The following is a 144,179-nucleotide window of genomic DNA, read 5'->3' on the forward strand; positions in this document are numbered from 1 at the left end:
GCTGGAGGAACTCAGCCGGTCGGGCAGCATCCCAGGAAACGATGAGTCGACATTTCGGGCCGGAACCCTTCAACAGGACTGTAGGGGGAAGGGGCAGAGGCGCTATAAAGAAGGTGGGGAGAGGGTGGGAAGGAGAAGGCTGGTAGGTTCCAGGTGAAAAACCAGTAAGGGGAAAGATAAAGGGTTGGGGGAAGGGACGCAGGGAGGTGATAGGCAGGAAAGGTGAAGAAAGAGTAGGGGAAAACACAATGGGTAGTAGGAGGTGGAACCATGAGGGAGGTGATAGGCAGCTGGGGGAGGGGGCAGAGTGACATAGCGATAGGGGAAAGGAGGGGGAGGGAATTACCAGAAGTTGGAGAATTCTATGTTCATAACCGGAAGCTGGAGAACTCCAACTTCCGGTAATTCCCTCCCCCTCCCTTCCCCTATCCCTATGTCACTCTGCCCCCTCCCCCAGCTGCCTATCACCTCCCTCAAGGTTCCACCTCCTTCTACTACCCATTGTGTTTTCCCCTACTCTTTCTTCACCTTTCCTGCCTATCACCTCCCTTCTTCCCCTCCCCCACGCCTTTATCTTTCCCCTTACTGGTTTTTCACCTGGAACTGACTAGCCTTCTCCTTTCCTCCCTCCCCCCACCTTCTTTATAGGGCCTCTGCCCCTTCCCCCTACAGTCCTGACGAAGGGTTCCGGCCCGAAACGCCGACTCATCATTTCCTCGGATGCTGCCCAACCTGCTGAGTTCCTCCAGCGTGTTGTGAGTGAAGCATTTGAAGTCTGCTCGGCAAGAGAGCGCACATCAGAATTCACTGGTAATAGAAACTTAGGTCGTTGTCCTTCCCGTGCAGGTGTCAAAAGGTGATATTCCTTACAATATCTCCAGACTGGAAGACCAACATAAGTTTCAGATAGAACAAAGTGCGATTTGATGATCTTCAGATGATCTCTCAGTCTACATACCTGGGAGGAACCCATAGTTCATGAAGACCCCTTTTACACAGCTGCTTAGGTGAACCTGGACAAGGACCATTTAAGCTTTTACTAGATTTTCTTGGCAAATGCACAGTCTACAAGGAGGTTAGAGGAATGTCCTCCCTGCTCTCACTCCTTTTATCTGTTCTATTCTTTCCTTCTTGTTTGCTAAGTTCTCTCATGTTTACTCTTGTTCTCATCTCATCCTCACCACAGCCCTCTCGAGGTCAGATTTTTTGGATTAGTTTATGAGGACACTCAGTGCTTGTACTGGGATTGAGATTCTAGCTAGGCAGGAATGATCTGCCAAGGAAAGTTGATGTCTTGATTTCATCAGGTTGTTTCACACTTTCTAAGACTGTTGTGATCAATGAATCCAGTTCCTGTGCTACTTTTCACACACCTGGGCCTCTGTTCCTATGTTCCCTTTGTCATTTGGGGCCTGGTTTCTGTGCTCCCTCTCAACTCACCTGGTTCCAACTCCTATTGTCCTTGAAACTTAATGGGTTCGCCAGAAAAGGTATTGTTCTGCTGTGCAACATTTAAAAAAAGTGAAATAACAGCGTGTAAAATCTACTACCTCAGCAAAATTCTAAGTGCGCCAGGTTAATGGAATCATAACATCAGAAGTTGATCTGCCCTGTCATAGTCTAAAATTGGGCAGGATTCCTGAAGGTCCTCCCATCTCTGATACACAAAGTATAAGTTCAAGGCCCCGTTCAGAGATAGAGGCAGAGAAGTCCAGGCTGACAATCCGATGCAGGGCTGATCAAGTTCTGCTTTGCTGATGTGACCTTTAATGTGGGAAACATCAAAACAACTGATGTAACGAAAACAAATGGGTAAAAATTCCAGGAGAGCTGCTGGTGATCTGATATATAATTCCTTTGAACTAAGAGCAGACTTCCAATTTTAAGATTTGCATATCTCCATAATTTAAGAAATTATATCCATTTCAAATATCACCTAAAAAAAGATATAACAATATTCTCATCTGAGGGAAAAAAAGAGTGGATGCTTAACCTTAAGATACAGCCTTTGGATACTGAACACAGTCTCAATGGGGTATAATAAGACTTCAATGGATTTTAAAAATATATATTTCTGAATATGCCCATGGTTGATAAAAATAATTCATGTACATTTCTGATCCGTCACAGTAGAGTCCAAATTAATCATTCTGCATTCAAACATATTCATTAGCTAGGTTATTTGAAAATTGAATAAAAGAACTGCAGATACTGACAAAACAGAAAATACTGTAAGAATTTGGTAGGCATTTCTTTCCCATTTCTGATGATGGTTTCTGGAGCTGGAATGTTAACTGTTCTCCTTCCTTAAGACCTGCTGAATATTCCCAGCAGTTTCGTGTTTTTATTTGAATTTTCCAGATCTGCAGTTGTTTTAATCCTTTCCAACACTTTCTGTTTTTTCTTTATCTTAAGTCCACTCATTTGCTTGTTTGGAGAAATGAAAAAAAAATAGCCCTTTGGCCACCTCTGTACTTTAGACGTTGAGGCAGTTCTCTCCCAGTCTGGTTTTTGTTCGGCTCATGTTGTCTTCTCACAATCCAAACGCGTTCAGTTGTTTTCGAGTTCAGGTGGTTCTTCAGACTAGCCAAGAGACCATTTGATTTTCGGGTACGGGTGACCATTGGCTGATCCGTCCTCTGACTGTTCGTGTTTTTAGCCTTGCAAGATTCCTCTTAACTTCAAAAAGATGTTTGATTCATACACATATATACAGCAAATGCAATGCAATCATTACACGTATTGTGCCATCAAACAAATGCATTCCTTTACAATGCCCCCGTGCAGGGATGTTTCGGATCTGTTGGATGCCCACACTCCTCCTCACCACAGCCTCACAGGCTGTGTTTCTTTAACTCACGATGCAAATGATTTATCAAAGCCTGACACGATGCAAATGAATTATCACCAGAGGCCCGGCCTGAGAAGAATACCTGTCAGCATGCCGGTATCCCTGGCGCCATCGAGGGAATTACATCCGGTCTGTTCTCCCGCGGGTGCCGGGACGCGGTTTCCCTCCGGACCGCTGTCGTGGGAGCACCGGACGTCTACCAGGGCCGTTGCCAAGTTTTGTTTCCATGGAAACGACGCGTTGGCTGCGCCTGGAAACGGAGAGGGAGATAGGTGCATACACAGGAGAGGGAAAGGGGAAGCGTGAGGGAGAGATATAGGGGGTGTCGACAGAGATAGACAGAACGGAAGAGAAATAAAGGGAGAGAGAGGAAAAGGGGGGAAGAAGGGGTATAGGTAGGGATAGAAAAAAGGGGAGAATACGCTTATAGAAGGGATATATTGATAGGGGGAGTGAATTAGAGGGTTAGAGGAGAACTAGAAATACATAGAAAGGGATAGATAGGTAGATCAAGAGCTGGTAAGAAAAAAACAAGGATATATTGAAGGAGAAAATAGTTGAATAGAAAGAAATAGATAAGGGGGATAGAGATAGTGGGTAGAGTGAGGGAGAGCAATAAATATATACAGAGAGTGGATAGAGAGAGAAAGTGAAAGAGCAGGAGATAGAGACTAAGACTGAAGAAGAAAGCGAGAGTTGGACTGCTAGGACGGGGAGCAAAAGAGACTGGTATAAACTGATAGATGAGAAAGAGGACAGGTCAGAGCAGGATAGGGGGAACCAGGAAGGAGGAGATAGAGCAGGGCTCAGTGTGTATGTGTGTGTGAGACAGAAATTTGGACAGGCTGGGAAAAGACAAGTAAATTTGGACAGTGAGTGGGAGAGATAAACATAAATAGAGACAGATAGGGATATAGGAGACGCCAAAATAAAGTGGGATAGAAAGAACAACTGGTAAAACAAGAGAGACGGATCAGAGAAGTAGATAAACAAGAAGAAACTAGGCAGATCTGAGCAGCAGAAATGATTCCCCCAATAGACTCTCTGCTGAAATATGATCATCCACTGCTCATCAGTAGGAACACGGAGAAAAAATCAGCTAAGGTGAGCAGTTTGCGGTTTTAACTTGTAAACCTCCATCAATGCTCTGGTTTATGGCTTTACTTTGCTGGTCCTTGGGAATAACCCATGTGAGCTTGCTCACTAACCTCAGCAAATCCAACATCTACAATTATCCTGTTTGCTGTTGTGTGCTGGGGCAGCAGGCTGAGGGTAGCAGACACCAACAGAATCAACAAACTCATTCGTAAGGCCAGTGATGTTGTGGGGATGGAACTGGACTCTCTGACGGTGGTGTCTGAAAAGAGGATGCTGTCCAAGTTGCATGCCATCTGGGACAATGTCTCCCATCCACTACATAATGTACTGGTTGGGCACAGGAGTACATTCAGCCAGAGACTCATTCCACCGAGATGCAGCACAGAGTGTCATAGGAAGTCATTCCTGCCTGTGGCCATCAAACTTTACAACTCCTCCCTTGGAGGGTCAGACACTCTGAGCCAATAAGGTGGCCGTGGACTTTATTACTGTTTAATTATTTATGGTTTTATTACTATTTATTATTTATGCTGCAACTGTAATGAAAACCAATTTCCCCCGGGATCAATAAAGTATGACTATGACTATCCATTCCACTCCTGTTATATTTGCCACCATCCAATTACTCTTAGTGGAAATGTTTTGGAAATGTTGGCAAACATGTTGGGAGCAGCTTCTGTTCCCTGTCAGACAATTCATTCACAAAAAGGATGTCTATTACAAAACCTTCAACCTAGTGCCCGCAAAATTTTTATTACTGGTTTTCCTCACGTACTGTCCCTGTACACTAGTGGACGATACTCTCAAACTACAGTTTTGTTGAAAAAATCATTTTATTTATAAAATTATGCTCTCTATATATCACTCAACTTACTCAATCTGTTCCTTAAGTCCTAATTCTTGCAAGTATCCTTGCTAAGATATTTAATTATATCCAGTGTACTCCTCTGCATTCCTCTGACTTTCGACCGTCTTCAATGTACCGCCCTCAGTTCTCTACTTGCCTCAACTATACAACACATCACAAATAAAATGGACGATCTTGAAATTCAGCTACAGATTGGCAATTATGACGTTGTGGCCATCTCTGAAATTTGGCTAAAGGATGGCTGACATTGGGAGTTGAACGTTTAAGGAAATACGGTGTATCGGAAAGATAGGTTAGTAGGCAGAGGGGGTGGTGTGACTCTGTGTATAAGAAATAATTTTAAATTGTTAGAAAGGGATGACATAGGATTGGAAGGTGTAGAGTCTCTATGGGTTGAGTTAAGAAATGGCAAGGGTAAAAGGACCCGAATGGCAGTTGTATACAGGCCTCCAAACAGCAGCTGGGATGTGGATTACATATTACAGCAGGAGATAGAAAAGGCATGTCAGAAGGGCAATGTCATGTTAATCATTGGGGATTTTAGCATGAACGTAGATTGGGAAAACCAGGTCAGCACTGGACCTCCAGAGAGAGAATTTGTAAAATATCTAAGGGATGGCTTTTTAGAACAGCTTGTTGTTGAGCCCAGTAGGGGATCGGCTGTACTGGATTAGGTGTTGTGCAATGATCCGGAGGTGATAAGAGAGCTTAAGGTTAAGGGACCCTTGGGGAACAGTGATCACAATATGATGGAGTTCACTTTGAGATTTAAGAAGGAGAAACTAAATTCCAATGTGTCGGTATTTCAGTGAAATAAAGGAAATTACAATGGCATGAGAGGGGATCTGGCCAAAGTTGACTGGAGAGAGACACTAGCAGGAAGGACAGCAGAGCAGCAATGGCTGGAGTTTCTGTGAAAAATGAGGGAAGTGCAAGACAGATACATTCCAAACAAGAAGAAATTTTTGATTGGAAGAAGGATATTACCGTGGCTGACAAGTGAAGTCAGAGCCAAAATAAAAGCAAAAGAGAGGGCATCCAAGGAAGCCAAAGATAGTGGGAAGATAGAGGATTGGGAAGCTTTTAAAAACTTGCAGATGGAAACTAAGAAGGTCATTAGGAAGGAAAAGATGAATTATGAAAGGAAGCTGGGGACTAATATCAAAGAAGATACTAGAAGTTTTTTTAAGTATATAAAGGGTAAAAGAGAGTTGAGAGTAGATATAAGACCAATATTAATTGATGCTGGAGATATTGTAATGAGAGTCGCAGAGATGGCAGAGGAACTGAATGCGTATTTTGCACCAGTCTTCACAGTGGAAGACATCTGCAGTGTACCAGACGTTCAAGAGTGTCAGGGGAGTTAAGCATGTGCAGTGAAAATTATGACTAAGAAGGTGCTCAGGAAGCTTATTGGTCTGAGAGTGTATAAATCTCTTGGACCTGATGGAATGAACCCGTGGGTTCTAAAGGAAGTAGCTGGAGAGATTGTGGAGGCATTAACAATGATATTTCAAGAATCGATAGACTCTGGGATTGTACCGGACAACTGGAAAATTGCAAATGTTACTCCGCTATTTAAGAAGGGTGGGAGACAGCAGAAAGGAAACTATAGACCTGTTAGCCTGACATCAGTGGTTGAGAAGTTGTTGGAATCGATTGTTAGGGATGAGATTGTGGAGTACCTGGAGGCACGTGACAAGATAGGCCAAAGCCAGCATGGTTTCCTGAAAGGAAAATCCTGTCTGACTGTCCTATTGCAATTTTTTTTGAGAAATTACAAACATGGTAGACAAAGCGGATGCAGTAGATGTGGTGTATTTGGATTTTCAAAAGGCCTTGGACAAGGTGCCTCACATGAGGCTGCTTAGCAAAATAAGAGTCCATTGAATTACAGGGTGGAGCATTGGCTGATCAGCAGAAAACAGAGTGGGAATAAAGGGATCCTATTCTGGCTGGCTGCCGGTTACCAGTGGAGTTCCACAGGGGTTGGTGTTAGGACCGCTGCTTTTTACGATGTATGACAATGATTTGGACTATGGGATTAATGGATTTGTGGCTAAATTTGTCAATGATACAAAGACAGGTGGAGGAGCAGGTAGTGTCGAGAAAACAGAGAGCCTGCAGAGAGACTTAGATAGTTTAGGGGAATGGTCAAAGAAGAGGCAAATGAAATACAATGTTGGAAAGTTTATGCTCATGCACTTTGGTGGAAGAAATAAATGGGCAGACTATTATTTAGATGGGGAGAGAATTCAAAATGCAGCGATGCAAAGGGACTTGAGAGTCCTTGTGCAGGATACCCTAAAGGTTAACCTCCAAGTTGAGTCGGTGGTGAAGAAGGCGAATGTAATGTTGGCATTCATTTCTAGAGGTATAGAATATAAGAGCAGAGATGTGATGTTGAGGCTTTATAAGGCACTCGTGAGACCACACTTGGAGTATTGTGTGCAGTTTTGGGCTCCTTATTTTAGAAAGGATATACTGATATTGGAGAGGGTTCAGAGAAGATTCACGAGAATGATTCTAGGAGTGAAAGGGTTACTGTATGAGGAACATCTGGCAGCTCTTGAGCTGTATTCCCTGGAGTTCAGGAGAATGAGGGGGGGATCTCATAGAAACATTCCAAATGTTAAAAGGCCTGAACAGATAACATATGGCAAAGTTATTTCGCATGGTAGGGGAGTCTGGGACAAGAGGGCACAACTTCAGGATTGAAGGACGTCCATTTAGAACTGAGGTGCAGAGAAATTACTTTAGTTAGACGGTGGTAAATCTGTGGAATTTGTTGCCATGAGCAGTTGTGGAGGCCAAGTCATTGGGTGCATTTAAGGCAGAGATAGATAGGTTCTTGATCAACCAGAGCACCAAAGGGTATGGGGAGAAGGCAGGGGGTGGGGATGACTGGAAGAATTGGATCAGCCCATGATTGAATGACGGAGCAGACTCGATTGGCCGAATGGCCTACTTCTGCTCTTATGTCTTATGGTCTTATCATTTTTTCCCTGTACATCATTAGCTCCCTTCTCTATAAGCATAAAATCAGCTCATGTATTTTTGACAATACCATTATTATGTTTGTACGATTTGATTCCGTAAATATGGTAGTGCCGTGCAGCTGCTGGTCTGATATTAAGTCGTGGTTTAGTTAAAACTTTTTACTGCTCAGCAATGGCCAGAACAAAGACCATATGTTCAGGACAGTGCATTTGTTTACTCATGTGACTGACAATTCTGAAAATTGTCTCTTGCAGCCTAGAATGAGACTGTGGTGAAGAACTGAAAGCCACTACCATGGATAGTAGTTTTGTGTTACAGAGGACCCATTCCCTCTTGATCATTTATTCACAAATCATCTTCTTTGACCTGCCTACACCTTTGAAGTTACGTCTGTGCTGCTATGGAATCCTCAAAGCTTATCTTAGCTATATTCCGGTTTATGCTTTTTCCCTGGCATCTTATGTCAAAAATTGCAGTTGTAAACATAAACTATTAGTTAATTGGTCCAATATCTGAACAGTTGCCGAATGGTTCTGAAAATTTCTAGTAGCCAGAAAAGGCTTTCTAGCAACTTGCTGTAAGAGAGGCAAGGATGCCCTGTAAATGGTAAAGTTTGAACCTGTTATGTTTTGTAACTTCAAAACATTTTTAAAAATTGCAAGAAAAAAGACAGGAACCCAGGAGAATGGGTCTTAGTTTGTTTGAGACATGCATGTATCACACCGTAGTGTCATGATTCACAATTCACTTATTTTTCCATATAACCCATAGTGAATTATTTTAAAGAACAAGAATGCTTGCCCAAGCAATGTATTTACAATAGGGTAGAGGGTAGCCGACGGGTCTCAAACCCTCGGCGAGATAAGGAGTTGTCTATCCCAGCATGTGAAGACAGACTCCGGCTCACTGAGCAGATAAGACCAATGGTAGGTCCAACAGTCAAGAAGGCGGTCTCTGCAAGCGTCGTGGAACGTGTAGAGCAGGACAAGACACAGAAGATGTCCTGGTCATCCACTGCGCCTAGTCCCATCTCCAGCCGTATCGACTCCGTCTTGCCACTGGATCTAGATGGGAATTGGTAAGAGAGAGTGAGGCTGACGCTGCGCAACTCTCCCTCACTTAAATCCAAATCAAGCGCTAGTCTCGAAGCCGGCTGGTGGCGCAGTGACATCAGCGCCGGACTCCGGGAGCGAAGGTTCCCGAGTTTGAATCTAGTCGAGCCGCTCCCAGGCACGCTTTCCATCTGTGCCAGGTTGAGTGTCAAGCTAGCAACTCGACCTTGTAAAAAGTACTAATGGTGTCGAGGTCTTCATCTTTTATTTACAATATCACCCAAACATTACTGAAATATTAAATACACATCAGAATCAAGTTCCCATAGCTTGGAATAATGTGTTTTATTGGAAAACAGATAAGCAACTGAATGAAAAGCTCCGAACATTTAATTTCTAAGCATGCACATTCAAATACAGCACCCGTATTTTACAATTAGATTTGATTTGACAATCCCTTGGTTAGCCTTTACCAATAAACAGATCTTTTGCTGAAATTTTCTTCTAAAAATTGAAACATAAAAGTATATCTTCCTAATAGCCTTAGAACACACTTATATATTGAGCTCAAATCCCTTGGTGTCCTTTGTATTCACTTCCTTCTCACTCAGAGGCAAGAATCCCAATGCCAAAATTACTATAACAGACAAATTTTAATTGTCTTGATTTGTCTTGTGCCCAACTATTTTCTTTGTTTAAGGATGATGAGAAAGGTTGTACCCTCTCAATTACCCACAACTATTGGCTTTTTGTATGGTGTCATTTGTAACATAAAATACAGCAGTCAATTAAAGTGTATAGAATATTGAAGCATATTGTTATATTAGACTATATAAATCCTACTGAAACCAATGAATGGAATCATTCTTCACTAAGTTTTTGATTAGCTGTTAAACAATTCCACTCAGAATTGTCCCCATTTCAGAAAGGGTTTCTTGGTGTTTCGAAGTATCTTTCCTCCAAAACAGCTGCCAAGGATTAGTTTAAACGCAAACAACAGGAATTCTGCAGATACTGGAAATTCAAGCAACATACATCAAAGTTGCTGGTGAACGCAGCAGGCCAAGCAGCATCTATAGGAAGAGGCGCAGTTGACGTTTCAGGCCGAGACCCTTCGTCCTGACGAAGGGTCTCGGCCTGAAACGTCGACTGCGCCTCTTCCTATAGATGCTGCTTGGCCTGCTGCGTTCACCAGCAACTTTGATGTATGTTGCCAAGGATTAGTAGTTGCTGGGATTACAATACGCTAAATGTCTGCTTTACATTGCATCATGTAAATTATTTTTACATCATTTCAGGCTCGTGCCTTGAAGGCGAGTCCCCAGCAACCCATTTCCACATCACCAATTCCAAGTCCTCCAAAGCCCAAACCACTTTCAATTGATGCCACCAAGCAGACTGAAGAAATTTTAAATGCAATTTTGCCTCCCAGGTAAGACAGTAGGATTTCTCAGACAAATCAATAGGACTTTGGCTGTTAAGTGTGAAGATTCTAATTTGCAGAAGATAGTATTACGTTGTACAATCCGTTTCTTGGAAGGTATGCGGGATGGTTTTTTGAACCAACATGTCGAGGAACCAACTAGAGAGCAGGCTATTCTGGACTGGGTTTTGAGCAATGAGGAAGGGTTAATTAGCAATCTTGTCATGAGAAGCCCCTTGGGTAAGAGTGACCATAATATGGTGGAATTCTTCATTAAGATGGAGAGTGACATAGTTAATTCAGAAACAAAGGTTCTGAACTTAAAGAGGGGTAACTTTGAAGGTATGAGACGTGAATTAGCTAAGATAGACTGGCAAATGACACTTAAAGGATTGATGGTGGATATGCAATGGCAAGCATTTAAAGGTTGCATGGATGAACTACAACAATTGTTCATCCCAGTTTGGCAAAAGAATAAATCAAGGAAGGTAGTGCACCCGTGGCTGACAAGAGAAATTAGGGATAGTATCAATTCCAAAGAAGAAGCGTACAAATTAGCCAGAGAAAGTGGCTCACCTGAGGACTGAGAGAAATTCAGAGTTCAGCAGAGGAGGACAAAGGGCTTAATTAGGAAGGGGAAAAAAGATTATGAGAGAAAACTGGCAGGGAACATAAAAACGGACTGTAAAAGCTTTTATAGATATGTAAAAAGGAAAAGACTGGTAAAGACAAATGTAGGTCCCCTGCAGACAGAAACAGGTGAATTGATTATGGGGAGCAAGGACATGGCAGACCAATTGAATAATTACTTTGGTTCTGTCTTCACTAAGGAGGACATAAATAATCTTCCAGAAATAGTAGGGGATAGAGGGTCCAGTGAGATGGAGGAACTGAGTGAAATACATGTTAGTAGGGAAGTGGTGTTAGGTAAATTGAAGGGATTGAAGGCAGATAAATCCCCAGGGCCAGATGGTCTGCATCCTAGAGTGCTTAAGGAAGTAGCCCAAGAAATAGTGGATGCATTAGTGATAATTTTTCAAAACTCGTTAGATTCTGGACTAGTTCCTGAGGATTGGAGGGTGGCTAATGTAACTCCACTTTTTAAAAAAGGAGGGAGAGAGAAACCGGGGAATTATAGACCAGTTAGCCTAACGTCGGTGGTGGGGAAACTGCTGGAGTCAGTTATCAAGGATGTGATAACAGCACATTTGGAAAGCGGTGAAATGATCGAACAAAGTCAGCATGGATTTGTGAAAGGAAAATCATGTCTGACGAATCTCATAGAATTTTTTGAGGATGTAACTAGTAGAGTGGATAGGGGAGAACCTGTGGATGTGGTATATTTGGATTTTCAAAAGGCTTTTGACAAGGTCCCACACAGGAGATTAGTGTGCAAACTTAAGGCACACGGTATTGGGGGTAAGGTATTGGTGTGGGTGGATAATTGGTTAGCAGACAGGAAGCAAAGAGTGGGAATAAACGGGACCTTTTCAGAATGGCAGGCGGTGACGAGTGGGGTACCGCAAGGCTCAGTGCTGGGACCCCAGTTGTTTACAATATATATTAATGACTTGGATGAGGGAATTAAATGCAGCATCTCCAAGTTTGCGGATGACACGAAGCTGGATGGCAGTGTTAGCTGTGAGGAGGATGCTAAGAGGATGCAGGGTGACTTGGATAGGTTGGGTGAGTGGGCAACTTCATGGCAGATGCAATTTATTGTGGATAAATGTGAAGTTATCCACTTTGGTGGCAAAAATAGGAAAACAGATTATTATCTGAATGGTGGCCGATTAGGAAAAGGGGAGGTGCAACGAGACCTGGGTGTCATTATACACCAGTCATTGAAAGTGGGCATGCAGGTACAGCAGGCGGTGAAAAAGGCGAATGGTATGCTGGCATTTATAGCGAGAGGATTCGAGTACAGGAGCGGGGAGGTACTACTGCAGTTGTACAAGGCCTTGGTGAGACCACACCTGGAGTATTGTGTGCAGTTTTGGTCCCCTAATCTGAGGAAAGACATCCTTGCCATAGAGGGAGTACAAAGAAGGTTCACCAGATTGATTCCTGAGATGGCAGGACTTCCATATGAAGAAAGACTGGATGAACTGGGCTTGTACTCGTTGGAATTTAGAAGATTGAGGGGGGATCTGATTGAAACGTATAAGATCCTAAAGGGATTGGACAGGCTAGATGTAGGAAGGTTGTTCCTGATGTTGGGGAAGTCCAGAACGAGGGGCCACAGTTTGAGGATAGAGGGGAAGCCTTTTAGGACCGAGATTAGGAAAAACTTCTTCACACAGAGAGTGGTGAATCTGTGGAATTCTCTGCCACAGGAAACAGTTGAGGCCAGTTCATTAGCTATATTTAAGAGGGAGTTAGATATGGCCCTTGTGGCTACAGGGGTCAGGGGGTATGGAGGGAAGGCTGGGGCGGGGTTCTGAGTTGGATGATCAACCATGATCATAATAAATGGCGGTGCAGGCTCGAAGGGCCGAATGGCCTACTCCTGCACCTATTTTCTATGTTTCTATGTTTCTATTTCATTGTTTGTTTGATGGGATATTTCAAATTAATTTCAATTCATCCTGGCATTTGGGTCTTGTGTAGAAGATATTTTATTGAACTGCTTTGAAAACATGCTTGAATTGTTTCCTGCTGATAATCTGTTGTAGGTCCAGAGTTCAGAACAGTGTCTGTTTCAGGAATCTAGAATCAGACATGTGAACAACATTGCTGGACAATTAGAAGTAGTTGGTTAGAATTAGATCTTCAGGGTCTTGGCCTGAGAGAAGCCACTGTGGATGATTTTTTTGGGGACAGCATTAGTTATACCTATCTGGACCTACTTGCTATAGTTGGTCTATGTTTTAGAAATGTACAAAGGTGAAAGGATCTCTGATGAATATGAGAACACGAACTTTCGACCAGATTTCTGCTGCTAAGTTAACAAATTTCACATCACATGCTGGTGATAATAAGCCTGATTCTGATTGAGATCTTGATCTTCATATATTTTTCACCTCAATTAGCCAAATGTTCTGCTAATACATTGTAGGCTCTGGTGAGTTTCATTATTGAAAGCTACCTTCTTTGACATTATGGTCCAAGTTACATGGCTGCTTATGGATCTTTTTATTAAAGTGTGATGTTGGGCAAAGGGAGAAGGTTGTTTGAGGACCTTTGTTCATGGATGTTTAGTGTTGGCCCCATTCTCACATTCTTTTTGGTAAACATGCTGATTGTCACTTGGAGCTTGGCCTCTGAAGGTGCACCTGCACAAACAATACAGCTTGTTGACTGAGTCTGGAGAGTCTCTGCTGAAATTCTGAAACTTGATCAAGAATAACGTCAAGCAAAAATTCAGCACCCTGGGTATTAAAATTATACCAGGGGAACTCAGAAATAAATTTGATTAGAATAACTGCTGAGGATCTCACTTCTGTCTGAACGGGGTAAGTCATTACCAGGGTCCTTCTCCCAGGACCAAAGAAGTAATCGTTGAATGGGTTTGTTCAACCAGAGGCCAATGGGCATGTTATTCACCATTCAACAACTCTCCAGGGAAATGCAAGGAGCAACACCAACTCCTAAATGAGACCTTTTATAACCTCCCAGTTGCTTTTGACTCCATCATTTGAGAGAAACTGTGGAGAATCCTCCTCAAGTTTGGCTGCATCAAAATTAGTTTCCATCTCAGGTCTGCTCCATGGTGGTGTGCTAACTGTGATTTGAATCAACAGGTCCACAACAGACAGATAGCATGGTGGACTGATGTTAAAGAGGGCAGAGTCATTTTTCTAGCATCTTCCCCCTTCCTTTCCAGTCCTGTAGAAAGGTCTCTGCCCGAAATGTCGCCTGTTTATTCATTTCCATAGATGCTGTCTGACTGCTGAGTTCCTCCAGCATTGTGTGTGTTCCTCTGGGTTTCCAGCATCGGCAGAATCCTCTGTGTTTATGAATGTTATTTTTCCAATGTTTTTTCTCAATCGATCCCACTGTTCTATAGCATCTCACCTCCATGCACCACTACCCCCCCCCCCCCCAATAAATATCCTGCTAAAGTGGTGCCGATCATAATGATAATCGGGAAATTGTTCATCCTGTGATCCTATATAATGTCCATTCCAGGGATAAAGTCATTGTAAGTGCATTGCCATTTAACAGTTCATATAACTTTTAAATGAGGCAATAATATTACCCTCATGCCTGGGCCAAATCCCTTAGGTTTATGTCCATGGATCCAAATAAAAGCCTGAACTTACTGCTAGATTAAGAATTGCAAATCCATTATTCATTCAGCTGCAAAATTCCAGTGGTGGAGCCCGGCCTTGCTGAAATTCCCCACCTTTATCTGAAGGAAACACTTCTCAGACCATGCCCGAGGTTAGACTTGATGTATGATCTAATAATCCATTGACATTAATGGGGATGATAGAACCCTGGAGTAGCATACAGAGGGGAACTTCAGTTATTTTACTGTAATGGTTTTATGTTTTTGATTATTTATAAGTGATTTAAATGTTTTGAGGCACTTTTAATAATGTTGGCAGCACTCATAAATGCTGGAGGAACTCAGCAGGCTAGGCAGCATCAATGGAAAACAGTAAACAGCCAACATTTTGGGCTGCGACCCTTCATCAGGACTTTTGCTTGTGTGTTGCTTGGATTTCCAGTATCTGCAGATTTTCTCTTGCTTTTAAATATATTGACATTTTCCACATTATTTACTTCAATTTTAATAGTCAATTATAAGGTAAAAATGAGACATGTAAAGATTATTTGTTGCCTCTATAACCTGTAAACTTAGAAGCAGGGATTTGCCAGTGGTCAGCAGTTCTAAGGGTGAGGATCATCAGCGCATTGATGCCCTTCTACCGTTGAGTCCACACTTCTGGAGTCTGAAATGCTTCCGGCCAGTGAAATTAGTCCTCTGTATTCTAAGCAAGTAAACCTAGGTGTAGATAGATCACTTTCTGATCAATGATCAGTGGCAAAATCTGACTCAGCAGTGCTTTCAAATCAGTAGAAGTAAATTAGCATTGAAGTGTTACGGAACATACTGATTAAACAAATAGGAAAACACAGTTTATATGTCTTAAGGTAGCAGTTTCATTGTAGGCTACGACAGATAGTGCTAGAGTACACAGTCAACATCTTGGGCTCAGACCCATCATTCTAAGCAGCTGCCTGCACTGAGTCGTTTATTCCACTGATTGTGCCTGACTCGCTGTGTTCCTTCAGCACTTTGTGTGTGTGTTGCTCATAATAATATTTTCAATGCCCAAACAGCATTGACTGCTGCCATTTGCCTTATTATCAGCAGTGGGCAAGATTCCATGATGGGGTGGCATCCACTCACACACAAAGCACTTCTCTTCCTTCTAAAAGTATAAATTAATACAAGTAATAACACGTGATGTTATACATTTTATTAACTATTTACACAGTTGTAAATTTAACTAATTATGAACTGACAGGATCCCTTGGTATTTTCATTCATTGAGTTCTTCACTGAAAGTTGCACTTGACATCTCCAAGATATGCACCCCAGTCATTAGTAATTTCAGTAGACTATTTTCTCAGAGGCTTGTATTGATCCAGCCTCATATTCTGAAAGTGCTCAGCAAATCCAATTGCAAATGTAACGAGAAAGACAGAGTTAAAGTTTTAGAATAAATGAACATTCAAACAAGACACAAACACAAAGAAATCTGCAGATGATGGAATTTCAAGCAACACACATAGAAGTTGCTGGTGAACGCAGCAGGCCAGGCAGCATCTCTAGGAAGAGGTACAGTCGATGTTTCGGGCCTTACTAGCTCTTCTTTCAGTTAGTCCTGTCGAAGGGTCTCAGCCCGAAACGTCGACTGTACCTCTTCCTAGAGATGCTGCCTGGCCTGCTGCGTTCACCAGCAACTTTGTTGTGTGTTATTCAAACAAGACATTCTTGTCATCAAAATTGAAGGCAGTGGAATAAGGCCATAAGACATAAGAACAGAATTAGCCATTCCCCCATTGAGTCTGCTCTGCAAGGAAAAGGAATAAAAGGGGCGTTGTGGATAGTGAATTGGAACAGAGAGTGAAATGTGAGGTTACTTTTCACAATGGAGGGAAGTGTACAGTGGAGTCTCCCAGGAACCAGTATCTGGACCGTTACTTTTCTCAATGGATTTTAGTGTATTAGCTGAGATGTAGTGGGCAAAATTTCCAAATTTGCAAACATAAATCGTAGAGGGGTAATGAATTGTGAGGAGGACAACATAGTTTAAAAAGATGTAGACAGTATTGGTGGAATGGATGGGTTGGTGGAATATGAAATCAAATGCTGAAAAATATGAAGGAGGAAATAAAAGGAAGAAAATAAAACAGAAAACACAAAGGGATCATAGGGACTGAGAGATCTTAAGTACATGTGCATCGTCCATTGAAGATGACAGTGCAGCTCCGCCTCTGTAAGTAAGTTCCCTTCTTGGTCTCCAGTCAGTCCCATCTCTCTTCTTCCTTTCCCTATTCAAATGCTTGCAAAATATTATTGGATTTCCCTTTACGTTTTGCTGCCATTTTCTTCTCTGTACCATTCCTTTCTCACCTTTTCTCTGAACTCTGTGTAATCAGCTGCTTCTCACTTGTGTTAACAACCTGGCAAATGTCATTTGCTCTCTATTTCTACGTTATTTCACTGCCTTGTCTTTTTTGGTTATCCACGGAGCTCTGGCTTTAACTAAAATTTATAGGAAGGTATTGAGAGTGTAGTAGAAATATCTCCACTTTAAATGCACTTATTCAAGTATGGTGTGGCCTGCTAAACTCTGATTCTAATTTATGTTAAATTTATTCTCATTCCATTGACGTTGCCCTTCTCCAAATGGCTATTTTTTTAAACTTCAGAGCACTTTTTTTTGTTGTTTTCCAGCTTTTCTTTGGAATTGCAAGTGGTATCAGGAGATGCAGCCCATGTGTAGCTCAGTGGAAGGGGGAGCTCCAACTTCCAATACATCTTCCCCACAGCGTACATTTCCATCTAGCTGTGAACCATCACCAATCTTGATCAAATACATTTTGTCTTTTCATGGGTAATAATTATCGACTGTAAATAGCTGACCAAGCAGTAATAGTGCTTGTGGAATCCCTGTAGCGTTAACTTGAAAAAGACCCATTTATTCATGGCAATTTATTACTCCCAACACTAAGTGCTCCACACCCCCCTCCCCCCACCCTCAATTTAGAGATTCAGCAGGGTAGCAGGCTCTCCCAGCCCAATGGGCTCATGTTGCCCAATTACACCCATGTGACCATTAAGTCATATGTCTTTGGAGGAAACCCATGCAGACATAAGGAGAATGTATAAAATCCTTACAGAAAGTAACAGACGGTGTTATGCTACTGTGCCGTCCTTTATCAAATGTTCATTTGAAAATCCAGCTCCACCATATTGACAGATTCTTCCTTAGAGATGCTTGCTGTTGTCTGTAAGGCCATCTTTATTGAAACACAGATTCCCCCCGTGCATCGTTCCTTGGTCAGTACCAGTTTGGAGAATTCTGCCCTAAAAACCCTTTATTGATGTGGCCTCTTACAGAAACTATTTCTATCTCCACCAGGACCTCTGCCTTCCCTTTGCTTAATCTCCAAGTCATGCTGCACTCTGTGACTTACGGCCTTCAACTCTCACTAGCTTCAGAACAATTGCAGAAGAAAATACAGTAAAACTCCAGTAATCCAGTAACCCTGAACGTCCTAAATGTTTTGGCTTATTGGGCACTGTTTTCCATGCTCCCTTGATACCCACAAAGCCCCCAGCTCCCATACTTCTTTGATACACCCCAGGACCCAGGTTCCTACTGTTCATTGTACTCATTTGGTTCTGTTTTCCAAACACCCTTGAAACATGCCCTGTCCTGTTTGTATGTTCCCTATAAATTTACCAGCTTCACTGGAAAATATATTATTCTACTGTATAACATTTAAAAAAAGTGAATCCAAAGAGTGTTAGATTATGCAATAGTTCAGTAAATCTGACTTATCAGCACCACTAAAATCCCAACAGTGCTGGATTGTTTTTCTGTGTATGAACTTTGATACAGCAAATGCCAGCTTACTCAAAGCATCAACTGGATGAAATCAGTCAACAACCAATCTTCAAGTAGTTGATGAGCCTTCCAAGCTTAGATTGATTTATATTATGTTTCAGGGAATGGATGGAGAACTCACAGATGTGGATTCAGCAGGTATCTAGCACTCCCTGCACTCGGATTGATGTGGTCCATCTGCAGGAACAACTGGATACGAAGCTGCAGCAGCGGCAAGCTCGAGAGACGGGAATATGTCCAGTCCGCAGAGAGCTCTACTCACAGTGTTTTGGTAGATTACAGTCTGTCTTCTTATCTTTTGTTACATGAATAAAGTCGTTGATGTTAATAAAGGTTTACAGTGAAATTCAGTAAACTGGATGCTGTTGTACAAAAAAACAAACATTCAACATAAAATCATCAATTTCTAAACAATGAATAGAGAACTTTGAAAACTTTCATCTTACTTGGCAGGAATTGCCTTTAAACACCAAAAGGAGCCAAATGTTAGCATCAGTTCTCAAGCCCCTGTTGCCAGGATGAATCTGAACTGGCATTGGTTTGAGATTTGCCAACGATAAGTTCTGTTCATACTTGTGCCAACTTGGCACATGTTTCCAAAATGTATTAAAATAGCTAAAGGAAGTTTGCCCTCCAAAGTCTAGCATCTACATTCCCACTATAATCAATTACATTAAATTAATCAAAAATGTTTTAAATGTAACCTCATTTGCTTCATGGAAAGATGCTTATACACGTCACTCAACAATTCCATAAGCAGTGATAACGTTTGGATGCAATGTGAGTTGTGATAAAAAGCGAACTATTCAAATTCATCACCACATTGTTACTATTTTCTGAAATTGGAGGAGTATGCCTTAGAGATGACATTATCTTTAATGTAGGAGAAAGCACATAAATGTGAATTGTATTTCCTTGTTAATATTTTATACCAAAATAAGTTGAAAATAATAGCTCCTGGATAGGTGGAAGCTGTTGAGGAGCCTGAGGGATATGGGTCAAATGCAGGATATTGAGACTAGATGAACAATAGTCAACGTGAACTCATTGAGCTGAAGGGCCAGTATCTGTCCCATATTGCTCTATGATTCTATGCTTCCTTCTCTCTAAGGAAAGCTTGAAAATAGGTTCACATCAAAGTTGCTGGTGAACGCAGCAGGCCAGGCAACACCTCTAGGAAGAGGTACAGTCGACATTTCAGGCCGAGACCCTTCTGGCCTGCTGCGTTCACCAGCAATTTTGATGTGTGTTGCTTGAATTTCCAGCATCTGCAGAATTCCTGTTGTTTGGAAATAGGTTATTTATTTTAACTATCCTGTAATGTAGTATCAAGAGTTCTATTCTGAACATGGACTATATGAGACAAAGCTTTCTTTTCTGAGTTCTGGTTTTCATTCTTTGTGTTCCTGCAGATGAACTGATCAGACAAGTCACCATTAACTGTGCCGAGCGTGGGTTACTGCTGCTGCGGGTCCGTGATGAGATCCGCATGACCATCTCTGCCTATCAGACACTGTATGAAAGCAGTGTCGCTTTCGGGATGAGGAAAGCTTTGCAAGCAGAAGAGGGCAAAACTGACATGGAGAAAAAAGTAAACATTTACTGTTGGCTAACAACTATAATTAAGTGATTCCTATGAATAGATTAATAAAAATAGATTTTTGGTCAGCTGGCATTATTAACCTACACGTGCTTGGAGGAGAGTTGTTCATTGCTCTTGTAGGAACAGTATGATTGAGGTGGAAGAGCTAAAATTGGATAAAACACTAGTACAAACATGCATTTCTTAAAATGAACAGAATGCAAGGATTTGTAGGACTTGAGTTATTGGGAATGATTGAATTGGCTAAGATTTTATTCCCTGAAGTGTAAGAGAATAAGAGGAGATTTGATAGAGATATACAAAATTATGAGGGGTATAGACAGAATAATACAAGCAGGCTTTTTCCACTGAGGTTGGGTGAGTCTAGAAGTCTTAGGTTAAGGGGTACTTACTTACTGCCTGTCACACCTGCTGGTGTTTAGGGCAGCACTGAAGGTCCTCCATCTCAGTTTGTCCTGAGCCACTCAGATGTTTCCTCATTGCTGTTTCCATAACAATATTGCTCTACCAGCCAGGGTTGTTAGCCCTGAGCTGAACCCCTGAACCTGGAGGACTAGTAGACTACTCTTTGTCTGGCCTCTACCCTTTAATCCTACCAAAAGCCAAAGTGTAAAGCCCTGACTCCAGCTCTTTGGGTCATTGAGGCATGCAAGTCTCCAAACCACAACAAGGTTGTGGACCTCTTGGAGTATAGGTTAGGGTGAAAGGTGAAATATTTAAAGGGAACTGGAGGGGGAACTTCTTCACTCAGAAGTTGCGCGTGTGGAATAAGCTGTCAGCAGAAGTGGTGGATGTGGGTTTCATTGCAACATTGAAGAGATATTTGGATAAGTACATGGATGGGAGGTGTATGGAGGTCTACGGTCCAGGTGTGGATTAATGGGACTAAGCAGAACAACAGTTCGACACAGACACAGGGTTGAGGGCCTGTTTCTCTGCTGTAATGCTTCTTAACTCTAAAAACCAGTGTAGATTACTCCCATCGTAATTTCACATACTATCAGTGGGACATTTAAAAGAATTGGTACTGTATCTGCAAAGGCTTTATTACATTAAAAATGTTTGATATTAAAATTAACATTATGATTTCAGATTTCATATGTATCCCTTGCTAGATTATTGATCTGGAAGCAGAAAAGAAAGATCTGGAGAGACAGCTCAATGAACAGAAAGCAAAGTGTGAAGCAATCGAGAAAAGGGAGAATGAAAGGCGGCAAGTGGAGGAGAAGAAGCATGCAGAGGAAATTCAGTTTCTCAAACGAACCAATCAGCAATTGAAGGTTAGCAAAATTAAATCAAAGCTCATCACTGACAACTTAAAATAAAAATAAAGTGCATTACTGTGACATTATCCTTTGCAAATTTGCATGCCGACTGGGAAATGTTTATTCATTTTAGTAACCCAGAATTAGGGCCTCCTTTTTTAGTTAAAATGGATGCATTACCTCCGTTTTGCACTAATATCATCATGCAAATGTTAATGTTGGTGTTTAGGATTCTTGTGATTAAACTCCAAAGTTAGTCCAATCAATTCATCAGATTTTAATAGGTTGTTTACATGACACAACAAAATGAACTAATTAAGCTGATCAAGATTCAACGTAATTGGACAAAATAACAGCAGGAAGTTTCTACTTTGCATCCCTAGCATGCTACGTGTACATGTTATTCTGCTTGGTCAACAATTATTAGGTACATCACTTGTTAAATTATTAATATATGGCACTTAGTTTCAATTGTAACACTGATGAAGTACTATTAGAGTGGACAGGTTACTATTAGCATTATAATTGGAAACGTTGGAATTAGTTAGTATCTTCAAGTCAATTTTAATCAATTTATATAATTGATTATCAGCCTCAAATAAATTAAGATATCTTTGCACATGAAAATACCCAGCATGTGGAAATTCTTAACATGCTAATTTAGTTCTGTGTTGAAATTGTGCTTGTAAATTCTCAGTAGTTATTGTCAGAAATGGTATGTTAAAACAACATAATATACTAATATTTGTACCATTAATGGAAAAGAAAATTAAGTTCTTAAAAAGTCTTCTCTTGTTCTAGGCACAACTGGAAGGCATAATTTCCCCAAGGAAGTGAAGTCATCATGTTTTTCTCCAGAAATAATCTTTTGAATATCCTATTCATAAGCAGTGTTCAACTTCCATACGGGCAAAAGTGTTGTCTGTGAAAAAGAATCTCAATGATCTGAAGGCTATTTGTAGGAACTGGGCCAAGTTACACTGCACTGTTTCATGTGGCTACCTATATAATTTATTTCAACATCAATTATGATTCCTGTTAATCTCATTCAGCTCACAGGTCCATAGACAGCCTTTGTTCATTTTCCTGGCAGTTTAAATTTTGCATCTTCACTATAATACAAGAAATACTATAATATTCCATTAATAAATGTTGTACAATGGTGGGAATATAATTTCCAACACCAATGATTCCACAATTAGTTTTAAGTAAAACATCCCCATTCAAAAGTATCTTCTTTAAAATTATTATTAGCTAGTCTTCAAGACTGTCCAATTGTCAGTCTCAGTAAACCTTTAAAATCAGCAAACATAATCAGCTCAATTAAAAACGCTCAGAAAGACATAAAGATGTACAGTTTGTTTTGAAAAGGTGAGGGTATTGATTTCATTTCATCAAAATTTATATGATCCTTCAGACTACTGTCTTAAGATTTCAAATATCTAAAATTCTCTTTTGGAAAGTTATCTGCTAGTTGAGACACCACACAGCTCTATCAACTGATTTCACCTAGGCAATATGTATGAAATAAAGGTTAACAGAAAAAATCCCAATAAACACAAATATCAACTACTGATAAGGATTAGAATCTTTTTGGCATTTATGAGAGAGACAAAAGTTACAAACCATTGATTCCTTATTACAACTTTAGGCATTGAGATTCTGATCTATATCCTTTCTTTTCCTTTAATCATATTACACTATTTTCATAAAAATTTGTAATTTGCAATTACAGTACTAATTGTGTTTTAAATTTTAGAATAATGTATCTGTTCTTATTTCTTTTAATAAATTCCTTTAACTTTCTTGTATTTGAAGAACTCAGTTTATTAGAAAATCATCTATCAATTGTTCAGTTATACACTTAGAAGCATTCGTACACATTCAATGTTGGTTTGTGGTTCTCCAAGACAGAATATCTTAAGCTGTGTCATGCCAAAGAAACAATGTGGCCAAGTACAAATTTATTCATCTACTTGGACAATGCACAGTGAAAATGATACAGAGTTTTTTCTTTGTTATTTACAAAGCTGCTAAAAATGATTTTAAAAAAAGATGAAGTGCTACTCACAGAAATATTGCAATGTAGCATGCTTTAATTAGTACATAATAAATTATTAGTTTAGTGACTAAATGTGGACATCGTTTATGAATGAGTCAGATGGATAGGTAGCTCAGTTGATACATCTATTTTCTGAAAGTGTCAACTGGGTAGCTGTTTGTGGTTTCCCAAGACAGAAAGAGAACTGGGCATTAAAAGGGTCATTGTTTCTTGTACCATTGACTTTACAGGTTATGCCAATTACTTCTTGTAGAATTAATATCAAAGAATATGATTGTTAATTTAAACAGAAAGCCCAGCTTATGCCCTAGCCTGAATATAATCTTTACCACTAGAAATACTTGTAGACGTTTGTGTTGGGGAAGCATAAACGATTTTAATTGAGGTTTTGAAAGGGTTGCGAATCAAGGATATTAGAGAATGGCATTTGTTAATTGATTTTAGAATGATTGAAAACACAGTGTTATTCAAAATCAGCTAGCACACTCAAAATGTACAAAGGTGGTGGGCACATTTTCTCTTCACGGTTGCTGACAAGCCTGCTGAGTATTTCCAGCAATTTACTATTTCTCATTAACTGGTCTGGTCTATCCACGCATAGATCTTACTTCGAAGTGACCTGTCAAGTTTGATAACATAGTGTTATCAGGGTCGGGCACAAAAAAATGCAAAGAAACCAAAGTAATTGAAACTTCTCCTAGAAGTCAAATGTTCTACAATCAAAACAAAATACATTTTCTCCTGTGCTTGTAGGACCATAAGACGTAGGATCAGAATTGGGCCATTTGATCTATTGAGTTGCTCTGCCGTTTGAACATAGCTGATTTATTTTTCTTCTGAACCCCATTCTCCTGCCTTTTCCAATAACCTTTGACATCCGCACTAATGAAGAACCTATCAACCTCAGGTTTAAATGCAATCATTGGCTTGCCTTTCACAACCAGCTATGGCAATGAATTCCTTAGATTTACCACCCCCTGTCCAAAGAAATTCCCCATCATCTCTGTTCACGAAGGACCTTCTTCTGTTCTGAGGCTGTGTCATCTAGTCCTAGATTCTCCTATGAATGAAACCATTCCTTCCACGTCCACTTCTAGACCTTTCAATATTTGATAGATTTCAATGAGATCACCTCTCATTCTTATAAACTCCAGTGAATACAGGCCCAGAGTCATCAATTGCTATTCATACATTAACTCTTTCATTTCCAAGATCATCCTTGTAAACCTCTTCTGGACCTTCTCCATTGCCATCACATCCTTTCTTTGATACGAGGCCAAAACTACTCGCAATAGTGCAAATGTGGTTCAACCAATGCCTTATAAAGCTTCAGAATTATATCCTTGCTTATATGCTCTAGTCCTCTTGAAATGAATGTCATTGTTGTTTTTGCCTTCCTTACTACCACCTCAAGTTGACTTTTAGGAAATCCTGCATTAAGGCATCCAAGTCCCTTTGCAGCTTCGATTTCTGATTTTGCTCTCTCTTTAGAAAATAGTCTTTATTCTTTCTATCAAAGTGCATAATCATACATTTCCCTATACTGCATTCCATCTGCCACTTCATTGCCCATTCTCCCAATTTATCTAAGTCCTTCTGCAGTCTACCTTCTTCATCAACACTACCTGCAAACCTGGCCATCACTTCCACTGTCCAAATCATTAAACATATAATGTAAAAATACTGACCACTGCTGAACACCAATAGTCACCAGCAACCAACCAGGAAAGGCCCCTTTATTCTAGAAGCCCCCTCTATTCTTTGCCTTCTGACAGTTAGTCAATCTTCTGTTCATGCTCTCTTAGCAGACTCATGTGCAGCACCTTGTCAAAGTCCTTCTGAAAATCCAAGTAGAAAAGGTCGACTGACTGCCTATTATTTCTTCCAATAAAATCAAACATATTTCATGATTTGAAAAAATAACTGATCAAACAATCTCTTTCACCATGTAGCCCAACTATTGGCTAGAACTTTTTCATAAGCTAAGTAGCACTATCACCAGTAGGTGGCAAGAATGCTCCAAGGTCCACAACACTTTTACACTACAATACACTGATGATACTTTTTCAGCCTCTGAAATGAAGGCCAATTAGCTGAGGCACAAACACAGAAGATTCTGCAAACTTTGGAAATCCAGAGCCACAACACAACAGATTCTGCAGATGCAGGAAATACAGAGCAACAGACAAAATGCTGGAGGAACTCTCATCCAAGCGAATTATCGGCCAATGTTGGGCTCCAACTTTTTCCCTGTTCTGTCACACAGTTTACTTCAGAATCAGATTCAGATTTATTATCACTGTCATACATGATGTGAAATCTGTGGCAGCAATGTCTGTGAGTCCAGAAGTCTACAGGAGGCTGGAGGCCCGAAGGCAGCCTATCCTGGAGCTGGGGCCTGTCTGCATGTGTGAGTGGGCAGGTGAGAGGAAATGAGCTTGTTTTGCTTTGTTTCTTGCGTTATCCTGCTGCACATCATCGACATGGTGTTTTGGTGTTGGAAAGTTTGGCGACAATGGTGGGCTGCCCCCAGTATATTCTTCGGTTGTGTTGGTGGTTCATACAAACGATGTGTTTCACTGTATGTTCTGATGAACATGATAAGTAAATTAATCTGAATACAGTGTAAACGTTTGAAATTAAATATATTTTTACTTCTGCATGAATGTCAATTAAGAATTTGAAAGTTAAATTTTGAAGCTTAAAATCTCAAATTTCACAATTGTACTAATCCAAGGTAAGTGGTGTTATGTTCTGTACCTCCAGAAACTAATAGAAAGCAAAATACAGGAGCCTTTTATTAAGTGAGGCACTCACATCACATATGACATGGTGGCTTGATGACGTATGCCATTCACATACTTCTTACATATAACCCATAATGAATTATGTAAACAGAGAATGCTTAATCAAACAATATATTTACAATATTACACAAAGATCACTGAAATATTAAACACACTACACTTGACAAAATACTATATGATACAACTACTATATAGACATCCACAGCATAATAAATTTAAAATTGTCCCATTCAGGCCTAAAGATTTAATCGCTGTGGGGGATTTCTTACTCTTCTGGGATAACATATTTCCTGACTAGGGGGAGGGAGGTCATTCTGCTTGGTAGGTGAGTCTTGTGGCTGTGAAACAATCTCAGTATCTAGGGCTGCCTCCATGGTGATTGTGGGAGTTGACTCTGGGACCGCAGGAAATGGTTCTGACAGATCTAGACACCTTTCTTCTCTAACAATTGACCCTGCTATCCCCAATTGATCGATGTACTGTCTCCAGATGAGGTCGGCCGCAATCTCCGCTGTGTAGGAGAATGATCCAGCACTGTCCTTAATCTTTCCAAGCAGCCATTTTTGTTCATCTCCATAGTCCCTCACCAGGACTGTTTGTCTAGGAGTGAAACTTTGAACCACTTTGTTTAAGGAACCCTCAATTTGTCTCAGGTGTTTGTCCTACAGATTCCTTCCGAGATTAGGTTTGACAAGATCCAAGCATGAGCACAAGAGATGATCCAAGAATGGCATAGCTGGTGAGCTGCTGGTTGCAGTGTGCTGTGTCACAAAAGAGGAAATTGGTGAGCTTCTGATTCACTGTAGAATATTCTGCTGACATTACTCGCGGAGCGTTCTTTTGACTTTGGACAAACCTTTCTGCCAAGTCATTTGTAGCCATTTGAGAAGTAATATGTCCCATTCAATTCATTTTCAGGAATGACTGAAACTGTGTTCCATTTTCAATGACTAAGTGTACTGGAACACCAGCCCTTGAGAAGAGGCTTCTCAATGCACCAATAGTGTGCGGGGCAGCTGTGGAAGCTATTGGGAACACATCTGGCTACTTTGTACCACCAGGAAATTTGTGCCCATGAATGGTGTGGCAAAATCCACAAAAATCCTCTGCCAGGGCAATGAAGGCCAGTTCCAGAGATGGAGAATCACTGCTCTTGGTATCTTCAGGACATGTTGGCAACCCGGATTAGTGCATGGCAAGCTGCTTGATCTGCTCTGTCCCAGGACACCAGACAAAGCTTTGAGCCAACACTCTCATTTTCACCAAGCCTAGAGGACCAGCATGTAACTCCTTTAACACTTCAGCTCTCAGCTTCAATGGTACAACAACTCTCAATCCCCACATAAGGCGACCCTGTCAAGGGCAAGTTCATCCTGGCATTCGTAAAAATAGGGGAAGTAGAATTTCTGCTGCACATTCCAGCCATTTTAGGTTGCCGTGTAAACCTGAGACAGTGTGGGGTCTTCTCTGGTTTCCCTTCTCTGCTGTAATTGGGAGGCTTTCAATCTGTATGTCAAAAGGAGTGTCCACATCTGAAAATTTTTCAGGTATTTCCTTTGTTACGTACCCCGTAACTGGGTTGCCAAACCAGCAGAAATGGATCACTCAGTTGGAGTCTGGAGTACTAGAACTAAGAAAGTTTTATTAAAGAAACAAGCAAAACAGTAATCGAAAGGATAATAAATGCAACAGTTCAACAATGATAACCACACATGTGCACAGAATTAAGATAACAGCATCAATCAAGCTCTATCGTTGTCTAGGGGTAAATGACCAAATTTCAAAGTGACTCAAAGTTCAGTTCGCAGTAATCGTTGCCATGGCGATGGACAACGTGGGGGAAGAGAGAGAGAGAGAACAGGAACAACTGATCATTCAGACACGGCTTCACTCACAGACCGGCGATATGGCTCACAAGCAGCTTTTGGGCGGGTCCTTGGTGATGTCACCTGAGGTCACCGACTGTGACCCCTCCTCCAGATGCGGTCGATCCTCTGCAGTGAACCCGGCACCCAGGCAAGGGCGGACACACACCGGGTTCCCGCTGATCGTACCTTTCCACCCTGGTCGTTGTCTGATACTTCTCACCCACTCGTGAGAGGCGCACCGATTCCAGGGTCTCGTTACCTCGGGTGGCGTGTGTGTCTGTCTTAGCGAACCTGTCCCTTTTCATCCCCCTGCTGGGGTATCGCCTGTCCATCACTTCAAACAGTTCAGGGTTCAAAGGGGGAGCCGCTCCAGACAGCTCTCTCTCTCCCACGTCCCTTCATTACACATCTCCAGACGCTGCTCCATTGTTCCTTATCTCTCCTTCCCCTGAGGGCAGGTGGCAGACCAACTGCTGATGTCACTGATGCTAACCCAGGCCAGCAAACATCTTAATTTTATGTGTATTCTCGTAACACCTTTTCCAAAGGTAAACAGGACAATCGAACAGCATTTTCAACATTAGTTGTCCTCTTGAATTTTATCCTGTAATTGCGTCCTCCAAGAAACAGAGCCCATCTCTGCATTTGTGCTGCTGCTGTTGGTGGAACACCCTTCTTGTGGATTGAAAATGGACACTAGTGGTTGATGATCAGTAATGAAGGTAAGCTCTCTCCCATACAAGTACTGGTTGTAACGCTTTATACTGCAAATCAGGCACAAGGCCTCTCTGGCAATCTCTGTGTAATTTTTCTCTGCAGTGGTTAGGGAACATGATGCAAACACAGTGCGGTATTCAATTCCCTCACTCATAGCATGTGACATGACTGCACCTATCCCAAAAGGCAAGACATCATAGGCAAGCTTCACTGGATCATAATGTGTGAGTATAATACCTGAAGTCACTATTTCCTTTGCCTTTTGGAAAGTCGCCTCTCACTGCTTTGTCCATTGCAATTTTTTCACAATTTGTGAGTAATGAGTTCAAGGGTGGAGCACACTAGCCAGGATTGGCAGGAACCTATTATAGTAATTGATGAATCCCAACAAAGGCTGCAACTGCGATACAGTCTTTGTCCTTGGGGCATCCACTAGTGCTTGAATTTTTTCAGCACACTTGTGTAATTCTTGAGTGTCAATGGTGTGACCACAATAAGTGGTGTTTGATTTAAAGAATTCACACTTGTTGCGTTGTGCTCTGAGTCTATAATCATCTAATGTTTTTAATGCTGTCTTCAGATTTTGGAGATCTTCCTTGTCATCCTTATCAGTAACACCGAGTGTTTGGGTAGCCTTGCAGTACCTGGTCCATAGATTTCTGCCAGAGTGCAGGTGCAGATGCTACTCCAAAAATAAGCCAATTGGAGTGATAAAGCTCTTTGTGAGAGATAATTGTAAGAAGCACGTTGGACTCTTCTTCTGTCTCCATCTGTAGGTAGGCCTCAACTTCGTTGAAGTTTTTCCCTCCAGTAAGGTTTGCAAAGATATCCACTATCCTGGGCTGAAGGTATTGATTTCCTTTCCACACTAGGTTGATGCTGACTTAAAATCACCACAGATCCTGAAAGGTCTTGGCTACTGGGACCACTGGCATGGCCTATGGGCTCCACTCTACCTTGGAAAGAATTCCTTCAGCTTCCAAGCAATCTAGCTCACTGGCTACTTTATCATGGGTTGTATAATGAACTGGACTGACTTGGTAAAACTTGGGTGTGGTAATTTACCCCTGATATTTTTAAGTTTTCCAATGCCATTTCTATATACTGCCGTGAAATCATCCAGCACCTTAATTTGCTTTCCATAGCTGGGAATGTGGCATGCAGATAGTGGGTGAATTGCCAATCAAGTCCAATGTGCTGTGTTTGTTGTTGTATTTCACTGCTATGAAAGTCAATCCCATAAGATTTGTTTTGTTCTCCAGTATAGTTCTTAGTTCGATATCTGCAGGCTTCAGTTCAGTATCTTTGAAATGCTGTTCAAACACATTTTGTGGAATGACTGAAACAGCTGAGCCAGTGTCCAATTCCATTATAATTAATTTGCCATTCACTTCTGGTATAAGCCATATTGCTTGTCCTTTATTAGTTTTCTTACTGTAAATCTCAAGGCTAATCAGTCCTGTGTCACTCACATCATTAGCAGATTTTCATCAATACTTTGCAGATTTGTGCTCTTCTTGAAACTACAACTTGATTTTTTAATCTATTTCTCTTCCATGTGTGGTCCATTTATTTTTGCCTGCCCAACATGAGTTTGTATATGTCCTACTTTGTTGCATTTTCTGCAAGTTTTGCCTTTAAACTTGCATCAGTCTGATGTACGTGAGCTCTTGCCACAATGTGGTTTGGCCAAGCAGGTTTCCATTTAGACATTGTAATGTTGTTCACACTCACTTTCCTTCCCGACCGCAACTCAACTGCATATCTGGCTGCTGTTTCCCTTGATACAGTGACTTCAACTGCTCTTTTAAATGTGAGTTTTGCTTCAGTTAGGAGTAGTTTTTGAATGCTTTCCTGTAAGGTTCCACAAACTAAACTATCTCTTAGTCCCACTAAGGTCATCACTGAAGTGATGATGGTCAGACAATTTCTTCACCCCAGCCACATAAATAGAAATGGACCGCCCCTCCTTTTGATTCCACTTATGAAACTTAAAGTGATCTGCAATCAACAATGGTTTTGGCTCGAAATGTTCCTTTATTACGTTTACGATATCATCTAAGCTTATTTCTGCTGGTTTGGTTGGAGCAGTTAAACTTTAAAGCAAACTGTATTCTTTTCCACCCATTGCACTCAGCAACACTGGTACTTGGTTTTCCTTGGCAATTTGCTTCAAAATACTTTTCAATTCATTCTGAACACATCATCCAGTTATCTGTTGTGCAATCAAATATGTCTATCTTTCCAATGTAATTTGTATCCTGCTTTTTAAAATTTATCATCACCTGGTACTGTTTTGAACCCACATCCGTGCTTATTGCTTGTTAATTTTTGCATAACTTGTATGTCTTTCTCTCCCCTTCCAAAAAAAAGTGCTGCAACAACAGGCAGGTAGTCATGTTGGTTTCATTTTAAAACATCCTTATCACCACTGTTATGTTTGTAACTCCAGAAACTAATCGAAAGAAAAACACAGAAGCGGGGATTCTTATCACAAACAAGAGAAAATCTGCAGATGCTGGAAATGCAAGCAACACACACAAAATGCTGAAGAAACTCAGCAGGCCGGGAGCATCGAATGAAAAGAGTAAACAGTCAACGTTTTGACCTGAAACATTGACTGTCCTTTTTCCACAGGTGCCGCCTGGCTGCTGAGTTCCTCCAGTATTTCGTGTGTGTAGCCGGTATTCTTGTCTACTTACTTTTTCTTTCCCTTTATTTCCCCCCAGTGAGGTGCTTATATGACATATTACCGTAATGACATATGCCATTCACATACTTTTTACATATAACCCATAATAAATTATATAAACAAAAATGCTTAATCAAACAATATATTGACAATATTACTAACATTAAATTAAAATGGGTAAATTATTTATTTGAATTTGAAAAGTGGGATCCTTGAGGAAATATCAGAGTACATCATCCACAATTTTTCAGATTGAGCACATATGGAATTCTGGGCACAATTTACAATTAAGGTCTGCTTTCCCCAGTGTTCTGTTAAGTTTTCATCAAACATTAAATCAAGGAACAACACAAATGTCAACTACATAAGAATTTCCTTAAATATTTGGATGACTTTGTCTATTCAATGGTATTATTAAAGCTGAAATTGCATTTAATTTTACACACACATAGAAATCAAGATCAACTGTATTTCAAATAACTTAAAATTACTTTTAACATAACTATTTAATATTTCCATTAGCTTACAATTTTCTAATTTTTAAAGATTTTAGGAAGGTGTTTTAGTCCCTTGCAGAAAGTTAAGAGAAAATAACATTCATGATCTTTAAAAGGTGTTCCTCTTGGATTATTTTCTCTTAACCTCAAGATCCCCACCACCTGCATCAACTTCAAAGGATAATCACCTGTCATTACCACCATCACCATCTCCAGTCTAGTGCCACCATCAAACACATCTCCCCTTTTCAGAATGCCAAAGCATCTTCTCATTTGCTTCCAATACACTGGTCCTGCTAACATATATTTTCACTATTGCTGGCAGCCCATTCCAGTCATCTCTGTATAAAGAGTGTCCCATATTTCTCCTTTAGGAGGGAGACCATCAAAAACACGCACATTATTATTTTGTCAGCAATTTATCAAGTGTTTTTATTTCAATAACTCAACCAAACAGGGTGCCCCTCCATTAATAAACTTAAAATTCTCAGTTTGCATAGAGTCTCAGAGTAATAAAAATAAAAAGAAAATGCTGGAAATACTCCACAGGTCAAGCAGCATCTAAGGGAAGAGTAACAGAACTGATGTTTCAGGTTTATGACCACTCGGGAAAAAATATTATTCTAAAAATAAAATTTCATAGTGAACATCACAACAAGCTATAGAAATAAGTAACGTACATGGGCAAGTCCATCATAGGTAAAGCCCTCCCTACCACTGAGAACATCTACATGGAGCACCATCACAGGAAAGCAGAATCTATCAAGTACCCCCTGATGATCCAGGCTATGCTCTTTTTTTGCTGCTGCCATCAGAATGGGGTTACAGAACCCACAACACCAGGGTCAGGAATAGTCATTACCCCTCTACCATCAGGCTTTTGAACCAGAGGGGATAACTTCACTCACCTCATCACTGAACTGTTCCCACAACCTATGGCCTCACTTTCGAGGACTCTTCATCTCATGTTCTTTATATTTATTGCTTACGTTATTTTTGTTCTCATTCATTTTGTATTTGCAGTTCGTTGTTTTTTTTTCATAAATGCGCATTGGTTTTTGTCTGCCCTGTTTAGTGTAGCCTCTCATTGATCCTATTGTGTTACTTCGAACCTTGAATCAGTTTTCAGGTGTGATGGCTCCTAGTTATGCCAGGAATGATTTACCTTGTTCAAAGACCTTAGAGGAGAAAGCTTGCAATAAGAAACATTAAGACTGTCCAATTAAAAGCAAAATGAGCTGAACTTTTTTTTACATCTCAGAACGCTGGGCACCATTACACCTGAAAAATGGATGTGGAGGCTAAAGTGGAAATGTGATTATCACATGTAGCTAGTTGATTTTATAAACGCTGAGCTGTTCATTGGAATCAGTTTAAAAAGTTCAATCTAAGATGCTGCAGGCCTGTTTCCCTTGTTTGGTGGTGCAACAGGCAGTGTGGGATCTGCACAGACTCGGTTGTAGCAAGGACCAGACTTCAAGCCACAGGGTTGCCTGCTGTGCGGTCCAGGAGAGAAATGCCAGAGGTGGGACAGCGTGGCATCCTTGCTCAGTTGGGGACTGTCCTTTCCCATTACTGCTGCCCTCCAGTGTTCAATTGGTGGAATGACATGCTGGATCGCAGTGGATGTGCAATGCCAGTATACAATTTGCGGCATATGTTGTTCAGTCTTAGACTAAATACAGTATGTTTTTTTTTGGGTTTTTTTTTTGCTGTTTTGAATGTGCTATGTATGTTTTGCACCTTGGCCCTAGAGGAACACTGTTTCTTTCGGCTGTATTCCTGTATGGTTGAATGATAATTCAACTTGAATTTGTTTTTAACAATTTTTAAAGTAAAATTACATTCTTGATAAGGGAGTGAAAGGTTAATAGAGTATAGACAATAGGTGCAGAAGTAGACCATTCAGCCCTTCGAGCCTGCACCACCATTCTGAGATCATAGCTGATCATCTACTATCAATACCCGGTTCCTGCCTTGTTCCCATAACCCTTGATTCCTCTATCCATAAGATACCTATCTAGCTCCTTCTTGAAAGCATCCGGAGAATTGGCCTCCACTGCCTTCTGAGGCAGCGTGTTCCACACCTCCACAACTCTCTGGGAGAAGTTGTTCCTCCTCAACTCTGTCCTAAATGACCTACCCCTTATTCTTAAACCATGCCCTCTGGTACTGGACTCTCCCAGCATCTGGAACATATTTCCTGCCTCTATCTTGTCCAATCCCTTAATAATCTTATATGTCTCAATCAGATCCCCCCTCAATCTCCTTAATTCCAGCGTTTACAAGCCCAGTCTCTCTAACCTCTCTGCGTAAGACAGTCCAGACATCCCAGGAATTAACCTAGTGAACCTACGCTGCACCTCCTCCACAGCCAGGATGTCCTTCCTTAACCCTGGAGACCAAAACTGCACACAATACTCCAGGTGGGTCTCACCAGGGCCCTGTACAAATGCAAAAGGATTTCCTTGCTCTTGTACTCAATTCCCTTTGTAATAAAGGCCAACATTCCATTAGCTTTCTTCACTGCCTGCTGCACTTGCTCATTCACCTTCAGAGACTGATGAACAAGTACTCCTAGATCTCTTTGTATTTCTCCCTTACCTAACTCCACACCGTTCAGATAATAATCTGCCTTCCTGTTCTTGCTCTCAAAGTGAATAACCTCACACTTATTCACATTAAACACCATCTGCCAAGTTCCTGCCCACTCACCCAGCCTATCCAAGTCACCTTGAATTCTCCTAACATCCTCATCACGTCACACTGCCACCCAGCTTAGTATCATCAGCAAACTTGATATTATTCACAATGCCTTCCTCTAAATCATTGATGTAAATTGTAAACAGCTGTGGTCCCAATACCAAGCCCTGTGGCACCCCACTAGTCACCACCTGCCATTCTGAGAAACACCCATTCACTGCTGCCCTTTGCTTTCTATCTGCCAACCAGTTTTCTATCCATGTCAATATCCTCCCCCCAATGCCATGAGCTCTGATTTTACCCACCAATCTCCTATGTGGTACCTTATCAAATGCCTTCTGAAAGTCAAGGTACACCACATCCACTGGATCCCCCGTGTCTATCTTCCTGGTTACATCCTCGAGAAACTCCAATAGATTAGTCAAGCATGATTTGCCCTTGGTAAATCCATGCTGGCTTGGCCCAATCTTATCACTGCTATCAAGATATGCCGCTATTTCATCTTTAATAATGGACTCTAGCATCTTCCCCACTACTGATGTTAGGCTAACAGGGCGATAGTTCTCTGTTTTCTCCCTCCCTCCTTTCTTAAAAAGTGGGATAACATTAGCCATTCGCCAATCCTCAGGAACTGATCCTGAATCTAAGGAACATTGGAAAATGATCACCAATAAATCCGCAATTTCCAGAGCCACCTCCTTTAGTACCCTAGGATGCAGACCATCTGGACCTGGGGATTTGTTAGCCTTCAGTCTCATCAGTCTACTCATCACCGTTTCCTTCCTAAAGTCAATCTGTTTCAGTTCCCCTGTTACCCTATGTCCTTGGCCCATCCATACATCTGGGAGATTGCTTGTGTCTTCCCTAGTGAAGACAGATCCAAAGTACTTATTAAATTCGTCTGCCATTTCTCTGTTTCCCATAACAATTTCTCCCAATTCATTCTTCAAGGGCCCAACATTGTTCCTATCTTCCTTCTCTTCACATACCTAAAAAAACTTTTGCTATCCTCCTTTATATTCCTAGCTAGCTTGCATTCATACCTCATTTTTTTCTCCCCGTATTGCCTTTTTAGTTAAGTTCTGTTGCTCCTTAAAAATTTCCCAATCATTCGTCTTCCCACTCACCTTAGCTCTGTTATACTTTTTTAATGCTATGCTATCTCTGACTTCCTTTGTCAATCATTGTGGCCACTTTCCCCCCTTTGAATCCTTCCTTCTCTGGGGGATGAACTGATTTTGCACCTTGTGCATTATTCCCAAGAATACCTGCCATTGCTGTTCCACTGTCTTTTCTGCTAGGATATCCGACCAGTCAACTTTGGCCAGCTCCTCCCTCATGGCTCCATAGTCTCCTTTGTTCAACTGCAATACTGACACTTCTGATCTGCCCCTTATCCCTCTCAACTTGCAGATAAAAACTTATCATATTATGGTCACTACCACCTAATGGCTCCTTTACTTCAAGATCACTTATCAAATCCGGTTCATTGCACAACACTAAATCCAGAATAGCCTTGTCCCTGGTTGGCTCTCGTACAAGCTGCTCCAAAAATGCATCCCGTAGACACTCTACAAACTCCCTATCCTGGGGTCCAGTACCAACCTGATTTTCCCAGTTCACCTGCATGTTGAAATCCCCCATAACTACTTGCAACATTTCCTTTGCCACATGCCATTGTTAACTCCCTACTCAACTTGCACCCAATATCCATGCCACTGTTTGGGGGCCTGTAGATAACACCTATTAAGGTCTTTTTGCCCCTACTGTTCCTCAGTTCTATCCACACTGACTCTACTTCTCCTGATTCTATGTCCCCCCTTGCAAGGGACTGAATCTCATTCCTCACCATCAGGGCCACCCCACTCCCTCTGCCCACCTTTCTGTCCCTTCGATAGCACATATACCCTTGTACATTCAATTCCCAGGTCTGATCCCCCTGCAGCCATGTCTCCGTTATCCCAACATCATGGTTACCCATTCGCACCTGAACTTCAAGCTCATCCGCCTTATTTCTGACACTTCGTGCATTCAGATATAGAATTTTTAACCCATTTCTCCTCTCTGTTTAAATCGCTGCCTATTGTGCATAACCCAGCTCCCCGAACTCTCACTGGGCTATAGGTGGGAATACAAATCAGGTCAGTCACAAGCTCATTGAATGGAGCAAACATGGTCTGAGTGCTCAACTTCAGCTCAAAACATATATATTTGTACACAGAAATTGTGCTACATGGTTATAAGTCCTTCACAAAGTGTGACTGAAGCCAGGTCAGAAGAAAGGGCTGGTGGTGAAGACCCAGTGGAGGTGGGGAGTGCTGCCGCCAGAGGAAAGGCGAGAAAGTGCGGGTAATGGTCAGGACTTTCGGAGTCTGGCTGATTCGGTGTGGAGTCAGGTGTACAACTTGTCCTTGTGGGATTTCAGTCCAGCACTGGAAACAGTTTCCAGTGGCAATTCCCCAAGTTTCCCTCCTGGATGACATGGACAAACATCCTCCGCAGTACTCCAGCAGGGTGTGTACCTCTTGTCTGGATGTGCCCAGACAAATTTCCAAAGTGGTATGAATCAACTGTGAAATGGTCGTTACTTGACTAGCCTCACTTACCATAATAGAACTTTGCGCCATTAAAGGCTGTGTGGCAGGGATTATCTGAAAAGCACTTTTGACTGCTTTTGGTACCTCTGGCAAGGGCAATTAGTCTAGTCTGGGTCCCACAATTAAGCCTCTTTACAAAGAAAATAATCAAGGCCTATTGTCTCATGGATAATTAAAAAAAAATTGTCCTGGCAACATCCTTGTAAATTTCCTCTGCACTTCAATCTTTTCTGATGCAGCGGCCAGAACTTAACACATTGTTGAAGCTGTGGCCTAATAAGTACACAGTATTAGCAAATCATTACTGTTCTGCCATTCCATGTCCCAGTTAGTATATAAATGCATTTTATTTGCATTTTAAACTGCCTTACCTATTTGTCTTTTCACCTTCACATACCTCAGGATAGCACACTTACTGTATATTCCCTTGCTTTATTAACTCCTCAAATGTTATCTCACTCATGCCTAGATTATATAAAATTTTCTAATTTTTGCTTTAGTCATTCCCAAATTCAAAACCAAGCACCAAAAAGTCATTATACTTAAATTAAAATTCAATACAGCCATTCCTTCCTGCATTGAATGACCATTATATATTTTAAAAAATCTCAGAACTTGTAAAAAAATAATTGTGCTATTCATTTAAAAAGAGAAAGTCTCTTTATTTCAAAGTTATCGTTTCTTTTTACATTTCTGTGATTTGGATGCAGGGCTCTTTTTGTTTTTATTTTTGTTCTTGACATTGTGTGTTTCATAATACCGGACGCCAACCTTCTTTGAGCGCTGCAAACGGTCCAGCCTTCGCCTCTGCAAATATAAAGTCACAAGAATTCAATGAGATGAAAGTTTCTGATAAAACACAATTCACACGCCATCGGCTCTGCTGCCTAGTTAGAATTGGCAGAGCTTATAATGTGCAGTTCAAATGTCTCAGATGATGTGAACGTAGAGGTCAGTGGAGAGGGTACATCATCCCTCTTCATTTACCTTAAAGGCATTTCTTTCTCCCTCATGCATTTATCTGGAGTCTAAATGCTCCTTTGCTATTCACATTAGCTTTTCCTTCTGATATTCCAATATTCTCAATGCCCTTTGGGTACGAAATTTCTCAAGTTCACAACTGTAGTTTTAAATTTAAACTTTTCAAAAACTCTTCTTACAAGTGGAATACTTTCATCATTTGTCCTAATGTTACCACTCAGCCTTCTCTTACCCAGAAGAAAACGGCTTCAGATGATTCAATCTTTTCTGAAGGTTGTAACTCTCAGCTCCCCATACAGAGTTGACATTTTGTTTTTTTTCCCTGCTCTCAACATCCATTTCAAAGTAATGGAAAATACTACAGCACTCTGAAAAATGTTTGTCACATTACTGTACTGCTTAAATAAATTCCAGACCTATGCACTACACCCCTTCAGAAACGAATTGTGTTTGGCTTTAAACTTAAAATTAAAATGCTCACCTTAAAGAACCAGAACACTACTTTTAACGAATTGCATATCTATAACCCCAGATATCTTCAGTATATATTTTGCAGGGGGCAAAGAAAAAAACCTTTCTTGATATTATATGAAACCGGATTGATGAGATAGATCTTTGAAGCCAACATTGACTTGATGGACTGAATGCTTCCTTATTTGTAATGAGAAATTTAATCTTAATTGGACTTTCATTATTCAAGTCTTTGCACTAAAATACATCAATTGCATAGGCAATCATTAATTGTTACATGTCCATTCTACACACTTACTAATATCAGCTGGCATTTTGTTTGCATTCCCTTGATAATTAACTCTCTCAATTTGGTGTATAAGCAAGCTCAAACCATTCGGTTAATCTGATCACAAAAGATTACATTTATAACAGCTTCGTATACAACTTGAAATTGTCTTAAATTAATCAGAATTCTCAATTTTTTTAAAACAAACTCTTTGAGTTACCGTATCTATGTCATGTAAATTAAGAATTTTTATCCCGGGCAAGTTTTTTCTCCCATGGAAGGTTCTTTAGGAGCCGTTACCTTGCTGCACAACCATATTCAATAAAGAGTTACATGCAGGAAAAAACTTGCCTCTTTGGATGAAAGTTTGGGAGCAGGTTCTTCATCCTCTGATTCATTTTGAGCTTTTCTTTTTCTTCTTCTACCACCTGTAGAAAGTTGAACGGTAGCTTTAAAGACACAGCAATTTTTTGAAATAAAGAAAATGAAAAGGAGCTGGATTTCTCTGTATAAGGTAACTATCTTTCACATAATTGACACCAATTTCACAAACCAATTCAAAACGTGCAAGGAAACCATTTAAAACATCGTATATTGGAATCCACAGTTGGTGATACACCCATGCAATGTGAATTTAAAATAGCTAGCAGCATCACTCTTACCATTCAAACCATCTGTGCTGTGCTCAATACTGTATAGTCTTCAAAGTAGCAGCAAACAAACACCACTAGGCATGTACAGTGGAGTTTAATGGTGCACAATGTTTTAAATACATTTGTGCAACACAAATTAAAAAAATACAAAGAAAGCATTTGTGAACTTCACAGAATGAGGGGATGAGGCCTGCTTTGGCATTAGAATCCTGATGTTAGCAGACCCACGCCAGGCAGTGAGTTACCCAAAACTTTCCAGGCTAGATCTTCCACAAGTTTCCCTGTCCATTTCCCTTGCCCCTCATGCTACCACTCCCCCTTTTTCCTGACCCTATTCCTTTTGTTAACTCTACCCAGAACTCCTTAGTCCATCATCCCATTTCTCCTGTCTGCGATTCAACATAACCCAACCATTTCTGCCACCTCCCAGCTCCATAATGGCACACGGACCCTTCTCCCTTCTATCTGTGCTGTTCATATGCACCTTATGTACACTTCCAACATTACCTTTTCTGATGTAATCATTGAAACTAAAATGAAGAACACAACTGAAAGTAATGTCTCCAGAAATGCAACTTAAATAGAAAATTTCCAAACACAAATCTATATTAATCTATTTTGATTGTTTTAAAGATTTTTGCCAGTGCTTTATTTTCACAAAAACAAGGTCTTTACTTACCATTTTCTGTAGATTCCTGTGTCTCATCAGATGTCTTTTGACTTGTTTGTGTGAGTAATTTTGTGGTAAGTCCCTTAGGAATCCTAAAACATTAAAAAATTGGCTTTGGTTTATTATTACTGTCATATGTGCCAAGATGCAGTGAAAATCTTGTCTTGCATATTGCGAAAATAGTATTCCACAGAATAAGTAAATACTTCTACAGACAATATGGAACCAGGATGTCACATTTTAATTTCAATTAAATTGCTGAATGATGTAGGTGTAACCTCCAATAACATCCATTTTAAATTTCATCCAAGTTGGTCATAGAATCAGATATCAGGACATACAACATGGAAACAGAATCTTTGGCCCAAGTAGTCACTGTTAGAAACCTCGAAGCCGTTGACCATGGTAGAACTGTTTGAGTGATAATGTTAACTGTAGTAAAAAGCTAACATGAAACAATTTCCTGCACATGTTTGCTGACCGGGGGGGGGGGGGGGGGAGGAAGAGGGGGGCAAAATGAGAAATTTACCTTATAGCTGAGAATCTCTTTGCTTTTGCTTTATCCAAGAACTTTTTGTATTTTGCAATCTTTTCATCCAAATCCCGCAGTGTCTGTTTTGGCTTGTCCACATATTGGTGATTATTCTCCTGAAGTTTATTTAGTTCAGCACCAGTTGATTCTTTCCCATCACTATCTTCGTTACCCAGCTCTTCCTCCTCTTCTTCAACCAAAATGTCGTCTTCATCTTCAGAAATGTTCACAGGTAGAAGGTCCGCCTCAGAAAATTCAGGCGCCACGTTGATTTTCCCAAAGTTTTGCCTTACGTGTGCAACGATTTGTGGTACTATTGGATTTTCAGCTTTCTCCTGTTCTTTTTCAACAATCACTGTTTCTGACAACTCTTCCACTTGATCAGATTTATTTGGCTCCTTTTCCACTTTTAACACAGCTAATGGCTGGAAAACACAGAAGTGAAATCTATTGAAGAAACCAGGCCTTGTGCATAATTTTGAGCCTCATGTGATCAAGTAATCAAAAAATGTCCTCCAAATATAACAAGTGATTTTTCCACATAACAATTAACATTGAAATAGGCCATGACCAATGAAAACTATTTAAAGTCAAAAGCAGTCCAATTAACAATACTAGTTTCCACTTCTATTGCATAGCTCAGTATTTTTACATGCTACCCAAATGAATTTTATCTAAAACCCAAAAAGGGTGATTGTAAGAGTGTGTATTTCTGTAAACTCTATCCAAAGGTTCCCCAGGCGTACAATGTGCATGTGCAGGCAGGATATTGGATACGAATTGTGAGGTCAATCAGTACACAATGCACAATTCACTCTTGCTGTGTTTGTTTCTGCCCACGTGGTGCCCACAATGGCACAAGTCTAGGATGCCAGGGCAACCAGTTAAAACTTGCATCCGCCTTAATTAAAAGGCTAGGTGTAGTAAGTTGTTTCTGTTCAGGAATACGTTGTTCTTCCTTAGGGACACATACGTTATGTTTACATCTGGAGAAATAGAATTTGTCTTTATGGAGGGACCACTGCACAAGATCAGAGAAAGCTCCAGAGGGCTGTAATCTCTAATCGTGCAGAGGGTTGCCAGCTCCATCATGGGCAGTAACCTCCCCACCAACCACATGTTCAAAATGGTGGCATCCATCATTAAGAACTCCCACTATGCAGGACTTCCCCACTTCTCACTGCTAACATCAGAGATGAGTTACAGGAGGCTGAAGACACGTTTTAGGAACAGCTCTTCCCCTCCATCATCAAATCCTTGGCGCATCTGATTATGACAATCCAGTATGGAAAAGTTGCATTTATTAACTCTGTCATCTCCTGCATATACACTCAGTGGCCACTTTATTAGGGACACTAGTACACCTGGCTGTTAATGAAAATATCTAATCAGCCAAGCATGCGACAGTAACTCAATGCATAAAAGTGTCCATACATGGTCAAAAGGTTCAGACCAAACATCAGAATGGGGAAGAAATGTGATCTAAGTGACCTTGTACTTCGAATGATTGTTGGTGCCAGACAGGGTGGTTCAAGTATCTCAGAAACTGCTGATCCCCTGGGATTTCATGTACAACTGTCTAAGAGCTTACAGAAAATAGTGTGAAAAACAAAAATACATCCATTGTGCAGCAGTTCTGTGGGTAGAGTTCAGAGGAGAATGGCCAGAATGGTTCAAGCTGGCAGGAAGGCGACAGTAACTCAAATAACCAGGAGTTACAATGTGCTAAACAAAAAATCATTACCTGAGAGTCGCCCTCAGCATCTGGTGGTTTAACATAAAAAGGTATTCGCCCTCTTTGCCAATCATTCAAAACCATTTTGGCCACAGTTTGTATGTCAGGTTCTCCACCCTGGAAAACAGTAACAGGTGGTTAAATCGGAAATAAACAAATGACAAAGGAGCACCGACTCATACTGATTTACGAATCTCAGAAATCTGTAACTGTACTGCACTTTCAAAGGTTTCTAAGGCCAACTTCAAACAACAACTGAGCTGTAAGGTAACATCTTACAGATGCTGTTGTTTCACATTTTTATTTTATATTTTTTTAAAACCAAGTTCTTCTGCCCCAAGTTTTAAAATGAACAATAGGCACTTCACTATCTTGTACAAGGAAATCAATCATCACTCCTTTGTAAATTGTTGTAAAGACTTGGAATAGCAATAGGTGAGTTATTTCATTCAAATTCCAAACAACAGAACTCAATCAAAGAAACCACGAGGAATTGCACTTCAGTAAATTCTATATGTAAATGTACAATGTACTGAATAAACACTTAAATTTAATTCAGTTATTTAGTAGTTTAAATAGGAGAAAATTAAGGTAGAATGGAAATGTGTTTTACAAAGTAGAAGATATATAGCTAGCAAATCTCTCATTTAAATGAATGGAGCTGCAGTTTGTAAGTATGAGCTCGCTAGTATAAACACAGTGTCAGATATGAAGTACATTTAGATCCATGTTTCTTTGATCACTGATCCTCACCAGTGTTCAGTGGCATCCAGGAGTGGAGTGGTACATAACAGACTTGTGTTAGATCCACTGGCACTAGATGTCACCATAACAAGGTGCTGGATCGCATTTCCAACCTGTGATACCACTTTAATCAAACTTTGTACAAATACCCAAAGATCTGTTCCTGTACTTCTCAATTTATACTGCCTCTCCTCATGCTTCCCACCGAAATCATTTTTCACCATTGTTTCATTTGCAAATTCCACTATAACTTCTTGTACTATCCCTCATATTTGCACATTTGGAGGTAATGCCTGATACATCCTAGCCCAATTCATCAAAGCATATTTGGAAAAGCAGCTGCCCTACCATCAATAACTGAAGAATTGCACAGTGTATTCTCCTCCAGTCATAAATGATCTTTTGGAAGTTCAAACAAATCAGTGTCTTCATTTCCCTCATCAACCATCTTTATCTTTACATCTGAGAACTATATCAAGATCGGCAAGATTCAACACCATGCTGGGTTTCGACTTCAGGAAGTCTTAGACTTCCAACATTTTGCCATGTATGCACTGAGGTGTAATCAGCTAACCATCAGCAAGTTTCAGGCCAATGGAACATACCATGGGATAAAGTTTCAAAAGTACTGATGAAGTGATGCATCAAACCAGGTCTGAATCTCTTTGCACAGTTTAATGTTGAAACTAGAATTTAAGTGTATAGTGTTCTTTTAGAGATGAAAAAGCCCGAATCAATCACATTCCAAAATCTACATTTCTATGCCCATTCTCGACAGCTGCTTGTGGAAAAATGACAGTCACATCTAATACTGGTTCTCATTATTACAATCCACTAAACATAGATCAGGGCATTTAAAGGGTGTAATGAGGCTTAACATAAATGCAAATATTTCTTTGTTTGTATGGTCCCAGAAGTTTCATGAACAGAAACAGCAGTCAAGCAACCTGTTATGCTAAAGGTACAGTACTCTATACATACTGTTTATAAAGCTGGGGTACCCAAGACTTTTGTTCTTGTTGCCCCTTTCCATGTCTTGTGGCGTATCAGAGAGCCACTTTATCAGTTTTTAAATGAGGCCGAGTTGCTAGCTTGACACTCAACCTGGCACGGATGGAAAGTGTGCAAAGTGCCAGTCGGAGTCGAACCCGGGACCATACCGCTTGCAGTCCGGTGCGGATACACACCACTGGCCAGCTAAATACTTTTGTATAGTATGATACATTGGTTAAGATAGAAAGGTGGTTGGGAAAAAAAAAAACAATACTTAGCTTTGTATTAGCTAAATAGTAGTATTATTTGGTAACTGAGAGGACACAATATACAGTACTGTGCAAAATTCTTAGGCACCCTAGCAATATATATATATATATGTGTCTAAAGCCAACTGGAGTAAAGCAGACTGGGAGACCGCTTTGCTGAACACCTACGCTCTGTCCACCAGAGAAAGCAGGATCTCTCAGTGGCCACACATTTTAATTCCACATCCCATTCCCATTCTGACATGTCTATCCACAGCCTCCTCTACTGTAAAGATGAAAGCCACACTCAGGTTGGAGGAACAACACCTTATATTCTGTCTGGGTAGCCTCCAACCTGATGGCATGAACATCGACTTCTCTAACTTCCGCTAATGCCCCACCTCCCCCTCGTACCCCATGCGTTATTTATTTTTATACACACATTCTTTCTCTCACTCTCCTTTTTCTCCCTCTGTCCCTCTGACTATACCCCTTGCCCATCCTCTGGGTCCCCCCCCCCACTTGTCTTTCTCCCCGGACCTCCTGTCCCATGATCCTCTCATATCCCCTTTGCCAATCACCTGTCCAGCTCTTGGGTCCATCCCTCCCCCTCCTGTCTTCTCCTATCATTTTGGATCTCCCCCTCCCCCTCCCACTTTCAAATCTCTTACTAACTTCCTTCAGTTAGTCCTGACGAAGGGTCTCGGCCTGAAACGTCGACTGTACCTCTTCCTAGAGATGCTGCCTGGCCTGCTGCGTTCACCAGCAACTTTGATGTGTGTTGCTTATATATGTGCCTAAGACTTTTGCACAGTACTGCAGAGACAATGTTTTGTATTCTTTCTCTGTTCTTAGTCTGTCTCGACTAATAGTCAAGATCATAAACTTATGTAACTGTAAGTCACAACAGGAGACAAATGGTATAACTATCAATTAGTACTGTCAGACAGTAAAGGAAAAATAACAAGACTTGAATACTTTCTGGCTCCTGGCCTCTTCATTTCCACTCCTGATTTAGAGTCTCATCCCACAAAGTTGGCCATCTCCTCCACAGATGCTGCCTGACCTGCTAAGTTCCTCCAGCATTTTGTGTATTGCTCAAGATTTCCAGCATTTGCAAAATCACTTGTGGCTAAGAGTTGAAATTGCATCCTGACTGCTGTGGGATAGTGACGGATGTTGCCATGCAGTTAATTTTTAAATTAATTTTTCCTCTTTCAAATCCTTTTGACAGACCATACAAGGCAGCTGGAGAACATCTGTTGTGTGAAGTAACTCTTACACAGCTCTTCAAGCTACATGTTTGCAAAGCTGCAACTCCTTTTCCTGGGCTTCTTGTCAAATTTTCGGTCCAGTGAGTTTTCTTTAAACTATAAAAAGGTGCCATATAAATGGGAATTATTAATCATTAAGGGAAAAACTTGTCAGACCAATCTGTTGAAATTCTTTGAGGAGAAAAACAAGCAGCATAGACAAAGGAGTCAGTGGAAGTTGTTTACTTGGATTTTCAAAAGGCCTTTGATACGGTCACGCACATGAGGGTACTTACCAAGATAAGAGCACGTGGTATTACAGGAAAGATGCTAGTAAGGATGGAAAATTGGCTGACTGGCAGGAGGCAAAGAATAAAAATAAAGGGAGCCTTTCTTGTTGGCCGCCAGTGACGAGAAGTGCTCTTCAGGGTTTCAGTGTTGGAAACTGCTTCTTGTCACATCACATATCAATGATTTGTTGACAGGATTCATGGCTTTGTGGCTAAGTTTCAGATAATACAAGGAGAGGTGGAAGGGAAAGGTAGAGTTGAGGAAGCAGGGAGTCTGCAGAAAGACTTACGACAGACTGGGGAAAATAGGCAAAGAAACAGCAGATGGAATCTAGTGTAGGGAAGTGTATGGTCATGTATTTCGGTAGAAGGAATAAAGGCGCAGACTAATTTCTTTGTGGGGGAGGAAATTCAAAAATCAGAGCTGCAAAGGGATTTGGGTGTCCACGTGCAGGATTCCCTAAAGGTTAACTTACAGGTTGGGTCGTCTGTGAGGAAGGCAAATGCAATATTTGCATTCACTTTGAAAGGACTAGAATATAAAAACAAGGATGCTATACTGAGGCTTTATAAAGCACTGGTCAGAGTACTGTGAGCAGCTTTGGGCCCCTTATCTAAAAAAAGGTGTGCTGGCATTGAAATGGGCCCAGACGAGGTTCACAAAAATTATTCCAGGAATGTAAGGGTTGACGTATGAGGAGCTTTTGGTGGCTCTGGAGTTTAGAAGAATGAAACCTATCGCACACCAAAAGGTCTAGATAGAGTGGATGTGGAGGGGGTGTTTCCTACTGTAAGGGAGTGAAGGACCAGAGGGCACAGTCTCAGAAAAGAGGGATGCCCATTTAGAACACAGATGATAAGGAATTTTCTTTTTAAGCCAGTGGGGAGTGAATCTGTGGAATTCATTGCCACAGTGTGGATGAAGGTCAAGACTTTGAGTATATATAAAGCAGAGTTTGACAGGTTTTTGCGTAATAAAGGCAGCAAAGGTTATGTGGAGAAGGCAGGAGATTGATGTTGAGAAGCATAATAAATCAGCCATGATTGAATGGCAGAGCATACTCGATGGACAGAATGGCCTAATTCTGCTCTTATGCTTATTATTGTTGCACCATTTCTCACAGTTTAGATATACATCAGTTACTTTTCTATGCTAATTAAGTTATGTAATAGCAATAACCTTTGGTTATTTATTCAATTATACAGGACACAATTTTCAAATTCTCTCCTACTCTAGAAAGACTGACATCTTCTGAACCAATATTTTAAGCTGGGTATCGTAAAGTGCATTCTGGAAATAAATTTTGAAAACAGTTTACTTTCAGTACATTTCAAACAGAGATATTGTAATTAAATACTGTATTGTAATCCAATGCTGTAATGAATGTCACCTTCAAAAGCTTTCCAGTTCTGAACGCCAGCTTCTCTAAGAAATCAACTGGATCGCTCCAGCAATCTATTTTGTAGGTCCTGCTGATATATTCTGCTTTAGCTCTTTCCAACACGGCAGCAATATGATCTTCGGGACTTTTGATTTTCTCAACTTGAACCTGTAAAGGAAATAGATAAAGAAATCACTTTTACCAGCTGAGCCTTTTAAAATCATCCATATTGGATTGCTCTTGGTTTCAAAGAGGATCAAAATGGAAAACTCAGAAAACGTTGGTAATCAACTGCAACCTACTCCTGAATAAATTCATATTGATTATATAAATAGCTGGCAGCCAGTAATCTGCAGAACAGTATAAACCATGTATCAAAGCTTTCACCACCAAATACAGTGTAGTACAAAGCTGATGACTTTAAGCAATTAGAAATTATTGTATCAACAAGGGTCAGATGAGAAATGATTGCATTTAATTACTCAGCTGACCTAATTTAAACTTGTTTATAAGAATATGTATTTCATTCTGTTGTACTACGTCTAGAAAAACTTCCAGAATCTGACATTCAGTAATTAGGTTTAATATCACTGCCATATGTCATGAAAAGTGTTTGAGTGGCAGCAGTACAATGCAAAAGATCACTACTTCGGCATTACTACCTTATTATCAGGCAGCTATACAGGAGACTGAAATCTAACCAGTTTGATAAACAACGACAAAACTAAAGCAAAAGCAAATTTACCATTAATGTTCATATCCATACGATGTGCTGTAGGTAAACAATGGACATTTACTGGACACAAATCGCTCCAGATAAGACAGCAGATTTTATGTGTGGTGTACAGGAAGGGCTAATAGTCTTCCTTCAGATGACATGTAGCAATAGCACATACAGCCACAATATGTGAAATATTTGAAGAATATACACAGACTCTGCTTATTTGAGACCCTCCAATGGCTGGGATCCATGTTGTCCATGTAGCAGGCTTCCCCTCTCCACACAGCTGACGAATCCAAAGGAATAGCAGAGATCAATAGTTTGGCACTGGTGGCTTTGTAGGAGTTGTCAGTCAGCGTTGAACAATAAAACTGCCTTTGGGACTCCAGCTCTGGATTCTTCCTTTGGCGGGGGGGGGGGGGGTTTACTCCCAAAGCCTTTCCCATGAGTGGGTATAGCTACAAGGCAGCAGAGGTTTCAGATCAGAGTTTTCCTTTTCGATGCGCTGCCAACCATGGCAGATGAACCCCATCAGCCCAAACTGACTGGTTTTAAGGCAGCGGTCCCCAACCACCGGGCCGCGAGGAAACGATATGCTTTGGTGATATGAGTCAGCTGCACCTTTCCTCATTCCCTGTCACGCCCACTGTTGAGCCATTACGCATGCGAGGTCATTACCCGCGCGTCATCCATGTCAGCGCGGGAAGGAGATCGACTCCTCGAGCTTGCAAATGACGGCAGGCTGGAAAGTATGTTTGACATAACATCTCTGCCGGCATTCTGGATCAAAGTCAAGACTGAATATCGTGAGATAGCCACGAAAACACTGAAAACGTTGCTTCCATTTCCAACATATCTCTGCAATGAATGCAACGAAAACTAAATTGCGGAATAGACTGGGCATAAGGAACCCCGTTCGAGTGTCGCTGTCTCTCGTCACCCTTCAATAGGACCGTCTTGTTGCAGAAAAACAATCCCAGGGCTCCCACTGATTCAGCGATATTGGTGTGTTGCAATGATTTTATATGTTCATACGGAGAAAATATGTGCTGCGTGTTTAATATCCAAAAGATACTTAAAATGTTATGATGCTATTGACTTATATAACTATATAACAATTACAGCATGGAAACAGGCCATCTCTGCCCTTCTAGTCTGTGCTGAACGCTACTCTCACCTAGTCCCACTGACCTGCACTCAGCCCATAACCCTCCATTCCTTTCCTGTCCATATACCTATCCAATTTTTCTTTAAATGATAATATCGAACCTGCCTCTACTACTTCTACTGGAAGTTCGTTCAACATTTACTTCAAGCTCCTTTGATAATTGACTTATCACTATATTCATGCGAGGAAAATGTGCGCTGTGTGTTTAATATTAAATTCGTTAGATAACCCCTTTTAGAAATGAAACTGAGTGTATTAGCTGATTATCATCTATATTACGGTCGTGATTAACACCCCCCCAAGAACAGAATCGCCGAAAACGATTTGTAGAAAAAAATCGTACACGCATGCGCAAGTTTCACATGCGCACTGGTGCCCGTGCAAGGCTTCATGGTCATTGTAGTCTTTTTGGGTAAACCCAGCGTATTTGACAGCTACTCTTGTCCGTTGGCACACCCCACCCCCCCCCCCCACCCCAGTCGGCCGGTTCGCAAGAATATTGTCAATATGAAACCGGTCCACAGTGCAAAAAGGTTGGGGACCCCTGTTTTAAGGCACCAGTAAGCCACCCCTACTCCTCCTGTCAGTAGAAACACTTCCATGGGGCTTAGTAGCTAAGCCACACATGAAGACCAAGAGTTGGACTGTGTATATTGTGCCAAGAGCAAAGTGCGTGCTTTCTATATATCCACACACTAATGACCTTGTGTGTATTTACTGTTGAGCTAAGAAACCAAGCAGTGCTTTTGCCAAAATTTAATTTTTAAATCACGCACTCAACCTCCCTGAATCAGAGTATAGCACGCGCAGAAAAACCCCAATTATAGGTACGCAATAACATATGTAGTACATATTAAATACTAAAACTTGAAACATACACATCCAATATTATCAGTTATGATAAGTGTTTTACTAAGAGTTTCTACTGCTACAGACAGTTCTAGAACTGTAACACAAAGGAAAATGGAGCTCCCATATCAAATATTAACAAAAATCAAATCCTTTACCTTCATTAATCCATTTGATACAATGAGACACAGGCCGTGGGAACCATAGAATATAGAAAACGCAAGAACTAGTATACTTACAAAACACTGACGTACACAAAATGCTGGAGGAATTCAGCAGGCCAAGCAGCACCTATGGAAAAGGGTAAACAGTCGACATTTCAGGCCAAGACCCTTCATCAGGACCTGTTTACTCTTTTCCATGGATGCTACGTGGCCTGCCAAGTTCCTCTAAGCATTTTCTGCTTCCGATCTCCAGCGTCTGCAGATTTTCTCATGTTTGTGTGCTTACAAAAAAACTTACCAGCTGACTGGAACCGTACAAAGCTTCAATCTGGGGGCTTCAGGGCCAATTCAAAAGTAAAGTGCAAGTAACGAGAAATTCATGATTAATTAAAGAGCTGTAATTTTGTTCAGCTTTTTTCTGCCATATATAAAAAGGGAACATTTTGAACTTGGTATTACTTCAAATGGGATAATGAAAAGATGACCTGTTGCATTCCCAGGTAGAAAAGACCATTCTCCTAATTTATCTACCACTGATCTACAATAGGTCACATATATGGAAGTAATCAATGTATACTCTTGTTTTTGGCATTTATTTTATTACTATTAGGTAATGTAATGGATGACAGATGACACATTGTTCATAATAGAAAATGTTCTACATACAGTGGAAAGCAAGAGTTTGGGCACCCCTGGTCAAAATTTCTGTTACTGGGAATAGCGAAGCGAGTAAAATATGACTCCATTTCCAAAAGGCATAAAATTAAAGATGACACATTTTTTTACTATTTTAAGCAAGATTACTTTTTTAATTTCCATTTTTTACAGTTTCAAAATAACAAAAAAGGAAAAGGGCCCGAAGCAAAAGTTTGGGCACCTTGCATGGTCGGTACTTGGTAACACCCTCTTTGGCAAGTATCACAGCTTGTAAACGCTTTCTGTAGCCAGCTAAGAGTCTTTCAACTCTTGTTTGGGAGATTTTCGCCCATTCTTCCTTGCAAAAGGCTTCTAGTTCTGCGAGATGCTTGGGTTGTCTTGCATGCACTGCTCTTTTGAGATCTATCCACAGATTTTCGATGATGTTTAGGTGGGGGGGGACTGTGAGGGCCATGGCAAAACCTTCAGCTTGCGCCTCTTGAGGTAGTCCATTGTGGATTTTGAGGAGTGTTTAGGATCATTATCCTGTTGTAGAAGCCATCCTCTTTTCATCTTCAGCTGCTTTTTTTTTCCAGACGGTGCGATGTTTGCTTCCAGAATTTGCTGGTATTTAATTGAATTCATTCTTCCCTCTACCAGTGAAATGTTCCCCATGCTACTGGCTGCAACACAAGCCCAAAGCATGATCGATCCACCCCTGTGCTTAACATTTGGAGAGGTGTTCTTTTCAAGAAATTCTGCACCCTTTTTTCTCCAAACACCTTTGCTCATTGCGGCCAAAAAGTTCTATTTTAATTTCATCAGTCCACAGGACTTGTTTCCAAAGTGAATCAGGCTTGTTTAGATGTTCCTTTGCAAACTTCTGACACTGAATTTTGTGGTGAGGATGCAGGAAAGGTTTTCTTCTGATGACTCTTCCATGAAGGTCATATTTGTGCAGGTGTCACTGCACAGAAGAACAGTGCACCACCACTCCAGAGTCTGCTAAATTTTCCTGAAGGTCTTTTGCAGTCAAACGGGGGTTTTGATTTGCCTTTCCAGCAATCCTACCAGCAGTTCTCTTGGAAAGTTTTCTTGGTCTTCCAGACCTCAACTTGACCTCCACCGTTCCTGTTAACTGCCATTTCTTAATTACATTACGAACTGAGAAAACAGCTACCTGAAAACGCTTTGCTATCTTCTCATAGCCTTCTCCTGCTTTGTGGGCATCATTTATTTTAATTTTCAGAGTGCTAGGCAGCTGCTTAGAGGAGCCCATGGCTGCTGATTGTTGGGACAAGGTTTGAGGAGTCAGGGTATTTATAAAGCTTTGAAATTTGCATCACCTGGCCTTTCCTAATGATGACTGTCAACAAGCCATAGCCCTAACAAGCTGGTTGAGGTCTGAGACCTTGGTAAAAGTTATCTGAGAGCTCAAATCACTTGGGGTGCCCAAACTTTTGCATGGTGCTCCTTTCCTTTCTTTGCACTTTAAAATTGTACAAAACAAAAATAATACACTAATCTTGCTTAAAATGTTGAAAAGAATGTTTCATCTTTAACTTTATGACTTTTGGAGATCAGTTCATCTTCTACTTACAGTAACAGAAATTTTGACCAGGGGTGCCCAAACTTGTGCATGTCACTGTACGTAATTCATAAACAGTGTCATTGAGTTGATGCGTTCACTTTAAGAGACGGTGCCTGACACAATGACTCAGTGTAAGAAAACTGCTTTTATTTTTTTTGTAATGGAAGTAAAGAACTGCATATAGAATGACTCTTGCATGTTTTATTCACAAAATCATACATGACTAAATTCGTATCAATAATCTGATTGTTTTTAAAAAGAACCCTTTTTTTGGGAGGTTATACTCACCACTCCTTTCAACACAATTTCAGTCTCTGTGTCACCAGATGGATACACAACCCCAGGACAGTCAATAAGGAAAATACGCCGCATCAGAGTAATATACTGCCAAACCTACAACAGGGAAAGAAGCAAGGCAAAACTTATTGCAGAACCTTGTGTCATGAAATCTTAGAAATGAAAAAGATGAGCCATAAATTGTCACTTACAGAACATTTACTAGCCCAACAAATCAAGATATAGACAAATGTCGAAGTCTTATCAGTTTGTTTTTTCCTGGGCTCTGAATGCTTAAACGGAGGCAGTGGTTCAAATGATCTCAATTACCAGAATAAAGAGCAAACGCTCATGGATTACAAAGAGGGCAATAAGAAACTGAATGAAATAATTATTCTGTGTTCCAACATACAGTCTACTGCTAGAGAGTACGTGGGAGCAGTCACTGGCAACATTTAAAGAGGTCTTGATGAACACTAGATCCCCCTTCTCTTTGTGGCACCCAGAGCAATCCAACCTCACTCCCTGGCCAGCTGCAGGGGCATCAGAACTCCATCTGCATTGATTCATCCCGCAAACTCGCCTCACTGTCGCTCACCCCTTCACAGTTTGCAGAATAATTTAACACAATTTACCTCAAAAGTTATTTTTAGTGATGTCTTTAGTCAGATTTCCTAGCTTTTTAACTACCAGAGAGCGCTGTTGCACACGTTCGCTTGCTCTGGAAGTTAAGATGCATATTATGGATGCCACGGAGGAATTCCCCTCCCACCTGCTCTTCATTAATTCCATTATCACCTTCCTTACTTTTCAAATACCAGCACTTGCAGCTTATCCCTGCTTATCAAATTCTGTATTTACCTTCACCCTTCCTCCATTCACACGGGTCATTTTTTAAAAAAAAAGTAACTATCCGCTTTCACCTATCACTCACTTGCCTCCATCTCTCATCCCTGTCCACCCATCATTCCTCACTCCTCTTCAGTCTACCTACTAGTCTGCCTCATTCCTCCCCCTCCCCTTTTTGTACAACAAACCTCCCTTGCCACTCTGTTCTAAAACAGGGTGTCATCCAAAATGTAGACAGTCCCTCCCACAGATACTCCTTAACCTGCAAGGTTCCTTTGTTTTCCTTTTGCTCCTGATTTAAGCATCTGCAGACATCTGTGTCTCCAAGACTCGAGTGGCATATTTCTTTTAAAAATTATCTTCTTACTGCAGTGCACCAAATGAGTGGCCACAATTAGAAACAGGCCACACGTTGTCAGGGTATATAAAGGTTTAACAAAATAAAGCAGGATAGTTGTCCACACTACCAAAGACCAGGAAAAAGGAGTCCATGTACAAGAAAGTTGCATTTATCCCTCATCTTTTTAATGGATCTATTTTCAAACATTTAAGTTTAGAAGCCCTAAAATCCAGATTACATACCTTTGTTTCTCCAGCAATTGGTGCAACATTGCAGACTTTCTTTGATCGAAGTGCATTAATGATGGAGCTCTTGCCAACGTTCGGATAACCAATGAAGCCTACACTGATCTGCTTTTTATCAGTATGCAGCTATTTAAAAAATGGAAATGATAACATGTAATCAATGCCTTCAAAAATCTAGTTCTTACTTAAAGCTGAAAAAGCAACATCAAAATTTAAGTAACAAAGATTTAATAATTTATAGATATTAGTTTTATCCACCAGGGACATGTTACACATTGCAAAACTAATTTAACCAAGAGTTTTATTACAGTTCTATTGAATCCTTATAAGACTGACAAATAAAAAGTAAGAATTGTAGAAAGTTCTCTCTTTCTAGGGCAAGTCCATTCTACAATCCAAGGAGCATAAACAATTAATTTTCAAAACCTGGAAAATATAAGTCTTTGCCAAAACACTGGTACCCAGTTTGAATGTGATTTCCACCTGTGATTACACCTATGGCTTTTGGAATGTTTGGCAACAAGAAATGCTGAGGAATTTTGCACTGCCTGTACCACCTTCAAAACGTTCTAAAAATTACTTTATTAAGAAAGCAAAGTATAGCCAATAATCATCTGTCATTGCTTCACAGTTAAATATTGCAAAAAAAAAACAGGTACCAGTATACAAAAGGTTCATTTAGGACATCTTAAAGGATATTCAATGTACGAGATTGGTTCTGCATCACTGTAGAATTCAATTATCATCTTAATAATGTTTTTATTAATTCCGCTTTCACAAGTTTTTGAACTATTCAAACTACATTTTTAAAATTTTGGGCAAAGATCTTCTCCCATTACACAACCTTCAGACTTGATATCGAATTCTATAAAGCCAGTTAAGTCACTTTCCATGCTTGTATTCAAAATCACCAGTTTTGATCCAAGATATCAATCTGTAACATTGGCTTAAACCATCTTTCTCAGCAGTCTGAACACTCCTGATAACTCTATTTCATGGCTTTTACAACCATTGGCTTATTCTAACTGCTCTCATTAATCTAACACTGGATAACTTCATCTACAGCTTTAGCCAAAGGCATTCCAGAGCTCAACCTATCAGATTTCCTTTTGCCCCATCCATCTCTCCCTGGCATTCTCTGCAGATTAAAATTAACTTTTCTCACTTTTCCAGTTCTGACAAGAGATCTTTAACATGAAATACCAACTTTTTGCTTAGGTGCTGATTGATCTGTTGTCGAATTTCCCTTTTTATTCCAGATTTCCAACACCTGCATTTAAAAAAATTATAACCACTTTCATTTCCTTCTCCTACCTTCCCAAATTGTCGCAAAAGTTGGATCAGAGCTCCTTTTCCAAAGGGATTGGTGAGGCTCGCATGAAATGCAAGAGTTGGATATTCATGGGACAGCACGGCAACCCATCGTTTCTAGGAGATGGAATATTTAATAATTTATTTTTAAACCCCCTTGTTAAAACATAAAACACACAGAATCACACTTTCCTTTTAAACATTTGATCAATAAATCCTGTACAATTTCACCCCAGACTGATCAGTTACTATATTATCCCAATGGTTCAACAACATCAATAAGCAGCATCACAGCAGCAAAGAATTTAGAACATGGATTTTCAAATAGGCACTTCACACAAGGAACTTGAAAGGTTGAAACTTGAAACTAAATTTGAAAGGCTGTACAGTAAAATTAATAATTCGCTATGATTATTCAGAAATGTTGATGGTTTGACATCTGACTTATATGTAGATCACATTCCTGCACTCCCCTGAAGCTCACTGGAGCCTGGTTCGCATGGTCCCTTTAAATTTGATAAGTAAATTTGTAATACTACGTAACAACTAAAGGCAGTGAATTTAAAAAGCATTGAACAACATTCAATAGTCTGGAAAATCTGCCCATCCAGATCCAAATTACACTGGATTAGAGTTCACAGTATAACATTTTGAACATTTTTTAAATTAAAAGTTTGAACTGTGGTTTATTATGGTTCATTTAGCAGTTTTACTAAGTAAATAAACGGAACAGAACTTTAAAATCGTAATTCCCATTTTGAATGTCTGTTTGGAGCCAAACATACATCAGAAACAACAAAGTTAAAATTCTTCCTGTTCCAAAGAAATTGTTACATTCTAATACCGAATTTTTAAAGACAATGAAAAAAACTTACAGTAGCCCAAGTAGGTACAAGGTCACACTTGTTAAACACAAAAACCAGATGTTTCCATGGTTTTTCCTTCTTTAAATAAGCCTCTATATGGGGAGAGCGTGTTCCCATTGGATCTCTGGCATCCAACACTTGGATTATGACATCCGATGAATCAATAACCTTAAAGAAAAATACTTCGTTAATGATGCACAAGGAAAGCAATACCTCCCAAAGCAACTTGATCAGGAATGCTCAAACGGCAAGGGAAAAATGTGGTATTCTAATAAGGATCCTCAGGGCAAAGGCTAGAAGTGAGGTGATCTAGATGAGAGGGACAAAGGCATTATCTGTATCAGGTTATGCTGATTATTTGCAACATCAGTATCATTGAATGAAGAGAGACACTTTAGACTCCCCAAGATGGCCAAAGTTAAATGGAAAATAAAATAGGCTTTAATACACTTAGGGCCCTCATAGACCATTGACGTATCAGCAAATTAGAGGAAGATTGAAAATCTGACTGAGTGGTGCCACTGCAACAACCTTTCACACAATGTCAGAAAGACCATGGAGCTGATTATTGACTTCAGGAGGAGAAAAACAGAGGTCAATGATCCAGAGGCGGAGGAGTCAGCAACTTTAAAATTCCCTGGTGTTACCACTTCTGTCCCGTGTCAAGCATGCAAGTTCCATTACAAAGAAAGCACGGCAGCCTCTACTTTCTTAGAAGTTGGTGAAGATTTAGCATGTCATCTACAACTTCGAGAGATTTCTGTAGATGCGTGATGGAGAGTACATTGACTGGCTGCATCACAGCCTGGTATGGAAACACCAACGTCCTTGAATGGAAAAGCCTACAAAAAGTAGTGGATATAGTCCAGCCCACCCCACCATTAAGCACATCTATATGGAGTGCTGTTGCAGGAAAGCAGCACCCATCAAGGACCCCAAGCATTCGGGCCATGCTCTCTCACTGTTGCCATCAGGAAGGTACTACAGAAGCCTCAGTACTCACCACCAGGGTCAGGGACAGTCATTAACCCTCAGCCATCAGGCTCTTGAACCAGAGGGCATAACTTCACTCACTCCATGACTGAGCTGTTCCCACAAGCCATGGACTCACTTTCAAGGACCCCTCATCTCATGTTCTCGCTATTTATTGTTTATTTATTATTATTTTTTTTTCCCTCAGCTCAAGCTGATAAAACTTTAGGTACAGGCACAGCCAAGCATGTTCATTTGTCAATTGCTATGAATTTTCGGGCTATTCTAGTGGTGTTTAGTATTGCAGCTTTCTGCAGATTCACATATATATTACTATGTAGCCCTAATTGTTTAATGCTATTGTGTAGTGCCCTTGGGATGATAACTGTTGTAGATATTACTCCAGGACATGTTCCAATGTCTTTCAATTTCTTCTTTTAATTCAGCGTATTTGTTTTTTTTTTCATTTATTGATTTCTGTAAGCTGTGTGTGTTTGGAATGGCTATATCTATTTAATAAGTTGTTCTTGTTTATGTTGTTATTATTGTTTCTTTATTTTTATTTGCAGTTTGTTTTCTTCTGCACATTGGTTGTTTGTCCATCCTTTGGGTGCTCTCTTTTATTGATTATACTGTGTTTCTTGTAGTTGCTGTGAATGCTCGCAAGAAAATAAATTTCAGGGTTGTATATAGTGGCATATATGTACTGTGACAATAAATTTACTTTGAACTTTGGACCATTGTAAAGATAAACAAGTGCTGTATGCTGTTCACCCTTCATGCACAACAATTTTCATGTCCCAGCAAATCACACATACATAAAGTGCCAGCAAAAAAAATGTGGTCTATCATCTATTGGTGCAAGCTGAAAATTATCTATGCAATTCCAAAAGTTGGTTGAGAACTGTTCTATTTGATGGTTTACAAGAGCCAGACAAAGAAACACAATTATCCCTAACTGTTACCAAACCTGCCCAGCCAACGGCGCTGCTGTTTCACAGTTCAGTGCCGAGTTCAATCCTGACCTCTCGTGCTGTGGAGAGTTTGCACTTGAGCAGGTAAAGGTACGGGCATGGCCAGGTTCTCCAATTTCCTTCCATACTGAAGACCAGAACGTATTTCAATTAACCATACTATGTATGTAGCTGAGTGGCAAAATCTGAGGTAGGGAGTAGATGACAAATTGAAGAGAATATAAAAATGGGATTAATGTGGTATTAACACAAGTGCGTGCTTGAGGACTGTAACAGTCTCTGTGGGTCAAAGAGCCCGCTTTCACGCCAGTTGACTTCATGAACCTACGCATGTCTTCAATATTTCAAAAACAAAAGCTGATAAAGATATGCAGAAAAAGATAAATGACGAAAAGGACTTTTACGCAAGATTCAACATAAGGGATAACCACATTTTAATTGAGTCAGAGTAGTATAGAGCCCCATAGCTCATTGCATCTATGCCTTTTAATGTCGTTACCATCGATGATTAAATGATTAGCTTCATTTTCCAAACAGAAATATTGAAAGAGCTCACTCACTAAAGGACGCTCTTAGCAGGTTGTGAACTGCAGCTTTGAGAAACAGTAAACGTGCAAATAAAATGAAAAACAATTCCTATTTTTTTAACCGACAGTCACTGTATCAACTGTGAAAATCTGCTTTTAGTGTCTTTCAAGAATGAAGTTTGCATTTGCCTGATAGGAGATGCAAAGATAATTTCCATTAAAACATTTACCTTGTATAGCTCACCCCAAATTCTCTTTGACTGTCCTTTTTTGAAGATTTCTTCTCTAACTTCATCCCTAAACAAAATAAAGCCAGCAATGTATTATCCCAAACAATATTGCAAACGACTTCCAGATTCCCAGTTATATGACACATTCTGACTTGGACATATGGGGACACTGTAATTGCTGGCAGCCCAGTTCCTGGCATTTTGGGAATACCTTCAGAACTTAATCTGCAGAGGTTCATCACTACTCTTATGGTCTCAGCAGCTGGTACTGTTCAGGCAGCATCCGTGGAAACGAACAGTCAACGTTTTGGCCGAGACTCTTCGTCAGGACTGAAGAGGGAAGGGGCAGAGGCCCTATAAAGAAGGTGGGGGGAGGGTGGGAAGGAGAAGGCTGGTAGGTGCCAGGTGAAAAACCAGTAAGGGAAAAGATCAAGGGGTGGGGGAGGAGATAGGCAGGAAAGGTGAAGAAGGAATAGGGGAAAGCACAATGGGTAGTAGAAGGAGGTGGAACCATGAGGGAGGTGATAGGCAGCTGGAGGAGGGGGCAGAGTGAAACTGGGATGAGGGAAGGGATTACCGGAAGTTGGAGAATTCAATGTTAATGCCAAGGGGCTGGAGACTACCCAGACGGTATATAAGGTGTTGCTCCTCCAACCTAAGTTTGGCCTCATAGTCTGGGTAGTCTCTAGCCCCTCGGCATGAACACTGAATTCTCCAACTTCCGGTAATTCCCTCCCCCTCCCTTCCTCCATCCCAGTTTCACCCTGCCCCCTCCTCCAGCTGCCTATCACCTCCCTCATGATACCGCCTCCTTCTACTACCCATTGTGCTTTCCCCTATTCCTTCTTCACCTTTCCTGCCTATCCCCTCCCCCACCCCTTTATCTTTCCCCTTACTGGTGTTTCACCTGGCACCTACCAGCCTTCTCCTTCCCACCCTCCCCCCACCTTCTTTATAGGGCCCCTGCGCCCTCCCTCTTCAGTCCTGAGGAAGGGTCTCGGCCCGAAACACTGACTGTTTGCTTCCACGGATGCTGCCTGACCTGCTGAGTTCCTCCAGCGTGTTGTGCGTTGCTCTGACCCCAGCATCTGCAGAGTATTTTGTGTTTAGGTGGTATTGTTCACCAGAGATATAGGACAACTAAACTACAGAAACTTAGCACGTGAATTATAACATGTAGCCAGTGGTTTTTTTTTTGGAAATGTATGTGAAGAATCAACTCAATACTTTTCAGTACCAGAGGACTTGAGCTTTTCCTTAAATTTGAAAAGTAGTGTTTAATAATGTCTCTGAAACTTTACACATCATATTCTGACTTCTATGTTATTGAAATGTTTATGTCACCCAGAGACTATGTCAATAAATCAACGATATTTAAACATACCACTTTTGAGCATCTTATTTAGTCGAGTGCTGATGATTTCCTTACCGCACTCCAGTATCTTCCACAACCAGATCTCGGTCTTTTTCCAGATTATATTCTTTTACTGAGGTTTCAGCTTTTTCCACCAGGCCTTCCATATCATATACACTAAGATTTGGTCTCTTTCGCTGTGCTTTAGGGCCAAACGTTGTTTCAAATGTTTCTGTATCCAGAATATGTACTTTTGAATTCTGCAATCAAATAATTTTGCTTTAAATATTTGCACAGATGAAAATCCATTGAAATATGAAGCAAATGCATACTGAGAAATATAGGTAGGCTCAGAATGCCTACAAGATGGCCTTTTAGACTAGCGCGTAGTTGAGCACACTGAGGTATCAGCTATTCTTGACTGCATGTTCTGGATTTGATGAGGGAGCTTAAGGCAAAGGAACCCTTTGGAGGCAGTGATCATTGTATGATCATTTGCATCAGCCATCACTGTCAAAGACACCGGCAATATGCCATAAATTCAACAGCATCAGGGGCGAAAGTGAGTGCAGTTGCCATTACTAAGGAAAAGGTGCTTGGGAAGCTGAAAGGTCTAAAGGTAGATAAGTCACCTGGAACAGATGGACAACACCCTAGAGCTCTGAAAGAGGTAGCTGAAGAGACTGGAGGCATCAGTAATGATCTTTCAAGAATCACTAGGTTCTAGAATGGTTCCAGAGTGGAAAATTGCAAATGTCGTTCCACTCTTTAAGGACGAGGCAGAAGAAAGGAAATTATCGGCCAGTCTGTCTGACTTGAGTGGAAGGAAAGATATTGGAGTCCATTATTAAGGATGAGGTTTCAGGGTACTTGGAGGCACATGATAAAGTAGCCATGGTTTCCTTAAGGGGAAACCGTGCCTAGTAAATCTGTTAGAATTCTTTGAGGAAACTGTCAGGCAGGCTAGACAAAGGAGAGTCAGTGGATGTTTACTTGGATTTGCTCAAGGCTTTCGACAAGGTGCTGCATGAGGCTGCGTAACGGGAGTCTATGGCAGGACAGGAAAAATACTAGCAAGGACAGAGACTGGCTGACTAGTAGGAAGCAAAGAGAAGGAATAAAGGGGGGAAAGGGGGCCTTTTCTGGCTGGCTGCCAGTGGCTAGCTGCCAGTGGCTAGCAGTGCTTTGCAGGGGTCGGAGTTAGATCCGCTTCTTTTCACGTTACATTTCAATGATTTGGATGACAGAATTGATGGTTTTGTGGCCAAATTTTGGGGTGATATGAAGGGAGATGGAGTGGCAGGTAGTGTAGAGGAAGCAGGGAGTCTACAGAAGGACATAGCCAGATTGGGAGAATGGGCAAAGAACTGGCAGATGGAATATAGTCTGGGAAAGTGTATGGTCATGCATTTAGATAGTAGGAATAAAGCATAAATGGGGAGAAAATTCAAAAATCGGTGGTGTAAAGGGACTTTGGAGTCCCTTTACCAAGATTCCCTAAAGGTTAAGTTACAGGTTGAGTCAGTGATAAGGAAGTCAAATGCAATGTTAGCATTCATTTCAAGAGGAACAGAACACAAGAGCAAAGATGTGATGCTGAGGCTTTATAAGGTATTCGTCAGACTGTGCTTGGAGCATTATGAGCTCTGTCGGGCCCTTTACTTTATAAGAGATGTGCTGGCATTGGGCAGGATCCATTGGAGGTTCACAAGAATGAAAGGGTTAATATATTAAGAGCATTTGATGGCTCTGGGCCTATAGTCACTCAAGTTTAGAAGAATGGGATGGGTGGGGGGGGGGGGAGTGGAATCTCATAATCTCATCGAAACCCATCGAATATTGAAAGGCCAAGATAGAGAGGATGTGGAGAAGACATTTCCTATATTGGGTGAGCCTAAGAGCAGAGGGCACAGCTTCAGAATAGAGGTACGTCCACTTGGAACAGATGAGAAGGAATTTCTTTAGCCAGAGGGTGGTGAATCTGTGCAATTCATTACTATGGACAGCTGTGCAGGCAAAGCCATTCAGTACATTTGTAGCAGATTCTTGGTTAGTCAGGGTGTCAAAGGTTACTGGGAGAAGGCAGGAGAATGGGGTTGAAAGCCATAAATCAGCCATGGTGGAATGGTGGAAAAGACTCAATGGGCCGGATGGCCCAATTCTGCTATGTCTCATGGTTTTACATTCCCACCTACATCAAGGGTAATTTACAGAAGCTAATTAACCCAAGAACCAGCAAGTCTTTCAGATGTGGGAGGATACCAATGAATCTGGGGAACACATGGTTACAGGGAGGACAACCAAACAGGCTACAGAAGCCAGGACTCAATGGAGCACGAACGCAGGTCCACTGCCTACAGTATCCTGAGTCACTCAATTGCCAACTCTCTATGCTGAACAGAATTCTTTTAAAGTCCTTGAAGATGTTGGGAAAGATGCACTGCGTAGTGAACCAAATGTCATACAGTTGTCAAGTACGTGACAAGTGCATCTGAGCAAGGCACGTTTTATTAACACAAACATGAGGAAATCTGCAGATGCTGGAATTTCAAGCAACACACATAAAAGTTGCTGGTGAACGTTAATCATGGTTTACTTAAAGGAGTTTTCTAAATCGAGCCAGTAAGCTAAAACATATGGAAAATGTCTTCAAATTCCTTTGCTGCAGATGCAGATTTGTCAACATAACGAGAGTTTATCTTGTAATTTCCTTAACACCTTTGAAGATAAAGTTCTTAAATCTGTACCTTTAATGTCTATTTTTTTTAAGTTGAGGATTTACAGTAAATGTGATTGCAAAAGTTAGCAAAGTGGAAACATTGGAAAATATTAATCAAGGGAACAAACACCGAGAAATGAATTTAAAGCAGCAGAACAAATTGGCTGAAACAGTTGTTTTTTGTTGCAAGTCATACCATGATCCCGAGAATGCTCAGCTCACTGACTTTGGATGATCAAGGAACCCATGACTAATGAAAAGAACGTCTTATTTATGTTTTGATTAAATTGTAGAAATGCTTAAAGGCAGAAAAGAAAATGTAAAGAATCTCACAAATTCCTTTCAAAGAAAACACTCATCTCCTTGAATAGTCTAAATCAAAGGTTCCCAACCTTCATGATGTCATGGACCAACACCATTAAGCAAGGGCTCTGTGTTTCCCAGTTAATAAATACTGTATATCCACACAGTCATGGGGAGAATGTACAAACTCCTTACAGGCAGCGACGGGAATTAATTGTCTGTACCATTAAGCGTTGTACGAACCACCACCCCAAAGTTTGGAAGTCCCCGCTCTAAGCTCAGAAACCTTCTGAACCATTCCAACAGGATAAAATGTCGACATTCCAAAATTTTAGTTAAATTCCATGCAATATTAGATGCAATTTCAAACAGGATATAATTGTGCTGAATTTAAAGCTCAGGTGAACTGCTCGACATAAAAAATATTTTCAAGAAAGCAGCAATCTGAAAAACATACGCTATAAGCCTAATTTATGTTCATACCAACTAAATGAGCCTAAAGTCAGCAGTGTTTGCACATTTTTAGAAGCTCATTTCAATACTTTTTCAGATTTTTATTTATTTATTGAGATAACAGCGCAGAATAGACCATTTCAGCCATGCTGGCCAGCAAACCCTGATTTAATCCTAGCCTAATCACAAGACAATTTACAATGACCAATTAATCTACCAACTGTACATCTTTGGAGGAAACTGGAGCACCTGGAGGAAATACATGTGGTCATGGAGAGAACATACAGGTTCTTACAGACAGTAGCTGGATTTGAACTCGGGTCGCTGGTATGTAAAATGTGGTGCTAACTACCAGCACCATGACACTCATTAAATTCTCCAACTTCCAAGGTGCGTTTCAAACTCAGGTCTGTGGAATAATGATCCAGATATCTTTTTGTTGATCTCGTTACTTAAAAACTGTGCTAACTTATAAGTTATAATTTTGTGTTTAGTACCCTTGGCACAAACTTTAATATTGCATTTCCCACCATGAATACATACCATCATTACTGAATAACACAGCTAGAAACTTCAATAGGCAATCTCGTAGTCAAGGCATGCAGATCTGAAAAGCTGAATATCTTTTTTTTTCAGCAGCTATTTCAATATTTTAGATAAAGGCAAATTAAATGTTACAGCTGTTCATGATGGAACTATGTAAGTACTTGGAACTATTCTGTCATAGCACAAACTATACTGCTCAGTATTCACAGCTATATTGAATGAAAATTAAAAACTTACATGAGGTGTGATTCGGTCATTCAGAAGAGACATCGGAAGCTGGGTTTGTTTAAGAACTACCCTATAAGGGTCTTTCATAACACTGCCCATCTCTTCTTGGAATTGCTGCAGAGATGACTGCTTTATGACTCGAGTGTTAGCTATATATAAAAGCAAGAAAAAAAAAGCCTTTATTTTAAAATGGTCCTGTTCAACGTGTGAAAATCAGAGTAAAATTAGGAGCATATTTTGTACTTCATTGCTGTTTTCCTAATTTGAAGAGATGATCTACTGATACTGGAAAAGCTGTCAGGGCACAGCACACGCTCAAATTATCTGAGAACACTTTCTCCAGCATTTAACTGCTGAAATACTCCTTCAGTGTAAGATCTTCAGATACAAGATCAGCTTTATTTGTCACACGTACATTGAAATATACAATGAAATCTGCTGTTTTGCATCAAAGACCACACAGTCTGAGATATGCTGGGTGCAGTCCGCAAGTGTCACCACATTTCCAAAGCCAGTATAGTGGGTGCACAACTTATTAACCCCAAACTGTACGATTTTGGAATGCACCCGGGGAAACCCACGTGGTCATGGGGAGAATGTACAAACTCCATACAAGCAATGGCAGGAAATGAACCCAAATCTTACAGCTAGCTCTGCAAGGTATCACGCTACCCGCTACACTACTATGCTGCCCCGTCTCATAGCACCGCCTGTCTTACAGCAAACATCACTAGCAGTAATTCAGCAAAGTATTGCATCAGTAGGGTGAATGAGTTGGGTCTGGGATCTTGGTGTAGGAGACAAAGACGTACACATCTGCACAGAATTCACTCCCAGAGTCACAGCATCCTACCGGGACACTTCTGAAGAACAATTAGCTTGCAGGTTCAAGTTTCCCAAAGCAGTAAAGACTGAATTTAGGGGCCTTCTGGCATGTGGTTGTTTCTGGTTGGCTCTTTAAATACAGGTCAAGGTCAATCTGATTCACAAATTTTTCAGAACAAATTCTAGCCTAGCAGGTACAGGTGATCACAATATACTCTATATCACAACACGAAGGATCTAAGTGAGCAGAGATGATTTTATCCCCCTACTTTGGTTTCAAAATGCTCACTGATCTAATTTTGAAATCCATTTGCCATTCCTCAGCCCATCTCCCTAACTGATCGCAAACTCTTTGTAGTTCATTGCAACCTGTTTCACTATCAGCAGGATGCCCCAATTCTGTATCAAACAGCTCGCTGAAAGGAGCCCATGTAGCTGAACAGGGTGATGAACAAGGTGCATAGCATGCTGACCTCCATCAACGCAGCTCCAGTGCTTGAGGATCACGTGAAGCAGGCCAAGGAGCAATAGGAAAGTCTACAACAGACAGATCCGTTTCTCTGGCAATCAAATTCTTGAGATTATGAACATTTCAGTTATACATGTGTTTACAGTTTTGTGCCACATCTGAAAATCACATTAGTCTAGAAAATAATGAACTCACCAAACCACTTGATGTTTGGTTCCACTCGAGACGTGGTGCCAGATGTAACTGTTGACTGGAACTGCAGTGGCTTGACAATCTTCCCATGTTTGTTTCTTGAACGAAATAAAACACAATTAAGAGCCTGTAATAGATTTCCAACAGCTGTCAAAATGGACATGATTATGCAAATGAAGGTTCGATTTGTACGAAGATATGTACAAATTACTTAAAGATGTGCTCAGAAAAGGGCCTCCAATATCTTCACTAAAAATTAGTGAATAAAACGGATGAGCAAAAAAATGACGTTATTATTGGAATGTGATATAACAGATCCCTTCCAGCTATTATGTTGGAAAGCAAACAGGGATGAGATCCCACAATCTCACATTTAAAGATAAAGAAAACCCCATGATCTCCTGAATGCTACCCATTGAATAGCCAGAAGTTAACAAATCCACAATTATCCAACTGCTCTTTCTTCTAAACCTTTCACCAGGTTTTACCCTGGTTTTAATGCCCAAAGTGTATCCCCTCACACTTATTCAAGATGAAATCCATTCCTCAGCTCATCTCCCTAACTGATCACGATCTCTTTGCAGTTCATTGTAACCTACTTCGCTATCAGCAAGATGCTCTAATCTGAGATCAGCCCATGCAGCTAAATTGGGTAATGAACGAAGTGTTTAGCATGCTGACCTCCAAGTTTGAGTAGGGACATAATGCTGCAGTTATTCAGGTAGTTGGCGAGACCGCACTTGGGAGTGTTTTGAACAGTACTGTTATAGGAAAGACTTTGCCAAGTTGGATATGGGGCAGATGAGGATGCTGTTTGGATCAGAATGCTTGAAATCTAGGGAGAGCTTAGCCACACTGTCTTTATTCCTTCAAGCTTATCAGAGTGAAAGGTGACCACAAAGACATTTATCCATACTACTCATACTTTTATAAGGTCCTAGCCCTTTTCCCAGTTTGCAGAGTAGAAATCAGAGATTGAAAATCTCACTCAATATGAGCGAGACCAAGATGATTATTGACTTCAGTCCTCATCGGGTGATCAGAGATGGAGAGAATCAGCAACTTTAAATTCCTTGGCGCCATCACATCAGAGCACCTGACCTGGGTCAAGTACGCAAGTACCAATTACGATGAAAACATGGCATCACTTCTACTTTCTTACAAGTTTGCAAAGATTTGAAGTGTCATCTAAAAATTCACCAACTTCTATAGATGTGTGTAGGGAGTATACTGACTAGGTGCATCATGGCCTTGCATGGGAACACCAATGCCCTTGTACAGAAAAGCCTACAAAAAGTAGTGGATACGGCCCAGTCCATCACGGGTCAAGCTCCCTCTACCACTGAGCACATCTCCATGAAGTGCTGTCGCAGGAAAGCAGCATCCATCATCAAGGACCCCCACCATCCAGGACATGCTCTCCTTTCACCGCTGCCACCAGGGAGGTGGCACAGGAGCCTCAGGACCCGTACCACAAGATTTAGGAAGAGTTTTTACCCCTCAACCATCAGGGTCTTGAACTAGAGAGGATAACTTCACTTGCCCCATCACTGAACTGTTCCCACAACCTACCCACCCACCATCTCAGGTTCCTGATACTTATTGCCAACTTATTTTTTTCAATTTTCTCTTTCTTTTTGTGTTTGCAGTTTGCTGTCTTTTGCACATTGATCGTTTGCCCACCCTGTTGGGTACGGGTTTTCATTGATTCCATTGTACTAACTGTGAATGCCCGCAGGAAAATGAATCCCAGGGTTGTATATAGTGACATATATACTTTGATATTAAATTTACCCTGAACAAATCTAGAGGGTGTGGATACAAGAGAAGAGAGATTTAAAAGAGACCCGAGAGGTAAATTCTTCACAGAGAGGGCAGTGAGCACCTGGAATGAGCTGTCGGAGGAAGTGGTCAAGGAAAGTACAACTGTAACAATTATGAGGCATTTGGACAGGTACTTGGAGGGAAAGGGCCGGGAAGGTGATGGGCAACTGGGACTGGCATCTATTACTCTACAAAGCAGCTGATTAAGAAAGCTTCAGCACCATGATGCAGCTTCTGTCACAACGTTGACAAGGATTTACTCGAGGGGTTTGGAAATGCGACTACAGAGATGTATCATACAAAAGATTCAAGATTCAAAAAACTTTGTCATTCTAACCACACATCAGCTCTGCAGGGCAGAATGAGACAGCATTTCTCAGGGACAGTGCAATCATTACAAACACAACACTAAATAATAAACATACCAATAAATAGTAAAACAAAACAGCCACATGTCAGTTAAAATCAGTTATAAGTGTCCGGTGCAAGTTAAAAGTGTCCAAAGCAGAGTCAGGTGGAGCAGCTATTTAGCAGTCTGACTGCCTGTGGGAGGAAGCTGTTTAGTAGCCTTGCAGTTTAGTTTTGATGTTTCTGTAATGTTTGCCTGATGGTAGAAGAACAAACAGTTCATGGAGAGGGTGTGAGGGGTCTTTAATGATATACCGTGTCTTCCGGAGGCGTCGACTCTGAAAGAGGTCTTGGACAGAAGGTAGGGAGACCCCAATAACCTTCTCTGCTCCCCCAACCACCCTCTGCAAGGCTTTTTTGTTGACAGCACTGCAGCTGGAGTACCAGGTTGTGATGCAAAAGGTCAGCACACTCTCAACCACGCCTCTGTAGAATGTAGTTAAGATGTTAGTGGGGAGTGATGCTTCTTCAAGCTTCCTCAGAAAGTGCAATCTCTGCTGGGCCTGTTTCACAATCCCAGAGGTGTTCCTGGACCAGGTGAGATTGTCTGAGATCTGCACCCCAAGGAACTTGATGTTTTCCACTCTCTCCACTGTGGAGCCGCTGATGCTGAGGGGTGTGTGCTCAGGCTGAGACCGTCTGAAATCGACGATCATCTCCTTGGTTTTGGTGACATTAAGCATCAGGTTGTTATCCCTGCAACAGCTGTCTAGGTGTTTGACCTCCTCCCTGTACATAGTTTTATCACTTTTGCTGATGAGCCCCACTACTGTGGTATCATCTGCAAATTTAATGATCAGGTTCTCCCTGAATCGGGCTGCAGTCATGTGTTGCCAGTGTAAACAGCAATGGGCTAAGCACACAGCCTTGTGGGTATCCAGTACTCAGTGTGATGGAGTCAGAGTTAGCACAATGAAGTTTGTGGATAATAATAAATTTACACCAACCTTCGTTCCTTCTGTCTGTACATATTAAGACGTTTAATAGTTGCCCTGTCCCTCTTGAGGCCTCCCCCATCTTTGGGCCGATCTGCACACAACCAAATGTATTAAAATGCAACAAAGATTCTAATTTTCAAAGTAAACTCCCTCTAAGTGTCTAAGTGGAACATATTTAGTCAATCCAAAATACCTGAATTATCCAAACATCTGAATTAAGAGACATCTTGTAGAAATTGAATAATGGTTTTTAGTTATCATAAGGATTGCTCAAAGCCTCCATGAAGAAACGTAACATCCCCATTAATACCTAGAAATCTTTGGCCCTTGACTACTCAAATAGTGAGGATTCAGGATGGCGCCAAATAGCATCCGCAGATTTTCTTGTTTGTTATTGGCACCAAATACCCGTGGTTCATCAGTGCATACTAAAGCAGCGTGCACTACCTCACAAACCACCCATCCATACTTGCCACCAGACAACTCCTGCCCCAAATGTGGAAGAGTCTGTGGTTCCTCATTTGGCCTCTTTACCCACCTGTACAACTGGCGATTAGCGTAGCACAGAATGGGCCATCAGCCATTTCTACATTCAGAATGACCCTCCTGCCCAGACGGCAATGAATGCTTAGTTGATAAGTGTATTCAAAGAGAATGCAAGCCAGGCACCTCTTAATACAAAGGTCACCCCAAAAACTGTGATCAAAACTCCCACATTCTTATCTCCAATGCATCTAATATCCGCTTCGCACAAGGCAACCAACATGTAGCGCAGAAGGAAACCATTTAGCCTCATTCATCTGTTGTTTGAAATATTAACAAACTTAATCTCACAACTTATTACCAAGTCACCTCTTGTTCTTTCGTCTCATTTTAAATTTCACTCTCTAGAACATGTATATATGTCATTGGAAATGCTTCCATTTTTTCCTCCACCCAAACTTTTAACAACTTTTTTTCATTACAATACCTATTCTAAAAAGATCAAACCCAGCTTCCTTGATCTAAAAACAGAAAACCGTGATCCTAGCCACCATTCCTGAAGATCCTTTCGACATCTCTTTCAAAGACTTAACATTCATTAACAGCAGTGATCAGAAATAATCACAGTCCCAACAACCAGGGTCTATGATGCACTTCATGAAGTTTTCTATGGTTTTGCACCGTGTCAGTTAGGAATGTTGAGCATCCTGTTTTATCTGACAACTGCTTTCTCTAGTTTGGCAAATCCCAGGTACTAACCAACCCCATTACCAACCATTCCCTTCCCAATCTCCCTCCCTGACCTGCAACAGCCATCCCCTCTCCCTCTGACCCCATTCCACCGACCATCCCCACCCCCTCCCAACCCCCGTGCCAACCGTACCCTTCCCCTACCCTGACCCCAGAGCCAACCATTCCCTTCACTCTCCTGACCCCAATGCTGATTCTCTCTCCTCACCAACCCAAACCCCAATGCAAATTGTCCTCTCCCCCTCTCCTTCCCCAGACCCCAGGGCCAATCATCCTCTCCTCCTTCCTTCTCCTCTCCTTCCCCAGACCCCAGGGCGAACCATCCTCTCCTCCTTCCTTGTCCTCACCTTCCCCAGACCCCAGGGCCAACCATCCCCTCCCCCTTCCTTGTCCTCTCCTTCCCCAGACCCCAGGGCCAACCACCCCTTCCCCCTTCCTTGTCCTCACCTTCCCCAGATCCCAGGACCAACCAATCCCTCCCCCTTCCCCAGACCCCAGGGCCAACCATCCCCTCCCCCTTCCTTGTCCTCTGCTTCCCCAGACCCCAGGGCCAACCATCCCCTCCCCCTTCCTTGTCCTCTCCTTCCCCAGACCCCAGGGCCAACCATCCCCTCCCCCTCCCTTGTCCTCTCCTTCCCCAGACCCCAGGGCCAACCATCCCCTCCCCCTTCCTTGTCCTCTCCTTCCCCAGACGCCAGGGCCAACCATCCCCTCCCCCTCCCTTGTCCTCTCCTTCCCCAGACCCCAGGGCCAACCATTCCCTCCCCCTTCCTTGTCCTCTCCTTCCCCAGACCCCAGGGCCAACCATCCCCTCCCCCTCCCTTGTCCTCTCCTTCCCCAGACCCCAGGGCCAACCATCCCCTCCCCCTCCCTTGTCCTCTCCTTCCCCAGACCCCAGGGCCAACCATTCCCTCCCCCTTCCTTGTCCTCTCCTTCCCCAGACCCCAGGGCCAACAATCCCCTCCCCCTCCCTTGTCCTCCCCCTTCCTTGTCCTCTCCTTCCCCAGACCCCAGGCCCCAGGGCCAACCATCCCCTCCCCCTCCCTTGTCCTCTCCTTCCCCAGACCCCAGGGCCAACCATTCCCTCCCCCTTCCTTGTCCTCTCCTTCCCCAGACCCCAGGGCCAACCATCCCCTCCCCCTCCCTTGTCCTCTCCTTCCCCAGACCCCAGGGCCAACCATCCCCTCCCCCTTCCTTGTCCTCTCCTTCCCCAGACCCCAGGGCCAACCATCCCCTCCCCCTTCCTTGATCTCATGCCCCGTACCCTCCCCCTCCTTATCAGCCCCTATCTGACCGAGTGTCAACTCCTCCTCCCCTTTGGCAAATGGTCCCCGAGTCCACAGCTTTCTCCCCCCGCTGACCTGGGTTGGTGCTGGCGGTGGACGGGTTGACCGAGCAGCGGCCCCGGTACTGAGCCTTCACCATCTTGGACACCCCGGCACAGGAACCGAGCCCCGCGTGGCTGCTTCGCAATCGCCCTGCGACGGCTGCCGCTGCGTCATAAACGGGCGACACGGAGGAACAGGGGGCGGAGTCATCGTATCAGGTGAACAAGAAATTTGGCAATTCAAAGATTCAAATGAAATTACTTATCAAAATGCATATATATGTTAACATACACCAGCTGAGTCATTTTCTTGCAGGCATAAACAGGAAATAAAGAAATGCAACAGAGTTTACGAAAATTATACATAAAGGAAAACTGACAAACATCAATAAGCAAAAGACAATGTTTGCAAATCAAAATAATACTGAGACCATGAGTTATAAAGAGTCCTTGAATGGAAGGTAAAGGGAAAATACTCAGCAGGAGTGGTTCAGTTTGTGTGGACAAGGATAAAACATGCGTTGTAATGATAATCCAGTTATCAACATAGATGTTGTAGGTTAGATTGGCCTCATAGTGGGGGGCTACATCCACAGTCTGAAGTACTATGCAGACATCCCACCCCGCAAAAACTAATTTCAGGGAGGTAACAACACCATTTCAGGGAGTAGCACCCCCCACCCCCCGCCCGTCCGTCAACCTCCAAGGGTGTATGTAATACTTTGTTTAGTGATTTTGTCTAATCTGTAAACCAAGCTGGGTATATGCAGCAAATGTGACATTAAAATATGTGTTTATATTATATTATATTATCATGTTTATTCTATTACAACTTTAAGCAAGTCTACAGGGTGTTTGGCATCCCCTGCTCTGCTGGGGGAGAAGCTGACAGCGATGCAGGTGGATGCCTCCCTGGTGTCATGGATTCTTGATTACCTGACTGGCAGACCACAGTACGTGTGCTTGCAACACTGTGTGTCCGACAGAGTGATCAGCAGCACTGGGGCTCCACAGGGGACTGTCTTGTCTCCCTTTCTCTTCACCATTTACACCTCGGACTTCAACTACTGCACAGAGTCTTGTCATCTTCAGAAGTTTTCGGATGACTCTGCCAAAGTTGGATGCATCAGCAAGGGAGATGAGGCTGAGTACAGGACTACGGTAGGAAACTTTGTCACATGGTGTGAGCAGAATTATCTGCAGCTTAATGTGAAAAAGACTAAGGAGCTGGTGGTAGACCTGAGGAGAGCTAAGGTACTGGTGACCCCTGTTTCCATCCAGAGAGTCAGTGTGGACATGGTGGAGGATTACAAATACCTAGGGATACGAATTGACAATAAACTGGACTGGTCAGAGAACGCTGAGGCTGTCTACAAGAAAGGTCAGAGCCGTCTCTATTTCCTGAGGAGACTGAGGTCCGTTAACATCTGCCGGACGATGCTGAGGATGTTCTACGAGTCTGTGGTGGCCAGTGCTATCACGTTTGCTGTTGTGTGCTGGGGCAGCAGGCTGAGGGAGGCAGACACCAACAGAATCAACAACCTCATTCGTGAGGCCAGTGATGTTGTGGGGATGGAACTGGACTCTCTGACGGTGGTGTCTGAAAAGAGGATGCTGTCTAAGTTGCATGCCATCTTGGACAATGTCTCCCATCCACTACATAATGTACTGGTTGGGCACAAGAGTACATTCAGCCAAAGACTCATTCCACCGAGGTGCAACACAGAGCATCACAGGAAGTCATTCCTGCCTGTGGCCATCAAACTTTACAACTCCTCGCTTGGAGGGTCAGACACCCTGAGCCAATAGGCTGGTCCTGGACTTATTTCATAATTTACTGGCATAATTTACATATTACTATTTAACTATTTATGGTTCTATTACTATTTATTATTTATGGTGCAACTGTAACGAAAACCAATTTCCCCCGGGATCAATAAAAGTATGACTATGACTATGACTATGACTATCACGTAGGACATCAATAGAGTAGCTCCTTAGGAACTAGCCAGCTAGTTCAAATAACGTTAGCTATGCTAATGAACGAATGACACCTGTTAAACTCACCTCAACATGTCTTTTACAGTCTTAACCCACCATGGGCAATAGAAAAGTCACTGTTGCAAACAGTGCAGCGAGCAACACTGTCATTATCTTTGAGGTCGACTGTAAAGCCCGCCCACAGAGAAAACTGATAGGTCTACTTAGCAGGGGTCCCCAACATTTTTTGCACCGCGGACCGGTTTAATATTGACAATATTCTTGCAGACCGGCCGACTGGGTGGCGGGGGGGGGGGGTGTTAATCATGACCGGAATGTAGGTGATAAGTCAATAGCATCATAACATTTTAAGTAACGTTTGGATATTAAACACACAGCGCATATTTTCCCCATATGAACATATAAAATCATTGCAACACACCAATATCGCTGAATCAGTGCGAGCCCTGGGCTTGTTTTCCTGCAACAAGACAGTCCCATCGAGGGGTGATGGGAGACAGCGATACTCAAACGGGGTTCCTTGTGTCCAGACTATTCCGCAATTTAGTTTTCGTTGCATTCATTGCAGAAAACTCCGCTTCGCAGCGATATGATGTTGGAAATGGAAGCAACGTTTTCAGTGCTTTCGTGGCGATCTCAGGACATTTAGCCTTGACTTTGATCCAGAATGCCGGCAGAGATGTTATGTCAAACAAACTTTTCAGCCCACCGTCACTTACAAGCTCGAGGAGTTGATTTCCTTCCCGTGCTGACACGGATGACGCGTGGGTAGTGACCTCGTGTGTGTTCAAGTTCAACAGTGCGTGACAGGGAATGAGGAAAGGTGCAAATGACTCATACCGTTTCATATTGCCAAATCATATTGTTTCCTCACGGCCCGGTGGTTGGGGACCACGCTTAGCACGAAGGGAGACCAATCAGGATGCTCGCTCTCCCTCTCCCTCTCAAAAAAATCTATTTCCGGGATATTGTATATAATTTCCGGACGTCAGGGAGCCACTATCGATATGCGGGAGACTCCCGGATCTTCCGGGAGAGCTGGGATGTCTGACTATGTTACACGAGACTATACCTATGATATTCATTACAGTGATCACTTTGCATTCAAATGGGCCTAGAATTAAAATGGTTCAATTTAATATCGGAAAATGTATACACTGTACAACCTGACATTCTTACTCTTCACAGAGACATCCACAAAACAAGACCCCCCCCCCAAAGAATCAATGATAGTGACATCAGAACCCCAAAGTCCTCTCCCCCTCCCAGGCACAAGCAGTAACAGTAGCATTGACACCCCCCCCCAACAACCTCCACCATGCTAGTAACAGCAAAAGCCCCAAAAGAGACCTCGATCTCGAGTCCATCAGAAAGTACAGTCCATAACCAAGACAGGCTCTCTCTCAGCAGTGAAGGAGAGAGAGATCACTTCTGCAATAACGTGTTTTCTTCTTATAAAATGTGCATAAGTATATTTAATTTATGTTTTTACTTCTCTAAGCTGCTTGTATGATGCTTTTGGGTAACGTAATGGATAAGAGATGACATATTTTATTGTTCATAATAGAAACTGTTCTAAATAATTCACAAAAACTGGCATTGACTTGTGCTCACTTTAAGAGACAGTGTCTGATGTAATGACACCAGGGCAAGGCGACTCCTTTTGGTTTGTCCGTAATCGAAGTAAAGGCCTGCGGCTTTTGTTAAGCACATGAAATGACCCTCGAAATGTTTTATCCACAAAATCCTATATTGGTGACCCTCGACACTCTCAGATAATTTCAGAATTACTCAAAAGACACGTCGCCCAACACAGTCGCTTTGAGTTTTGGAAGAAGCACAGGAAGTATAGTTTGCACTGCGAGAAGTCACCGCAGACAATACCAGATTTTACTATGTCACAGTTCCACTGCAGCCACAGTGGTGATTCTACCGGAAAAAAACCCGGCTGCATGTAATGAATATGTCCCTCTGAGAACTCACCTATCACAGACTTTTGGGCTCTGAGTCTGAGCACACTAACAGTTGCTCTTCTTGTCTGGCCTGGGTGACGCTAGGCCTTCAGAACCAATGGACCATATGCTGTTTCTCCTGGGCAATCACCATCCTTGTTCTATTTTTAAAGGACTCTTTACGCAACAAATGCCTGATCAAGTTCTCTTAGCCCTCACTATTACAGCTGTGAAGGGTTATAGGGAGCTTGCCAAAGTGGCTGATAGTCTACACTCAGCCAGGCAGAGGCAGTGAGTGGGAATAAAGGGAACATTTTCTGTTTGGCTGGCAGTGACTAGGGGTCAGTATTGGGACTGCTACTTCTCACATTGTTTGCCAGTGATTTGGATAATAGAATTGATGGCTTTGTGGCAAAGTTTGTGGATGATATGAAGACAGGTGGAGGGGTAGGTAGTGTTGAGAAAGCAATGCGATTGCAGCAGGACTTAGGCAAATTGGAAGAATGGGCAAAAAAGTGGCAGATGGAATACAGAGTTGGGAAATGAATGGTGATGCATTTTGGTAAAAGGTGTGGACTATTATTTAAATAGGGGGAAGGTTCAATCAGCAGAGGTGCAGAGGGATTTAGGAATCCGTGTGTAAGGCTCCCAGAAGGTTAATTTACAGGTTGAGTCTGTGGTAAAGAAGGCAAATGCAATGTTGGGATTTATTTCAAGGGGAATAGAATACAAAATCAACGAGATAATGCTGAGCCTTTGAAAAACACTGGTCAGGCCGCACGTGGAGTATTGTCAACAGTTTTGGGCCCCATATCTCAGAAAGGATGTGTTGGCTTTGGAGAGAATCCAGAGGAGGTTTATGAAGATGATTCCGGGAATGAAGGGGTTAACGTACGAGGAGCGTTTGGCAGCTTTGGGCCTGTACTCACTGGAATTTAGAACAATGCATAGGGATCTCATTGAAACCCACCGAATGTTGAAAATTCCAGATAGGTGGCTGTGGAGAGGATGTTTCCTATGCTGGGGGTATCCAGAACTAGAGGGCACAGCCTCAAAATTGAGGGGTGACCTTTTAGAACAGAGGTAAGAAGGAATTTTTTTAGCCACAGAAGAGTGAATCTGTGGAATGCTCTGCCACAGACTGTGGTGGAGGCCAAGACCGTGGGTATATTTAAAGCGAAAATTGATCGTTTCCTGATCAGTCAGGGCATCAAAGGTTATGGGGAGAAGGCAGGTTTATGGGGTTGAATGGGATCCGGGATCAGCCATGGTGGAATAGCAGAGCAGTCTCGATGGGCTGAATGGCCTAATTCTGCTCCTATGTATTACGGTCCTATGGTTCCTTCTCCTTTCCCTGTCAGCAGAACCTTCAGCAGACTCATACCCGCGGCTCTGAACCAGACAACTCTGGGTCTATGTTTTTACCACACACACTTCGGCACGAACACCAAGACATGCCAGCCGCCTTGCAGCTTCGACAGTGCCAGCGTACCGGGACATCGGGGGTCAGTAAACGCCGTGGGTTCCAGCCGCCAGTGTCGCCCCGTTCATTACGGACCCCCTTTTGAGCTGACAATTCCTGCGTGACGCGGGTGCTCACGGGAGTGTGTGGGCAGCACCGTCTCTTGATGAGAAGGGAAAGAGCGATGAAACCCCGCTGGCTGCCGCCAACAGGTACATACGTATGGGTTACGACGTATGGCACTCTGACTCAGTGGGCATCAGTACACATGGGACTTCGTCTTGGCTAAATTTGCTGGCTTTCGGCTTGGCGCAGATTTCCTGCGCACCAAAGGACTTCTAGATCTTCAGAACTGCTGGCCTGTGGATGCAAAGGGCTTTGGGTCGTTACCCTGCTCCTCCAGTAAGTTCCCCATGACGACTGTGTCTAGTACATGCACCTCCGCACGCGAGTTCGCTCATCTGCTGGGCGAGTTCCCAAACCTTGTCACAGGCCCACACTTCCTACGACAATCACAAAGCAAGGGGTCGAGCACCACGTTTCCACAACTGCCCCGCCAGTCCACGCCCGTGCGCGCAGACTGCACTCAGAAAAGCTGAACACCGCGAGGGCTGAGTTTGCCAATGTGCAGGCGCTTGGAGTTTTACGCAGGTCAAATAGCCCTTGGGCTTCACCCTTCCACATGGTCCCTAAACCCAATGGCAGTTCCCACCCATGATGCGATTACAGCCGTCTTGACTGTGTTACCCGGTCCCACAAATTTCAAGGTTTTTCGGCACGTTTAGCCAGAAAGATAATTTTTTTCCTGAAGTGGACTTAGTCAGGGCTACCCTCAGGTGACTGTGTGTGCTGAGGATATTCCCAAACCTGCCGTTGTAACCCCGTTTGGCCGAATTGAGTTTCTGCGCATGCCTTCTGGGTTGAAAAATGCAGTGCAGACTTTCCAGCGACTAATGAACTCTGAACTAATGGGTTGTCAACCATTGCCTCTCTCAGCCATCGCATCTCCACAGAAGGTGCGAAACCTCTCCCATCAAAAGTAGCCGCTGTTATGAATCTCCTACTGCCCCACGGAACTAAAAAAGGATGGAAGTTTTCAGGTATGGTGAATTTCTATCACTGTTTCATTCCACAAGCAGCTGAACCTATGCTTCCTCCGTATAGTGTGCTTAAAGGCAATACAGGTGTCCCCCGTTTTTCGAACGTTCGCTTTACGACACCTCGCTGTTACGAAAGACCTACATTAGTTACCTGTTTTCTCTAACAGAAGGTGTTTTCACTGTTACGAAAAAAGGCAGCACGCCCCGAGCAGCCGCTCCTCCCCTGGAACTGCATTCTAGCCGGCGTTGCTTAAACACGTGCCTGTGAGCAATCTGTGCTTTATGTCGATTTATTTTGAGCATCCGTTTGCAAGATGAGTTCTAAGGTATCAGAAAAGCCCAAAAGAGCTCGTAAGGGTGTTACACTTAGCGCAAAACTAGACATAATTAAGCGTTTCGATCGTGGTGAACGAAGTAAGGACAAAGTGAGTTTGGTTTGTGGAGGTTGACAAAGATGATGTTGAAGAGGTTTTGGCATCCCATGACCAAGAACTGATAGATGAAGAGCTGATGCAATTGGAAGAGGAAAGGGTAACAATCGAAACCGAATGCAGTAGCGAACGGACCGAAAGTGAAGTCGTCCAGGAACTGAACGTGAAGCAACTGTGAGATTTTCGCTGCAATGATTGCAGAAAAGTACAACTTTAATTTTGAAAGGGTATGTAGGTTTACGGCATATCTGCAGGATGGTTTGAGTGCTTACAAAGAACTGTATGATAGAAAAATGCGCGAGGCTGAGCAGTCAAGCATACTGTCGTTTTTCAAGCCTTCCACATCAGCCACAGCAGACGACGAACCTCGACCTTCGACATCGAGGCAGGCAGACATAGAAGAAGATGACCTGCCTGCCCTGATGGAAACAGACGATGATGAGATGACACCTCAGTATCCCACCACCCCAGTGGCCTCAACCTCCGGGCCGCGGACCGATACATTGCCGCGAAGAATGCAGCGGTGCAGCGGTAGTCGGAACGCACCCAGCACATCTTCAAGAAAAAAGCCGAGACTTCCGGTAGCGCTCATGGAGTGAAGTCGCGTTCTTGACTCGCTCCATTACCTCTGAGTTTTTTTTTCTCTATGGTCAGCTATACTTTAATTAACCATTAAGGCATCAATTTTTACAATACTTTGAATTAAACTGAATTCTCTGACAATTGGATGATACTTAGATCTGCTATGTCTAAGAACGGGAAAAACGGCAAGGATGGTAAACCTCCGGTTAAACCGAAAGCTACGGATCTCCCTCCGACTGAATCACCGGTGACTTTGAAAGCGATATCGGAGTTAATTCAGAGGGAAATTTCAACCTCTGTTAGGGAGATGATTCGTACGGAAATTGCAGGCTTTGTTAAAGACCTGATTCATACGGAAATCTCAACTAATTTCCAGAAAATTGCCGATTTAATTGATAAGATGCAAACATGTATTGCGGAACATCAGTCGGCTATATCTGATCTTCAAAAATTCGCTCAACAAAGTGAGCTTAAGATGGGGAAAATCGAAGAAACAATTAATGTAATGAAGAAGAAACTTGACTTTCTGACTTTTAAAAACTCTGACTTGGAATCTAGAATGCGACGGCAGAATTTACGAATGATTGGCGTGAGGGAAGCCGTTGAAGTTAACAACCCCATGAAATATTTCTCTCAACTTTTAAAAGATGCATTCCCTACTGTATTTCCTGACCAACCACCGCTACTGGATCGTGTTCACAGAATCCCATCATACTCGTCTAGGTCAGATAGACCTAGGCATGTTATCTTACGTTTTCATTACTTTCAAGACAAGGAGAGACTGTTTCGATTCGCTCGATCTAAAGGTTTCATTGATTTTTCGGATCTTAAGTTCCGATTCGTGGAAGATTTCAGTAAACCAATCTGGGACCAACGGGTTCGTTACAGATCCGTGATGTCGGAATTCTATAAGATGGATTTAAGACCAGCGCTGCTGTACCCTGCACGTCTAAGGATTCGCATGTTAGATGGAGCCCTTCATTTTTTTGATTCTCCATCGGATGCCCAGAGTTATCTGGATCAACTTTCATCTTCAACATCTTAATTGCCTTTTTTTTTAATTTTCTCCGTTGATCGGAGGCTGTGAATTGGTTGGTTTTAACTTTTCTGTGCCCTATTTGGGCAGAAAAGTTTACTTTTGATTTCTTAATATGGCTGCTAAACTTTCTTTTTAACTGCGTCATTTCTTTCTTTTCCCAGGGGATTCTGGGTGGTTACTTCCCTTTTGTCATCTTACGTATTTCCTGTGCGGCCTTAAATTTTGTAGTTTTTTTTAAATTTTATTCTGTTTTGCTTTTTATAATCACTTTATGTTAATAATCCTATTTTTTTTTGTTGCTGTGTCTATTCATGAGTTTGAGGTTTATTGTGGTTTTTTTTAATATATATTTTCCGGCTTTTGTTCTGTTATGTGTGTATTCTAATTGAGCTAACTTTTTTTTACTTATTTTTTTACTGTTTTACAATTAGCTGATCCTTTTCATATTTATACCTTTTTTTTAGGGAGCGTATACCGGAAGTCATGGGGGTAGTTTTAGCGCTTGCTTCTTTCTGGCGGGTCTGCTTTAGATTTTGCCTTGGGGTCTTGGGGTGGGGGGTGGTGGGAGGGGCTTCACGTTTTAGTTTGTTTTTCTTTGGGCTATATACATTATTGAAGTACTGGTTGCGTCCTTTTCCCTGGTATCTTTTGTATGTTCTGTTTCCTCTCCGGGTTTGTGGGTCGCGCCTATTGTCAATCCTCCTTGTTGTGGGTTGACTTTAGGATTTATGGAGTCTATTATTAATTTTGTCTCCTGGAATACTAATGGTCTTAATCATCCTATTAAAAGAAAAAAAGTTTTTAAAGTGTTCCGGAGACTTAAAGCACAAATTTTATTTTTACAAGAGACCCATGTACGGAGGGGGGACAGACTACGTTTTTTTAAATTCTGGAAGGGACAACAATTTCATTCGAACTCCAATGCTAAGATTCGAGGCGTCTCTATTTTTATAGATTCCTCAGTTACTTTTATACAACAGGATATTATCTCTGATCCGAATGGTAGATTTTTATTGGTTAGTGGTTTACTATTTAATAAAAAAGTAGTTTTGGTTAATGTTTATGCTCCTAATATGGATTGTCCGGAATTTTATAAATCATTGTTTGATCAGTTTCCGAATTTGAACGAGTTTTCATTGATTTGGGGCGGAGATCTTAATACCTGTTTATCTCCAGCTTTGGACCGTTCGGCTCCTTTACGGACTTTACCTAATAAATCTGCAAATTTGATTAATTTTTTCCTTTCTGATTCTGGGTCGACGGACATTTGGCGTTTTCTGCATCCTCAGGAAAAAGATTTTTCCTTTTTTTCACATGTTCATCATTCCTATTCAAGAATTGATTATTTTTTTATTGATTCTCGTCTCATTCCTTCAGTGATTAAATGTGATTATGATTCTATAACCATTTCGGATCATGCTCCACTTAAGCTTTCTATTAAAATTATGGCCAATATACCAAACAATAGACAATGGCGTTTTAATTCGCTGTTGCTTCAGGACTCGGACTTTGTTAATTTTATGAATGAACAGATTGAGCTTTTTTTTACAATTAACCATACAGAAGATATTTCGGTTAACACTCTTTGGGACACTTTTAAAGCCTATATTCGGGGTCAGATTATTTCATATTCCGTTGCTTTGAGGAAGAAACAGAAGCAGGAGGAGATGGCAATTGTGGACAAGATTAAAGAAATTGATAAGAAATATGTTATGGCTCCTTCTGAGGAGCTATACAAACAAAGAACTGAACTTCAAATGGAACACAGTTTACTACTCTCGTCCTCGATTGTAAACCAATTAAAGAAAACAAGAAGTGATTTTTATGTTCACAGTGATAAAATTGGCAAGCTGCTGGCTAATCAATTGAAATCTAATTATGTTAAATCTCAAATCAATCAGATTTATAACCAAAATGATCGATTGATATTGGATCATGTGGGTATTAATCAAACCTTTTGTGATTTTTATTCTTCTTTATATCAATCAGAGTCTCCTCGAGATTCTAAATATATGAATGATTTTTTAGATAAGTTAGACTTCCCTCAGATTTCACAGGATATGTCTTCTTTATTAGATACTTCCATTACAATGGATGAGATTAAGAATGTTATTTTTTCTATGAATCTGGGGAAAGCTCCTGGCCCTGATGGGTTTACCGTTGAATTTTATAAATGTTTTGCTTCTTTATTGATTCCTTGGCTCTATAAAGTTTTTGAGGCTTCTTTGAAACTTGGTAAACTTCCGGAATCTTTTAATAGAGCATCAATTTCTTTAATACTAAAGAAGGATAAAGACCCTGCTCAATGTGCATCTTATAGACCAATATCTTTATTAAATGTTGATTCTAAAGTTTTTTCTAAGTTATTAGCAAATAGACTAGAAAAAGTACTTCCTTCTATTATTTCGGAAGACCAAACGGGTTTTATTAAAGGTCGTTACTCTTTTTATAATATTCGTACATTGTTAAATATCGTTTATACTCCCTCACAAAATGTTCCTGAGTGTGTTATTTCTTTAGATGCCGAGAAAGCTTTTGATAGAGTAGAATGGCCTTATTTATTTAAGGTGCTTGAAATGTTTAATTTTAGCTTGAAATTTATATCCTGGATTAAACTGTTATATCACTCCCCTGTAGCCTCGGTTCGTACTAACTCTTTAAACTCACCTTTTTTTCCTCTCTTTCGTGGTACTCGACAAGGCTGTCCTCTTAGTCCCCTATTATTTGATATTGCATTAGAACCTCTTGCAATTGCTATTCGAGAATCTTCAAATATTACTGGGATAACTCGGGGATTAAAGTCCCATAAATTATCACTCTATGCTGATGATTTACTTTTATATATTTCTAATCCTGAGAGATCTATTCCTGCTGTTTTAGAGTTATTAGCACAATTTGGTCTTTTCTCAGGTTATAAATTAAATCTTAGTAAGAGTGAACTTTTTCCGATTAATAAACATCTTCCCTTATATTATAAATTTCCATTTAAATTGATTAATAATTACCTTTCATATCTTGGGATTAAAATTACTTGTAAACATAAAGATTTATTTAAGACTAACTTTTTACCATTAATAGACCATATTACTCAACTTTCATCTAAATGGTTTCCCTTATATTTAACTTTGATTGGTCGTATTAATGCAGTTAAGATGTTTTTTTTGCCAAAATTTTTATATGTATTTCAGGCATTACCAATCTTCGTTCCTAAATCTTTTTTTGATAAAGTCGACTCTAAAATTTCTTCATTTATTTGGCAGAATAAGAATCCGAGACTGGGTAAAATACATTTACAGAAAGCTAAGAGAGATGGAGGTTTAGCATTACCTAACTTTAGATTTTATTATTGGGCTATTAATATTCGACATATGAAATTTTGGTTACTTGACCGGGACATACTATCTATTCCTAAATGGGTAGCATTGGAATTACAATCTGTTCAGGGTTATACACTTGGTTCTATTTTAGGTTCATCTCTTCCTTTTGATTCGAAACGCCTTAAGCAGGTCTCTAACCCGATCGTTAAATATGCTTTGCGTATTTGGTTTCAATTCAGAAAATTTTTTGATCTTAATCAATTCGGGTTAGCGATTCCTATTTTAGGTAACATATTTTTTCCTCCCTCTTTTACGGATCGCGCTTTTCAAACTTGGAAGACTAAGGGTATTTTACGGTTTTTGGATTTATTTTTAGATGGTTCCCTTATGTCTTTTGAACAATTATCTAATAAATATAACTTATCAAGAATACATTTTTTTAGATATTTACAAGTTAGAAATTTCCTAAGTACTATACTTTCTTCCTTTCCAATGCTTCCTCCTATATATATTTTAGATTCGATAATTAACCTTAATCCATGTCAGAAAGGTGCATCGGCTATGATTTATAATATTATTATGAAACTTAGGAAAGCTCCATTTGATAAGATTAGGGTAGATTGGGAACAGGAATTGGGGCTTACCATTTCTGTGGATGATTGGGGGCAGATTTTACAATTAGTTAATACTTCCTCTATTTGTGCTAAACATTCCCTAATTCAATTTAAAGTGGTTCATAGAGCACATATGTCCAAAGATAAGTTAGCGCGTTTTTACTCGCATATTAATCCTTTCTGTGATAGATGTTCGGGGCAGATAGCCTCTTTAACTCATATGTTTTGGTCTTGCCCTACTTTGGAAACTTTTTGGAGAGATATTTTCAATATTATTTCTAAGGTATTAAATATAGATATCTCTCCTCACCCTATTACTGCTATCTTTGGACTACCTAAAATTTCTAGTAATCTTTCCCCTTCAGCCCGTAGAATGATTGCATTTCTTACTTTAATGGCGAAAAGATGTATTTTACAACATTGGAAAGAGCTTAATGCTCCAACTACCTTTTTTTGGTTTTCTCAGACGATTTTATGTTTGAATCTGGAGAAAATTAGAAGTAACCTTCATGATTCTTCATTTAAATTTGAACAGATTTGGGGACCTTTTATTCGATATTTTCATTTAATGTAATATTTACCCTTGTTTTTTTTTCACTGTTTTAATGGAGGTCGGGATTGAGGACGTGATTTTAAGTTTAACTCTGTTTGGTTTCAAGTTAGCCCATTGCTTTGCTTTGCTTTTAGTTAGTTGCACGGTGGGTTTTTTTTTGGGGTTTTTTTTTCTTTTTTTCCATTGATATATATAAAATCTAGTATACTATTATGTTATCTTGGTTTCTTATGCTTAAATTACATTGTTTGTAGTATTTTCTTTTTGGTATTGTTATCTTTTGGAATTTTATTATACTTTAACATTGTATTAATGTTTATATGGCTTACCTTTTTTGTATACTTACTCAATAAAAAGATTTAAAAAGAAAGAAAAGAAAAAAGCCAAAATAAACAAGTTAATTAATTAGGTGCCGCCTGGCACGTAAACGTAAGCCCAGATCAGAGGCGATTGCCACTTGCTTTCTTCAGCCGGCAGCTCCACTTCCCCCGAGAGGAAGTACGGCATGTCCGACTGAAAGCTGGACCGCTGTCCGCCATTTTTGTTTTCGACTGGAGGGTCGTCATTTTACAACACTCATTGACCACCTTGTGCACGTGATGGCCAAAGCACCCGACCCTTAGTCTGCAAGGCAGCGATGCAGCCTGGCTTATATTTCAGAATTCACAACTGACATACAGCACATCGAAAGGAAAAGTATTGCTGTGGCTGGTGGCACTCATGGCCCGCTGTAGATGTCCTACATGTTATGGTTAATTACGCCAGCATGGCCGTCTACCAAGCTACTGACCCAGAGGTCCAGGCGTACTGGACAGCAGACACGGGCCTACGGTTGGCTGAAGTTCAGTTTGGGGACTTCCTCTCCTGCGCCATCTCTCAACCAGTCGCCCTCGCCCCACAGTGCCTGCAAGCTGGAGGCCGACCGTTTTTAACGTGATACACGGCCTCCTGCACCCGGGCAGGAAGGCTTCGCAGAAACTGGTTGCTTTGAAGTTTGTGTGGCACGGCCTTAAGTAGGACATGCGAGACTGGAGTGCAGCCTGAGTTGTGTGGGTGAAAAATTAACCGTCACGTCCGGGCACCACCGGCACCCTTCGAGGTCCCTGAGTGATGGTTTGATCTGGTTGGTGCACATCCCCCCTCCCGCGGTCTCACCATCTCCTTACCATGGCGGACTGTACCACCAGCTGGCCAGAAGCCATCCCTCGAGCGTCAGCAACAGATGTGGGCGTGACCTGGGCCTTCAACAGCACCAGGGTGGCTCGCTTTGGCAGCCCATCTGATATTTCTTCTGACCATGGTCTCCAATTCACGTCAGACCACTGGTCCAAAATGGCCTGGAATTCCGGCGTTAAATTGCGTCACACCAGGGTGCGTCACCCGCTGTCCGAGAGCCTATGAGAGCGGCTTCACCGTCCCTTAAAAACCGCTCTGAGGGCCCACGTTGGCACGATCGTCTCTGTGGGTCAGGACGGCTCCAAAGGAGGACCTGCCATCCTCCGCAGCTGAGCTGGTGTACGGGCAGCCGCTACGGGTGCTGGGCGATTTTGTTCCTGACGCCATGAGCGCCTGGTTGACGTCTCAGCAGCGTTCCGCCCTCCTCAGTAAACTCAATTCTCTTAAACCTATCCCTACCTCCCATCCCGGTGTGCAGCCCTCTTATTTCTTTCCAAATCTTTTTATTGTTATATTATACAGGAAAAATAACACGAGTACATCGAAGTAACAACACTTACAATGTCTCAAAAAAGACATTATCTTAAAGATTGAAAAAAAATTTTGTGATAACAAAAAAAACCTACTAAGCAGAAAAGTGAGAAAAAAAAAGAACCCATTAGGTGTACAACCCCGGAGCCATGCGTCATACAAAAAGCTTCTAAAAATAAACGTCAAACCACCAGCAAGAAAAGAAAATATACTAAAAAATTTACAATTAGATCGTGGAAAAATTATATCAATTAGCACAAATGATAATAACGAGCAAATGAGCCCCATCTTTTCTCAAAATCAAATAAAAGTTCAAAGGTTCGACTTCTAATTTTCTCCAAACTAAGACATAGCATCACTTGAGAGAACCATTGTGACAAAGTGGGAGCTGATGTGTCCTTCCACTTCAACAAAATGGCCCTCCTAGCTATCAATGTAACAAATGCAATAACATGGATTTAACGAAAATTTGGAAAGTTGCTTTCTCTGTTTATGTTGGAAATGTTTAAGGATTCTTTTGTGAAAGGTGGCCTACCCTCTACTTTTTATGAGGCTTCTATTTCTTTAATTCTTAAAAAAGATAAAGATCCTACTGACTGCGCTTCATATAGACCTATTTCATTACTGAATGTCGACGCTAAGATTCTGTCAAAGATAATGGCCAATCGGTTGGAGAATATTTTGGTAAAATTATTTTTAAAGATGAAACAGGCTTTATAAAGGGTTGCTATTCTTTTTCAAATGTTCGGAGACTATTTAACATTATATATTCGTCCTCTTTTAGAACTTCACAATGTGTTGTATCTTTGGATGCAGAAAAAGCATTCGATCGAGTTGAGTGCAGTCGAGCTATGTTCGTTTTTGTCCACCATGATGCGCATTAAGTTCACCTTAAGCACCCTTACGATGGCCCATTCCGGGTCGAAGAGACCCTTATTGTAGATGGGAAGGGTAAACCTGAACGTATTTCTCTGGATCACCTTAAGCTGGTCCACCAAGACCTGGATGGTTCAACTACCATACATACCCCCCGCATCATGACTTGACCACGTGCACGTCAGCCCACCCCTGGGCAAGCCAGAGGCACCTACTGTTAGTCGAACCAAAGCACATAGGCCCTGAGCCCTGAGGCTTATACAAGCTCCAGAGAGTCACACAATACCACTTTTGGTGAATTCTGAGGTGGCCTGTGCAGGGTAATGTAATGGGTGACAGAAGACACATATTGTTCATAATCTACATAATGTGTTGGCGCGTGGCTAGGGTTGCCAACTGTCCCATATTAGCTGGGACATCTCATATATTGGGCTAAATTGGTTTGTCCCATACAGGACCGCCCTTGTCCCGCATTTCCCCAGCTAAGGTAGAGCGTTCCTATGAAACCTCTCGTGCCAAAATGGTGTAAAGCGAAGAAGCAATTACCATGAAAAAATTTGAGCGTTCCCAGACCCAAAAAATAACCTACCAAATCATACCAAATAACACTAACATATAGTAAAAGCAGGAATGATATGATAAATACACAGCCTATATAAAGTAGAAATAATGTATGTATAGTGTAGTTGGGAAGATTAAGCCAAAACCGATTTGTGTAAAAAAAATTGGCACGTACGCGCATACGCACACAGGTGCCCGCGCAAGGCTTCATGGTTATGGTAGTCTTTCTCGGGGTAAACGCAAGTGTCCTGTATTTGACTGCTACTTTTGTCCCTTATTTGGGAGTGAGAAAGTTGGCAACCCTACGCATGGCCAAATGGTTAAGGCATAGGTCTAGTGATCTGAAGGTCGCTAGTTCGAGCCTCATCTGAGGCAGTGTGTTGTGTCCTTGAGCAAGGCACTTAACCACACATTGCTCTGCGAGAACACCGGTGCCAACCTGTATCGGCCCTAGTGCCCTTCCCTTAGACAACATCAGTGGCATCGAGAGGAGAGACTTGCAGCATGGGCAACTGCTGGTCTTCCATACAACCTTGCCCAGGCCTGCGCCCTGGAAACCTTCCATGGCACAAATCCATGGCCTCACGAGACTAACGGATGCCTATGTACATAATCCACAAACACCGTCTTTGAGTTCACTTGAAGAGACGGTGTCTGACGTAATGACTTCAGTGTAAGGCGACTGCTTTTGGTTTGTACATTGAGGTAAAGGCCTGCGGCTTTTGTTAATCAGACAACACGACTCTCTCCTGTTTTATTTACAAAATCCTACAAGGCAATGGATTCCTGATTCCTTGGCCACAGAGACATTCTCCTCACAAAGAACTCTTTCTCCACCATTGCCCTTGGATTTTATCCCTTCCATGTGAGCTGAGCTGTGATTTTTATTACCATTAGAGTAATGGTACAGGATTCCAAAAGAACACACTCAAAGTTTTAGGATTAACTTCCCCTCTGTAATCAGATTTTCGAACAGTCCGTGAATCTATGAACACAACCTCAGCACTTTGCTCTCTTTTTGCTCTATTTACTTATTTATTATATTTTTTATTGTAGTTTATAATATTTTTTAATATATTGCACTATACTGCAGTCACAAATCAAAAAATTTCATGGCCTATGCCAATGATAATAAGCCTGATTCTGATTTGGGCTCCCCAGAGGCAGTGTGTTGCAGTGTGTTGTTCACCCTACCCCCCCCCCCGCCCACCACTGTTTTCGAAGTTCAAAGTTCAAATTTCAAAGTAATATATGTCACCATATAAAACCTTGAGATTCAGTTTTTTTTTGAAGGCATTCATAGTAGAACAAAGAAACACAATAGAATCAATGAAAAACTACACACAAAGACTGAACAAACATCAGGGCACAGTTTTAGAGTAGGACACATTCAGAGGTTTTTCTGTCTGCCTTCTGCCTCCTGTCTAGTTGTCACCCATTCCTTTTCTGACCTCCTTTCCCTAAGGTGTGGGGTGACTGTCTCCAAAAATATGCTACCCATGTAACCTTCAGGCTTGCAGATGCACTGTTATTCCTCCAGGTGGCACTCAAGCTTCATAACCTGTGCTCAAACTGGCCACACCAAAGAGATCACCTGCAGATATGGTCAGACCACAAGAAGCGACCTGAAAATTCCCACAAGCTGCAAACACATGGAATTTAACTATTCTGCTGTACCTTTCATTGAGAAAAGGGCCATAAAAATGAAATTCAATCTCTATTTCCACAGGACACAGGAACTATAAACCAGCTACCTACCTGAACGGCAACAAAATCAGGTTGCTGTGAACAACAATGACAAATAAAAGTCTCAGCTTTCTTATTTTTAGTATTAAAAATAGACTTTATTCATAATTTAAAATATTTACAAAGAAAGAAACCAAGGAAAAAAAATCTCCTTTATGCTTCATGTGAGATCCGATAACTTTTCGATCCCTAGGTTCCTTTAGGAGTCCAAGAATGAGTGAAAACTTGTTTCTGCATGATTGTTTATTTTAACGTTTAAACATAAGAACAGTCACAGAGCATATGAAAATAAATATCCTCAGGAAAAGACAAGGTACAAGCTTGCGATTTTTACAGCAGCTGACACTTTTATACTTGAGCTAAGACAAATCCTGAGATTAGGAAGGACCAATTAAAAGCCACACAATCTCAGCATGTGTGCCATGTGCTAATACTTAGCCAATGAAAATGGAAAAGTTGACAAACTATTATGTAACTGCTATACTGCTTTCCACCAGCAGGTGGAGACAAACACCACATATTGTGAAGAATATACACTAACAAAAATGTTAGTAAACTACAATTAAAGTCTTGCATTAATTCAACTAATATCTTATTAAAAGCAAAAAAACAACCAATTCCAACAGTCATTACATTTAGTAGTGTAAATTTCTCCGCACGATGGAAGTCCAACACGTTTTGGACTGACCAAAGGACACCTTTCAATGAGTTGATGACCTTCCAGCACCACTTGATGCCTACTTCTACGTGTACCAGGATCCACCCGGGGCACAACACATTGATGCAACCATGAAGAAGGCGTGCCAGCAGCAAGACTTCTTCAGAACTTCAATGAGATTTGGTGGGTCACCGAAGACTCCAGCAAACTTCTACATATGCATAGCGAAGAGCATTCTGACTGGCTGCATCACCACTGTCCAGGAATGTGAGAAGCTCAAGAGGGTTTAAATTCAGCTGTCTCCATCGTGAACACAAGACTCCCCAGCATCGACTACATTCTCACTACCTCACTTTTTAAATATATACTATTTCTGTTTTTGCATGATTTTTAATCTATTCAATATCCGTATACTGTAATTGCTTTACTTATTTTTATTTCCTTATTTCTTTTTTTCTCCTTCTAGATTATGTATTGCATTGAACTGCTGCTGCTAAGTTAACAAATTTCACGACACATGCCGGTGATAATAAACTTGATTCCGATTCTGATCTTCTCAAGGGAGTGTCTCAAGAAGGTAGCATCCGTCATTCATCCCCCAGGGTGTTATGTATTTATTACTTCACTAATATTGTGAATATATTGTTTGACCAAGCTTCCTTTGTTGTTTAAATGATTCATTATAGGTTATATGTAAATGGTATGACGTACATTATCACACCACTGATCTGTATGCGCGTGCCTTGCTTAAAAGTTAAAAGAACAAAACTAAGACCTGTTCACCCCGGCTCCCGTCTTTTTCTTGCAATTAGTTTAATGTTTTGGAGTAGAGAAGGCATGCCCCCTACTCATTACTGCCATCAGGAGCCTGAAGGCACACACTCGATGTTTCAGGAACAACTTCTTTCCCCTCAGTCGGAGCTCTGAACGGCCCATGAACCCATGAACTCACTATTCCTCTTTCACACAATTTATTTACTTTTTATTGTAACTTATAGTATTTTTAAAAAATGTTTTGCACAGTACTGCTGCCACAAAACAACACAGAAACATGCACAACATATGTCAGTGATAAACTTGGTTCTGATTCCGATTGTGTCTCTGGGAACAACTCATAGATCAGGGAATCTGTTAAGCAGCTGCTGCGGATGATCCTAGAAAACAGATCTTGCTTGCACCTGTCTCAAAAGTCCTTTTTCTTAATATATCAAAATAAACTTTATTCAAAATTTTAAAAATATTTACATGAATAATCTGTGCTATGCAATTTCATTCTTACATTCACAGTCAATGTATTAAGTCGTGTTTTATTTCCTTCCTTAAAACCAATAGGACTGTTGCCACTCACGTGCCCTCACGTGGGGAGTGCAATTCTACAATCTCTGAGGGGTTTTCTCACCTGACCGCGCCGCTCCCTGTCCAGTAGCAGAACAACCCTGTACTGTTGTTGTTTTTCCACACGGAGCTCTTGCAGTGGCTACAACAAGCTCCCAGCGCATCCCTCCTCACGTACTCCCTTAACCTGGAATGTGGGCGTCGGCAGCACTGCTGTATGTGCTGGAAGACCAACAGCTTTTGGGCAGACCGAAGGGTGTCTTCCATTGAGTTGATGATCTGCCAGCAGCACTTGCGTGGCCGCAGATCAGAGAGTCCTCTGTCACATGGCTGTACGGGATGAACTGCGACACCGGCCCATGCTTCCTTCTCCACATCTTCTTCTCAAATCTACAGTCCGCAAAGAGCTGAATAACCAGCTCATCCCCGTTACAGTCATCGCGTGTGCAGTGCGCGGCGGAAAAGATAGTCCCCGCATGCTGGAATGATCTGACTGGGAGGGCCCCTCTTCACCGCCTGCCAAGCAGGGTCTTGGTGCTTGTCGGTGAGGTCTGGCGATAAGGCATTCTGCCAGGTGGTGTGGACAGTCTGCTCGGGGAACCTCCCCCACTGAGTCTATCGAATTCTTCTGCAGTGTCTGGATGATGTTCAGTGCTGAGCACTGCCCAGTGGGCTTGTGGTCAAAGGTGCTGGTTTGGAAAAACTTTTCCATGAGGGCAGGTAGTGTGGCAACATCTGGCTGACTGGGACATTGCGTAGCAATGGGCCAGACCCATCCTTCGCAACACCATGGACAGATAAAACCTCAGATTGTAGTAGTACTTGGTGCCCACGTACATCCCATTGCAGCCACGCATGAAGGTGGTCATCAGGGTGAGGGCGACTTTGGGTACATTTTTGATCCCCTTGTGCAGGGACTTGTGCATTGCAACTTGTCAGACCTGCTCCATCTTGGATCCCCACGTATATCTGACAACAGCTTGAGCGGGGCTTGGCCGCACTTTGCCAAGTGCAGCAGCCCTGAGAGCACCTCACGCCTGATGACCAGGCTCCTCCCAGCCATCGATCGGGAGCATCCTTCTCACAGTCCCAATCTGCTCCAACCTATGCCTGTCGCACCCCTTGGCCCCTCCGACCCAGATCCCCCAGCACCTTCAGGTGATCAGACCTGACGGCGAAGGCAACACTGGGTTGGTCAGGCTAGTTGCCAAAGGGCATGGCCTTGTTCTTCGTGCAGTTAATTCTGGCCTCCTAATGCCAACTCATACTGGTCTCAGAATGCTGATCAATCTGTGAATCAGTCTGGATCTGAGCAGAAGACAGTGATGCTGCCCACGTACAGAGAGGTTTTTACCTAGGTCCCTCTGCTGCCCAGCAAGGTCAACCCTCTTACACTTAAGCCCTTCCTGACGGTTTCTGCAAAGCACTTGAACAAGACGGGGAAGAGTGGACAATCCCGTCTGACTCCAGACTTGATGGGGAAACTCTCTGTTTCTCGCCATTGGACTGCACTACAGATGTCTGTACAGAATGGTTGGATCCAATTCATCTGTCTCAACTTTCTATTTCAGACTAGAAAGGTGAAAGATTTCCACCTAAAATATAAACCTGTGTCTGCTGTATTTGAATGCTCACGTCCCCACTACAGGGTAATTGCGATTTCTGTTTCTTTTCAACTTTTAGACTGTCAGAACTGTAGTAACTGCTTCCAGCCCAAGAGAGGGTGCCAAGGTTTGTCTTATATCAGTTTAAAGGTCTTCCCCCAGCTGTGATTAATTTTTATAAGCGTTCTACTATATATTTTTTTTTTGTTGGTTATATAGTTTATTGTGACATAAACTATATAACCGTATAACAATTACAGCATGGAAACAGGCCATCTCGGCCCTTGTAGTCCGTGCCGAACTCTTACTCTCACCTAGTCCCACCGACCTGCACTCGGCCCATAACCCTCCATTCCCTTTCCTGTCCATATATTTATCCAATTTAACTTTAAACGACAACATCGAACCTGCCTCAACCACTTCTGCTGGAAGCTCATTCCACACAGCCACCACTCTCAGAGTAAAGAAGTTCCCCCTCATGTTACCCCTAAACTTTTGTCCTCTAACTCTCAACTCATGTCCTCTTGTTTGAATCTCCCCCATTCTCAATGGAAAAAGCCTATCCACATCAACCAAATATTCATCACTAGAATCTGCTTTCTGGCAGGTTTAATTCCCCCTTTCACTGTCTTTTCTGACTCTAACCTGAACGAGGTCCTTATTTTCGATTTTCATCTCTGACCATGAAGTTCCTTGGGGTTAAATAAAGGTTTTTAGAAAGGTGAGGTGAAATAGAATGGTGGAACATCTTGGACATCTGGCGTTTAGGGCACCAGTGAAGGAGCTCCACCTCTGGCAGTGACCAGGACCTCCCTCGTCGTGTCAGTAGCTCCCTCCCGGTTTTTTCACTGCTGTCAGTCGTGCAAGTCCCGGACGGAGACTCAGGAATATCATCACACTCAGGTGTGTGAGGATTCCCCAGTGCTGTTTCCGTAACAATTTTGCTTTAGCGGTCAGAGTTGTTAGCCCTGAGCTGAACCCACCGAACCTGGAGGACCGGTGGACCACTCTCAGTCTGGCCTCTACCCTCTGACCTGCTTGGCATGGCTGACCCTATCAAGAGCCAAAGCATAAAGCCCTGACTCCAGCCAGCATAGCTGTCTGAGTCACTGAGTCACACAAGCTTCCAAACCCAACGGCAAGGTTGTGGCCCTCTTGGAGGAGAATATTGGAGCAAAATGGAAAACATGCAGTGCTGTGCACACGAGAAGGTGCCAAGCTCAACCTTTATCCCAACCAGGAACGTAGATTGAGGCCACTCTTCATTTTCCTCCACCCACTTTTTCAAAGTTGTTTGTTCTTTGTTATCCCTTCCGTCCGTGTTGATATTATCTGAGCTCAGCGGCGGACGAACTGTACAACTTACGTGTCACCACCACGTAAAGATTCAGTTAAGAATGAAGTTAATGAGCAATTAGATACAAGTTTTGGATGCTCGACAGGAACTTGTCACTTTCGATGTGTTGGTCTCTAAATTTGGCTGTTAGTCGTTAGTCACTAACAGGTTTGCTGTAATTAACAGGGAAATTTTCCCACAGCAACTTCACAAGTCACTACGGTATTATCTTCCTTGAACTACTATTTCCTGTGTTCCTTATTTTGCCCAACAGCAGTCCGAGCTCTTTTATCACTTTGGAGCAGTGTATGACTAGTGGGACCGATCTGACTGATGTCTTCGTCACCAAGAGGCGATGGAATACCCTGCTGTACCTCATTTCCAGTATTTGGTTTCATTGACTTCAGTATCTACCTGTTATTACCCTTTATCTTGTAGATTCACTCTAATGATGCCAGTTAAACAAATCCATCAGAGAAAAAGAGTCAATTGTTAAAATATTGGTGGTTTATGACTTATTTGCAATGGCTATCAATACTTTATGGACACTGAGATGTTTTCCCAGATACATGCAAGTATAAAGGCCTTTGTCTCTTAAAGATGTTAGCACTGTGCAACTGGGAACTCGTATCTTTCTTTTTGCTGTGTAAGACTCACCTGTGGCTCCGTGCTATCACACTTGCTTCCCAGTTAACCCTGTAAGTGAATAGCTAACCATCCCTGCACGTCACCACAAACCAGGGGACACACCTCAGTAACGAGCAGAGAGGTAAACCTGAGCTTCCCCTCCTTTGCCCCCTCAGACCCTGTCCAGCTTGCACGGGCATTTGTAGACAAAGCATTTTGTTATTCTTTCCCATAGGTTCGACGCCTCAGAAGTCAGAACAGCAGAAATAACCTCAACAGGGAGGGAGTTACCTATGCTTTTAAAATACCAGGGTAAATTGGTAAGTTCAAAATCAGCAGCTTCTTTGAGAAGTGGCACTAGGCTTTCAAAATCTGGTTCCATGTTGTATTTCTAAACTATTAAGGTAAATACCCCTTTCTCCACACCCCCACCCAATGCACTTCATTCTTGTGCACACATGACATAAAATATGAGAGAATAAAAAACATCACTGAAGGAAAGCAACACACATAAATGTTGCCGGTGAACGCAGCAGGCCAGGCAGCATCTCTAGGAAGAGGTATAGTCGACGTTTCGGGCCGAGACCCTTTGTCAGGACTCACTGAAGGAAAACAGGTTTCACCAGATTGGGAACATCGCAGTTCACTCAAGAACTGTGGAAGATTAAGAATCCTCCAACAAGTTCTAATCATGGCCCACTTCACAAACACAACAATAATACAATTGAAATGCTATCTATGTACAATTGGGATCCAAAGATGATCAATCAGATCTAGATTTCTGCTTTAAAGTTAAGTGATAGTAGTGGGAGAACAAGGAGAGCATAATCAAACCATTTCATCAAAGTAATGCTGGAGCAAGGTAAAAGATGCAAACCCATTTGACTGGCACAACTTAGCCACATGGATCAAACTTCCTCTTGATTTTGCTGCTCTTGACAGTCCTGTTGCTGTAAATCTACCACAGTACTGCCCCTCCACTGCCTCCGACCTTCCTGCTCCGCTGCTCCTCCCCAGAGGAAGCTGGGTCCCTCAACCAGGATGAAGGACACTGCAGATGACGTGCGTCTGGTTATTGTCCCAAAGCTCCTGGATCTCGTGGTTAGCTTCTGTGTTTCAGTATCATTTGAATAATACTTGATTGTTTGAAAATGCACATTTTGGCTGTTTTCACATCATTTCTTTTATTGATAGAGTGCTATTAATAATTTTGCCTTTGCTCGATCACAATTTTGATTGTTCCTTGGTTATCTTCAGAAGGCGGATGCCAATGTCTCTGAACGTTTTTTCTCCCCTTCTGCAGGACAGCTCAGGATGGCATAATTCCTCTTCTGAACTTGCAGCATTCTGCTCACCAACCCAATTATCAGCCTCAAACCTGCCACGAGGGCAGTGTTGTTGTGATTTAGTGAACTGGAGCATGGCCCCCACCATCAAGTGCCAGGCCAGTGTCTTCCATTCAATACATGGACCTTACTTACTTGGGAGATCTTCCCTCTGCTGTTCCAGATCTTCCAGTAGTTCTGTCAATGATCCATGTGCAAGAGTGCCCAGGCAAGCTTACTTCTTCCTATCTTGGCTGCATCCTTTCTCCCCCTAGTCCAGTCCCTTCCCACTTCATCTGTCACAATTCAGATGCTCTCCGTCACCTTCGCATTTTCTAGTTTCCTGGTCTCACCTGGCTCCTCATCATCACGGACATAGGATTCCTCTACGTGTAGATCCGGCATGCCATTCGATAGTTGGGAAGGAGATGCCTATTAGGACAGCTGGTTCCATAGCTAGGGATATGGTTTCCTCCTTCTGTCTGATGTGGTGGACTTCCCAAAGCACAGATTTCAGGTGTGTGGAGACGTCCGGCACCCTTCCTCTGACATATCTGTTGCCAGTCTCCTCAGGACCCACAGAACCAGTGTTGTCCTCAATTGCCAAGAAGACGATGTCATTATCAGCCAACAGAATCATCTTAAAAGGAAATACATATGCTTGTTTTCCAATGCAACAAAAATAACTTTGTTTTATAATGGAGTTTTGAAATTATTTAACAATTTTACTTGTTTAATCCAACCCAATCTGCTTCTGTAATGTCTCCATTAATGTATTAATATCGGAAAGCCCTCGTGTTACTGGGTTTTATATTTGGAGCTCAGAACTTCAACACTCTCAACAGCACACACACCTTCAAATTACTTGCGTAGGCTATGGCGTAAGCTACAGCGTAGCCCGTACACACAAGTATAAATAAGCCTTAAGTTCTTCTGCAGCCTCTCTGTTTCCGCAACAACACCTGACCCTCCACCTATTATCGTATTGATAAGACCATAAGACGTAGGTGTAGAATTAGGCTATTCAGCCTAGTGGACAATGTGTTTAGATTATCAGAAAGTGTTTGATAAAGTCCCACATAAGGGATTAGTGTGTAGAATTAAAATACATGGGTTCAATATACTTGGAAGTGGAGCGCGCGCGGCCACTTTGGTGGTGATGTCTGTTATCTGTCAAGTAGGGGACCATGCACAATTCTGATTTGATGGAGATAGACGTGAGAGCACGGAGGAACACCTGGAAAATTTCTGAAATGCCCGCTTCACTGCCGCTGCTACTGTGTGGTAACCGGAATCTCCAGAGCTGAAGGCCTCAAAATCCTTGGCTTTGCATGTTTCAGCGGCCGGGGAGAGGTCGAAGGCTCTCGGCAGAGGATGGTGCTCGGGAGGCTGTATCGGAGGGCTGGTCGGAGGCTCGAAGTTTTCGGACGGATGGACTCAGGGTCGGCTGGGGTGGGCTGCTTCCAAGGTATCGGCAAGTTGACACTGCCTGGAGGTTTATGGCAGGGAGTTTCTCCCTTTTGCCGCTGCTATCGGGGACTCGGGAGTCGATCAACTCGGGGACTTTGAGACTTTTTTTTACTGTGCCCATGGTTTGTTCTTTATCAAATTATGGTATTGTTTTGCACTGTTGTAACTATATGTTATAATTATGAGGTTCTATCAGTGTTAGCCTTTGGTCTGTCCTGTTTTCTGTGATATCACTCTGGAGAAACATTGTATCATTTCTTAATGCATGTATGCATTTCTAAATGACAATAAAAGAGGACTGAGTGTTCTCATAATCTAAAAAAAATAGGGAGGAAATAAGGAGAGGGAATAAATCAGTCTTTTTACGGTGATCAGGATGCTATGGGGAGCAGTGCTTGACCCCAGCTATTCACAATCCATGATTTGGATGAGGGAACTAAACTTAACTGGAGATGATTTCAAGTAGTAATCCACAATGTTTTTAGGCGAAAGGCTAGATTGACAATTCATATGTTTCTGGGGGACCCTCAGTGTTAAATATGTCACACTTTAATTCCACCCTAATCAGATTCTTATATTTCTTGTAGTGCTTTTGAAGTGCAAGCACTGGAATTATTTCATGTGCATTTTGTTTCATTTCAGGCTGCTGACAAACTATGCTTGAGGACTTTTGGAATTCCCTCCTGTGGCAGATCATTTGCTGTGTGCACTTAAATCTCAGTACCACTTCACTGCATTTCCCATCTATCCCTTGATTGCCTTAAGGTATATGGGAGTAATGTAGTCAAGGGTCTCGGCCTGAAACGTCGACTGTACCTCTTCCTATAGATGCTGCCTGGCCTGCTGCATTCACCAGAAACTTTGATGTGTGTTGCTTGTAATGTAGTGAAGTTTCAATTAGGTGATCATCTCATTCAATGACCTTGTAGGTGTTTAGGCCAAATGACCCACTCTGCTCCTGTTTCTCATGCTCTGATGTCAGCCTTACTTAAAGCACATGAAACTTGAATTGCAGTTTCATTTACTTGCTAGAATTATTCTTATTTCATGCTAGCGTGGCAGTTAAGGAAATATTTTACAGCAGCAGTTGTAAGATCGGGGCCTGTAAGGAGTTTGTCCGTTCTCCCCATGACTGTGTAGGTTTCCTCCACATGCTCCGGTTTCCTCCCACAGTCCAAAGATATATGGGTTAGAGTTAATGAGTTCTGAGCATGCTATGTTTGTGGTGATAATTGTGGGTTGCCCTGCACAATCCTTGCTGACTCAACTTGGACACAAACAACATATTTCACTGTATGTTTCAATGCACAGGTGACAGATTAAGCTAATCTTCTTCTTCATTATCTTTTTATAGCATTCATCATTCTTGGAGACTCAACAACATTTGGAATTATATCAAAACATCATCAAATCATTGACTTTGAAATATCCACTTCCAATGTAAATTACATTTTAATTTTTAAAACAATAAAATCTTTCCACTATCTTTTCCCAACCCACCCACACTCACTAGAACACCAGACTCAAAGTTATTCAGAATCTTTGGCAATAACTGTTTCCAAACTAAACTAAACTAAACTAAACATTGCGAATTCCTGTTTTCCTGACCCACATTGATTGGCACTGCACAACTCCGCTTCCAACAATATGCTTTTCTACCAACAACCAACAAGTTTTGTTTTCTAAATCTGCTGATGGTGATTTTGGGACAATTAATGCACAGGATTGTTACTGGTATTTAGCAAACTAAAAACTATACTGTTTTCTCCAATACACAAACTGGTCCAAAGGACCTTTATGTTAGATATGATTAGAGCTCATTAACTTCAACGACATAGATCAAACTTTACTCTAGCCGCACATGTACCAAGGCTAAGTGAGGGTAGGAGCGACAAAGGAAACAGAATGAGAAGGTGAAGCCTGGAAGTTCAGACCTTTCAATACTTGTTTGGAAACTCTTAAAGATGATGGCACATTCTTGTGGTCAGAGTGTCACATAACATGCAAAATGTAACCAGAAAGATTAGCTTCTACATAGTCGAGGCCAAATGAAAGAAGTTTTCTCTGCTAGTTACAACTGCCTTCCAGCAACTTTATCTACATTTCCAACAATAAATAGTGATCTCGCAGAGGTGAAATGAAATTTCCCAAGATCAAGAATCAGGTTAGGAGGATCTTGCTTTCTCAAATTTTAAAATTTCCCTCAGCTTCTATTGACCGATGATCAAACCAGTGGAACTAACTTATGAACAACATTTGTATATCTTTGTGTTTTAGCAAGTGGGCTAACCTCCTCCTAACCTCTAGGAGTATGTTCCCAAACATTTTTCATTCTTTTCTTTATCAACATACTGGACACCTACTTCAAAGTTCAAAGTTCAAAGCTCAAAGTACATTTATTATCCATTAAACAACCTTAAGATTCGTCTCCTAACTGGCAGGCATGAAACAAAGAAACCCAAAAGAACTCATTAAAAAAAGAAGACTGCCAGGCATCCCAGTGTGCAGAGAAAAGAAATAAAAGCAGATCATGCAAACAATAACTGCAAGCAAATAGCATTCTGAACTGAAGTCCACAAAGAGAAAAAGGATCTAATGCTTTCCGAGCATATATGACAAATGAACTCTTCTCGGGCTTTCAGCTGGGTACAGTATTGATTATAACCGATGTTTCGATGACAAACCTTTCCATCGACAGGGATGATGCTTGGGTATGTCTACCCTGGTGGTATTTATACCCCTGAAGTTCGTCCCTCCTGATTGGTCAGTCCACATCCAATCAAGTTTCCGCTCTCCCACCTGTTTATAATCAAATTCCCGTTCTTACTTAGAACGAGACCTTCATCTTTGTTAAAATTCCTTTCTTCTAGTTTTATTTCAAAGGCTTCCTTTACCAGAGCCGAGGAAATGCCAAGGAGCAGTGAACTGAATTGACCTGATCCTCACCTCAGGCCCTGACACCCTGACCTTTTAAATCTGGCCTGGCGCCTAAATTGTTGCCCTAACATTGGGTTCAGTTTCTTCGATGCACTCTGGGACCTGGATGCTCTGGGCCTCGATTTGGCCTGTACCCGACCTTTCTCATGCAGCCTGGCACTTAAATCTCATCCAAGCAACATATTCAGTCACCTTGGCACACTCTGGGGTGTTTCTGATTCAGCCCAGCGCTTAAATCAATCGAACTTCGGGACCTCCTCGCTCTTGGTGATGGGCCTGCTGCCTCAACTCAGTTCTGCCACATTGAAATGCCTCCAAGTCCAAAGGGAAGTTACAGAGTATTGCTTGCATGATTATTTGCCAGAAAAAAAGTGATTAACAAAGGATTTAGTTGTTTTCCTTGTTTCATCAGCTACCAGCCAGAAGTTGCTGAGATTCACCAGAACCACCTTATACAGTGCATCATTTACTGCCGCTGTTGTATTGGTGATTAATTTGTAAATACCTGGATACAAGCAATTATGGGCACTAAGTAATCTTTAGACCATTATACATTGAATAATAGTTCAGCATAGATTAGATTAGATTAGGGCTTGTCTGGAATGGTCAACTGGAATTATCACGTCAGCAGGTTTAGTTAATTGCAGGATGTGTTATGTATCCACATTGTAGAAATTATCAAATTTTATATAAGTTGCAGTTCAAATGGTTGGAGTTTTAAAACTCAGTACTCACGTGGAAAAAAATCCCGGAGTTAACCGGAAGCATTTGGCATTCACCTTCCTGAGGCGCCATATTAGAAATTACATGGCAGGGTGAAAAGAAAGCTCTCATAAGCTAGACAAGTGGCCCTCTGTTGGTTAGGGTCAGCTGTGGTTGTTGAGTCCTAACTGTCTACTTGATACACAAGCCAGGGCAGTACGATATGGAGAGCAAGATGCTGCCAATGCTGTAGGCTCCCCCTCTCCACATAACCTGATGAATCCAAATGAATGGCAGAGACCGATACAGTTTGGCACCAGTGGCATCGCAGGAGTTGCCAGTCAGCATTGAACACAATGTAGGACTGCTTTAGGGACTCCAGCTCTGGATTTTTTTCGTGGTGTTTACTCCCAAAGCCTTCCCGATGAGCGGGTATTGCTGCAAGGCAGTGGAGGTTTGGGATCAGAGCTTCCCTTCTCCTATCTGCCAGACATTATGTATGAATAATTTGAAGTGCCAGGTAGCCAACTAACATCAAAGGTTCAATTCATTATTGAAGTATGTACGCAGAATGCAACTCTGAGATTCGTCTTCTCCAGATAGTCATGAAGTACACAAAAGCCATGGAAGTTGTTGAAAGAAGAGACATCAACCCCCCACATGAAAAAGAATTAAAACAAACTCGCAAACCTCAAATCCCCAACCCCTCCCTCCCACAAAATCTAACAGATCGCCCACCCGGGCATGGCAGCTAAAATATCAAACCTGTAACCCCAGCCTCCTCCCACGCAAAAAAAAGATCAGCAACAATAGCACTAAACTTGCAACCCCACTCTCACAAACAAAAATATAACAGGTCGCTCCGTGGAAGGACACCAACAAGAACATCAGACCCCAAATCCCCAACCATTCCCTTACCCAAAAAAAGGAACATACCACTTACCCACCAATTGGCAACAAGAATCATTCAAACTATGTAAAGTAGCGCACTGACCAGAACAGCAAGCAGCTTTGGGTTAAAGCAGGAAAGGTGTTTTCAATCTGACGCTATAGGCAATGGAAGATTAAAAAAGTAGGAAGTATAGCCCTTAGAAATTGATACTGAGACCCAGAGACCAAAAAGGATTTGTTTATATCATAAAGTTAGATCTTTCATTACCTCTGCGTCTTAAAAATGCTCAAAATCTCAATGTTAGAGATTTCCCTCTAATGATGATCTTACTTTTATATTTGAACACAGGTATGAGTATTAAAAGCAGAATATAGCTAAATGCACAGGAATAGAATATTTATTACGTTTTAAGACTATTAACAGTACAATAGGTTGGACTCCTGACCTCAACTTGTTATGATCTTGCATCTTATCTTCTACCTGTTGCACTTTATGCTGCATTGACCCGTATGAACAGCATGTATGATAAGCTTTTCACTGTACCTCAGCACACATGACAACAACAAACCAATTCCAATTTAGTGTGAAGCAGTTGCTTCTTCCTAACCTGCAAGAAGCTTAGACTATAAGACCATGAGAGACAAGAGCAGAATCAAGCTATTCAGCTTCGTCATGGCTGATTCATTTTCCTGACCTATTCTCCTGCCTTTTTCTTTGTAGTTTAATACATTGTTTTAATATTTAGCTGTATATTTTCTTACTGAAGGAGGAAAACGCTACATAGGCATTTTTTCAAAATGAAGGATAGCACCCGATAATCTGAAAGATGTTCTGGCAAGTTAATCTCCTTCACGAAGGCAGTTGTTTACTTCTTCAATCTGACTTCAAAGATCGTGTTGGAACAAACCTCACCATAATTGGGGATTCCTTCTGGCAAACTGAGAACAGAGGTTCATCGAAGAAGTCGAAGACATAGCAAGCTGTCCAACCAACTAATAGTCTATTCTCTCTTAACCTCAATTTAAAAAAACTGAGGTAAAATATAAAATGTCTTATTGAAACCACTTTCAATAGTTTATATCATTGACAAACCAGTGACACATAACAGCGGTGATGCATGTTGTGGTACAGAGTGCAAAAAATAATTTGCATTCTGTTCTACCATTATTTAAAAAAAACTAATTGGAATAGTTAAATGCAAAGGTGGTTTGATGTTCCTTGTTTTTTCTGGCATCAGTCTGTTGATGGTGCCATTACGGCAGTTCCATCTATTACAGTATAGTACTGTACTATCAGTGATCATGTACAAGCTCTGGTAATCACAAAAACCCGTCGCTGTGCATGCAATTATTTACAGCTGTGATGAATTACTGCCCATTGACTAATGCACTAATTAAGTAAGTTGCTAGGAGGTGCATTTGACTATTATCCAGATTTGAAATCTTAAACCTTGGGGACACTATCTATTTTAATTAAAGCAGCTTTAAGTACAATAAAGAGAAAATCTGCAGGCGCTGGATATCCAGGCAACACACACAAGGTGCTCGAGGAACTCAGCAGGCCAGGCAGCATCTATGGATCTATGCAGAAGAGTACAGTCGACCTTTTTGGCCAAGACTTTTCATAGGACTGGAGGAAAAAAGAAGACGAGGAGTCCGAGTTAGAAGGTTGGGGGAGTGGAGGAAGAAACACAAGGTGATAGGTGAAACTGGGGGGGGGGGTGTGGGATGAAGTAAAGGGTTGGAGAAGGGGAAATCTGAGAGGAGAGGACAGAAGGCCATGGAAGAAAGAAAAGGGGGTGGAGCTCCTGAGGGAGGAAGTGAGCAGGTAAGCAGATAAGGTGAGAGAGGGAAAAGGGGAAGGGTGGATGTTACCAGAAGCTCAAGAAATAGATGTTCTTGCCACCAGGTCAGGGGCTACCCAGATGAAATATAAGGTGTAGCTCCTCTAACCTGAGCGTGGCCTCATCGCAGCAGTAGAGGAGGCCGTGGACTGAATGGGAAGTGGAATTGAAGTGAGTGACCACTGGGAAATTCCACTTTTTCTGGCTGGTGAAGCGTAGGAGCTAGGCAAAGTGGTCTCACAATCTACGTCAGGTCTCACCGACATACAGGAGGCCATAGCGGGAGCATCGGATGACCCCAACAGACTCACAGGTGAAATGTTGCCTCACCTGGATGGATTGTTTGGGGCCCTGAAAGACAGTGAGGGAGGAGGTGTAGGGGCAGGTGTAGCACTTATTCCGCTTGCAAGATTAAGGGCCAGGAGGGAGATCAGTGGGGAGGGACGAATGGACAAAGGAGTTACAAAGGGTGCAATCCCTGTGGAAAACAGAAAGTAGGGGGGAGGGAAAGATGTGCTTAGTGTTGGGATCCTGTTGGAGATGGCGTAAGTTATGGAGAATTATGTGCAGGATGATGAGGTTGGTGGGTGGTAGGGGTGGCAGGACGTTTGGGGTGAGGGCAGGCATGTGTGAAAAGGAAGAGATGCGGTTGAGGGCAGCATTGATGGTGGAGGAAGGGAAGCCCCTTTCTTCATCTTCAACTGGATCCCCACTCAACTCCCTCCTGGCATTTATCCTTGTATGCAGAACAAGTGCTACTCCTGCCCCTACACCTCCTCCCTCAATACCATTCAGGGCCCTAAATTGTCCTTTCAGGTGAGGCGACACTTCTCCTGTGAGTCTGTTGGGGTCGCCTACTGTATCTGGCCTCCCGTGTATTGGTGAGACCCAAAGGAGATTGGGAGATTGCTTTGCCGAGCAGCTATGCTCTGTCCAGGAGAAAAAGCAGGATCTCCCAGTGGCCACCCTTTTTAATTCCACTTTCCACTCCCATTCCCACATGTCAGTCCCTGGCCTCCTCTACTGTTGCGATGAGGCCATACTCAGGGTGGAAGAGCAACACTTTATATTCTGCTGGGCAGCTTCTAACCTGATGGCATGAACATCGATTTCTTGAAATTCTGGTAATGTCACCCCCTCCTCACCATTCCCCATTCCCTTTTTACTCTCTTACCTTGTCTCCTTACCTGCCCATCACCTCCCTCTGCTGCTCCTCCCCCTTCCCTTTCTCCCATGGCCTTCTGATCTCTCCTATCAGATTCCCCTTTCTCCAGCCCTGTATCTCTTTCACCAATCAACTTCCCAGCTCTTTACTTCACCTCTCCCCGCCCAAGGTTTCGCCTATCGCCTTTTGTTTCTTCCTTCCCTCCCCCCACATTCTAAATCTGAATCCTCATCTTTTTTTTCTCCAGCCCTGGTAAAAGGTCTCGGCCCAAAACGTCGACTCTATTCTTTTCCACAGATGATGCCTGGCCTGCTGAGTTCCTCCAGCATTTTGTGTGTGTTGCCTGGTTTAAGATACAACCAACATACACTAAAGACTACTTCAGCATTTCTGCAGAGCGCATGTTTTGTATTATGATGAAGAAGGTTGGAAAGGTCTAATGAATATGAGCTAGAGGAATTTTTGCATAGCTTTTTAGTAGAGCAACAGGTCACCTGATTATAAGATCTTTGATAATGCTTATCTTCTATTTGAACCTCTTAACATCTCAGTTTGTCTAATTAGAAAAGTTCCCTCATGATCCTGCAACCATTTTGCACTTTAACTAGCTTTCTGTTAATTGCTTCAATTTTACTTGCTTCAACAGCTGCATGTGGCAATGACTTATCATCCGTGAGTGTAGATGTTTCACGGGAAATTCTCCCTTGGTTCTTTTAGTGGTTGTAAGGAGCTCCTTTTGTATACATTATTTAAATAACGCTCATTGTTCAGAGTTTAGTCTTTTGTTCAATTGCTAGTTTATTAATTCAACAAAAATAATCCAGCAAGTATGATTATTATATAATAAACTGACAACATTTGCTTTCTTGTAGTCCCAAGGTTACCAAGCTTTGAATTTCTTCTTCTACTGTGAGTTCTTCCCAAAAAATCACCCATTCTAAATTATCCCTACTTATCCCTCTCATTGATCAGGCTGGAAGTCCCTACAAAGGACCGTGAGAACTGCTGAGAGGATCATAGGGGTCTTGCTACCATCCATTGGGAACATTCGTCAGGAGCGTTGCATACGCAGGTTTCTTAGCATTATCAAGGATCCCATCTATCCATCTGGCATCCCCTTTGACTTTCTACCGTCAGGCAGGAGACTCCAAAACTGGTCAGGATGGGAAACAGTTCCTTCCCTCAGGCCATTAGGCTTCTGAGCTCCCTGTTGAAGTGTCACTGGTTAATTTGTTCTGTATGCTACAATATTTAATTTATGCACTTTACTTTGTTTATTTCTGCATAATTTATTCGTAGATTTAATTCTTACTTTCCTGTGTGTTATACGTACTTCTGTGATTTACACCCTGATCCGGAGAAATGTTGTCTCGTTTGACGGTATACATGTACAGTGCCTATAAAAAGTATTCAATCCCCTTGGAAGTTTTCATGTTTTAATGTCTTACAGAGGCCTTAATTTGGCTTTTTTTGACTCTGATCAACAGAAAAAGACTCTTTGGTGTCAAAGTAAAAACCGCTCTACAAAGTGATCCAAGTTAATTACAAATATAAAACACAAAATAATTGATTGCATAAACATTTACCCCTTTTTAATATGACAAACCAAATCATCACTGGTGCAGCTAATTGGCGTTAGAACTCGTATAATTAGTTAAACGGAGATCACCGTGTGCAGTCGAGGGATTTCAACTGATTGTAGTAAAAATACACCTGTATCTGGAAGGTTCCTCTGCTGGTGAGTCAGTATCTTGGCATAAACTACACCATAAAGACATAAGAACACTCCAAGCAACTCCATAAAAGGGTTATTGAAAAGTACAAATCAGGAGATGGATACAAAAAAATTTCCAAGTCACTGACTATCCCTGGAGTACAGTTAAGTCAGTGATCAAGAAATGAAAAGAATGTGACATAGGAAATATGGAATATGAAAGAAATCAGTCTAGAACAGGTCATCCTCAAAGGGGAGAGGACTAACGAGGGAGGCCTCCAAGAGACCTATGAAAACTCTGGAGGAGTTGCAAGCTTCAGTGGCTGAGATGGGAGAGATTGCATATACAACAACTGTTGCCCAGGTGCTTCATCAGTCACAGCTTTATGGGAGAGTGACAAAGAGAAAGTCACTGTTGAAAAAAACTCACATGAAATCTCAGCTGGAGTTTGCCAGAAGGCATGTGGGAGACTCCGAAGTCAGCTGATAGAAGGTTCTATGGTCTGATGAAACCAAAATTGAGCTTTTTGGCCATCAGACTAAATGCTATGTTTGGCGTAAGCCAAACACTGCACATCATTAAAAACACACCATCCCTACTGTGAAGCATAGTGGTGGCCGTATCACGTTGTGGGGATGCTTTACTGCAGCAGGTCCTGGAAGGCCTGTGAAGGTCGAGGGTAAAATGAATGCAGCAAAATACAGGGAAATCCTGGAGGAAATCTTGACGCAGTCTGCAAGAGAACTGTGACTTTGGAGAAGATTCGTTTCCAGCAGGACAATGACCCCAAGCATAAAGCTAAAGCTATACAGAAATGGTCTAAAAACAACAAAGTTAATGTCCTGGAGTGGCCAAATCAGAGTCCAGACCTCAACCCAATTGAGGACTTGAAAAGAGTTGTTTACCTACGATCCCCCTGCAATCTGACAGAGCTTGAGCAGTTTTGTCATGAAGAATGGGGAAAAATTGCAGTGCCCAGATGTGCAAAGCTGATAGAGACCTATCCACACAGACTGAAGGCTGTAATTGCTGCCAAAGACACATCTACTAAATACTGACTTGAAGGGGGGTGAATACTTATGCAATGAATTATTTTGTGTTTTATATCTATAATTAATTTAGATCACTTTGTAGAGATCTGTTTTGACTTTGACATGAAAGAGTATTTTTCTACTGATCGGTGCCAAAAAAGGCCCAATTAAATCCACTGTGATTTAATGTTGTAGAACTATAAAACGTGAACACTTCCAAGGGGGTGAATACTTTTTATAGCAACTGTATATAGTTATATGACAATAAACTTGACTTGACTTGACTTGAATGGAGTCCAAAATCTTTTCTAATACTCTCATGTTGTATTTTCCCCAATAATAGATGTACTACCCAAAAACATTAAAATGGAACAGTAGGGAAATTTGATAGTTTTAATATGTCATATTATTTTTATAATTATGTGGTATTTTTAAAGTCAAAGTAAAATTTATTATCTGGGAACACATATGTCACCACATTCAAACTGGAGTTGCTTTTTCCTGCAAGCATACTTAGCAAATCTATAGAACAGTGGCTGTAAAGAGGAATGACAAGCTGTGCAAATGCAAATATTAATAAATAGCAATGAATAATGAGACCACAAATTAACAGGATAAAGAGTCCTTAAAGTGAGATCATTGGTTGTGAGAGCACCAGAAATAAAATGAGTGTAGGTTTCCCCTTTTGTTCAAGGGCCTGATGGTTGAGGTGCAGTAACTGTTCTTGAAACCTGTGATGTTATTATTTTTGGAGAGAACTCAATTTACTTTGTAATATTGAGATTTCGGCAGTTCCTGTTGAAATGAGAGCTATCATTCAACATCATAGATGATAGAGACACATGAAGCAGAAGATGCTGGAAACTGGAGAAAGAAGCAAACCACTGGAAGAACTCAGGGGATCAAGCAACATCTATGGAAGAAAATGAATTGTCAACGTTTTTGGTGAAAGCCTCGCATTAGGACTGAGAGAGGAGATGGCCAGCCTAAAGAGGAGAAGGGAAGTGGTGAGAAGGGATTCGGAGGTAATTAGTGGACCAGAGGTGTGTGTGTGTGTGGGGGGCTGTAAAATGACAGGCAGGTAGTGGCAGATCGGGGAACTGAGTAGGTCTGGATCTGGAGTCCCTAAGGCAGTCTTACATTGAGCTCAACAGTGACTGGCAACTCCTGGGACGCCACTGGTGCCAAACCGTATCGGTCTCTGCCGTTCTTTTGGATTCATCAGCTGCAGGGAGAGGGGGAGCCTGCTACGTGGGCAGCTGCTTACTCTCCGTATCGTACTGCCCTGACCTGCGTATCACAAAGTCAGCCCGGATGCAACATTCATGGTTGACCACGACCAATGGAGGGCCTCAATGCATGATGAATGAACCCCTACTGAAAATAAATTGGTGACCATGAGATGAACCATGCGGTTATCAGAGAGAGCTACTGATAATGAGGTGGAAGCAGCGAATTCCATCAGTTTTCAGTTTGTACCCTAAACCACTTACCACACAGGCAGAACTGGCAACACAGGATACTGGGGCCTCTGAGCCGTTGCATACTGAAAGGCAGAAAATAGTGTATTATTTTACCCAATCATTTGTGGTATTCATATACAAAATGCTGGAGATGCCAGGCAGTACCTATGGAAAAAAGTTCACAGAATCAATTTCAGAAAAGTTTGGGCTTATACTTCTTTCTTCACAAACAGAAGAGTCTTTAGAAGTAATATTGGCAAAGATGGTCATCACCCCAGAATTTGTCTGCAATAAAACAGATGGAAAGTATGCAGAAAGAGTAGCTGTTAAAACAAAGTAAAAACGTCTGTAGCATGCCGGTCACTGAAACTCCATAGCGATGGAAGTGATGGGAATATTGTTCTCAGAACATTAGATTTCATAACTCATGGGATTCTTGCAATGAGTTCTTCAGGCATGTGTCTGGAAAACATTGGGCTCTGATGTTTTTAGAGCACTTGAATTGGTTAATTGTTGTTTCATGAGAGTCGTTAATCGTTCAGATTTCCATTTGCTTTTTCTCTAGCGATTCACTCATTGTAATGTGGTCTCTTGGTGGTTTCTATTTAAGCTTGTTCAGTTTATTTTGATGGGCTCAGGGATCCCGTGGTACTTGTATTATTTAAGCAGATGCTCAATTAGTGCTAATCGTCACAGGGTCCTAGGTTTGAGTATGTTACTTCTCACAGTGTCGTTTGACCGAGCCACCGATGTCCTTTCGGAATTATTTTGAATAAACTCTCGTCGCCGTCTCTACGTGGGAATCTGCACCTGGGTTACGTCATTGCCAGTGTACACCATTACAGTTCTGCGTGATTTAAGCCTTATGAGTTATCTAAAAGCATAAAATTTGAGTCCAAAAAGACCGGTCTATAGATCTGATAGTTTAAAGTACAAAATATAACATGGAAGAAGTCTCACTGCTGAGTGGAAAAGTACAGAATAGAAATTTGGTGCTGGAGGAGCAGCAGAGGTGAGTAATATTATGAATGTGATAGAGCAAAGGGGAAAGCTAAGCTTGGCATGTGGCAACATGTTGAATTTCTGTGTATTCTATAGCAATTGGAAGGGGAAATGTACTCGGGAATAAAATTATATCGACGTCTGTGGGATCTGAGTAGTTATGAGGGTATCTAGGCATAAAATCATGACCATAAAAAGTAGAAGCAGAATTAGGCCATTTGGCCCATTGTGTCTGTTCTGCCATTTCATTGTAGCTGATCCATTTTCCCTCTCAGCTTCAGTCTTCTGCCTTCTCCCTGCATCCCTTCATGCCCTGACTAATCAAGAATCTATCAGCCTCTGCCTTAAGTATACCCAATGACTCGGCCTCTACAGCCCCTGGTAGCAATGAATTCCATAGATTCACCACTCGGCCTAAATTTCTCCTCATCTCTCTTCTAAAAGGATGTCCTTCTATTCTGAGGCTGTGTCATCTGGTGTTAGACACCCCCACCATAGGAAATATCCTTGCCCCATCCACTCTATCGAGGCCTTTCAACATTTGGTAGGTTTCCATGAGGTCACCCCTCATTCCTCTGAATTCCTGTAAGTAGAGGCCCAGAGCCATCAAATGCATCTCACATGACAAGCCTTCCAATCTTGGACTAATTTTTGTGAACCTCCTTTGAACCATCTCCAATTTCAGCACATCCTTTCTTAGATAAGGGGCCAAAAACTGCTCACAATACTCAAAGTAAGGCCTCACCAGTGTTTTATAAAGCCTCAACATTACATCCTTGCTTTTGTGTTCTAGTCCTTGAAATGATTGCTAACATTGCATTTGCCTTCCTCATTATGAACTCAACCTGCAAATTAACCTTTAGGGAAGCCTACGCAAAGACTCCCAAGTCCCTTTGCACCTCAGATTATGAATTTTCCCTCCATTTAGAAAATAGTCTATGCTTTCATTTCTTCTACTGAAGTGCATGATCCTACACTTTCCGTCAACTGTATTCAATCTATAACTTCTTTGCTCATTCTCCTAATCTGTCTAAGTCCTTCTGTAGCCTCTCTAATTCCTCAAAACAACTTGCCCCTCCACCTATCTTCGTATTGTTCACAAACTTGGCCACAAAGCCATCAATTCCATCATTGACATATAACAGAAAAAGAAGCGATCCCAACACAGCCCCCTGTGGAACACCATTAGTCACCAGCAGCCAACCAGAAAAGGCTTCCTTTATTTCCCATGCTCTATCCATGCTAATGTCTTTCATGTAATATCGTGGGCTCTTAGCATGTTAAGCAGCCTCATGTGTGGCACCTTGTCAAAGGCCTTCTGAAAATATAAGTACACGACATCCATTGATTCTCCTTTGTCTATCCTGTTTGTTACTTCTTCAAAGAATTCCAACAGATTTTCATGCAAGATTTTCCCTGAAGGAAACCATGCTGACAGTGGCCTGTTTTATCATCTGCCTCCAAGTCCCCTAAAACCACATACTTAACAATTGATTCCAACATCTTCCCAACCACTGAGGTCAGACTAATTGGTCTGTAATTTCTTATCTTCTGCCTCTCTCCTTTCTTGAAGTGTGATATGACATTTGCAATATTCCAGTCCTCCAAAACCATGTGCCATAATCAATTGATTCTTGAAAGATCATTACTAATGTCTTCACTATCTTGTCATCCACCTCTTTCAGACTCCTGGAGTGTATACCATCTGGCCCAGTTGACTTACCTACCTTCAGATTTTTCAACTTCCCAACCATATTCTGCTTAGTAATAGAAACTGCACTCACTTCTCCTAATACTCTCGCATTTCTGGCACACTACTAGTGTCTTCCACTGTGAAAGCTGATGCAAAATACTGTAACTTGAATCAGGGTCTTTTTATCTTTGCAGTTCCTTAGCTCTGCCACAATAGTTCTACCCCTTCCAATCCTATATGATCTCTTTCTAATGATTTAGTTTCATTTTTTACCAATGGAGACACTCCACCCGCTTGCCTATCTGCCTGTTATAGAACATAGAAATCTATCGCACGTTACAGGCCCTTCGGCCCACGATGTTGTGCCAACCATGTAATCTGCTGTAGAAATTGCTTAAAATTACCCTACCACATAGCCCTCTATTTTTCTAAGCTCCATGTACCTAAAAGTCTCTTAAAAGACCCTATTGTATCTGCCTCCACCACTGCTGCATCCACCACTGCCTATGTGAAAAACTTAGACTTGACATCCCCTCTGAACCTACTTCCAAGCCCCCTCGTGTTAGCCATTTCAGCCATGGAAAACAGCCTCTGATCATCCACACAATCAACGCCTCTCATCATCTTATACACCCCTATCAGGTCACATTTCATCCTCCATCACTCCAAGGGGAAAAGGCCAAGTTCATTCAACCTGTTCTCATAAATCATGCTCTCCAATCCAGGCAACATCCTTGTAAATCTCCTCTGCACTCTTTCTAGAGAATCCACCTCTGTCCTGTAATGAGGTGACCAGAATTGAACACAGTACTCAAGTGAGGTCTCACCAAGGTCTTATATAGCTGTAACATTACCTCACAACTTTTTGGATACAACATATATCCTTGGATGTTAAGCTCCCAACTATAATCTTCTTTTAGTCATGATTCAGAGAGTGATAAATAGATAGTTAGATAGATACTTTATTGATCCCAAAGGAAATCATAGTGTCACAGTAGCATTACAAGTGCATAGATATACAAATTTTATAAGGGAAGTAAGAAAGAGTAAGAAATAAGTTACCTCAAACAGTCTGACAGGAAGGCATCATCCCCTTCAGCTATAGGTTGACTCATTATAGAACCTAATGGCTGAGGGTAAGAATGACCTCATATAGTGCTCTTTGGAGCAGTGCAGTGGTCCTAGTTTATTATTGAAAGCACTCCTCTGTTCAGCCAAGGTGGAATGCAGAGGGTGAGAAATATTGTCCAGAAATGCCAGGATTTTCTGTATGGTCCTTTGTTCTACCACAGCCTCCAGTGTGTCCAGTTTGATCTTATAACAGAGCCAGCCTTTCTAATCATTTTATTGAGCCTGTTAGCATCAATGGTGTTGATGTCATTGTCCCAGCACACCTCTGCATAGAAGATTGTATTGGTGAAAATAGACCGATAGAACATGTGAAGGAGAGGCCTGTATACTCTAAAGGACCTCATTCTCCTCGGGAAGTAGAGGCAACTCTGACTGTTCTTGTACACAGCCTCTGTGTTGATGCTCAACTCAGGTCTGTCATCCAGAGGCATCTCCAGGTACTTGTAGGTCCTCACCACATCCATGTCCTCACCATTAATAGTAACAGGGAGAAGTACAGGCTTGGTCTTCCTAAAGTCCATCACCATCTCCTTTGTTTTACTGATGTTAAGCTGCAGATGATCCAGCTTGTACCATTTGACAAAGTCATCCACTAGGGCCCTGAATTCATCCTCCTGTCCTCCCTTTATACACCCATCTATTGGTGAGTCATCAGAGAATTTCTGCAGATGACATGACTGAGTGTTGCATCTAAAGACCGAGGTATACAGGGTAAACAGGAAGGGGGCCAATACAGTCCCCTGTGGGGCCCCTGTGCTCATTACAGCCATGTCTGACACACAGTTCTGAAGCCACACAAACTGGGGTCTGCCATTTGGGTGGTCCATTATCCAGGATACAATGGAAGTGCCAGCCTGCATTGAATGGAGTTTTCCCCCTGCAATGAGGGCTGTATAGTACTGAAGGCACTTGAGAGGTCAAAAAAAAACACAACATGCCAATCTATCCCTGTGCTACCTTATTCCATATACTGTGTGTATTCAAATGTAACATCATCAGTCCTGTATTCTCTCTTTTTGATTTTGTCCCCCTTTTACATTGCTACCCATCCTGTTGACTGCAATTTTGCCGATCATCAGCCTCTCCTTGTTAACAGTCTCACTATGCACTGCCTCTGTTTGTAAACCAACTACTCCCATTTGTAAACCAACTACTCCATCTTCAGCACTGTCACTCCAGTTCCCGTCTCCCTGCCAAATCAGTTCAAACCACCCCAAACAGCCCAGCAAACCTGCCCACAAGAATATTAGTCCCGCTCAAGTTCAGGTGTAACCCTGTCCCTCTTATGCAGGTTGTAGAGATCCCAATGTTCCACAAAATCTGAAAAACTGCCCCTACACTTGTTCCTCCGTCACACATTCATCTGCCAAATTATACTATTCTTGCCCTCACTGGCTTGTGGTTTGGCAGCAATCGAGAGATTACTACCCTCAAGGTCCTGTTTTTCAGCTTTCTACCAAGCTCTGTAAAATCTCTCTTAAGGACCTCCTCACCTTTCCTACCTACACCATCAGTGCCAATATATTCCAAGACTTCCAGCTGCTCACCCTTCCCCTTTACAATGCATGGACCCGATCCGAGACAATCCATTAACCTGGCACCTGGGAGGCAACGTACTATCCGGGTGTCTCTACCACGCCCTCAGAATCTTGTCTCTATTCCTCTGCTAGTGGCATCTCCTATCACCACTGCAGTCCCCTTCACCTCTGTTCCTTTCTGAGCCACAGCACCAGACTCATTCCCCCCAGTGAGTTGTCCTCCCCAACAGTATCCAAAGTGGTAAACTGATTTTAGAAGGGAACGGCTATTTTCCTTCCTTCTCCTGACAGTCATCCATTTCCCCCCCTTCTGCAACCATCTCCCTCTAGCTCCAATTTACCATTTCCTCAGTCTCCTGTATCAGCCGAAGGTCATCGAGCTGCAGCTCCAGTTCCTTAACACGTTCTCTGAGGAGCTGAAGCTCGGTGCAGATGTGGTCATCTGGGAGGTTGGAGGTCTCCCAGAATTCCCACATCTCACACACAGAACAAAAGAATGACCATGGAGCCATTCTCACAGCAATAACTATGCCCTAACAGCAAGGATTGAAAAAATAAAGGGAAAGGAGACACCTGCTGGATGCTTACCTCACCTAAGACTAATCTTGCCCAAGCTTGACGAACCAAAGCCACTCCAACACTGGTCCATTCACAACAAGGTGCTGAATGTGGGAGAGTTATGACGTTACTAGAAGCTACTAATATTGTAATGTTTCTATTTAAAATCCATTGAATTTTATCCAACATTTCTCAGTTTCTTCCTGAAATCCTGAATTATGTACACCCTCATCTTTGTGCTTCATTTTTTTTCCTTGCGTTATCTTTGCATTTCATCAAAGAAATAAATTTTCTTTTTCTTTCATTGGTACATTGCCTCTTTATCTTTCATGTCTTTATGTATATAAAGTCATGCTCTGTGATTCCTTGTGCATTGTGTTTTTTAGGATTGCTTTTATATTGATATTTATTTGTTTCTGTTTTTTTATGCTGCATCAGATTTGGAGTAACATTGATATTGTTCTCCCTTGTACTTGTGTAGTGAAGGAGGACAATAAACTTACTGAATCTTGAAACATGGGTCTTCAACATAACACAGGGTTTTAATGACTGTTAACAGCTTCTTTAACATTTGCACCACTGGCAGAGTAAATAGCATTGAATACGCAAAACGACCGCTAAAATTTCCAAATTACACATTTCTAATAGAATACAAAACATCAAGAGCAGAATAACTACTTTTGAATAGTTTAACATGGGACTAGAATCATAGAGTGCATAGAGACTGATACAGTACGGAAAAAGACCCTTTGGCTCTCTGTGTTGAGCATCAGACACCCATTTGTACTAACTCTGTTAATTTCACTTTCTAATTCTCTCCAAATTCTCATCAAACCTCCTGAGATTCCACCACTTACCTACATACCTGAGATAACTTACAGTGGCCATTATACGGTGGATGTCTTTTGAATGTGGAAGGAACCGTCTGGAGACCTACTTCCTGCAGATGCAGTGAGCATCCAAGGTCAGGATTGAACCCTGGTCTCAGATACTGTGAGGTAGCAGGTCTGCTAACTGCAACACAGAACTGTCAAATTCATTCATATAATAATTAATAGAGAGAGAAAATCCTGCCCTACTTCTTGGAATGTGTTCTGATTCTGTTCTTTATTCTTGACATCACAGGCTCGGCCAATAAATTTGGATCAGGAAATTTATACTAGCTATCAAAGCAATTCTATAAGCCTCTTCCCCCTTTTATTTCCCCATATCCTTTGTATCCATTCACTCCCCTGTAATTCTGCTACTACCAATCTCAACCAAGTATAAGTTACAGTCATTAATTAATCTATCAATCAGCATCCCTTGACGTTTGGGAGGAAACTAGGTGAAACCCAGGCATTAACAGGGAAAGCGTACAATTTTCATGCATACTTTCTCTATCTCTAATTGCTCCTGAATTGAATGGTTAACACAGTTATTTTAAGAGAAGAACTGAGAGTGTACCTGGAGTTACATAATGGAACAAGAAAAGCATGTCTTTTTTCCCACTGAACTACGACGGCAAGTTGGATGAGGTTTTAATTGCAATCGATAATCATTAGTAAATTTAGATTTATTAGGTAGTTATTTCTTCTTTGACTTCAAAACAACTTCTAGTGAACAATACAAGAAAATAAACTGGAACTCTTGGCTTTAAATCTTTTTATTGAGTAAGTATACAAAAAAGGTAAGCCATATAAACATTAATACAATGTTAAAGTATAATAAAATTCCAAAAGATAACAATACCAAAAAGAAAATACTACAAACAATGTAATTTAAGCATAAGAAACCAAGATAACATAATAGTATACTAGATTTTATATATATCAATGGAAAAAAAGAAAAAAAAAACCCCAAAAAAAAACCCACCGTGCAACTAACTAAAAGCAAAGCAAAGCAATGGGCTAACTTGAAACCAAACAGAGTTAAACTTAAAATCACGTCCTCAATCCCGACCTCCATTAAAACAGTGAAGAGAAAACAAGAAGGGTAAATATTACATTAAATGAAAATATCGAATAAAAGGTCCCCAAATCTGTTCAAATTTAAATGAAGAATCATAAAGGTTACTTCTAATTTTCTCCAGATTCAAACATAAAATCGTCTGAGAAAACCAAAAAAAGGTAGTTGGAGCATTAAGCTCTTTCCAATGTTGTAAAATACATCTTTTCGCCATTAAAGTAAGAAATGCAATCATTCTACGGGCTGAAGGGGAAAGATTACTAGAAATTTTAGGTAGTCCAAAGATAGCAGTAATAGGGTGAGGAGAGATATCTATATTTAATACCTTAGAAATAATATTGAAAATATCTCTCCAAAAAGTTTCCAAAGTAGGGCAAGACCAAAACATATGAGTTAAAGAGGCTATCTGCCCCGAACATCTATCACAGAAAGGATTAATATGCGAGTAAAAACGCGCTAACTTATCTTTGGACATATGTGCTCTATGAACCACTTTAAATTGAATTAGGGAATGTTTAGCACAAATAGAGGAAGTATTAACTAATTGTAAAATCTGCCCCCAATCATCCACAGAAATGGTAAGCCCCAATTCCTGTTCCCAATCTACCCTAATCTTATCAAATGGAGCTTTCCTAAGTTTCATAATAATATTATAAATCATAGCCGATGCACCTTTCTGACATGGATTAAGGTTAATTATCGAATCTAAAATATATATAGGAGGAAGCATTGGAAAGGAAGTAAGTATAGTACTTAGGAAATTTCTAACTTGTAAATATCTAAAAAAATGTATTCTTGATAAGTTATATTTGTTAGATAATTGTTCAAAAGACATAAGGGAACCATCTAAAAATAAATCCAAAAACCGTAAAATACCCTTAGTCTTCCAAGTTTGAAAAGCGCGATCCGTAAAAGAGGGAGGAAAAAATATGTTACCTAAAATAGGAATCGCTAACCCGAATTGATTAAGATCAAAAAATTTTCTGAATTGAAACCAAATGCGCAAAGCATATTTAACTATCGGGTTAGAGACCTGCTTAAGACGTTTCGAATCAAAAGGAAGAGAGGAACCTAAAATAGAACCAAGTGTATAACCCTGAACAGATTGTAATTCCAATGCTACCCATTTAGGAATAAATAGTATGTCCCGATCAAGTAACCAAAATTTCATATGTCGAATATTAATAGCCCAATAATAAAATCTAAAGTTAGGTAATGCTAAACCTCCATCTCTCTTAGCTTTCTGTAAATGTATTTTACCCAGTCTCGGATTCTTGTTCTGCCAAATAAATGAAGAAATTTTAGAGTCAACTTTATCAAAAAAAGATTTAGGAACGAAAATTGGTAATGCCTGAAACACATATAAAAATTTTGGCAAAAAAAACATCTTAACTGCATTAATACGACCAATCAAAGTTAAATATAAGGGAAACCATTTAGATGAAAGTTGAGTAATATGGTCTATTAATGGTAAAAAGTTAGTCTTAAATAAATCTTTATGTTTACAAGTAATTTTAATCCCAAGATATGAAAAGTAATTATTAATCAATTTAAATGGAAATTTATAATATAAGGGAAGATGTTTATTAATCGGAAAAAGTTCACTCTTACTAAGATTTAATTTATAACCTGAGAAAAGACCAAATTGTGCTAATAACTCTAAAACAGCAGGAATGGATCTCTCAGGATTAGAAATATATAAAAGTAAATCATCAGCATAGAGTGATAATTTATGGGACTTTAATCCCCGAGTTATCCCAGTAATATTTAAAGATTCTCGAATAGCAATTGCAAGAGGTTCTAATGCAATATCAAATAATAGGGGACTAAGAGGACAGCCTTGTCGAGTACCACGAAAGAGAGGAAAAAAAGGTGAGTTTAAGGAGTTAGTACGAACCGAGGCTACAGGGGAGTAATATAACAGTTTAATCCAGGATATAAATTTCAAGCTAAAATTAAACATTTCAAGCACCTTAAATAAATAAGGCCATTCTACTCTATCAAAAGCTTTCTCGGCATCTAAAGAAATAACACACTCAGGAACATTTTGTGAGGGAGTATAAACGATATTTAACAATGTACGAATATTATAAAAAGAGTAACGACCTTTAATAAAACCCGTTTGGTCTTCCGAAATAATAGAAGGAAGTACTTTTTCTAGTCTATTTGCTAATAACTTAGAAAAAACTTTAGAATCAACATTTAATAAAGATATTGGTCTATAAGATGCACATTGAGCAGGGTCTTTATCCTTCTTTAGTATTAAAGAAATTGATGCTCTATTAAAAGATTCCGGAAGTTTACCAAGTTTCAAAGAAGCCTCAAAAACCTTATAGAGCCAAGGAATCAATAAAGAAGCAAAACATTTATAAAATTCAACGGTAAACCCATCAGGGCCAGGAGCTTTCCCCAGATTCATAGAAAAAATAACATTCTTAATCTCATCCATTGTAATGGAAGTATCTAATAAAGAAGACATATCCTGTGAAATCAGAGGGAAGTCTAACTTATCTAAAAAATCATTCATATATTTAGAATCTCGAGGAGACTCTGATTGGTATAAAGAAGAATAAAAATCACAAAAGGTTTGATTAATCCCCACATGATCCAATATCAATCGATCATTTTGGTTATAAATCTGATTGATTTGAGATTTAACATAATTAGATTTCAATTGATTAGCCAGCAGCTTGCCAATTTTATCACTGTGAACATAAAAATCACTTCTTGTTTTCTTTAATTGGTTTACAATCGAGGACGAGAGTAGTAAACTGTGTTCCATTTGAAGTTCAGTTCTTTGTTTGTATAGCTCCTCAGAAGGAGCCATAACATATTTCTTATCAATTTCTTTAATCTTGTCCACAATTACCATCTCCTCCTGCTTCTGTTTCTTCCTCAAAGCAACGGAATACGAAATAATCTGACCCCGAATATAGGCTTTAAAAGTGTCCCAAAGAGTGTTAACCGAAATATCTTCTGTATGGTTAATTGTAAAAAAAAGCTCAATCTGTTCATTCATAAAATTAACAAAGTCCGAGTCCTGAAGCAACAGCGAATTAAAACGCCATTGTCTATTGTTTGGTATATTGGCCATAATTTTAATAGAAAGCTTAAGTGGAGCATGATCCGAAATGGTTATAGAATCATAATCACATTTAATCACTGAAGAAATGAGACGAGAATCAATGAAAAAATAATCAATTCTTGAATAGGAATGATGAACATGTGAAAAGAAGGAAAAATCTTTTTCCTGAGGATGCAGAAAACGCCAAATGTCCGTCGACCCAGAATCAGAAAGGAAAAAATTAATCAAATTTGCAGATTTATTAGGTAAAGTCCGTAAAGGAGCCGAACGGTCCAAAGCTGGAGATAAACAGGTATTAAGATCTCCGCCCCAAATCAATGAAAACTCGTTCAAATTCGGAAACTGATCAAACAATGATTTATAAAATTCCGGACAATCCATATTAGGAGCATAAACATTAACCAAAACTACTTTTTTATTAAATAGTAAACCACTAACCAATAAAAATCTACCATTCGGATCAGAGATAATATCCTGTTGTATAAAAGTAACTGAGGAATCTATAAAAATAGAGACGCCTCGAATCTTAGCATTGGAGTTCGAATGAAATTGTTGTCCCTTCCAGAATTTAAAAAAACGTAGTCTGTCCCCCCTCCGTACATGGGTCTCTTGTAAAAATAAAATTTGTGCTTTAAGTCTCCGGAACACTTTAAAAACTTTTTTTCTTTTAATAGGATGATTAAGACCATTAGTATTCCAGGAGACAAAATTAATAATAGACTCCATAAATCCTAAAGTCAACCCACAACAAGGAGGATTGACAATAGGCGCGACCCACAAACCCGGAGAGGAAACAGAACATACAAAAGATACCAGGGAAAAGGACGCAACCAGTACTTCAATAATGTATATAGCCCAAAGAAAAACAAACTAAAACGTGAAGCCCCTCCCACCACCCCCCACCCCAAGACCCCAAGGCAAAATCTAAAGCAGACCCGCCAGAAAGAAGCAAGCGCTAAAACTACCCCCATGACTTCCGGTATACGCTCCCTAAAAAAAAGGTATAAATATGAAAAGGATCAGCTAATTGTAAAACAGTAAAAAAATAAGTAAAAAAAAGTTAGCTCAATTAGAATACACACATAACAGAACAAAAGCCGGAAAATATATATTAAAAAAAACCACAATAAACCTCAAACTCATGAATAGACACAGCAACAAAAAAAAATAGGATTATTAACATAAAGTGATTATAAAAAGCAAAACAGAATAAAATTTAAAAAAAACTACAAAATTTAAGGCCGCACAGGAAATACGTAAGATGACAAAAGGGAAGTAACCACCCAGAATCCCCTGGGAAAAGAAAGAAATGACGCAGTTAAAAAGAAAGTTTAGCAGCCATATTAAGAAATCAAAAGTAAACTTTTCTGCCCAAATAGGGCACAGAAAAGTTAAAACCAACCAATTCACAGCCTCCGATCAACGGAGAAAATTAAAAAAAAAGGCAATTAAGATGTTGAAGATGAAAGTTGATCCAGATAACTCTGGGCATCCGATGGAGAATCAAAAAAATGAAGGGCTCCATCTAACATGCGAATCCTTAGACGTGCAGGGTACAGCAGCGCTGGTCTTAAATCCATCTTATAGAATTCCGACATCACGGATCTGTAACGAACCCGTTGGTCCCAGATTGGTTTACTGAAATCTTCCACGAATCGGAACTTAAGATCCGAAAAATCAATGAAACCTTTAGATCGAGCGAATCGAAACAGTCTCTCCTTGTCTTGAAAGTAATGAAAACGTAAGATAACATGCCTAGGTCTATCTGACCTAGACGAGTATGATGGGATTCTGTGAACACGATCCAGTAGCGGTGGTTGGTCAGGAAATACAGTAGGGAATGCATCTTTTAAAAGTTGAGAGAAATATTTCATGGGGTTGTTAACTTCAACGGCTTCCCTCACGCCAATCATTCGTAAATTCTGCCGTCGCATTCTAGATTCCAAGTCAGAGTTTTTAAAAGTCAGAAAGTCAAGTTTCTTCTTCATTACATTAATTGTTTCTTCGATTTTCCCCATCTTAAGCTCACTTTGTTGAGCGAATTTTTGAAGATCAGATATAGCCGACTGATGTTCCGCAATACATGTTTGCATCTTATCAATTAAATCGGCAATTTTCTGGAAATTAGTTGAGATTTCCGTATGAATCAGGTCTTTAACAAAGCCTGCAATTTCCGTACGAATCATCTCCCTAACAGAGGTTGAAATTTCCCTCTGAATTAACTCCGATATCGCTTTCAAAGTCACCGGTGATTCAGTCGGAGGGAGATCCGTAGCTTTCGGTTTAACCGGAGGTTTACCATCCTTGCCGTTTTTCCCGTTCTTAGACATAGCAGATCTAAGTATCATCCAATTGTCAGAGAATTCAGTTTAATTCAAAGTATTGTAAAAATTGATGCCTTAATGGTTAATTAAAGTATAGCTGACCATAGAGAAAAAAAAACTCAGAGGTAATGGAGCGAGTCAAGAACGCGACTTCACTCCATGAGCGCTACCGGAAGTCTCGGCTTTTTTCTTGAAGATGTGCTGGGTGCGTTCCGACTACCGCTGCACCGCTGCATTCTTCGCGGCAATGTATCGGTCCGCGGCCCGGAGGTTGAGGCCACTGGGGTGGTGGGATACTGAGGTGTCATCTCATCATCGTCTGTTTCCATCAGGGCAGGCAGGTCATCTTCTTCTATGTCTGCCTGCCTCGATGTCGAAGGTCGAGGTTCGTCGTCTGCTGTGGCTGATGTGGAAGGCTTGAAAAACGACAGTATGCTTGACTGCTCAGCCTCGCGCATTTTTCTATCATACAGTTCTTTGTAAGCACTCAAACCATCCTGCAGATATGCCGTAAACCTACATACCCTTTCAAAATTAAAGTTGTACTTTTCTGCAATCATTGCAGCGAAAATCTCACAGTTGCTTCACGTTCAGTTCCTGGACGACTTCACTTTCGGTCCGTTCGCTACTGCATTCGGTTTCGATTGTTACCCTTTCCTCTTCCAATTGCATCAGCTCTTCATCTATCAGTTCTTGGTCATGGGATGCCAAAACCTCTTCAACATCATCTTTGTCAACCTCCACAAACCAATCATTAGTAAATTTAGATTTATTAGGTAGTTATTTCTTCTTTGACTTCAAAACAACTTCTAGTGAACAATACAAGAAAATAAACTGGAACTCTTGAGAACAAATCTTCCCCGGGATCAATAAAGTATGACTATGACTATGACTATGACTAAAAATGAAAGGCTTTTAGGAGATTATTGGCAAAAACAGTTTTTCTTTTTTGACCTATCTTGCAGACTGATATTCCTCTAGAGCAGAGGTTCCCAACTTTTTCCATGCCATTAACTGAGAGGTCCTTGGGGCCCAGATTAGGAACCCCTGTGCTAGAGCCTAGTTTTAAATTGCTTCTGCTTAATGGAAACCTTGACGATAATCCACAACAGCCACTTGTCTTGAGATAGTATCATTAACATAGAAAACTGTACCAGAGGGGCTTCAGAGGCAGGCTATCGATGATAATTTGATATTTAGCCACATGGGAGAGTTAGGTTTTTAAATTTAAATTTTCATTTTAAGAACATAAGAACATAAGAATTAGGAGGAGGTGTAGACCATCTGGCCCATTGAACCTGCTCTGTCATTCAATAAGATGATGGCTGATCTGACCATGGACTCATCTCCGCCTACCTGCCTTTTCCCCATAAACCCTTAATTCCCCTGCTATGAAAAAAATCTATCCAACATTGTCTTAAGTATATATTTAGTGAGGTAGCCTCCATTGCTTCATTGGGCACAGATTTACCACTCTTTGGGAAAAGCAGTTCCTTCTCAACTCCATCCTAAATTTACTCCCCCAAACCTTGAGGCTATGTCCCCTAGTTCCAGTTTCACCTACCAGTAGAAACAACTTCCCTGCCTCTATCTTATCCAGGGGTGCAGTGCTAGCCAGAGCGCATCGGAGCACGTCCGGCACCTCTTTAAATAAAACGAAATAAACAAGCTAATTAATGAAGTGCCACCCAGGGTGATTTGATTATCTCAGAAACTGCTGGACTTCTGGGATTTTTATGCACAACAGACTCTGGAGTTTACAAAGAATGGTGCCAAAAACAATAAAACATCCAGTGAGTGGCTGTTCTGTGAATGAAAACATCTTGTTAAATCTGCTCGCTGGATTTTTTTTGTTTTTGGCACCATTCTTTGTAAACTCCAGAGCCTGTTGTGTGTAAAAATCCCAGGAGATCAGCAGTTTCGGAGATACTCAAATCACCCTGGGCGGCACCTAATTAATTAGCTTGTTTATTTTGGCTTTTTTCTTAAAGAGGTGCCGGACGTGCTCCGGCTAGCACTGCACCCCTGATCTTATCTATACCTTCCATAATTTTATATGTTTCTATAAGATCTCCCCTCACCCTTCTGAATTCCAGTGAGTACAGTCCCAGGTGACTCAATCTCTCCTCATAGTCTAACCCCCTCATCTTTGGAATCAACCTGGTGAACCTCCTCTGCACTGCCTCCAAAGCCAGTATATCCTTCCTCAAGTAAGAAGACCAGATGTGCACACAGTACTCCAGATACAGCCTCACCAGTAACCTGTACAGTTGCAGCAGAGCCTCCTTGCTCTTAAATTCAATCCCTCTAGCAATGAAGGACAACATCCCATTTGCCTTCTTGATAGCCTGCTGCACCTCCAAATCAACCTTTTGTGATTCATGCACAAGCACTCCCAAGTCCCTCTGCACAGCAACATGCAGAATCTTTTACCATTTAAATAATAATCTGATCTTCCATTTTTTCCTTACAAAGTGGATGACCTCATACTTACCAGCATTGTACTCCATGTGGCAGACCCTTGCCTACTCATTTAACCTATCTATATCTCTCTGTAGACTTTCTGTATCCTCTGCACAATTTGCTTTTCCACTCAATTTAGTGTCACCAGCAAACCTAAGTACACTACTCTCGGTCCCCTCTTCCAGATTGTTAATGTAGACCGTGAACAGTTGCGGCCCAGCACCGACCCCTGCAGCACACCACTCATCACTGATTTCTAACCAGAGAAACACCCATGTATCCTAACTCTCTGCTTTCTATTAGCTAACCAACCCTCTATCCTTGTTAATACATCACCCCTCAACTCTATGCATCTTTATTTTATGGATAAGTCTTTCATGTGGGACCTTATCGAATGCCTTCTAGAAATCCAATTAAGTAATGTTGATCTGTTCCCCTCTATCCACTGCACTTGTTATATATTTTTACTTTTCTTAATGGAGATAAAATGTGGAGTAGGCCCTTCTGGCCCTTCAAGCTATGTTACCTAGCAATCCTCCAACTTAATCCTAGCCTAATCACAGGACAATTTCCCATTACCAATTAATTTACCAACCGGTATGTCTTTGGACTGTGGGAGGAAACCAGAGCACCTGGAGGAAACCCAGCCAGACACGGGGAGAATGTACAGGGAGTGGCGGGAATTGAACTTGCATCATCTGTAGTGTCAAGTATTGTGCTAATCGCTACGCTACCATGCTGTAACTATGTCTTAAAAAAAGGGAAGTAGACACGCAAGGAGATTTATTGAGGGAATTACATTAGTCTTGGCAGTCACGGTGGTTTTTATTATTTGGTAATTTCTCTTTTCTTTCTGAGGTGACAAACTAATTTATCACTTGAATTCCAAAATGGTGCTTTGACACAAGATCTGGAAAATATAGGTAGACTGAAGATTATATGTAAAGCTGGTAATAAGAAGGTGCAATAATATTCCTGCACCTTTTTGATCACAATAACCTGAAGTGCATTAGATGTATAATTTAGAATCGAGCCTGGACACTACCATCAAACAAAGAAGACTTATGATCTTACCGACAAGGTTCATAATGTGTTGAAAATTTCTCAAACCAGCCTTGTCAACACGTTAGTTAAATTTACAGTTTCTCTTTAATTTATGGGAGTTTTGCACTTGCTTGGCTGATCCAGTATTCTGATGATTGAATGTTTTCGGCATGTTATAAAATGGGCTGTGCGGTTTGCAACACAGAGGATTTCCAGAAACGAATAAAGATCACTGCTTCTTGTTCAGTTATCAAATAAACCCAAATGGGAAACACGATTTGAAGGAAATAAACAAAGGCCTTTTTGGAAACAATCAAGCAGGGCATAAAGTTGGCAAAATGGGGAAAGGTCCTGTTTGTTAATGTGGCAAATGGAGAGGAAACTTGCACGAGCCACACCTATGTGGAACGTTCATCGAGGTTAAGATTACATGACAGTAACCAGATCCTTTTTATGTCTTTTTATGTTAGAATTATTAAAGAGTGGAATTGTATCAGTGCCCTCCACCACAGAAGGAATTATAGAATGCATTGTACTTATCTTGGCTCTCCCCCACCATACCTCTCCACATTCACTTCTCAACCATCCAACTCAGCCATTTTTAAGAATTTCTGATGTCAGTTCACTCAGCAACTGTTATCTGTAACTTAAAGAATACTGCAAACCCTGACTAAGACTTTCTGTTGTCAGTATGGATGGGGAGTGGTACATCTCAAATGAACCATTTAAACATGGGTCTGTGATTACAAGACTGGAAAAATTGGGGTTGGTCAAAAATCAGGGTTCTGTGTGAAGTTGCGCTTTTGCAGATTGTTGATTGGTGCCAGAAGGGTGGCAACACTTGTGGGCTGCCTAGGACAATCCTCACTGACTTGATCAGATAGAAATTATGCATTTTGCTAAACGTTTTGATGCACATATGAAAAATAAAGACTGGTTGTGACAGATTGTTCCTGTGGGGAGATGAATCTCGAGGTATGTAGATAGTATACATTGTTGTTGTTCCCTTCCGCGCCTTGTGGCACATTGGGGTGGCAACCTTGCTGTTTCTTTTGCATTGATGTCCATTTTTTATGCGGCCCGAGTTGCTGACTCAACATTAAGCCCAGCATGGATGGAAAGTGTGTAAGAAGTCGGCCGGACTCGAACCTGGGACCATGTTCCTCAAACTCCACCAGCCGGCTGTATAGAATACATACTTCGATAATAAATGTACAGTACATCTCAAACGAACCATTTAAACATGGGCCTGTGATTACAAAACTGGAAAAATTGGGGTTGCTCAAAAATTAGGGTTCAGTGTGAAGTTGTGCTTTTGCAGATTGTTGACTGGTACTGGAAGGGTGGCAACACTTGTGAGCTGCCTAGTACAATCCTCACTGACTTGACCGGATAGAAAGATGCATTTTGCTAAATGTTTTGATGCACATATGACAAATAAAGCAATTTTTAAAAACTAATTCGTTTGAAATCATTCTTTAAGAAAATGTATTTAAAGATATTAATTCTGTAACAAGTAGGTGACTATTGTACAGGCCAAGTTTTATTTTATTTTTATTGCAGAATAGGCCCTTCTGGCCCTTTGATCCGCACCGCCCAGCAATTACTGATTTAACCCTAGCCTAATCATGGAGCAATTTACCATGACCAATTCACCTACTGATCGATACTTCTTTGGACTGTGGGAGGAATAGTCGGGGGGAGAACTTACAAACTCCTCACAGGCAGCAGTGGGAATTGAATCCAGGTCGCCTGTGCTGTGAAGCGTTGAGCTAACCACAATGCTACCATGCTACCAGATCTGGAACAAAGTGAGGTACTAAAAGAAGGAGCAATCGTTAGATGAGCAGATTTCCCGATCTTATTAATTTGGTTAAAAGGGGGACACCATCATTGAATTTTTCTGGGCAGGACAGTGATGGAAGATGCAGCCAAGAAGGGAACATTCATAGGATCATATTTCTCTCAAGACCAGAAAGTTGACCCAATAGAATGATTGAATTGAAAGGCTTCTTTCATAATTGAACTGACATTGTGAAGGGAGGTGCTTAAAGGGATGGTGATAGCAAAGTCCACAGATCAGCACTGGGATGGACAAATTGGACAGCGAAGCTGGGTGTAAGGAGTAGGGCTCCTGTAATTGCGTGAGGCTGTGGAGGAACAGATGAACCATATTCCCAATCCCAACTAAAAGAACTTGGAACTAGTGAATGAATATAGCTACTTACATGGATCCATGGATGAGGCTGGAACTGCAATTGTTGGGAAATGGGGTTTAGTTAAATATTCATTGACCTTGTCCACGTGTGAAAAGAGGCTAAGCATTTTGTGGTGCTCTGTCCGTAAACTCTACAACTACTGTCCTCAATATTGTTTATTTAATTATGTATTTGCACAGTCTGTCTTTTGCATATTGTTTGTTTGTACATCTTTGTGAGCAGCTTTCATTGGTTCTATTGTATTTCTTTGGAACTACTGAGTATACGTGCATGAAAATGAATCTCAAGGAGTATACCGTGACATATATGTACTTTGAACTTTGAGCTGGGGCTTAATTTCCAGCATTAAGCTTCCTCACTACCACCTTGGTTATGGTTTGGAGTGTCACCGGATTCGTTGCAGACAAAGGAGCTCCCTCCTTAGTTCCGTGCTGTTGATTAAAGCATTCAGAGTGACGACCTAAAATTTGGGATGCTCCCTCTTCTCGTCCTCTGTCGTGAGTTTGAATTAGTTTCTGAATCTTGTGGAATGATTCTAGTCGCAGTGCACTCCCACTCTTAAAATGTTAAGTGCACAGTTTGCGTGACAATGTAATGCTGTCAACGTGAAGCCAGTTTAATAAATTAGGAAAGGATCTTTATTCAACAGCACTGGTATAGGGAGAGTGCAGACATTAGACCTTTTCATTCTGACAGAAGTACAGTGGATAATATCATCACACATTCTGAACATTCGGAATCAACTTAAATTTACACTGGTCATGAATGAGATGTATTCTTATTCAATACTTCTAAACAACTGCTTACATATTTCATTATGTGTCATTTTAAAGATTTATAGACACCCATGTCAATTGAGAGCAGAGTGGATTTGTTATAGATAAGTATGCTTGACTAATTTAATACACTTTTTGAGACTTTTTCCATAGTTTTGCAATCTTACACACATGCAGTGTACTCACGAAGTTTGAATGCCCTCTTTGGCAAGGCCACTCACATATAGAGAAAATAGTCTCCAGTCTGCAAAACACACAAAGTTTTTTGTGAGAAATTCCTCAAATCATAATCTCACCAATTGTTTCCCTGAGCTTTTGGTTATCGGTTCTAGATTTGCAGCTTTCAAATTTCTGAGGATAACTGGACGACCAGCTCCATGATATTGAAACTGTTGTCGAAATGGAAATGGGTATAAACATGTTAGTTGATTAACTAGAGTGACAGATTCTGTGTTACTTTCACAAAAAGGAATAGACTTAGCTGCCTTTGAATAGCTTCCGTATCTCAATTGCTGATTCATGTTATCTCTGTACCGTTGTTGCAATGGATGAACAGTTTCCTGTTTTCCATATACCTTCATGTGGCTTTGGAGCCTTCAGTGACGCTGAGTCACACGATGAACTCAATTTGAGCCATTTTACATGACTTCACATGCACTCCATTTTGCACATCTCTGGACGTGAATGGACATGCATTATCCTCACTCAGCCAGTCTCACCTGCTGCAGTCTGAACTTTCCGCAGTTATCCTGAGTCTGTGTGGTGTCTGGGTAAGAGGTGAACAGCTGCAAGAGAAAAAAAATAATTGGTGTACCATAACACAGCATATCTACTTATTCCATGAGCCTTTCCAACTGATAGTGCAGGCTTTGCAGACAATTATCACAACCTCAAATGACTGTGTGGAATGAGGCAGCAATTCAAACACCACAGCGGACCTTATATAGCCATTATTGCACTCTACGGCAAAATTACACACTCAGCTTTGTGCTTAATAGGTTTTCTTGAACTAAGTTTAGGTCAACTGATTTGATTTAGGGATAGTAATATCCAGGCTGTTTTTCTCCTGAATGTATAAATTTATCGAATAAGCTGTGATTTGTGAGACAGCATTTATTGCTCTTCCTTAGTTACCTGAGAAGCTGGAAGTGAACTGTCTTAATGTCATACTATAGTACTGTACGGAACTGTGTCCTCAAGAGGACATAGGCTTCTTTGTGAATTACTTTGCCCCCAGCCAAGATGTTTGAATATTCAGAGATATCTTGTCAGTTAAGATATTTAAATACGAAATCAAATGAAATCATTTGCATACTGAGGCAATCAATGTCATTGTAGCTATTGAAAATGTATTGAATCATCCACCTGTTACTTTTGTTCTTAGGAGTAGATAAACTTCGAGTCTGGAGAGATTCTACTGAGATTGTTCCAGAAGAGGGTCTTCCACCAGCTCTCCTCCAGAATACGTAGATGTCGAGCTGAATAAAGACCTTTTACATCAATAGCTCTGATCTCCAGTGCTTCGAAGCTGTCTGGTATTTCAGATGTTATTTTTTATATCCTCTCTGTGCCTTGTGGCTCATCGGGCAAAATCCTTGCCATTTCATTTAGCGCTTGTCTGTTTTAAAAGCTGAGTTGCTAGCTTGATGCTCTACCCAGCACAAATGGAAAGGGCACATGGACGTGGCTGGATTCGAACTAGCGACCACTCTCCTCAAAGTCCGGTGCGGATGCCACTACACCACCAGCCAGTGTATTTCGGACGTCAGAAGCATGGAAAAGGATAATGGTCTCTGCTGCTCAGAAGACCATGAGTATTGTTCCAGGTTTCAGATCTTGATCATTAAACACATTTACCTTCAATTAACCAAACACTCTGCTGGATCTTCAAAGACAGATGAATTTCATTACCAATGCCCACCCCTGCTGAGAAATAGCTCCTGAGATATGGGAAGGGGTTTACCTGCCTTCCATTTAACTGTGAACCCTATAGTCTCAGGTCACTGTGTTCCTGGAGGAGCTTTGTTGTCTGATGTTGAGTGTGAAATCCATCCTCTATTAGGCTTCAGTGAAGGAGATGACAATAGTATAGAGCTTAATGTCCAAATGCAGGCATTGTCTGTATGATCCTGAGCTTTGAATAGCTTTGCCCTGGAATTCAATGTCCACAGGTTGAACAGTTCTTCAATGGTACTGAAAAATAGTTCTATTCTCACTGATTTCACGGGGGGTGGGGAGGGGGGTTGCTGAGGTGCTGGACTAGCTCAGTCTGGGTTGTCCATCTGAAAGATGTGCAGATTGAGCGGACGAAACCAATGGAAGGTCCAACAGTCAAGAAGGCGGTCTCTGCGAGCGTCGTGGAACGTGTAGAGCAGGACAAGACACAGAAGACGTCCTGGTCATCCACTGCGCCTAGTCCCATCTCCAGCCGTCTTGACTCTGTCTTTCCACTGGATCCCGGTGGGAATTGGGAAGAGAGAGTGAGGCTGACGCTGCGCAACTCTCCCTCACTTAAGTCCAAATGACGTGCTAGTCTCGACACCATCATAATGGTGACAAGGTCCTCATCGACGTTGACGATGGACGAACGCACATACATACATGAGTGTCTCATGGTCACATCACTTTCCCAACCACCCCTCTTGAGCAGTCAGCCTCTTTCTGTCGGTCACTGCCCTGCACTTTGTGAATGCTCCTGTTAGTTTAAAAAGCTATCCTTTTAACTTCAAATTAATTACTGCTTGCATTTCTCATTTAGAGACCGAATATTGCTTCTTATTTGAATCTGCGCCTGCTACACTCAAGTAATTCCACAACTTCTGAATCCCAAAAACAGTGGATATTGCCTGTGTGTGATATTTTTTGACCTTGAGTTGGCTTTGCATATCAGTAACCACAGGGACTTCACAGAATTGCCAGACCTGTTTTGAAAGTTTAGGATATTTGTGGTAAGAATTCTAGAAGCACTCAGATAGTTGGGTAGCATCTGTGGAAAAAAAATGAGGTCGAGGACTCGTTCTCGAATGCCAGCTGGACTGATGAGTGTTCCTGGCAGTTATTATATCATAAGCCACAAAAGTGCTGGAGAGATCCCTCAGTGTTAAAACAGGAGATTCACTGAAGTTACTCTTCATTTAATATTAGGCAATTTACTCAGCTTTATGCTTTTTTGATTTTAGTGCAATGGCAAGAGACTTTCTCAGACACTTTAAGGCAATTTAATAGTCATGCATCTCTAGCGGGTAACGAATCACATAATGACCAGCCAAAATATATATGTGTACCAGATATCCATACTTGAATTTTCCTTTTGGAGAAGTCCAATATTTTCTTGGTCACTAACTTTTTTTAAAAGATATTTAATTTGAAATTATTTAATTTAAATTGTTTAGGTTTGTGATTTTAAGCTCCCCTGCAAGCATAGTGGGATTTAAATCTGTTTACCAAAGCTCTGTTTAGCTCTGTTTACCACACCCTGCTGTTGTGGAGACCCTTTGCAATATTGTTCAATGCTACCATTAATTCTTATCTGGACTGTGTGAATGTTCACCTGTTACTGTATGATATTATGGTAATTCTTGCACTACCATCTTACCAGTGTGAACTTGTAAATCTTGTAATCTTTGACTTATAAGTCTTGTAAATCTTATTTTTAAGGTGAAAATCTTATTTTTTATTCTTTCTTACTTCTCTTTGAAGATTTATAATATCTGTGCACTTATATTGCTGCTGTGACACTGTAATTTCCTTCAGGATCAATAAAGTATCTACTTATCTATCTTTAGCTCGCTTGTGGCGTAGTGACATCAGCGCCTGACTTAGAGTGAAGGCTCCCGAGTTCGAATCCAGCCGGATCCCTTGCACGTTTTCCATCTGTGCTGGGTTAAGCATCGAGCTAGCAACTCGGCCTTGTAAAAATAAGAAAGCCTGCTAAAAAAAAAACACTATCATGATGGCGTCCCGATGACTCCACTCGGAGTTAAGGGCTTCCTTCTTCTATCTATCTTTGGATTGTTATTCCTCCAAAAGGACCACCTGTCTTGGGGTTGGAGGCTTGCATCCCTCAATAACCCAGAGAGCTATGTTGGCTGGAGTCAGGGCTATATGCCTTCACTCTTGGTAGGGTCACCCACGGTAAACAGGTCAAAGGGTAGCAGACAGACTAAGAGTGATTCACCGGTCCTCCAGGTTCAGTAGTTCAGCTCAGGGCTAACAATCCTGACTGGTTAAAAAAATGTTATGGAAACAGCAAAGAAGACTCCAGCTATATTGGTCTGTGACCAAGGACAGACAGCCAGGAGACCTTGTGGCTCCCCTCATTGCCAGTGGTGTAATGGGCAGTTCTTGTTAATACTGGCCTCGGCATAACCATTCCAGGAACTTAACAAATGCTCCACCACATTATACCATGCCATTGCACCTTTTTTACTCAAATCTTCTGTTAACTCCAATTAGTTCATTCAGCAGGCTATGGAATTGGTCATTATAGTCCTTTGAGTTCCTGACTTACATTGCAATTTTAGAAAGTAACTTTTCCATAAACTTACAAAAAATCTTTTCTTCCAAATACCAGTGAGACATCATAGTAAAAAGCAGCAAGTATCTTTGAAACTGATTTTCACTGACTTAAAACTAACAAACATGAAATTGTTTAAAATGTTACGCAGATAAATACCTGCCAGCTACATTAATAGAGATGGAACGTTGTTTAATGAATACAATAATAATTCCAACGTATATCCAAAACAAGGCAATGTATCCTCAGCTTTGATAAAAAAAGTACCTTAAATTATTTGACAGAGACGATCAGATAGGTATGGGACAGAAAGAGAGTAGATTTACAGGAATCACAGGATTTAGTTTCTACCACAGAATAGGAGTGTACTGTATGAACGTCATAATGTCATAACAGATGACACAATATCCAAGCACTTGACCACTAGGATGATTATGATGGATGGCTGCAGAGCCAAAAGTGGTATTTCTACGGGAAACATGACTAAGGACTGTACATGAAGTTCAGTTGCTGGTCTTAAACCAAATTTGGTGCCATCAATTCCTTGGAAGTTCAAATTAAACATTTTGTAATGTTTCTGAAGAATTATGTGTCATTAGGCCAGGCTTCAGTGTTCTATTAAGACCAGCGAGGACAATCGTCAACAAGCTGAGTGATGCGTTCATTAATATAAATTAAATTTAGCTCTGGCATTGGTGTGAACAATTTTCAACTTATTAAATGATTCTTGCAGTAGTCCCTAAATGAAACAAATAAAAATCTAATCAGATTTCTCCAGGAAATTACAAAAGTTATCATCGTGAAGTCAGGAATCCAAAACAACTTGTTAATCTTATAAAATATTTGTTGAATGAAATAGATCAGAAGTATTATGGTTATTGTTTCATTGAAAGAATCTAGATTGGACTCTTGCACAGTTCTAAGTGAAATCTATTATAATTTTTGAAAAGGCACTGGAAATATTTGAAAATTACAAGCAAGTGCTCTCAATGGCCACTTTATTAGGTACCTCCTGGATCGAATAAAGAGGCCACTGAATGTATGTTTGTGGTCTTCTGCTGCTTTAGTGCATCCACTTCAACGTTCATTGTGCTATGCATTCAGTGATGCTCTTCTGCACAACACTGTTGTAACACATGTTCTTTTGAATTAATGTCATCTTCCTGTCAGTTTGAGGCAGTCTGGCTATTCTCCTTTGACGTTTCTTATTAACGAAGAGTTTTCGCACCTGGAACTGCTGCTCTCTGGATTTTTTTTGTTTCTAGCACCTTTCTCTGAAAACTCCAGAGACTGTTGTGCATGGAAATCCCAGGAGATCAGCAGTTTCTGGGATGCTCAAACTACCCTTGTCTGGCACCAACACTCATTCTACAGTCAAAGTAACGTAGATCACATTTCTGCCCCATTCTGATGTCTGGTTCGAACAACAACTGAATCTCTTGACCATGTCTGATATGTCTATCCATGACCTCCTCTACTGTCAAGATGAAACCACGCTCTGGTTGGAGGAACATCACCTTACATTCTGTCTGGGTAGCCTCCAACCTGATGGCCTGAACATTGACTTCTCAAACTTCTGTTAATGCCCCTTCGTACCCCATCCCTTATTTATTTATTTATCTATCCATCTATCTATTTATTTATTTATTTATTTATTTATTCATCCAGCTATTTATTTATTTATTTATTTTTCTCCTTTTTTTCCCCCTCTCTCTTTTCTCCTTCTGTCCCTCTCACTATAACTCCTGACCTGCTCTCCATCCTCTGGGCTCCCCTTCCCCTTTCTTTCTCCTTCGGCTTTCCATCCCATGATCCTTTCCCTTCTCCAGCCTTGTATCCCTTTTGCCAATCAACTGTCCAGCTCTTAGCTCCATCCCTCCCCCTCCTGTCTTCTATCATTTCGGATCCCCCCCCCCAACTTTCAAATCTCTTACTATCTCTTCTTCCAGTTAGTCCTGACGAAGGGTCTCGGCCTGAAACGTCGACTGTACCTCTTCCTATAGATCCTGTCTGGCCTGTTGTGTTCACCAGCAACTTTGATGTGCGTTGCTTGAAATTCCAGCATCTGCAGATTTCCTCGTGTCTACATTTTTTTAATGCATTGAGTTGCTGCCACATGATTAGCTGATTAGATATTTGCATTAATGAGTAAAAGTGAACCTAATATATTCTCAGTGGCCACTTTATTAAGTGAGATCATCTTCAAAGCTATCAATGGAGTAGGTGGTGATATTTGCAGTAAAATTGAGACGACTCTTCTTCAGACCTAGTTGAAGATGTTCAGATGGTTTGTACAAAATCTTTCTTTTCCCTTATTAACATTGCAGAAGACTTCCTTCATATATAATATATAGACCTATATGTGAAAATGTGTTTGGTAGTATTATTCTCTCTCAAATGTTATAAATCAGAGATTTCAAATCAGCACAAATTCAAAGGGTAATAATTTCCAGTCAGCATTTCTTGCAAAAAAAACCCCTCAGGGAAGCAGTTTAGGTGCCTTATCAATATATTCACCATGATTCTAACTTCACCACTCCTTCCCATCTACAATAAGCCCATACACCCATTTTTTTTTAAAGTCTGAGTTCTTTGAAGACATTTTTATCAAGTCAAGTTTATTGTCATTGAACTATATACATGTATACTGTCAAACAAGTCAATGTTTCTCCAGACCATGGTGTAAAGCACGGCAGTACATATAATAGACATAGAACACACAATAACTTAGGAAAGCAAAAATTAAACCTACAAATGAATTGCACATAAATAAGCAAAAGTGAAGTGCATAAATTAAATATAGTAGGGTACAGCACAAATTAACCAGTGATACTTTGAATGCTATTCTGAATTGTTGAATATTTTGCTTCAGCTTTGTTAAGAATAAGTATCAAAGCAAAATTTAAAAAAATATGATTCTTTTTCAGTAAACTTGTAACAAAATTGAACATCATTGAATCTCCACAGTTTGGAATGGATAACTTACTGCTTGTCATATGAACTGTTACTTTTTAAAGCAGAATCTGTTTTACAACAATTTTCTGTTAATACTTATGTCAGTATTGTGGAGCATCTCAGGGCAATTTGTAAACAAAACAGTGGAGATTTTCTGCAGCATGAATTGATAGACTGACAGGCATGGATTCAGATTACTGAACAGGCTGCTGCATCGTGATTTAGAGGACAGGCAATTACAATGGCGCTAAACGGTGTCCCCTTTGCTTGCGTCATTGCAAGCAGCTCTATTTCCATCTTTAGTATCTTTATTTTTCCCTTTCAGGGTCCTTTTGAATACCCTGATCTGGAGTTACACGCTGACTTCGGTTCTTTGTGGGAATAGGACCTGCTCTCGGGATTTCACGATTGGCCGTTATCTGACCCACCAAGGGCAAGGTCTAAGAGTTTGGTTTGCCTTTGGAGGCCTAGGATATTGGGGCTCTGGAGACGGGCGGATCGAAGATCGGTGTCCCGACAGACTGGTGTGTCATGGGAGCTGTAAGATCTTTGGCTGTGTACCCAGAGACCTGAGAGCTTTGGGCACAGAGCTCGGAAAAAGCGACACAATGGACTTTTAACATCGTAAACCAGTGAGTTGTTTGTTATGTCTCCCTTCTCACTGTGAAACGGAGACACCTCTTTCTCCCTTATTAGGGAGAGAGAGCGAGCCGGTGACATGTCGAAAACTGGGTGAAATGCTAAATCTTTGGAGTACTGCAAGCCTGTGTCTTTGCTGTTGCATTTGCTGCACACTGAGTGCTTGCTGGCGGGTGCTAATGCTTTTTTTGCTAGTGGGGGGAAGGGGGATTGTTGCTTGCTGCTGCTTACGCGCTGGAGGGAGGGGAGCTGGGAAGGACTTTGGGGTCCTAACATGTAATTGTTATTCATTCTTTTGGGCATTCCTCTGTTTTTGTGGATGGTTGCAAAGAAAGAGCATATCAGGATGTATATTGCATGCACTTCCCTGACATTAAGTGTACCTTTGAAATCTTTGAAACAATGTCCCAGCTTTATTCAGGCCATAAGCATTATAGTTGGGGTCATGGGAACTTACAAGGAAAAATCGATGCAGTGCTGGATTAAAAATGTGGCAATACATGTTGAGGTTTTGTGGACAAGAGGTGTAAAGAGTAGATTTGTGGGACTGAGGAGTAAGAGTGGAGACTCCTGATAAATGGCTTTGGCCTGAAACGTCGATGTGTACTCTTTTCCATAGATGCTACCTGGCCTGCTGAGTTCCTCCAGCATTTTGTGTGTGTTGCTTGGAGCTCCAGCATCTGCAGATTTCCTCTTGTTTGTGAAAGGGTGTGGGGATGCAATTAATGGGACAACTCTAATAGGAATGGGCATAACCTAGCTAAATGAAGAGTTTTCTGCGCTATGCTAATCCTGAGTTCTAAAGGGTACAAGTCAAACAAATATTTGGGAATTATCAGCATTAAATTATTCTTAATTAAAGAAAAACACTTGCATTACAGAGAAGATTATATTATGGCTATTAAGAAACATTGGAAACACAATTATGAAAAGCAATCATTCCCACTTTTAAGACCAGTGGACATTCTTGCAATTAGATGCTTCAAACATTTTATATGGTTGTATGTTATATGGTTAAAAGGAAATTTATTTCCATATTTCCTCCCTTCATTTCCTCTCTGACGGTGGTGTCTGAAAAGAGGATGCTGTCCAAGTTACATGCCATCTTGGACAATGTCTCCCATCCATTACATAATGTACTGGGTGGGCACAGGAGTACATTCAGCCAGAGACTCATTCCACCGAGATGCAACACAGAGCATCATAGGAAGTCATTCCTGCCTGTGGCCATCAAACTTTACAACTCCTCCCTTGGAGGGTCAGACATCCTGAGCCAATAGGCTGGTCCTGGACTTATTTCATAATTTACTGGCATAATTTACATATTACTATTTAACTATTTATGGTTCTATTACTATTATTATTTATGGAGCAACTGTAACGAAAACCAATTTCCCCCGGAATTAATAAAGTATGACTATGACTATGACTATATGGGCAACTTGATTACAGGCTAGTTTACCTTTCTTAAGCACATGCATTCAGATGGGTTTCATAGATATGTGGAAAGAATGTTTTTTTTATATAGGCCTGTATTTGAAACAAGGGCAATTGTGTTACAATATATTTGAAATGTTAAGTAATCTGGCTAGTTTTGGCTTTCATTATGTATGAGCGTGTGGGGTTTTTGTAGATGGGAGGGTGTGGTGAAGCTAAGAACATTGTGAACATGTAGATAAGGCACCCAAACTGCCTCCCTTGGTTTTTTTTTGGAGGTGGTAAATAGGGTAGGTAGTAAAATTCTTTCTGAGGAGACATGTTAGAATTTTACATGTTGGCAATATTGGCTGTTTTTGATTTGACTTGTGCTTCAGAGATAACAAAATTGCCTGAAATTCCTAATGCACTGAAAACTCTGCAACTGAAGGCAAGCAAGCATATCTTTGGGGCGCAGGTAAGTGCCTGGGGGAAGGAAAGTACTTCCCACTAGTTCTTTGAGTTCTACCTCCATCATTGAGTAGCAGAAAACAGAATAGCCAGTCAACAGCTAATCCATATCAGTGATTTTTATTCTCCTTGACTCAAATAGAAAGTAATATTGGATAGGATTAACATATGATGTTTATTTTGCATTATCCTCTATGATCAATTATTATTACATCAAAACTATAGGCTTCCCACTGGTTATGAAAATAGACAAACATGGTTAACCCTTAACAGTTTAACCACTAAGAAGAACCTGTTTTACTTTCAGTAGCAATCCATCTTCCTGGAAAACCATCAGACAAATGTTATGAAAGGCAATTTTCTGCTTGAAGTGATTAAAGGGTCTCTCAAGCCAGTCTAACCCATAACTTTGAGGCCAAACACGGAGGGAGAGCCATTCGCATCCAAGTGATGCTTGCAGTCTAAAGCACCTTAAACTTGCTGGAAAGGTTTGACATCTGGCCAAACCATGAGCCAATAGCTTAGTCGTTGTCAAACCTATCATAAAACTTAGTATGGATTTGGATATCACTGGCATTCAGAAATGCTATGTCACACAGTAGTGCAATTAACCATGGGACAATGATCCATATAAAAGTACTGCCTAATAAATGTATATGGTAGGCCACTGAGGAGTGCAGTAGAACAGAGAAATCTGGAAATACACTTCCATAATTCCTTGAAAGTGGCTTCACAGGTAGGTATGGCCATATTGACACATTGACATATTGGACTATGGACCCATGAGGGAGGAGCTGGCCGAAGTTGACTGGAAAGATACCCTAGCAGGGATGACTGTGGAACAACAATGGCAGGTATTTAATAAATACAGAAGGTGCAGGATCAGTTCATTCCAAAGAGGAAGAAAGATTCTAAGGGGAGTAAGGGGCGACCGTGGATGACAAAGGAAGTCAAGGACAGTATAAAAATAAAATAGTGGAAGTATAACATAGCAAGGATGAGCGGGAAACCAGAGGATTGGGAGACTTTTAAGGAGCAACAGAAAGTAACTAAAAAGGCAATACGGGGGGAAAAGACGAGGTACAAAGGTAAGCTAGCCAAGAGTATAAGGGAGGATAGTAAAAGCTTCTTTGGGTATGTGATGAGGAAAAAATTAGTTAAGACCAAAGTTGGGCCCTTGAAGACAGAAACAGGTAAAATTATTATGGGGAACGAGGAAATGGCAGACGAGCTGAACAGGTGCTTTGGATCTGTCTTCACTAGTGAAGACACAAACAATCTCCCAGGTGTAATAGTGGCCAGAGGATCTAGGGTAACGGAGGAACTGAAGGAAATTCGTATCAGGCAGAAAATGATGTTGGCTTTCATAAATCCAGGTACTGAGCTCAGGAGTTGGGAAATTATGTTGAAGTTGTTTAATACATCGGTGAAGCCTAATTTGGAGTGTACATTTCAGGTCACCTACCTACAGAAAAGATGTCAATAAATTGAAAGAACACAGAGAAAATTTACAAGGATGTTGCTAGGACTTGAGGACCTGAGTTATAGGTAAAGGTTTTGTAGGTTAGAACCGTATTCCCTGGAGCATTGAAGAATGAGGGGAAATTTAATAGCGGTATATAAAATTACAAGGGGCATAGATAGGGCAAATGCAAGCAGGCTTTTTCCACTGAGTCTAGATGTTAAGTGAGATTAGAACTAGAAGTCATGTGTGAGGGGTGAAAGGAATCAGAATGAGAATCAGGTTTATTGTCATCGGCATGTGACGTGAAATTTGTTAACAGTAGCAGCAGTTCAATGCAATACATAATCTAGCAGAGAGAAAAAGTAAAATAATAATAATAATAATAAATAAACAAGTAGATCAATTACATATATTGAATAGATTATTAAAAAAAATGCAACAATGGAAATACTGTATATTTAAAAAAAAGTGAGGTAGTGTCCAAGAATTTAATGTCCATTTAGGAATTGGATGGCAGAGAGGAAGAAGCTGTTCCTGAATTACCGAGTGTGTGACTTCAGGCTTCTGTACCTCCCACCTGATGATAACAGTGAGAAAAGGACATGCCCTGGGTGCTGGAGGTCCTTAATAATGGACGCTGCATTTCTGAGACACCGCTCCCTAAAATTGTCCTGAAATATTTAAGTGGAACATGAGGGAGAACGTTTTCACTCATCTGATGATAGAGGTGGAAAAGCTGCCAGAAGGAATGGTGAATATGGGTTCAATTTCAACATTTAAGATAAGTCCGGATCAGTACCTAGATGAGAGGGCTACGGAGGGCTATGCTCCAGGTGCAGGTCGACGGGACTGGGTAGAATATTTTGGCCTACAAAATATATTATGACTTTACTCTTATGGTAAGTGCTTAATGGACATTATTTGTTCATTATTTTCACCACTACCAGACATCTACTCTTGCTGACCCTTATCCCAACTAAATACTCTGCAGTTTGATGGCCAGTCTACATTCAGTAGTGGTGTTTAGTTCTCTGAGCTCATGTTATATGGGTTTCAGCACACTTGAGATACCCATGGACATAAACTCTCTGCACTTCTGGAAATGAGGTCCATGGCACCAGGTGAAAAAAATAAATCCTGTTGCATTGTGCTAAGCAGAGAAGTCGTGGAGTCCTCTGTAGGTGTATCTATCTGATCAGACACTTTGATGACGGTAGATTGCCTTGGTGCCATGTTTCTCTGCATTGCTGTTTTTCAAGTGATGATGATGATCGTGGCCGTTATGCACCACGTCGCATCATGTGGGTAATCATGGTCTTCCCATGACCGTGACCATTCTTGGCAAATTTTTCTGCAGAAGTGGCTTGTCATTGTCCTCTGCTGGGCAGCGACCCCAGCCATTATGAATACTCTTCAGAGATAGGTTCCAGTGGTCGGATAACCAGGGCTTGTGCTATGCACCAGTTGCTTGTATGACCATCCACCACCTGCTCCCATGGCTTCCCGTGACCCTGATCGGGGAGCTAGGCAGGTATTACACCTTGCCAAAGGATGACCTGCAGGCTAGTGTAGGGAAGGAGCATTTTATACCTCCTTTTGTGAAGACAAATCTCCACCCTGCCACCCACTATCATCCTTACAACATCCTGAGCTTGTTGAAACATTCTGTACAAATACTCATTATTCCTTTCCTCCATAAAATAATAGCCAGTTATCATCTGAATAAGGTTCAAAGTTTAGCTGATAAAGTGGTTTCTCACCACTGCCACATAGAGCGGAATTCAGTCAATGCCGACCGGTTGAAAGCTTTTCTTCCCTGAAGAAATTAAGAGGCAGTGCATAAGACAAGACATTAACTTTCCTGTATGGAATACCAAACTTGGGACACTTAACGCAAGAAATTAATTGCTAATGACCTTCCATTGCTTATTGCTGATATCCATTATCCTTCATGAGTAAAAATTGTTAGTAGTTTAACAGGTAAGAGAAGGTGGAGGCTGAGTTTAATCTTTTAGGAAATTTACTTATTTTCCTCGGGTCGAGTGAGTGAAAGGCTGTTAACGCAGCCTTAAAGAGATCAGTCGAAATAGTCTCTGCAACAATCAGTACAGTGACATAAGGTCAGTATCCAAAAACAACAAGAACCCTGCTGGTTATTCAATCGTATATACAGTATTACTACATTAATTATATAGATTATTACATTATCTAGGTATATCATCCCCTTACAGATTTGAAAGTTAGCTTTATTTGTCACATTATCGTATGTGTAACTAGGGGGCCGTGCACAATTCGGATTTGATGGAGACAGCAGTGAGAAGCACGGAGGAACACCGGGAGTAACTTCGGAAATGCCAGCTTCGCTGCCGCTGCTACTGTGCGATCGAGAATCTCCGGAGACGAAGGCCCCAAATCCTCAGCTTTGCCTATCGCCTGTTGCCGGGGCCAGGGACAAAGCGCTTGGCAGAGACGGTGCTTGGTGCTGAATGTCGAAGAGGTGGTCGGAGGCTTGGAGTTTTCGGACGGACACGGAGTTGGAGTCGGACTGTGGTCGGATGCTTCCAGTATGCTGCATCGGCAAGTTAGCGGTGCTGGAGGTTTACCGTCTGCGTGAGATGATGGGACTTCCAAGAGACTTTAAGACTTTTACCGTGACATGGTCTATTCTTATCAAATTACAGTATTGCTTTGCACTGTTGTAACTATATGTTATAATTATGTGGTTTTTGTCAGTTTTTTTGTCGGTTTGTCACGTGTTTCTGTGATATCATTCTAGAAAAACATTGTATCATTTCTTAATGCATGCATTACTAAATGACAATAAAAGAGGACTGCGTGTCCTCATAATCATAATCATAATAATCATAATGTACATTGAAACATTGCGATATACAGTGAGTTTCAATGATCAATGTCTGAGGATTATACTGGGATCAGCC

At 41.2% G+C, this 144,179-nt stretch overlaps 2 protein-coding genes across 3 annotated transcripts; one reads left to right on the forward strand and one right to left on the reverse strand.

Annotated features, from left to right (window-relative positions):
• Nucleotides 1-3,213: 3,213 nt before the first annotated feature.
• On the forward strand, nucleotides 3,214-22,974 carry dnali1 (dynein, axonemal, light intermediate chain 1). 2 transcript variants are annotated; one of them, XM_063033603.1, is made up of 6 exons: nucleotides 3,214-3,955; nucleotides 10,168-10,301; nucleotides 18,487-18,656; nucleotides 19,798-19,976; nucleotides 21,081-21,268; nucleotides 22,055-22,974. In XM_063033603.1, the coding sequence occupies exons 1-5, from the start codon at nucleotides 3,875-3,877 to the stop codon at nucleotides 21,264-21,266; spliced, it is 750 nt and encodes a 249-aa protein (XP_062889673.1). In that variant the 5' UTR covers nucleotides 3,214-3,874; the 3' UTR covers nucleotides 21,267-21,268; nucleotides 22,055-22,974. The 2 variants fall into 2 exon arrangements, with proteins under 2 accessions (XP_062889673.1, XP_062889672.1); XM_063033602.1 differs by having other exon boundaries at nucleotides 21,104-21,268.
• Nucleotides 22,975-37,837: 14,863 nt separating this feature from the next.
• gnl2 (G protein nucleolar 2) lies at nucleotides 37,838-72,120 on the reverse strand. The gene is made up of 16 exons (XM_063033972.1): nucleotides 71,989-72,120; nucleotides 69,404-69,485; nucleotides 66,228-66,322; nucleotides 64,748-64,887; nucleotides 60,565-60,749; nucleotides 59,136-59,202; nucleotides 56,442-56,600; nucleotides 55,570-55,683; nucleotides 54,253-54,381; nucleotides 52,834-52,938; nucleotides 47,426-47,584; nucleotides 42,516-42,623; nucleotides 40,769-41,196; nucleotides 40,249-40,331; nucleotides 39,268-39,344; nucleotides 37,838-38,003 (listed from the first exon to the last, which is right to left on the reverse strand). Exons 1-16 carry the CDS (start codon nucleotides 72,050-72,052, stop codon nucleotides 37,869-37,871), a joined length of 2,130 nt encoding a protein of 709 aa, XP_062890042.1. The 5' UTR covers nucleotides 72,053-72,120; the 3' UTR covers nucleotides 37,838-37,868.
• Between the last annotated feature and the right edge of the window lie 72,059 nt (nucleotides 72,121-144,179).

The sequence above is a fragment of the Mobula hypostoma genome, chromosome 26, assembly GCF_963921235.1.
Source record: "Mobula hypostoma chromosome 26, sMobHyp1.1, whole genome shotgun sequence".
NCBI lineage: Eukaryota > Metazoa > Chordata > Chondrichthyes > Myliobatiformes > Myliobatidae > Mobula > Mobula hypostoma.

Excerpts from the sequence above, each read along its gene's own strand:
- dnali1 (XM_063033602.1), top strand. The coding sequence starts at position 3,875 with ATGATTCCCCCAATAGACTCTCTGCTGAAATATGATCATCCACTGCTC. Across the intron at positions 10,302-18,486 it reads AATGCAATTTTGCCTCCCAG|GGAATGGATGGAGAACTCAC; the intron begins GTAAGACAGTAG and ends ATTATGTTTCAG. Across the intron at positions 21,269-22,054 it reads GAACCAATCAGCAATTGAAG|GCACAACTGGAAGGCATAAT; the intron begins GTTAGCAAAATT and ends CTCTTGTTCTAG.
- gnl2 (XM_063033972.1), bottom strand. The coding sequence starts at position 72,052 with ATGGTGAAGGCTCAGTACCGGGGCCGCTGCTCGGTCAACCCGTCCACC. Across the intron at positions 56,601-59,135 it reads TTTGGGGTGAGCTATACAAG|GTTATTGATTCATCGGATGT; the intron begins GTAAATGTTTTA and ends TTTTTCTTTAAG. Across the intron at positions 38,004-39,267 it reads CCAAACTTTCATCCAAAGAG|AGGCGAAGGCTGGACCGTTT; the intron begins GCAAGTTTTTTC and ends TTATATTTGCAG.